Raw genomic sequence first — 144,179 nt, 5'->3', positions numbered from 1 at the left:
TCCAAAAACGGTTAAAGGTTCAATAAGTGGATGTGCCTAATAATTTAGTAAAAAATATTTTTTTCACAGATAAATTTCAATTTTCATTTAAAAATAACATTTTTTCAAAACGTATATTTTTTTTACTCTTAAAAATTTTAACAAAATATCATTTTTATTATAAAATATTTCAAAAAATAATTTAAAATACAAATTCTAAATTTTTATTTTCAAAATCTCAAAAAATTTCTCAAATCTTATTTTTTTTCCTCAAAAATTTCAAAATGCCGATTTTTTTTCTTCAAAAGCATCATTTTGTTTTCAACTTTTCAATTTTCTTTTTTAAAATGATTTTTTTTTTTTTTCAAAATCTCAGTGTTTTTATAAATAACTTTTTCTTTTAATATCAAATTTTGAACATTTTTAATTATTTTTCAAAATCACAAATTTTTTCAAATTCTTTATTTTTCATTTCAAAATGTTTGTTTTTTTCTTAGTCTCTATTTTTTAATATCGTTTAATTTTAAAATTTTCAATTCTTTCGAACTTCTCCATCTTTTTAAAGCATTTTTTTCCGAACTTGTCAATTTTTATCAAACTTCTCAATTTTATTTTATTTTTCAAAATACAAACTCTCATTTTCTTTTTCAAAATATTTTCATTTTTCAATGTTGTCAAAATTTTCATGTTTTTTTAATCTTTTTAATTTTCTTTTTCAGGATATTATTTTTTTCTCGAAATCAAATTCATTTTTTCAAAATTATCAACTTTATTCAATATTCTTTTTTTTCCCACAAAATAGATTTTTATTAAATCACAATTTTTTTTCAAAATCTCAATTTTTCTTAAACATTGTTAAATTTTTTAAACTTCTCAATATTCTTTTTGATGTGATATTACAAATCATTTAAATATTAGTTTTAAATTTAAAAATAATAATAATTTCAACTCACTTGATATAAAAAGAAAATAATAAAAAATTTGCATTCAATCAATTGTTAAAAAATAATCTTAGATACAAATATGTACAATTAAACCATTGAAATTCTATTAAAAAATAATTCTTAGACTAAAAAAAACATAATTTTCCACCATATTCTAAAAAAATGAAAAAATAAATAAATGTTTAAGGCAAAAGTCCTTTTATAATGGACCATGAACCATCGCAAAAGCAACTAAAAATCGTTGCGAATTGCTATTTTGGGCAGGAATTTGCAACTGATATTCCGTCCCAAAATCAAAATTTGCGACGGATTTAGTCCGTTGCCAATTTACGACGAACTGCAATCCGTCGTAAATCCGTCGTAAATCAAATTTTAGCGACGGATTTTGGTCCATCGTGAAATTTCGCAACTTTTGAATTACATTTTCGAGAGGATTAGTGAAGGACTTTTTCCATAAGCGACAGATTAAATCCGTTGTTAAACCAAGTGATTTTTGCAATGAACGAACTCCGTCGCAAAATCCGTTGCAAAATCATAATTTTGGTGGTCATGTTTTGAGGGAGAAAATTGCGGCTAGTTTATGGGCGAAGTTAAATGATATCTATGTGAAAAAATACTCTGAAAATCGTCTGCACTTGAAGCTATAGTGGTACACCTTTAAGATGGCAAAGGGTGGAGATTTGGATGCCCACATCAGCAACTTTAATAAATTGGTTTACAAACTGCTAGATATGGAGGAAGTGATCAAAGATGAAGAACAAGCATGTATGTTGTTGAAATACTGAACGAGGTACAAGATCTTCAAGACCTAGATCTAAATCTAAGGGCAAGGGTAAAGGAAAATTAAAGTGCTGGAACTGTGGGATGAATGGACACATAAAGAATGATTGCACAAATCCTAAAGCAAAGAAAGAAAACTCAGAGGCTTCTTCCAGGGAGGCCAATGTTGTCACATCTGATGAAGAAACAAGCGGAGATGATGTTCTGTCTGTGTCTATGGCCGGACACTTGCATGACAATCTTAAAGATGAGGGGATCCTTGACACAAGAGCATCATATCACATTCCTTATCGGAGTTCGTTCGACATTTACAGGAATGCGATGGTAGATAGGTCTTTATGGGCAATGATGTAACATCCTGAATTTTCACTATTTTGAATTTTCAAAAATCCTTCAAATTTTTTTAATTAACTTATATTATCACTTACTGATCGTAATTAGCACTCAATGTTAGCTTATATACGAGTGGTCTAGTCTGGTCACGATCAGACCGTGTGCAGGCCATCAAGTCAGATGATCGATTTATACTCAGCGACAGCTTGTGTAGGCTATGCAGTAGCCGAGGAAGGTCAGAAAAATCTAAAAATTTGAGAAAAGATAGATTTCACTGGGCTTGTAGTCCATCGCGGACTATGGACCAGTGGACACTCAGAAATAAACTATTTAAGCCGTCCAACGACACTTGCCAAATGCAACCCACCAATGCCAAAATTGGAATCTGGCACTGGTAAATAAAACTAGGATTTCAGGCATGTCAGCCATTGGATTTCTTCCAAATTTACGGTAAAGGTCTAATGCATTTGTCTACGCCCGCCCACAAAATCTGGGTCCCGATCATGGCACGGTGACCGTTGATCACGAATCGGACCCGTGCGACCAAACCCCATATTCGATCGTCCCCAAAATTTGCATGGCCCTTCATCGGGCCATGGAACACCTATCCTATAAGTTTCATGGCCAGAGGGCCATTAGAACTACCCCGATTCTCCAAACAAACTCTAGACCGCTCGTTGGTGGGCCACTAGTTCCAAAACAATAGAATAATGTTCATCTTACTGGGCTTGACGCCCATCACGGGAGTCGAACCTGGGTGCTGTCCAGAACCGCTCAACTTGAGCTAAAGGATGAGTGCATGAGAAGTACAAATATCCTAAAAGAATGAATTGAAATTTAAGTGAATTGGGTCGTCCACTCTTATGCAAAGTTGAGAATTTCGGACCGTTGGTTTATGACCAAACTTTACCCGTGGAGTAAGAATATTTCTCTGCTCATATCCATATAGCCGCGACCCTGATCGACTATCGGTGACCGTTGAACAAACTTCTAATCGTATCTGTTAATCGGCGCATCCAAATGGCGGGCCAATCGTATCCATACGAAAATCATCATTAAGGCTAACTATCCTACGGTGTATATCGACTTGTACACCCTATAGTGGGCCCTAGAGCTTAGAAAGACCCCCCATAGGTCTAGTATAGTAAAAACCCAACACTTGGGGCCATTTGCACCAAATATGGCATTATAAAAGGGGCTTCTTTTGGGCACCCCTCTCCCCATACGATTTTACCCTAGAGAAGGAAAGAGAGAAGAGAGAAAAGGGAGAAGAGAAAGAGGAGAAAGGAGGAGAAAGAGAGAGGAAGAAGGAAGGAAATGAGTGTGTGGTAGGAGGTGGGGCCCAAGGAAGCTTGAAACCTTAGAGAAATACATTCCCCCTCCTATATCCACAACTATAAGCCACTTTCATCCGAATGGAGAGGTAAGCACCCATCCTTTTTGGTAATCTTTGGGGTTGAGTTAGGAAATGCATGTAACCCTAACATGCAAGTACATTGCTTTAAGATTCCGGCCGATCGACACCGAGTTCGGCGCTTCTAGGTCGTTTTCCAAGTCTTCAACGATCCATAGGTGCAGACTATTATCCTTAGGTAGCCTAGCACCAATTTTAGTAGGAGTTTAATGATTTTGTTTGCTTGATATGTTGTATAGAAGAATCTAAAGGAACCTAGGAATGGTATGTTGTTGGGATTGTATGGAATGACATGTTTAGTTCTCCTTGATGTTAAATCTTGCCTCTCATAATCTAGTGTATGAATGATTACATGCTCATGTTTATTTGATTTCTTTTTCTCATATGTGCTGCTTCATGGTGTGCATGATTCACTACTCTTATGTATTTGATCCCTTGAGGTGTAGGAAATGATTAACTTCCTCCCTAACCTACACCACTCACATGCACCTTGTTCATGTTGTTGTAGCATGCTTGTTAGGAATAATTGAACTGTATGTTGTGATGTATGCAAACATGATATTATTATGCTAGTTGGTAATATTGGTGGTTGGTATGTTATGAATTAACATTGGACCCTTTGTTGGTCGGGAACATGAGGAGAACGAAGGTGGTTCCGTTGGTAGAACCGCCTTGAGGCTAAACCCAAGGATTTAGGGGAGTGTGTACGGGCGGCAGTAGTTCGACTACATGGGTCCCTTGTACCCGATGTCGTTCATCGCATGCTCGCCTGACTCGTGCGGTTTAGCCTACTGTCTGAACAACCTTGATTGTTAAGTCTGTTTGCTCACACATGTATGAAACCTGAAATACCCTACAACCGTGGTAGCCCATCAATAACCCGCTTAAAATTGGTCCACAGCCTCGTGAGCCAGGCATGGTGGAATGGGACACTGTGTCCAAGCTGTCGGCCTATGCTGGGGTACCGCGCTTCCCCGTAGTAACTGCGAGCGATCCCTTTCTCTCGGCACTCCTCATGTGCTTGAAGTCGAGGATGAGGAACCCGATGGGATCACGGACCACGGGGTCTCGGCCTCACGCATTGGGAAGTCTTGGCCTCACACCCAGTTTAGGGCATTAATACGTGGGGTGTACCAGATTTCCAAATCTGCTGGATGAATGGACCTAACTAATAACTCGGCTAGCACGGTTGCATTGCATCGCACTAGTTAGGGTGGCGACTCGGCAGTCGAGGTCGCACTGAGGGAGTGTTATCATTTGCGATCATTAGATGGTGTCGCTCGAGGGAGCGTTGTGGTGAGGGCATGCATCATATCATCCTGCATGCATGCGCATTAATAAGATTAGTTAGATATTTATGCTTGACTGCTTTTCATTGAGGTCATATTATAATTGATGCCTGTGATAACTTAAGACTAATAGCACCCACTGAGTTGATCACTCACTCCCACTCTGGGACGGTGTTTTAAAACACCAACCAGACCCGTTCATAGATGCAGGTGACTCAAGGCTTGAGGAGCCTGGTGAGGCGAGCTTCGAGGAGGAGGACGAGTTGTCCTACTTCCAGTTGATGGACGGTTCTCCGCCAGCTTGAGAGGCGGAATTGGATCGCTGAGCAGGGAGGCTCAGTTTTATTCCTTTTTGGACTCACTATTCTTTGTGATTTAGTTGGGTAGCATCTTATGTGACCCATGTATTCTTTTGGACATGTATATGTATATATATATATATTTGTATTTAGTCTCTTTTATTTCAGTGGACTTGTGTGGATGTACTTCATGTTCCAGGGATTCCAGGCAGCGCATTTAGACTAGATCGCATATTAATGAAAATTGGCTATAAGTGACCCCGAGAACTCGGGAGTCGAGTATATACACGACCCCCGATTTCCAGGGCATTATAAGATGGTATCAAAGAAATGGTTTGGAATTAATTGGGCCATGGGTTATAAACTCACTAACGCATCCGCTGACTTAAGAAGGGACCCAATAGCGATACTGAAACGATAGGAACTACCCCAGACACCTGAATCGACGAATCCTTAGATGGAAGGTAAGACTTCCAACGAGTTCGGATCAGGGAGCGAAAGAATATAGCATCGCTAAAAATTGGGCCTGAGCATCTTATAGTATATTGGCTCATGATAGGAACGAGCCAGAAATTTAGTGATTAGAGGGTCGAAACCCTTGTCCTATACCAAATGAGTAAATACCAGACCAAATTCGATGGTTCCGACTCAATTGGGGATAGAAATCTAAGGGTAAATGAAAATTTACTGAAAATAGTAGAAATGAGAATAAATTAGATTTTTACCCCTAAACATGAGGAATCTCATGAAACCAATAAGTTCATTGCGTAGATGAGTTTCTCCTACCCCAAAATCATATATGGTACTTTCCCGGGGGCCTTACTGGCGCCTGAAAAATCGAAAAACTAGGAGTCCCAAGCAGGACATCGGTGTGCCCACGCCCACCGGGCGTCCCCATGCCCAAATCTCTAGGGGCCCGGCGTGGCCACGCCCAACCGGCATGCCAACGCTGGAATTTTCTGCAAAAATAGGTCAACTTCAAAAATTCATATCTCCTTTGTTACAACTCCGATTTAGGTGATTCAAAAGCCAGATTTAAGTTTGATGAGTCTAGTTTTATATAAAAATAATAAAATAATAAAATAAAAATTATAATATAGATAAAATTGGGATATTTTACCAACTATTCAAAAATTATTAATTTCGAACGACTGTTGTTCCTAGAATTTTAGTAATTTATCTAAAACTTCAAATGATATGAAATTTTGTGGTATGATTTTAAACTTAATGATGAAACATTATAAAAATTTTAAAAATAATTTGGTTACCAAATATATAAGAAACGTTACAAGATAGGTCCTCTTTAGTACATGCACACGAGTGGGGTCCCTTCTCCTTGCAAATAGGACTCGAACCACTTTATTTCCTTCCATTTCCTTCCTCTCCATTGCTCCCTAACACTTGGAAAAAAAAACCCTCTCCCCTCCCTCATCTCCAAACTCCATTCCCAAAACCCATTCCTCCAAACCATTTTCTTCTCTTTCACAAAACTCATTCCTTCTTGTTCCACCCATTCAACATCAAACCCACCTTTATCTCTTGCACATTTTCCATCCTCTCTCACCACCCATATTTCTTTCAATACTCATTCACCAAAACCCCACTCCTTTCACTCTTTTCTTCCCCATTTCAAAATTTCATTTCCCAAAACCCATCTCAAAACCCTTCTTAGCCATTTCTTCAAACTCACATCTCAACTCCCATTCTCTAACTCCATTTCTCATAAAACCCATCTCAAATCTCATACTTTCAACCCATCTTCAAGTTCATTTCTTCAAATCCACACTTAACCCATTTCCCCCAAACCACATCTTTAAAGTCCATCTTCCTTTAAAAAAAAAAAAAAAAAAAAAAGCCATCCTTCTCCCATTTTCACTTCCATCTCCCTAACCCATCTCCACTCTCTCATTTCCAAAAATCCCCTCTAACACCCAATATCCATTTCCACCTAAATCCCTCATTCACAAAACCCAACCTTAACCATCCACATTTAACCCATTCCTCCCCATTCCAAGACCATCCTCAACTTCATTTTCCAACCCCCATTCCAATCTCACTTTCAAAACTCATTCCTAAAACAAACTCCCAAAACCCCTTCAACAGAACCCATTCAAAACTATCCACTCATTCACTCCCATAAGCTCATTTACGAAACCCAACGATTTATAAAAATTGATTTTATATACTTTAGCATACATTGATCATTAGATTGTTGCAATTGAAAATTTTTATACAAGGTTTGATAATAATTAAGAGGCAACAATTTACTGTCCATTTTCAACTTCATTTTAGCCTAATTATTAATCTTTTCTATTCCCTTCCTTTCATAGGTCAATTGGTGTTGTTGCCACCAAACGAGCACACCCTTTGAGTTTTGCAGCCACAGACTTTAATTTCTTTCCATTCTCCAAAACTTTCCACATAAAGAAAGCTGCTAAGGATGCAATTTAGTCCACATAATCAATGGGATTCAAGTTGCCTCTAGGATCCAAAACATCGACCTGGATGGTGTGATTTGACCCTTCAATAGCTTGGGCTAGGTATTCCATCAGATAAGTTGCATTTTTTGCCCTGTTGGAGCTGTAGCAGGAGTTGAGTCTTGATTGACTCCATTAACTCTCTCCAAACCACCCTCATTTTCTACACCCTCTCTCCAAACCTCCTCACCTTCAATACTCCTTCATTCTCTTCATCTTTCCTCTCCCAAAACCCACTCCCAACATTTATTTCCATCCCATTCTCAACTTTCTTTTCTAAACTCATTCATGAAAACCGACCTCAAACCCATTTTCAAGAGACCCATCCAAGAGAATCCGGCCTCTACCCATTCCTCTTCATCTTCTCCAAACCCATTGTTAAACCCAATTCAAAATACATTCCCAACACCCATCTTAAAACCCAAACTTCAAACCCCATTTCAAATTCATATCCAACCCACATTTCTCAATCCCATTCTCAAATCCTTTCCCAAACCTATCTCCTAAACCCATTTTCCTCTACTCCCACTCCATCACCTTCACTCTCACTCTCCCATCCTCAAACCCATCATCAACAACCCATTACTTCAATCCTTTCTTCTTCTTTTCTTTCTTCCAAAGGCAACCATTGAACTAGAATATGATCATCTGAAACTCAAATGGGCCATCTCATGGAATAGTTGAGAAGGAACATCCACTGTTAGTTATATACGGGGCCTACCATGGTCTTTATCTGCCACCCAATCCATTCATCTAATGTGCTTCATCACAGATAGGTAATGAAAATAAATAAACTGTGATTCCATATACACATCCCCATCTGAATATTGTGTTGTCCACAATTAAAGATACTTTATAGCCATGGATATTCAATGCTAGATTTTGGTACCAATGTTGGGTGTGGAAGTGGCTAGGAAACAGATCAGTCATGAAGACAGATGGTTGACTGGTGAAGACTCTGCTAAAATAAGAGCTGATAAGCAAGTTCCAGGATAGGCTACGGGTGTTGGAAACAGTTCTAGAAGCAGAAACTAAACAACAAGTTGAATCTATTAATAGGTTTTGTTGCAAACGCAAAATAGGTTATAATGGATTGAATTTAAACAAGTCTGCAGTAGAAACCAAATATGCAGTGAAAGATAAAAATGTTATTTCTAATAATACTATGAATCGTCCTATGATTAGACTAATTTTTATATATGTTTTTCTATTTTAAGTAGTTTTCAACGCAATCGAATTAAGACCCTTGAGTAGGATTAGGTTTCACAGTCTAAGGCTCTGAAAGTTCGTATTAAAGGCGGACTATGGAAAAATATGTCAAGTTTTCCTATTCTGTTAAAGAATTAAGGTTCGTACTACATTGACAAGACGACATTCTTCGTCTTTCCTTTTCTGCATCCTTCTTAGCGTTATTAGCACTTCAAACCTTTGAAATATCTTAGAACTTTCGATTCTTCCTTCCCTCTCGAAGTTTAGGAAACTGAAGTGCAGTTTGCTCCTAACCCACTAGACATGAGATTGAAATGATAATATATATATATGATTTTATACTATTAGAAATCTTTTTAAGATAATCATTTGACTATAAGCACCGTGGGAGATTTAAATCACTAAGTTAGACAAGAATTAAAATGAGAACTCTCTCAGACCAAGACTCAAAGGACAACTTTATAAATAGGAGATTTAAACTTTCCAATAATGGTCGTTCCCTAAACATTTATATTGATTGGACTACGGAATTACGGAAATATACACCTGTGAAGCATTCGCGACTTGACTCAATTCTCAATCCTGGGCGACTACCAATGGACTCACTGCTTTGACCGAGCAGAAGACCAGGATCCACCAGGACGAAAAAGGGATACGATGAGTCTTCTACCCTGGTCAGGTAGATGATCGACGTATCGGATTAAAGCCCACTACAACCGTCTCTCCGTATTGGTTTAACATTGAAAATAAATATTTTTACTCTAGATAGAGAAAAACCGTCAGATAAATAAATAAATTTTAGCAAACCATCAGGGTAAAAAAAAAAAAGGGTTTTAAGGGGGGTAGACTAAAATGAGCCAGCCTAGCATAGATAGTATACACCCTACCACACATATAAACTTGAAATCAACAAACCTAGGCAAATGAAATAATGAAACCTTTACTAATACCTTTAGGCAATTTCGGGGACGAAATTATTTTTAAGGGGGGTATATTGTAACATCCTGAATTTTCACTATTTTGAATTTTCAAAAATCCTTGAATTTTTTTTTAATTAACTTATATTATCACTTACTGACCGTAATTAGCACTCAATGTTAGCTTATACACGAGTGGTCTAGTCTGGTCACGATCAGACCGTGTGCAGGCCATCAAGTCAGATGATCGGTTTGTACTCAGCGACAGCTTGTGTAGGCTGTGCACCAGCCGAGGAAGGTAAGAAAAATCTAAAAATTTAGAAAAAGATAGATCTCACTGGGCTTGTAGTCCATCGTAGACTATGGACCTAGTGAACACCCAGAAATAAACTATTTAGGCCGTCCCAACGGCACTTGCCAAATACAACCCACCAATGCCAGAATTGGAATCTGACACTGGTAAATAAAACTAGGATTTCAGGCATGTCAGTCATTGGATTTCTTCCAAATTTACGATAAAGGTCTAATGTATTTGTCTACGCTCGCCCACAAAATCTGGGTCCCGATCATGGCACGATGACCGTTGATCACGAATCGGACCCGTGCGACCAAACCCCATATCCGATCGTCCCCAAATTTTGCATGGCCCTTCATCGGGACATGGAGCACCTATCCTATAAGTTTCATGGCCAGAGAGCCACTAGAACTGCCCCAATTCTCCAAACAAACTCTAGACCGCTCGTTGGTGGGCCACTAGTTCCAAAACTATAGAATAATGTTCATCTTACCGGGCTTGATGCCCATCGCGGGAGTCGAACCTGGGTGCTGTCTAAAACCGCTCAACTTGAGCTAAAGGACGGGTGCATGAGAAGTGCAAATACCCTAAAAGAATGAATTGAAACTTAAGTGAATTGGGTCATCCATTCTTATGCAAAGTTGAAGATTTCGGACAGTCGGTTTACGACCAAACTTTACCCGTGGAGTAAGAATATTTCTCTACTCATATCCGTATAGCCGCGGCCCCGATCGACTATCGGTGACCGTTGAACAAACTTCTAATCGTATCTGTTGATCGGCGCATCCAAATGGCGGGCCAATCGTATCCATACAAAGACCATCATTAAAGCTAACCATCCTACGGTGTATATCGACTTGTACACCCTATAGTGGGCCCTAGAGCTTAGAAAGACCCTCTCACAGGTCTAGTATAGTAAAAACCCAACACTTGGGGCCATTTGCACCAAATATGGCATTATAAAAGGGGCTTCTTTTGGGCACCCCTCTCCCCATACGATTTTGCCCTAGAGAAGGAAAGAGAGAAGAGAGAAAAGGGAGAAGAGAAAGAGGAGAAAGGAGGAGAAAGAGAGAGGAAGAAGGAAGGAAATGAGTGTGTGGTAGGAGGTGGGGCCCAAGGAAGCTTGGAACTTTAGAGAAATACCTTCCCCCTCCTATATCCACAACTATAAGCCACTTTCATCCGAATGGAGAGGTAAGCACCCATCCTTTTTGGTAATCTTTGGGGTTGAGCTAGGAAATGCATGTAACCCTAACATGCAAGTACATTGCTTTAAGATTCTGGCCAATCGACACCGAGTTCGGCGCTTCTAGGTCATTTTCTAAGTCTTCAACGATCCATAGGTGCGGACTATTATCCTTAGGTGGCCTAGCACCAATTTTAGTAGGAGTTTAATGATTTTGTTTGCTTGATATGTTGTATAGAAGAATCTAGAGGAACCTAGGAATGGTATGTTGTTGGGATTGTATGGAATGGCATGTTTAGTTCTCCTCGATGTTAAATCTTGCCTGACATAATCTAGTGTATGAATGATTACATGCTCATGTTTATTTGATTTCTTTTTCTCATATGTGCTGCTTCATGGTGTGCATGATTCACTACTCTTGTGTATTTGATCCCTTGAGGTGTAGGAAGTGTTAACTTCCTCCCTAACCTACACCACTCACATGCACCTTATTCATGTTGTTGTAGCATGCTTGTTAGGAATAATTGAACTGTATGTTGTGATGTATGCAAACACGATATTATTATGCTAGTTGGTAATATTGGTGGTTGGTATGTTATGAATTAACATTGGACCCTTTGTTGGTTGGGAACATGAGGAGAACGAAGGTAGTTCCGTTGGTAGAACCGCCTTGAGGCTAAACCCAAGGATTTGGGCGAGTGTGTACGGGCGGCAGTAGTTCGACTACATGGGTCCCTTGTACCCGATGTCGTTCATCGCATGCTCGCCTGACTCGTGCGGTTTAGTCTACTGTCTGACCAACCTTGATTGTTAACCCTGTTTGCTTACACATGTATGGAACCTGAAATACTCTACAACCGTGGTAGCCCATCAATAACCCGCTTAAAATTGGTCCACAGCCTCGTGAGCCGGGCATGGTGGAATGGGACACTATGTCCGAATTGTCGACCTATGCTGGGGTACCATGCCTCCCCGTAGTGACCGCGAGCGATCCCTTTCTCTCGGCACTCCTCATGTGCTTGAAGTCGGGGATGAGGAACCCGACGGGACCACGGACAGCGGGGTCTCGGCCTCACGCATTGGGGGGTCTTGGCCTCACACCCAGTTTAGGGCATTAATACGTGGGGTGTATCAGATTTTCAAATCTGCTAGATGAATGGACCTAACTAATAACTCGGCTAGCACGGTTGCATTGCATCGCACTAGTTAGGGTGGCGACTCGGCAGTCGAGGTCGCACTGAGGGAATGTTGTCATTTGCGATCGTTAGATGGTGTCGCTCGAGGGAGTGTTGTGGTGAGGGCATGCATCATATCATCCTGCATGCATGCACATTAATAAGATTAGTTAGATATTTATGCTTTACTACTTTTTATTGAGGTCATATTATAATTGATGCCTATGATAACTTAAGACTAATAGCACCCACTGAGTTGATCACTCACTCCCACTCTGGGACGGTGTTTTAAAACACCAACCAGACCCGTTCATAGATGCAGGTGATACAGACTGGAGGACGAGCTGTCCTACTTCCAGTTGATGGACGGTTCTCCGCCAGCTTGAGAGGCGGAATTGGATCGCTGAGCAGGGAGGCTCAGTTTTATTCCTTTTTGGACTCACTATTCTTTGTGATTTAGTTGGGTAGCATCTTATGTGACCCATGTATTATTTTGGACATGTATATATATATATGTACTTCATGTTCCAGGAGATTTCAGGCTGCGCATTTAGACTAGATCGCATATTAATGAAAATTGGCTATAAATGACCCCGGGAACTCGGGAGTCGAGTATATGCACGACCCCCGATTTTCAGGGCGTTATAAATGACAATGTCTATAATGTTGTAGCTATTAATACAGTGAGCATCAAGATGTTTGGTGGGATGGAGTGTACCTTGACTGATGTCGGGCACGTTCCTGCTATGAAGAAAAGTCTGATTTCTCTTAGTGCACTCAAGGCTATAGGGTACAAGTTCACTGGTATTGATGATGTCCTTAAAGTTTCAAAAGGGGCACTCGTGATTATGAGAGCACAAAGGCACGGGAACCTTTACAGGTTAATGAAGAATACTTCTACAGGTGGAGCGGCAGTAGCTATTGCAAATTCCACATCTGTACATATGTGGCATGCTCGTCTGGGCTACATGAGCGAGCAGGGCATGAAGGTACTATCCTATCATTGTTTAATTTCATCTTTTAAGAGTTTTGATTTAGATATATGCGATCATTGTATATATGGTAAACAATATAGATTATCTTTTAAATCTGAAAAACATGTATGTAAGGGAGTGCTTGATTATGTACACTCTAACGTATGGGGGTGATCGCCAAAGGTTTCCATTGGGGGGTCGTCATGGTTTGTTTCATTCATTGATAACTACTCCAGGAAAGTTTAGGTTTACTTCATGAAACGTAAATTCGAAGTTTTCACCATATTTAAACAATGAAAGACAATGGTAGAAAAACAGTCAAGGCGAAAAATAAAGCTTTTAATGATTGACAATGGTGGAGAATTCACTTTCATTGATTTTAATGAATATTGCAAAGATAACGGGATCATTAGGCACAACACAGTGCGCCACACGCCTAAACAAAACGGTGTAGCTGAGCAGATGAATCGGACTCTTTTGGAAATGGCCCGATGTATGTTAAGTAATGTTGTGTTGGGCAAGAACTAATGGACTGGGACTGTTAACAGCGCTTGCTACTTAATGAACCAATCCCCATCTATGGCAATTGAATGTAAAATCCCAGAGGAAGTATGGAGTGGTAATACGATGGACTACTCCGATTTTCGCATATTTGGTTGTGAGGCTTACTCTCATGTACTGTCAGTTGAGAAAGATAAGTTAGACCTTAGAGTCAAAAGGTACATATTTGTTAGCTATGGTATTAGTGTGAAAGTTTACAAGTTATTTGACAAGATCACACGCAAAGTCATCACTAGCCATGACGTCAGGTTCCATGAAAGCTCCTTATTCCACAAAAATTATCAAGAGTAAGTGGAACCAGAAAGGTCGATCGTAGACGTCCAGATTAACACATATGATACTCAGGCAAAGACAGATGCACAGACAGAGGTATAGGATCAGGTGGAGCAGCTACCTGTGAGAAGAAACCCACCGCGTGATCGCAAGTTACCGGCAAGATATAGGGACGACTCTAATATCGCATATACCCTCATTACAGATGAGTGGGACCCGTCTACTATTCAGGAGGCTCTTAATAAGCCTGAGGTAGAAAAATGGAAGGCAGTTATGGATGATGAGATGGACTCGTTGTACAAAAATCATACATGGGAACTGGTAGAGCTTCCACTGGGGCCGAAAAGTGATCGGATGCAAGTGGTTATTTAAAAGGAAACAGGATAGATACAAAGCAAGGCTAGTAGCGAAGGGACATGCTCAGAGAGAAGGAATTGACTTCATAGAAATATTCGTGCCAGTGGTTAAGCAAGTGTCCATCAGATTCGTGTTGGCACTGGTTGCCCGATACGATCTCGAGCTAGAACAGGTGGATGTCAAGACTACTTTCCTACATGGAGAGTTGGAAAAACAGATCTACATGAAGCAACCAAAGGGTTACGAAGTTAAAAGGGCAGAGAAAAAGGTTTGTAGGTTAATAAGATTGTTGTACGACCTGAAACAGTCGCCTAGGCAGTGATATAAAAAAAATTGATTCTTTCATGTTGAGTCAGAAATTTACTCATAGTGAATATGATCACTGTGTCTATTACAAGACACTGAGTGATGACAAATTCATCATCCTAGTTTGTGTGTTGATGATATGTTGATTGCCTGTCATGATATGTCTGAAATCAATATACTGAAAACTCATTTATCAAGGACATTCGAGATGAAAGATCTGGGGGCTGCAAAGAGGGTTCTCGGCATATATATTCATAGAGATAGGAAGATGAGCAGGCTTTAGTTATCATAGGTAGAATACCTTGAAAATGTGTTGATCAAGTATGAGATGGACTAGGCAAAGTCAGCGAGCGTTCCTCACGCGGCTCACTTTAAACTTTCCTCAGAACAATATCCTAAATCAAATTAGGAAAAGCAGGTTATGTCTCATTACCTTATTCGAATGCGGTTGACAGTTTAATATATGTCATAGTTTGTACGAAACTAGATATTTCACAGGTAGTCGGTGTTATGAGCAGATACATGTTAAACCCGAGCAAGCAACATTGGGAAGCGGTGAAATGGCTACTTCAATACATTCGAAGTACAAAAGACTACGTCTTAACTTTTGAGAAGACATGGGCAAAGTTGGTAGGATATGTGGATTCAGACTACGTAGGTATTATGGATTCTAGAAAGTCAACTTCAGAATATTCATTTGTACTAGTGGGTGGAGTAATTAGTTGGATGTCGAAGCTTCAGTCCATGGTGGCACTTTCCACGACCGAAGCAGAATATATGGCAGTGATGAAAGCGTTTAAGGAAGGTGTTTGGTTAAGAGGCATGATAAATCAGTTGGGACTTCAGCAGAAGGCCGTGCCGGTTAATTATGATAGAGAGAGCACTATCAATTTGGATTAAAATTTTGTTTATCACTCTTGTACTAAACACATTGATGTTCATCACCATTTTATCCAACAGGTGCTTGAAGGAGGCGTAACTCTGGAGAAGATTCACACCAGCATGAATCCAACAGACATGCTCACCAAGGTTATTCCTACAGAGAAGTTCAAGTTCTGTGCAACTTTTTTGTACTTGGCGATGGCGTAATAGGAGGACGAAGTGTGCACGAAAAGCATTGATGAAGTTATGATGAGAGACAAAGATAAGAGAAGAGGACAAGAAGACACATATTTGAAGATTGAAGACATGGTAGAGATTGTTGTATTTAATGTCTTAAATCTAATCAGATTTTATGCAGATTTTTTCACAAAACTGCAAAAGTGCAGTATTTATTTCTGATTTTGTTTAAGATTCTTTCCGATTTTATTTGGGATTCTTTCTACAACTATATATATAGGTGTAAACGGGATTGGGAGGGATTCTAAGGCTTTCTAAAAGAGTTTTATGGTTTTTAAAAGGGTGGAGCAATGGAGAGATTTGAGGATTGCTCAAGTCTGGTATGTCCTTCCTCTTTGTAATTTCTGCTTAATTTCGTAGTGAAGATTTGTCGCTTTGTGCTGTGATTTTTTCCCGAAAGCGTTTTCCACGATAAATCTTTGTATTCTCTTGTGTTTGCTTGATGCTCTTGGATTACTATCCTAGATTCATCTCTGTGTGATTCCGCAGACCAAAACCCAACAAAAAATTATGCACCGCATCCACCGCATAACTTCATCCACTACATGCATCCAAAAAATGGAGGTACAATTCCTCCTCCATTTTTCTATTTTCCAAGCATGGGTTAATATTCATTATTAAGCTTTTACATTCACTTGTATTTACTAAAAATCAAACACCCCTTTTAAAAAATACACTAGTGTCCCAGTCATAAGGTATTAAGCAACTATACTGCAATCTTACGAAAATATCTTATGAGTGGCCATGGATTCTAACCACATTCATCATGTTTACCATAGTTCTGCTCAAATAGTCAATCTAACAACCTTAATCTTCCTATCAAGTTGAGTTTTTACTCTATCATTAAATATTTTAAATACATCAAGAGCATTTGGTTGTTCACAAAGTTAAGGACAAGTACTATAAATTTGAGTTTTTACTCTAAAATTAAAGATTTTAAATACATCTAGAGCATTTTGGTTGTTCATGAATTAACTACAAGTACCATTATAATAGTCATTTGTGAAATTATCAAGTGCTTTGGTCCATTCCACGCAGCCATATGGGAATGGATCACTCTAAAATACTAGAACTCTTAATGCCACTTAAATTTTTTGATCTGTGAAGTCCAAAGAGCTTAGGATTTCCTCCTTCACAAGTTTTAAAATTCTCTCAAGAGAAATATAACTTATTAATGACTGAGTTAGATGCACGTGAAAGACAAGCCAGCCTATTTGTGTAATTGTTTGCATTAGAGGATATAGACTTAACTCTTTTTTTTTCTTTGTTTTTTTGTATAACTCTGATTTCATTCAAATCAAAAAGAGGGGTATACAATGTCACGCCCCAAACTCGAAAACCAGGCTCACAAAATTCTCAATCGCCGAATCCGGCGCCGACAGCCTCCGTAGTACCTCATTCTCGGCTCCCAATGCCCATTCGCCAGGTTTCGATCCTGGGATGCTACAAGGAGGATTTTCAACATCAGTTTGATTCGTAATAAGCATAACCAAAGGCATAACCCACAAACAACAACCAAAAACTCCATCACATTTCCACCATGATAAAAAACTTTACAAGTACAATGAGCATAAGGGAAATACAATGAAGATGAACAAAACTCCAAAAATGATCTGCCATGCGCCTAAGCCTTAGCGTTGCTGCGATCCAACGTCACCTGCACGCAACAGTCGTGCATAAGCTTATAGAAAGCTTAGAGGGTGGTGAAAGTATATGCTCAAGGTGGTAATGTAGTTATGCAGTATCAGAGTAATGCGGAACATGCTGACGAAGGCTAAGAATACCATAGCCGTACCAAGGCCATGCGATGCAAAGCATGAATGATGTCGGCCATACCAAGGCCATGCAATGCGAAATGCAACTCTAGCATACAAATCCTCATCTAAGTCCACATATCAATATAGCTCAAAATCTGGAATATCACCGGGGTCTAGTACACTCCAAGCCAGATTACCGCCCCATCGCGCACAATAAGGTGAGTGGAAAAGACCTCACTATCTGCCTGCCAATATCGGGCTCGGCTCGTCAATAGCGGACCCATTCCTCGGGCTGGCCAGACTCAGCCTAGCATTGCCCCCTACTCTCGAGCGGGTAAGGCCGCACCCCCTTCCAACCGACCACGACACAGTGGAAAGCGCAACCGTCTGATAATCGGCACTCAGCGCTCATGCACCCACTTGGTCTAGACGTTGGAGCAACCTCCTGGTACCATAAGGGTTTAGGGACTTTCACCCAGGGATATCTATCGCACCCCATGTAGAACAGTATTTCCGGTATCCAATCCTGCCAACCACGATACGTCTGTGGAGGCTACGGCCCTGATGTCACTAGGGCGTACAGTAACCATATCACACAATGCGAATGCATGAATCACACTATTCAGTCATGCAGCAATCCTGCGTGTATCATGCGCTTATGTAGGGCAACACCCCCTGTACGGGAGCCCCTAAACAATCTGCCCGAAGGCATATGCTATGATCAGTCATTTCTCATATCAAGCATACGTATGATGCATATGATCATGAATCATGGAACTAAACATGTTATATAGGATGGATGATGTGCATAACAAAGATGGGCCTAGACGGCCTACACATAACACGTACGAGCCTAACAATGGGCCCTAGGAAAAGTCATAATGCGGACATTTAACCAACACTATACTTGCAATGGGGACATCAAACCGCCATTGCTCTCAAGGTATAGCCCGACATAAACATCATTACATAACCCATGTTGGGACTGCACATTGCAATGAACCTTAGGTATATCTCATTGGGCCTTCAATACATCAAATGGGCCATATCATATGGGCCTCATGTTCATCAAGTGAGCCACATCAATGGGCCACACCAATGGGCCTTATGTGCATTGCAATGGGCCATAGCCCGTGGGCCTTAGAATGCATCAAGTGGACCTACTCACATGGGCCTTATGTGTATCAAATGGGCCTCGCCAATTGGGCCCCATATGTACATCAAATGGGCCTCAACCCATAGGTCCTAATACATCTTAATGGGCCTTAACCCATGGGCCCCTAACACATCAAATGGGCCTCGACCCATGGGCCCATAACACATCAAATGGGCCTCGACCCATGGGCTTCTAATACATTAAATGGGCCTCGACCCATGGGCCTTACATATATACCAAGGTGGGCCTCCATCACAGGCCACAAGCAAACTGAGGTGGGCCTTACATATATATCAAGGTGGGCCTCAATCACAGGCCACAAGCAAACTGAGGTGGGCCTTACATATATATCAAGGTGGGCCTCAATCACAGGCCACAAGAAAATTGAGGTGGGCCTCACACACCAGCAAATTATATATAAATATATATATATATACAATATTACACATAATATAATATTATGTATATATATATATATATAAATGTACATACACACACGCACACACCACACACGCATGCAACAGGCCCACTGTCCCTGGACGGTGGGGATAAAACACTTACATCACTGCTGGCCCCACCGTCCGCCTGGACGGTGGCCATAGAACACATACATCAATGTGGGCTCCATGTGGGGCCCACCACAATGTTTCTATGCCATCCAACCCGTTGATAAGGCCACGTGGGCCTAGATGAAGGGTGAAAACAAATTTCACTCTGATCTAAAACTTCTGTGGGCCCAAAAAGGGTTTCAAAGGTAGAGGTTCAATCCCACTGATTCCTACGGTGTGGGCCGCCTGAGTCTTGGATCAGGCTGATTTTTGGGGTGGGCCCACGTCAGGGGGTGGCCCACACTATGAACGGGTTAGATGACATATAAACATCAAGGTGGGGCCCACGGCTACAGCCGTGGTGGCTCTACCTGCTGCGTCTGACACAGCAGCAGCAGCTGCTGTGTTATCTTTTAATTTTATTTTTTTATTTTTGTTTTTCTGAGGATTTTGCAGGTGGGGTCCATATTTTGACAATCCACACCGTCCAATGGCATTCCATGGCTCAGCACGAGCAAAACAAGTCCAATATCGGACATATTTTGGCGTATAGGAAATCAGGGGAGGTTTCAATGGTGAAAACCGCCATTTGGTATGGTATGGCCCGCCAAGACCTCGGGTTGACACCATCTTTTGGGTCAACGCCTAAAAGAAGGTTGGGAACGGAATGGGCGGCGTGGATTGAAGACATGCATCAAGATGGAGCCTACACAAGTGGACCACTCTCATTGGCTTGGAACCAAGCCATTTGTGTTTTCAAAAAAAACGTCCAGCGTCCCTGGACGCTGGATTGTCTGCTGAGCAAGGTGGGCCTCCTCATGTGGGCCACCACTGATGGATGGTGTGGTTCAATACATGCAAAGTGGGCCCCAGTTGTAGGTGATTTGGATGGAAATACATACCTTGTGATGGGGTCCATTCAAGTGGGCCACACAATCTCATTATCACAAAAAAATAAAATAAATAAAATAAAAGGGAGAGAGATAGAGAGTGAGACCCGCGTGATGGAGGGACCCCGACACTATGGGCCCTCCCTTGCACTAAATCATACATCAAGTGGGTCCCATTACATGTGGGCCCATTAAAATTAAATCCAACGGTGGAGATCCCTTCTCCACTAAATTAGATGGTCTAGATAACCCTAAATATGCAAGAAAGTAAACATCATGATGGGGTCCATGGAGAATGGCCCCATCATGGAATGATCATGATAATCCAAGTGGGCCATTGGCCATATCTTAGGGTCCAAAGTGAGATTCAAACCATTGATCGTTGGCCTCACTTGGCCCATCTTAAAAACATCAAAATCTACCCTATCAAAACACCCACCACTTGATTTTCTTGCTCCCTTGGCTTCCTTAGCTCCTTGTGCTTCTCTTTGATGGAGGAAGATGAGAAATGGATGGTTGAGATGAGAGATCTGAGGATGGAAAGGTGGGCCACACATGCATTTTCTCACCATGGGAGGACTCATACGTATGGATTTTTGCTTATGGGAGAGTTTGAAATTGAGAGAGACTTGTAAGGGAGAGAGAGAGAGAGAGAGTGATGGGTGATGGAGTGATGGATGGGAGAGAAGGATGGGTGTAAGAGACTTTTTGACTTTTTTGGTAAAAGTTGTAAGAGAGGGTATGGGTGGTGTAAGAACTTTTTGACTTTGGGGTTTGCTTGGGAAAGGGTGAAAGGTGATGTGTACTTGACATGATGGGATTGATGGGATTGATGTGACACCTCGTAGAGATTCCCTCAAAATTCGCACGTGCGGCGTTTCCTCGCACCGAACGCTGGCCCACAACTCCCGACCAGAGCATCGCATCAACGCGCGAGTCGCGGCATCGGAACCGCGGCGACGACACGGTCGCTAAGGTACAAGCCCTAGGTTGAGTCGACTAGGGTTGACGGCACGAGAATCAGGGTTGCGCGCAAATACCGGATAAGGGTCGAAGGTTGCCGAAATTTGACCGGAAAGACTGCGGAAGCTTATGGAATGGTACGGTCTAGAATACGGGGCTTACATACAGTTCTACCAATAAGACACCTAAGCTTTGGACTACCCCTAGAAAAAACGAAGGAGTCTATCATAAGGCAAGAAACTACCTCCTGAACCTCCTTCTGACCACCCCTAATCCCACTCTGTCAAGGAAAAGTTGGCCCCTCACCACTTGAGGGAGGTTAACATGGGAAGAGATCAGGGCACAACCTTGATTTTCACTACCCCACTTGGCCATCCCATCCACTGGCCCATTACCTTCTCTACAAATATCAAAAAAAATTACATTGCAAGTACTACTAAGGTTCCGGATTCTATCGATCCAATACTTCCATTTCTAGCCCGGGAGAGAGTTACCCAACAATAGTTGTATCACCAGAAGCGAGTCGGACTCAACTATGATGTCTTTTAGGCCCTGTTGGAGGCAATGAATAAGCCCATCATGTACTGCATGAAACTCTGCCCCTGTATTTGGGGCGAGGCCGTAACCTACATAAAAACCAAAACAGAGCTCGCCCTTGTCGCCCTTACAGATAAGCCCCCCCTAGCCACTCACGGGTTCCCTCTAGACGACCCATCGACATTGAGTTTCACCCAACCCATCAGAGGCTTTCTCTAGCGCACCACCTGTGAATACTTTTCCTGTTGGGGCTGCCCTGCAATACCCAAAGACTCCAAGAACCCGCTGTGGCTGCCCGCTCGGGAAGTATGAGCACCCAACCTAAATACGATGGCCTGCAACCACCAGGAGATGCGTGAAATCAGCAATCCCATACTGACCAAGGACCCGTTGAATCTGGAAGCGTTTCTATCCTTCCATAACTCCCAGAGAATGAAATAAGGGATGAGGTTTTTGAATGGTGCAGCAGGCCCGTGCGCAGGACGTTGTCCCCACCAATGGTTCAGCCTCTCCTCTACCGAGCGATTGTGGTTTAGACAAATGCCATAAAGTCGGGTGAAATAGGACCAGGCCTCTTTCGCCTGAGCACTATGTAAGAAAAGATGCTCTGACGTCTCCACCATGGGGTCTTTGTTGCTGGGAGTTGCTACAGCAGTTGCAGCACGATGCTAGCTGTATTACGCGGGTCTGAATGGCCCCATTAATCGGTAGTGCCCCTCTGATGATGCGCCACACAAGGACAGAAACCTTGGGAGGGATCTTTGCATCCCAGATTTTCTCTCCCCAGCTCGTGCAGTGGCTACGATCATGACCAATTTCCCACGCCGACGAAACTGAGAACCTGCCCGAAGGGTTTAGCGGCCAGAACGGGGTATCCTGGCCGTCAATCAGACAGAAACCCCCCTGGAAAATGGCGTTAATGTCCTACTGCGAGAGGAAGGAAAACACCGCCGAGGGAGGAAGCGGGCCCATGTTACCCAGGAAATCCTGAACTTTGAGATTATGAAGGGTTAGAGGAATCGAGATCATCGCTCTATCTTATAGCAGGCCTAGGCCAGACCAGTTGGCATTCCACAGGCTCACCTTACCATCACCAATTTGCCACTGGGTCGTAGCTTTGATGGAAGGGAGAAGGGGTCTGACACTTTTCCACAATAGGGACACAGCCGATGAAAGGAGGGGCTGCCCCTCTCCCTGGAGGTCATGGCGGTACCTAATCTATATGAATGAGCTCCACAACCCCTTATCCACTCTGCTCGACACGGTCCAGGCCATCTTCAGCTGAAACGCAGTCATGACATCCTTAAGGCGCCTGATCCCCAGCCCCCCTTCACTCTTAGGCAAAGAAATATGCCGCCAACTCCTTCAATGGAGTTTTTTCCTACCATCCATCCAGCCCCATAGGAAATTAGTAAAACGGCTTTCCAACGCCTTTAAGACTCCATCTGGGACATGCATAGCTACCAACGTGTGGACTGGGATGCTAGCCAATACGTCGTTCATAAGCATGACTCTCCCCACCATCGATAAAAACCGTGCTTTCCAGCCTTTGATGCGAGCTTCCAACCTATCAAGAAGCTTCTGAAAGGAGTCTTTCTTCCTTATACCGGCTGAAATCAGAACTCCTAGATGCGTGATGCTCTCCATACATCTAGGCATCCCCAATTCCCTTTGGAGTGAAGCAGTCCTGGATGCCCCCATGTTTTCCACACACATGAAGACACTCTTGTGGAAGTTCACTTTCTGGTCCCAGGTTTACTGATAGAGCTGAAGGAAATGCTTGGTTGCTCGGATAGAACGGAGACCCCCATTTAGGAAGCATAACGTATCATCCGCAAACAGAAGGTGTGACACTACTAAATTGCCACGTTGCCCTTTGAAGGGAAGACAGGATCCGACCTCCACCAGCTTTCTGAGCCCTCTCCCAATCACCTCAGAGGCTAGAATGAACAGGCTCAGTGACAGCGGGTCCCCTTGGTGTAGCCCACGGGTGGACTTGAAGAAGCCTTCAATCTCCCTATTAACTAGCACCGAGAGCCAACAGTTTCTCCAACATCGCTTCACTAACTTAATCCACGGGTCCGAGAAGCCAAAACGCCATAAAACACTTTTCAGAAAGAGTCAATCCACTCTATCATAGGCTTTCTCCATGTCCAGGTTCAAAACGATGTTCTCACCCCTTACTTTTCTATTCACCTCCCTCAGCAGCTCTTGGGATAGCACAATATTCTCGGATATTGAGCAACCTTGGAAAAAAGCCCCTTGCTCTGGGTAAATTAACAAGGGCAACAACTTATTCAACCAGGTTGTAACGATTTTGGCAAAAATCTTGTATATTACGTTGCATAGGCTAATAGGCCTAAAGTCGGAGAAATCCTTCAGCGCTACCTTCTTAGGGACGAGGACAATGAGTGAAGACGTGAAGGCCCATGGCAGTGAGCCACCCTCAAAGAAGAATATGGCCACTCTTAGCAGGTCCTGGCACACAATGTCCCAACAACCAGAGAAGAATGCCCCAGAAAAGCCGTCCGGGCCAGCAGCACCATCTTTAGGGATGGACATACGCCTGATGCACTTCCTGGATCGACGGTGGGCTCATTAGCTGCCCATTATCCTCTTCAGAAACCAAGGGCGGAATGACCTGCATGATTTCCTCGCCCTGATCTACCACCCCTGCTAAGAAAGAGCAAATGGAAAAATCTGACCACACCGGTCTTGATATCCTCGTACGACACTACGGTCTGCCCTGACTCCAGGCAGATGGAAGAAATGACTGTTCTCCTGGCCTTCTCCATAGCAGACGCGTGGAAGAAACTCATGTTCATGTCGCCCTCATCGAGACAATTATTCCTGGCTTTCTGCTTCCAATAAGTTTCTTCCATAAGCTCCAACAGGGACAGCTTCCCTCTGGCCTCGAGCAGATCACTCTGGATAGAGCTCTCGTCTATCCCATTGTTCACATCTTGCTGGATTTTCTCTTCCAGCTCTGTCAGGGATTTCACGGCTTGCTGAACGGCGCTGAAAATGTTTCCAAAAACCGTCTTGTTCTATCCCTTCAGCTTGTCCTTGACAGCCATCAACTTGAACTTGATATTGTGCATAGGGTGGGGGTCCGCCACCAAAGTCCAGGCTTTAAGACTTGGGTCTTGTTTTGAGATGTTACAGAGTCGACTAATTTGTCAATTGGGTTGGGTCTGGATCAAGTTTTTGTTAGGTCTAAGAAATGGTTGTGTTTTCACAAAACAAAACAAAAAAAAAAAACACATTTTTCAAATAAGCTGAGTTGAGAAGAATTTTAAAATAAATCAAAGGTATAAATTGTCTTTGATAAGCTAATCTAATAATAGATTATGTAGTAAAAATCATCCACAAGCAGTATTATTAATCAAAGTCTAGATACAATGTAATTTTGTAAAGGCTCTCAGTTGGTTTTAGGTGGGTTCTAGAATTCGATCAATTGGTCTTGGTCGAGTCTACCCATTTAAAATCCAAATCTAGAAGAGGAAGTATCAGGTTGAATTTGAGAGGTCGTAGACTCAACCCATTAGGTAACTTGGAATTTTTGGACTTAGACATACTCTAACAGTCCAAATTCATGTACAAACCTATTTATTGTCAGATCTGGCCATCAAGTCTATGCAAGTGGATTCTACCATGGATGGACCATGCCTCAATTTTTTACCCTTGTTTTACTGTATTAAGGACTGTCATTACAAAAAAAAAGCTCTGTCGTTTCCTTTTCATTTCCGTTTCTTATGGGGATTCTGCTAATATGATAGGAGTGGCCCGCTCCTTTTTGTTTGGGCCCTCCCGAATTGTATACAGTTCTCTTTTATGAATAAATGGGTCTTCCGGCCTTTTTTTACAAAAAAAAAGAAGAAAAAGACTGTCATTACGTATCCTTAACCATTTACATGTAGGCAGCTGATCAACAGGTTAGGATTGTCCCATTGGACAAATAGTCCGGATCACCCCATCATTGTTGCACTTGTGCAGACAGGCTTGATGACACTATGCATGCCTATTTTGTTTATTGTTGGTATACCACTATATACACTAGGGTTATGGCACGGTGTGAGATGTGGAGTGAGAAGGGGATAGAAAAAGAAGAGAAATTCAAAGTCATGTGTGTGTGTGGAGAGAGAGAGAAGGGAAGAGGTAAGGGCTTTATTCCAATTGCCTACCACACCCTATCCTAGGAAGTTCTTAGGATTAGAAGTTATGTGGGGCCCATTGTGATGTTTGTGACAAATCCACCACGTCCGTACATTTTTCCATATTATATTAAGACATGACCAAAAAAAGAGGCAAATCAAAAAAAATAACAAGGCTACATGACAAGAAACAGTAAGGATTGAATGTCCATTGTTGAAACATTCATGGGGCCGTAAAAAATTCACGGAGCTTCAATCCATGTATCACATCAATAATATTTCTCCCTCTTCCAAAAAAAATAAAATCATAGGGCCATAAAAGTTTTGGATCATACTAATATTTTTGGGTTTTGAGTTCATCATAGTACTAATGACATTATGAACAATATGTAAACATCACAGTGGACCCTAAAGAGGTTCACTGGTAAGCATATCCTTACCCACTTTTTTCCCATCATGTGGCTCACATGAGTTTTGGATTTACCTCATTTTAAGCCCGTGTCCTAACACAAATTGGTAAAATGGATATTTTAAGCCCGTGTCCTAACACAAATTGGTAAAATGGATAGACGAGGTGGATTTTTCACAAACATCATGGTGGCCCCACCCAGCTTCTGACCACAGGAGCTTCCTATGACAGGGTGATGTAGGCAATACACATACCACACATTTCTATAAAGGGAAACTGTGGGCAACTGTCCTTACCATTTCCCTTGTTTTGGCTCACACAATTCTTAGGTCTATGTAAATTTTTTTGCTATGGTTTTAATATAAGCTAACACAATAAATACATGAAGTGGGTGTGGCACAATTATCAAGGTGAGCCCTATAAAGTCTCTATCACATGTCATTTTAATTAAATGTTCTGAAAAGGTTACACATAAAGAGGAGAGATCAATGTGTGCTAAATGTATTAAACAGAATGAAGGCAATCATGTTCAATATAGACCATTCATGTACCTTGTGCACTAAAATCCAAACCATATCCCCTAGCAAGCGGTTACATTTTTAATGATACTTTTACCTTCTAACAAATAAAGTTTGTGTAACTAACTAGATGACAAAAATATCTAAGACCATTAGCATTATCAATGATATAAAAATTGTGTGAACTTTAGCTGCCTTCTTTTCAGCACTTTGCTAAATCTTGTTCTCCACAATTTCTCAGCCTGAGAATTTCTCCAGAAGTTTTTAAAATTTTACATTTTTCTCATGATATTAAATGGAAAACTAGACAAAAATAAAATAATAAAAGTATTTATTATAAATTAATAAATAATTTTTAATTTTTAATCATATAGGGATAAATGTCATTTTTAATTTTTAAATAAGTTTTGATTTAAATACACAACAAAAAAATACTAGAAAATGCTAAATTTTAGAAAATCCTACAACAGTATTGCCATCATGTCGTTGAATATATAAAAACTTCCCAGAAATATCACGGCCATATTTGTCACAATACATCCCATCACCGTGTTATTTTTATTGAAGAACTATTCAGAAGTAGGCCGCACCATAAAGATTACCAGAGTCTAAAACCAAGATGGCCACTTCATCAGTTGGGCTACACCCTCAAAATCAATGGCCAACCGATGATCTCACTCGGACACGCGGAAAGATGCTGGGTGGGGCCCACTGCAATGTATGTGAGAAATCCATTCCGTCCATCCGTTTTGTGAACTTATTTTAAGATGTAAAAAAAAAAAATTAGGTGGATGCAAAACTCAAGTGGGTCACACGGGAGGGAAAATTGGGGAAAGAAATTCCTACCATTGAAACCTTCCTGCGCTCTATGTTTATATGATATCCAAACCGTTTATAATGTCATTCCCAATGGGATGAAGTGAAAACACCAAATATATCCTGATACAAAACTTTTATAACTATAAGAATACTTCAATGGTGCTCACTAAATTCCCACTATTTTCTCTCATGTGGCCCACTTGATTTTTTGATATACCTCATTTTTTGTCTTACGTCCTAAAAGAATCTCTAAAAACGAATGGACGGAATCGATTTCTCACATAAATTGCAGTGGGACCCACCCTGCATCCTTGCGCAGGAACTTCCTACGGAAGGCTTTGGCCGGAAATCCGCGTCCCTCTCACTCAGTGTACAGGTGTGGCCACGGAACGAGTTGAGTAGTCCCTTATTCGCCCCACGTGATCCTTACTGTGCGGCCCACCATTCCCCACGTGATTCTGCGGCCCACTATTCGCACAGATAGGATGCTCTGCACGTGGGTTGCCGGGAAAGAAAGCAATGGATCTATGTGAACACATCTTCTCCACTTTAATGCCATGATAAAGCCTTTCATGAAAAAGGTGACAACGCTTTGAAAATTACAGCTAATTCCTCACATCCAACCGAAGAGTTCCAGTCAAATGAGGTCCATGTGATACACAAACAATCAAATCCCACAATCTCAGGACTGGATTCAGACACTGTAGGCTACGTTTAATCAATGCTCCCGCATACTACAGGGGAATTCCCTAACGCGCGTTGGTTAACTGCCTGTTTCGGGAATGAAAGCGGATTGACCTGATTGCTGTAGGTACGTGTTGTACGAAGACGAGCGCTACGCTCCTCGATCTTCGAGTTGTACGAACGGTTGAAAGGAGATCAAAGTTACAGGAGCCCCAAAATGATATATTTATTATATCCACACCGTTCATACATTTGAGTAAATCATTTTAGAGCATTATCACAAAAATAAGTGATATCCAAAGCTTAAGTGGACCACACCACTAATAGTAGTGGGACAATGATTTTCACCGTTAAACATTTATTGGGCTACATAATGTTTGTTGTCTATCCAGTGTTTTAATAATGTCAAATAGACTTATACTAAGAGTAAAATCAAATATCATATTGATCCAAAACTCCTGTGACCCCAGATGGGTTTTAATGGTAAATGTTCAATCCCCCAATGCTTTCCATAGAGTGGCACACCTCCTCTTTGGATCTATTTTATTTTTCTACTCAAGCCTTAAGTCGAACTCTTCAAATGGACCGACGGTTTGCATATAACACATACCTCATAATGGGACCCACAGAACTTGGTGACGTCAACGCACCAGAGCTCTTGTCTAAATAGCAGACTTTGTTTAGATAGCGCAGAATATAATTAGATCTATAGATCAGTCCGTACGGTGCTTTTTTAATTTTCATATGGATGCTGGTATTTTATCCAAAATATTCCGGTCAGTTATGGTAAGCACCTAGAAATAGTAAGGGTATTTTGATATGTTCGGGTTCATCCGTGCAATCTAATGTTTACTTTCCCAATTAAGATTTCTTTTGGGGCGAATGAAATTGGTGGGTAGTACCTGAGGTCTATGCGCCTCAAGATCCCCCGGGAGCAGATTAGGTGTTACCCGAGAAACACATAAGTGGGTGTTATCCTTACCATGTGGGGCCCACATTATTTTATGTGTTTTAAATCTACACTGTCCATCCACTCTTTCAGCATAGTTTAGGACCTTATTCCAAAAATTAATTATATTCAAATCTCTCATCGACCACACCATTGTAAAACGTTGTAAATAAACATTAAAAGCTTTTTACAGGCCACAAAAAATTCGGATCAAGTTTATCTTTGTCTTTTCGTTTATCCTGGTCTTTTTTAACCTTATCAACGGTTTAGATGGAAAATAAACATTACAGATCTGTTTACGTTGGGCCTGGGAATTTTTTAATGGTGGGCGTTCAATCACCACTGTTTCCTGTGGTGTGGTCCATCTGAGATTTGGATCTGCTTAATTTCTACGACCATTTCTAAAATGGGCTATAGAAATGGATGAACGGCGTAGATATACAACACATCATCAAGGTGGGCCCAACAGTAAGGGTAGCACCTACTAAGGTGTTACCCGAGTAACACCTAATCTGCTCCCCATATGGAGCATAGGTCTAAATTGAGATTGTTTGGATGATATCCTGACCTCTCACTGATGGATAAGTTAGATCAGCCTTTCATTTATGGTAGCGACTACTTTTTTAACGGCCTGGATTGAGGTGAACATATGCCACGTGTGCACTTGCGCGCGTAGCACGGACAGATTCTCATATGACAGTGCTGCCAAGGACGTTGACCAGAGGTGGAGGACCAAAGTCGTCGTGCTTGCCCCGATTAACACGGTGAAAAACAAGAACAAGAGATGGTGAGTCGCGCGAGTGGAGAGACTGACGAGATGCTTCGCTGCACACATGCCAAATGACACGTGCGTGTGAGATAGGACGCCGATTTCCTGCCATCTTGTTAGAGGGAGCCTATGTTATATACATAATTCCACTTTGTATTAAAAAAAAAAAAAAAAAAAAAAAAAAAACAATAACTAATGGCTAATGGCTGGACATGAATTCAGATCTGAGATTTCAAAATTCAGTCAGTTTGACCGAGAACTCAAGTCGGCCACATCACAAGAAACCATGGAAATTACATACTAACAGTGGAATCCGCTTATGGTTTGGGCGATATTGATATCTGTGTTTTCTTCATCAATGTGGGAATCACCTTTTAAATGGCATATAAATATCATAGCAGGCCCAAAAAAGTTTCAATGGTGGTTATTTTCATCTCCTTTGATGTGGCCTATTCAAGTTTAAAACCTACATCATTGATGATTTTTATGATAAAACAAGCTGGTAAAACTGATAGACGGAGTGGATAGAACAAGGACATTGCATGGCCCTTATTAAGTTTTTACACAAGTTGTAGGAGGTAGGGTTGTCATTGGGCTCAGCTCAAATGTAACAACATCAAAATTTTGAACAGAGCCAGCACTCAAACCAAGCCCAAACAGTTCAAAATCCAGGCCAAAGCCATCCTCAGACCCAGTACTCCATCTGGAAAATTTAGATCAAGGCAATTCACCAATGCATACATGCCCCATGATCAGTTGGGCCACCCAGATGATGGCTAGACAAAAATAATAAACGGTCTAAATCAACATAAATGCATAATTACCCTGTTGGGATGGGATAAGAATAATTTCATGCTTTGTTGGTAATCCGTTGGTATGTTGAATGGATATACTAACCATCATTCGAAGTTATTGAGAATAACACATGTGTTATATCTAGATCGTTCATTTGTTTTGGAACCTCATTTTATGGCATGGGCCTAAAAATGAGGTAGATCCAAAACTTATATAGCCCCATTGAAGTTTTCAACGGTAAGTATTCAATCCCCGTTGCTTTCTATGGTGGGGTCCACTTGAGTTTTAGATTAACCTGATTTTTTGGCCCATCCTCTAAAATAATCTCAAAAAATGGGTGGACGGTGTGGATCTAACCTACACATCATAGTGGGACCTACACAACTTGCTAACATGGAGTGAAATTGGCATGGGACCCAATGCAATTCCATCGACAGCTTTTCCATCCTCCCCAAACATGGAGTGGAATTGGCACGGGACCAGATGCAGTTCCATCCCACCTATTCCCTTCTAATCCCAGTGCCCAAACTAGCCCTAAGCCACGATCCTGATGAGATGGGAACAGATCATAACACGCTCCTGGCACGTTTCCCACGAATCGCTTACTGGATCTATGTGCGAGGATCACGGAAGCAGTTAGGAAAAGTAACAGGGAGGAACGCGAAAGGTTGCTTGCGTTTGCAAGCTGACGCGTTTGATCTTACGTAGGCGTTTTATCGTATCTGCATACATCATTTCTATTTAAAGACCATGAGCCTTGTTTTCAACATCAGCCGTTTGAACACCCTCCAACTTTCTTCCCTCTTTGAGTTATAGAGAGAGAGGCTTTGCTTCTATTAGCAAAGAAGATATATAAAATATCAGATAAATGCCATTAACCTTGGCTATTGGCTGGTCTTCTTCTTCTCATCCCGAGTGCAATCGAAGAGAAACAGAAAAAGGAATCATGTGCACTGAAGAAAATGCCTTGGATGTTGATAAGGTATGTGGGTTTTTCTCTTTCTTTCTTTTTTCATTATTTTTGCCATTTTCTTGATCTTGGTACCTCTAGACACTTATGTTTTTCTCTATACTTTGCCCAAATACTTAAGAGAGAAGCTGCAAGATAACAATGGAAGGACATAGTTCCAATTTCATTAATAGAAGTCATCGTAAATAGCTTAGTAGCTGAAGATAGATAGATAGATAGATTGAGGTAGGGAAGGAATGATACAGTTCTAATTTGATTAATATGAAATTATCTTAATTGGTTTTGTTGCTACTAATCTTAATTTTCCTACAGATAGATAGATTAGACAGGTAAAAAGAAAGACAGAGATAGATAGATGAAACTTCTAACAATATTAACAGAGAGAGAGAGAGAGAGAGAGAGAGAGAGTTTCTTTTCTATAAGAGGACCATTCCTCTTTCAATTAAATTCATCAGTGAAATTTCTTCACTTTAAATGGTATCAGAGATACACTGGAATCCGGCCGTTCTTTCTCTTCCTCTCAATCACCAGCAGCCATTATGGCTCCACGCAAGCCTAGCTCTGACTATGCCAAGATATGACAAGACATGCCTCTTATTTGTTGTGCTTGGTAATTGGCTGAGTATTTTGCTTTTTTGTTAATGGTTGAGGAGGGCCGTCAGTAATTGTATATTTTCCTGCTTTTGGCCTTTAGGCAGATGTGGCTGTCTTTTTGTGGGGCCCCCTTGTTTGGATATAAATCAAAATTATATATAGGTTGTGTTGTCCTTCGGTGAGGCCCACAACCTTCTAGATTGTACAGTTTTTTCTATGCGAATCAACAAAGTTATAAGTGGTGCACATCCACACCTTTCTCCAAAAAAAAACAACGCCTCTTATATACAATAGACATAACCTAGTTGTACTCCGCCAAAACTTTCCAGATGTGGCTGTCTTTTTGTGGGGCCCCCTTGTTTGGATGTAAATCAAAATTATATATAGGTTGTGTTGTCCTTCGGTGAGGCCCACAACCTTCTAGATTGTACAGTTTTTTCTATGCGAATCAACAAAGTTATAAGTGGTGCACATCCACACCTTTCTCCAAAAAAAAGAAAAAACAACGCCTCGTATATACAATAGACATAACCTAGTTGTAGTCCGCCAAAACTTTCCAAGAAAGAGATTTCCCTTGGTGATATTCTTCGTATGTTAACTACTACTTTTAATATTATCTTACCTAAAAAGGCACCCATTTGCTACAAAGCATAAAACATAATATTAGGTTGGTCTCTGCGCTTGAATCAAGGGCTGTCCAAGGTAGAGGTGGAAACAGATTCTATACTAGTGGTGGACCTGCTCAATGGGAAAACTCATCCGGCCTAGTGTTGGAGGCAATGGATAAACAGGATCGTTAAGCTAAAGCAAAGAGGGCAGTTTTCTGTCGGTCATGTTTTCAGAGAAGGGATGGGTTGGCTCGGCTGGGAAGTGAGAGCCAGACTTTTTCATTTTTTAGGCAAGTCTTGAACCTCCCGGCGCAGATCAAGGGCTTGATCTTCCTAGATAAAGTGGAGTTGGGCTCCGTCAAGGAAGTCAGGAAGGCCTTCAAGAGTTTGAGTCGTGTATAGGCTGTTTTCAGGCATTATGATAGGCTTCCTCGGGGTCGTGTAATCTGGGGATGCCCGAATTGTCCAGGTTTTGTACAACTTAAACAAGGAATGAAATCTTCTGTTAAAAAAAAAAAAAAATGTTACCAGCCCACCAAAACCATATTAATCTTTATAAATGGAGTTATTAAATTTCACTAAAGAAGAAAAAGAAAATCAAATTATTGGCTATATAAGCCAGATTTTCTCTTTGATTCAAGATAACAGATTTTTCTTTGCTTTACAAAGCCTTATCACTACTCGAAAAATCTGATGGTGCAGAAGGAAGAAAGAGAGAAGAAAACCAAACAGAAGTTTATATTTCTTAAACTGTTTTGCTGCTGCTGCTGCACTTCTCACACTTGCTGATTTGCTTGCCATGATGCCCATTTATAGGCATTTGAATGTAAGGTGAAAAGACAAAAATGCCCCTTCTAGGAGCTACCAACGCTTTATGTTCCTAGAAAATACTCAAAAGCATTTCATCTTTCAAAACAGCATCATGGGAAGTGTTGCCATGCATTGGAAGATGAACAGTCAGGCAGTTGCTGTAAATGTTTTGGTTTGCAATTCCAACACAAACAATGCCCGAAATTGTGTAACAATCGTATCATTTCAAACATTTAGAGAAAATTTTAACTAGATTAATGAAAATTTCTTGAAATTGCTAGATGCACCCATGTCAATTATTTTTCTCGATTTTTCACTACTAAATCTCTAATTTAAGTAATATTATACTTATGACGATTATATTTATGTATTTTCTTTTTTCTTTTTAGTCTATGCCAATTGAAATTGTTGGGGAGAACACTCATTTCTAGTTAATCAAATCATAATTACATTTGATCAATCTCAATTTATTCAGGTGCAAACTCTTGAAGCCAAGTTACAGCGTTTATATAAAGAGAACGAGGAGCTCAATCATATGCTTAATTTAATGAGCAATAACTGCAATATTCTTCAAGACCAGTTGAACAAGAAGAAGACAAATGAGATGTACACCATGACTGAGAATTTCTCTAGCCAAGATTCATTCAATAGACGGGTAACAAATACGTTCAAAGCAAAATCGTCGCAAGTCTTTATAAGAACCAATGAGGCAGACACTAACTTGGTAAGTTTCTTTGAAGATTTTGTTCATTTTATTCGAAATGGGGTTAATTTTCATCATTAAATTGGTATTTTTACTAGTTTCCTAATCATCTTTTTACACACACCCCCCCTCCCCTTTTTCTTTTTCTTTTTTTCCTTTTTTGACTTCAGATAGTGAAAGATGGTTATCAATGGAGGAAGTATGGACAGAAGATCACTAAAGATAATCCATGGCCGCGGGCTTATTTTAGATGTTCTACCACTCCAAATTGTCCCGTCAAGAGGAAGGTACATTTCAACTGATCTTTTCATGCGTACTAATATCTAAGGTATTAATTAAGAAGATTAAAATAAAAATAAAAAGTTAAGGATCGATGAAACTAAAATCAAATTAGTTAGATTGGGTTTTTTCTTCTTCCGTTTTTTTTCAAAAGGTAGATTGGCAAATGAATGCAATACATATTATCTGGAGATTTGGATTTTCTCCTGAATTCTGCAACAGTAATGAACTTTGGTTGTTCTTGAGAAAATTGCTTGGTAGAACATACCAGTTTATCTGAAAAAAGGAAGGTTAATAGATTTTTAGTGACAATGAATTGCAAACAGAAAAAATCTAATACAGTAAAACATTGTGCTTGGGAACCACGTGGATTTTCTTTCCCCGAGAAATCCACTGATCATCTTATCATAATGAAATTGCAATTCATAAACATCATATAGCATAAACATGGGAAATCGATCCAGTGTCTCTGGACATTTTAGTTCCTCCTGATTGTACACCATTAATGTGGCACAGGTACAATGATTTGAACTAGGTATCCTGCGGACCCAACCAGTGATGGGCCACAAAAAAAAAAAAAAAAAATGCTCTGATTGGACTATCCCAACCATCTAAGAAATGAACACTTCTGGTTGAGTGTGTCAGAAGTTTTTGTCATGGATCAAACGTTTCCAAGAAGGCTAATCCAACGATTTATCAAAATTAGCTCATCATTGTACACTAGAAGCTTTATAGAGTGTAGAGAGGTGTCTAGAGAATTCTAGAGAATGATAGAAGAATGTAAAGCCGGTAAAGATCTATAACATGTTCTAGAGTTCTGCAGCGAAGTCCGGTAGTGAGATTAGTGTAAACTAGTTTAGAAGGTTTCTAAAGTGTTCCTAGCTATTGGTTGATTGTCACATGGCATGAATAATAGCTAAAAGTTTTTAAAATCTATATAGAAAGAAATGTCCCTCATTTGTATCACATCTTAATCTCTCTTATGTGATCTACCTATTCTTCAAAGTAGCTTGGCTACAACTTTTTTTTTTTTTTTTTTTTTGTAAGGAAGTAAGAAATTCTCCTATATTTCATTCCATTAGACAACATATACAACACAAGAGACATTCGGGCTTCCCTACGAAAAAAGGACATAGGTGAAGCCTATCATAAAGCAGGAAAAGAAAAATAGGAGCAAGCTACAACTAAGACAAAGAAAATAAACTGACGGGCCCCCTGGCCTGGACACTAGAAATCACCGCTGGAGACAAGCCTGATAGCTACACTTGGGTGGCTTTTTTTTAAGGATATGATACTATATTGAAACGGGAGGAGAATCTACAACATTCGGGCGGCCCTGGACAACAAAAAGACACTCAAGGCGCCTATCATATCCATATACAAAACCTTCCCCCGAAAAGCCGACTAGGCGCCAATATGAGACTCTATAATAGCGCCTAAACCCACCTTATCTAACATGTACAATTCCCTAATATAAATAGGAAGATCCTTCGCCTGGGTGGACAACCTACTGATCTGATTGCCCACACCAAATCTAGCAAGCCCGTCTATTGACCCATTCCCTTCTCTAGGAATGAGGGAGATGACAAAATTACACTTCTTCTTAAGACCCTCAATCCTCGATAGCCAATACCTCCACTTCCAAGCTGGAATGGAGGAGCCCATCCAGGCATCCACAACAAATTTGGAATCGGATTCCAGTATAACCTGATTGAGACCAAAGGAAAGCTGAAGACCATAGCGTTGTGAATAGCTCGCAGCTCCGCCCTATTATTAGATCCTTCTCCATATCCAGAAGAGAAGGCAAAAATCAAACTGCCGGAAGAGTTTTTGCAAACGCCGCCCCCTCTAGATGGCCCTGGATTGCTGGATGCCGCACCATTAACATTAATTTTAACCCAACCCATGCCATTTGGGTGGCTAGATGACTCATTCATAAAGGGATCTTACACAAGTAGTGCATGGTCTATACTTACGAAGCACTCAGGCCATAGCAAGTGACATCAATGTTGTTAAAAAGTGATCACAATGCTTGAGTAGTAGACTCTTGCTCAGGTGGTAGACTCTCAGGAGTTTTAACACCCGGTAAAGGGTTTGAGTACCCATAGGTGGTGAAATTCCACTAGCGTGAGTGTGTGGGGTGTGTGTGCGTGTGTAAAAGAAAAAAGAAAAAAAAAAGTGATATCAATGTTGTTAGAAAGTGATCGCAATGCTTGTTTAACAAGAGATACGTGATGTCGTCTGGGGATCAATAAACAAGCACGTGAGAATGAGAGGATTAGTGCAAAAAACCCCGAAGATGTGGTAGTAACTATGGAGGCGTATCTCACGTAGTTGTAACTATTTTTTTTCTTTTTTCTTTTTTTTGAAACTTCTCATTATGAGAATTTTTTTTCTTTTCTGCAAAGGGGCATTAAAGGGGCTAGGGTTTCCATGAGAAAAGGAGAGGGGTTGCAAACCCTATGGGGATGCCCCAATTCAAGGATAGAGCCCCATCTAAAAGGAGGAGCTGCAGTGAGTTTTAGGGATTCAGGTAAAATATCAGAGGGAGATCGCGAAGGAGGGAATCAGTCGTTCATGACCCCATGAAGGGCAGATCAGATTTTAGCCTATTTGTGGGGAATCTTCCTTTCGATTGCACTCTACAAGAGCTTTTAGATATCTTCAGTAGATATGGGAAGGTGCTAGATGTATTCATCCCAATTCATCCCGAGACCAGCGCTCTGAGGGGTTTCACGTTTGTCCACTTCCAATATGAGCAGGATGCGAAAGCTGCAATGGATATCCTTAACGGGCGAAGGATCGATGGCAGAGTAGTATCGGTAAAGCTTGCAAATCCCAAGGTTCCATCATCAGCTAAGCCTCTGATAATGACGAAGGATATCCCTCCCTCGTCCTTGGCACCCTCTTATGCTGCAGTGGTTGCCACCAAGGGCAGGGTTGGTAGATATCAGGGAGTTCCCAATGAAGATTTTACCACGGTGGTAGACGCTGATGCAGTGGCCAGGAAGAGAGAGGAAATAAAACTAGGGCTGATTGGAGTTACTTCAAACCCTAATATATCAGTCCTCCAACTAATAGAGGTAATCAGGGTTTCTAAATTCGCATCCTCATGTATAGATGTGGTCAGGCTATCGGCATCTCAGTTCCTCTTCAAGCTCAAAACCAAAACAAAATACTTTGTTTTTGTGAAAGATGTGGAGCTATAGAAGAAGATGGGTTTGAATTCAATTTCTCTATGGTCACCCGAAGAGGAGGAAGTAGGTGGAAGTTCATGGATCTAATTGTTTCGCATCCCGTCCCACGCTTGGCTAGAGTCGATCATTTTATATCTGGGAAATTTCTTTGGGAAGGTGGTGAAGGTGGATTCCATTAGCAAATTTGGGTTATTCCAAGGATTCACCCATGTCAAGGTTCTCTTTCATCCGAGGGTACATCTGTAGCGGGTCCTCAAATTACTAGTTGAAGGAAAGGTCTTCCTAGTGCAGGCAGTTATTGAGTTCGATATGTGGAAAGGGCTAGCAGTAAGGGAATCTGACAACTCCAACGCTATCTAGAGAAATACAAGTAGGACGAAGCAATGGGTAGAGGAAAGGTTCAAAACTATTTACTCAACGAACGACTATAGTGTAGAGGGCGTCCTGCCAGGGGCAATAGAGGAACCTAAGATATGCAATCTTGATGTTTGTCGAAATGCAGATGTGGACCCTCCCCGCCATGGGACCACAGCTCTCCTCCCCAATGACAATAGAGTGAATAGGTCTCTCTCTCCCAGTCGAAGTGCTTGACAGATTGTGGCAGATGACACTGGTACTGGATCCTCATTACCCGAAGCTACTTAGAAGCCCTCCAGCCCAAAGGTCAGCAATAAAGTTGTGCGGGAAGGCGATGGAGGTCTAGTAAACTCTATGGAGATATCTCAGAACTCCAGTGGCTGCAACAAGAGTAGGAAGGACTCGTCCAGGGTTGTCCTGTTGGAGAGCAATGCCAAGAAGAACCCTTCACCCGAGAGTGAGCAATTCTGCAGATCGCGGGAAGTTCTGCAATCCCACTTCAACACATCACCTATTAAGGTATTCTCTCCTTGCCGCGTTCTCGGCTCTATAAGTAAGTCTCTTCCAATTAACTATTTTGTTAGTTCATCTATACTGCGGAGCCATATAGTGAGTGTGTCTGTGCAAGGGGCTGTTGTGGGTAAAAGGTCCATCAGGTCTAGATCTGTCAAATGCCTACATCTATCCTCTTCCTTAAGAGGTTCAAACAGGGGTGAACATTCCCCTGAGAAATCAGAATATTTAGCAGGGCTCTCTCCCCCCAGATCCCCTTGCCCCCGAGTTCCACCTATGGTGGATTCCTCCAATAGGGGAATGGGGCTACAAGTGGACTTGTCTCCATATTTCTTCAAATCAGGGGAAGGCATCGGGACTGCAGTTCGCACTCGGCAAATAAAGAGGAGGCCAGAAATTGTCTATTATGCCTGAGTTCCAGCAACAAGAAGGTATAGAAGTGGAGAGTTAGATGACCAACCAGGGACAAAGGGGCACCAGGGAGCAGGAAGCCCCCCGAGAGGACATTACGAATATCAAGAAGATCATCCCCAATAAGAGAGGAGCTAAATGTGCCCACATAAACCCCCATGACACTTCCTCTAGGGGAGAGTGGATCTCCAAATTGAGAAGGTTACAAAGAAGGGCCGTCATGTATGGAGTTTCCCGTGACGGGTCTTGGTTTGGAATGCCCGAGGGGTAGGAAATTAGCCTACCATCAGGACTCTGAATGGTTCACAACCCGTGGATCGTGGCAATCCTTGAACCTATGATCAGGGAGGCTAAGAGGGTGGAGATTGGGCTTAAACTAGGTTTTCGTTCCTCCTTTTCTAATGGAGATGAGGGAGGGAAGATTTGGATATTCTGTAAAAATCTGCCAACTATCTCAGTTCTTTCCAAGACTAGCCAGGTCATCTCGCTCACGGTTAATTTTCAGTCACTCCAAAGTCCTATTACCCTGTCTTTTATTTACGCTAGTTGCACGAGGGTCCAGCATAGGTCCCTCTAGGAGGACATGACATCGTTGTCCAGGTCCATGCAGGGACCTTGGGCCCTAGGTGGGGACTTTAATGCAGTTGTTGATGCATCGGAGAAAAAGAAGTCGTACAAGCCATGATAGTGGCAACTCCCTTGAATTCACCAAAGCTATTAACAATGTGAGGTTGATAGATGCAGGCTTCCTTGGTAACAGCTTTACCTGGACTAATAATAATCAGTTGGGTCCTGCCAGGGTGTGGGCCATGTTGGTTAAAGTGTTAATCAACACTACTTCGAATAGCCTCTTTCCCAGTTTCCAAGTTGAGCAACTCACCCGTTCAAATTTAGATCATGCACCATTGTTGATGGTTTTTCCTCGGCAGCCTTTCTCCGCCCCAAAACCTTTCTAATTCCAGCAAATGTGGTTCCAGCATGAATTGTTCCTCCAAGTTGTGAAGGATGCCTGGACATTAGAAGACAATCCCCAGCCTATGCTAAATCTTCTCCTCAAGCTTAAGAATGTCAAAAGATACTTAAGGACCTGGAATAAGGAAGTGTTTGGTAACATTTTCTCGCTAGTTAGGCGAGCAGAGAAGTCTCTAAAAGATATTGAAGGGAAGCTACAACAGCAAGATGTTTCTGGAGGGATTAGTATTATCTCCCATCAAGACCTTAACAATGTGAGATCAAACATTTGCCGGTTGGAACTAATGGAAGAAATTTATTAGAAGCAAAAGGCCAGGAACAATTGGCTGGAGGAAGGAGACCGAAACACAGAATATTTCCATGCCTTAGTGTCAGAGAAAAACAGGAGAGCTATTATCAAGTACATTGCACTGGACTCGGGGCATACTGTGGAAACTCAAGCAGAGATCAAGGGTAAGGCTGTCAGATTCTTCCATAGGCTTTTCTCAACTAATGTGGTAGATCTTGAGGGGGACCTGCTCTCGGTCATCCCTGAACTGGTCTCACTCGTGGACAACTTCCAGTTATTGGCCCCGCCATCTCTCCTCGAAGTTCAGCAGCTGGTCAATGCCCTCCTAAGAGATGGTGCAGCAAGTCCGAATGATTTCTCAGGTGCTTTCTTCTCAAGCTGCTGGGACATCATGGGCCACGATCTCCATAGGGCTGCCACTTTCATGTTTGAAGGGGGCTCGCTGCCTAAGGCTATCACGGCCTCCTTAATATGCCTGGTCCCCAAAGCAATGGCCCCGAAGAGATTCACAGATTTCCAGCCAATTATTCTCTACAACTGCGTCTAAAAAATCTTCTCCAAGATTATTATAGGCAGGCTGAGCAAGCTACTACCTAGTCTGATTTCCTTAAAGCAAGGGACGTTTGTCCAAGGCCGATCGATTTCAAAAAATATTATCCTTACCCAGGAGTTGCTTAGGGAGATAAACAGAAAAGTCCAAGGAGGCAATATTGCGGTGAAGCTTGACATGGAAAAGGCATACGACAGAGTAGATATGGTCCTTCCTTAAAAACTTGTTGGGGGCATTTTAGCTTCTCTGATCCTTGGATTTAGCTAGTGGAGCACTGCTAGAGCAATTGCTGGTTCTCGATGTTAGTTGATGAAGAGGTTGGGGGCTTCTTCAAATGATCCCGAGGGCTTCATCAAGAATCTTGTAGCTTCGAGTTCTTTGTTCACTCCCCAAGTATAGGGTTGTGATATAGTAATAAACTCGGTGAGACCGAGGTCGAATCCCAAGGGACTGAAACTTGTACGTAATCTGAAACTAAGTAGAACTAGAACTAGACTAAGATGAATTCTAAATCGACTGTAATTTGAGGAAATAATGGTGAAATAGGAAACTAAAATTATAGAATTCAGGGAAAGGAAACTAGGGATTCAGAGGATCCACTTATATAGATCAGGGAGATCTTATGCCTGCATCAAAAACTCAACTGAACTCAGAGTCCATCTTCATCCGGTTGAAAGGTGTAACCATGAAAATTTAACCGAACTTCCTTTAATATAGTTTTAAAGAGATGAAAGGTATATGAATTAGAATGGATTCCATCACCAAACCATGCCCAGGAAATAAAGTAAACAATAAAATTAAACTAATTACCAACCAATCAATCAATGTATGAAGGTTATGAAAGATACCATCATCCGACCATGCCTAGGAGACGATGGTGGACAAAAGGACTTCTTGACATCATAAACATAAAAAGGAAGGAACATGCTTAAAGCTATCACAGACCCATTGTAATTTTAGTCACAATAGACCATTAAAAACTAAAAACATTCCCATATTCAGACAAATATCAAGTTCAATTCCATGTAAATAAAAATCATAAGCACAAAGTTCTTCCCATCATGCTACAAGCTTCACCTCTTAGCCCTAGCTAAGAGGTTTAGCCAACCATTATTAGGCTAATTCTCAACAATTATATGAAAGAAAATATGAAAATAAAACAAATAAAAAAAATCTCTAAAACAAACTCTCTTCTGCAGACGTCCAGCCCCAAGCCTTCAATCCCTACCAATTGAATTCCCCCCCCCCCCCCCTCTCTTCTCTCTTGTATTTTATATATGCCAGGGGCGGTGGAATGAAGTGCGTCCCAAGAGGCTGGAGTCGGTGGCCTCTTTTATGCAGAAGAATCTGCATGCGAAAGGAAATGCAACTCACTTGCATTTAGCCTGAATCTTGGGACGATGGAGTGGCTGATTTCGAGATCTGAGCCATTCAAACTCCTTGGTGACGGAAGGCGGCCCCATAAGAAGACTTTGAACGGTTCAGATCAACGAATTGATCATAATCTTGATCGTGGAACGGCCTGGAAGTCTCAGTTTTTCCGGATGCGAAAAACAGGGCCTGCGTAAGGATGGGTTCGCTGTTGAAGTCGGTGGGGCCCACTTTGATTTTCTTTTGAGAAATCCATTCTGTCCACCAGATTCCTCTCGAAATTTCGGTCAGAAATGACTGCTTTTGGATTGCTTTTGATGCAGTCCTTTGATGTTTTGCTTCTGCTGTCCATCCTGCGTTTGATCGTGATTTACACGTGTGTGCACAATGGGAACAGAAGGACACCTAAGTGAGGGTTATGCCCCACCTATTGAGCGACTGGATGGTCCAGATTATCAAAATACATGATGGTTGGGGCCCATAATCAAAACCCGGTCCATCCGCTGGTGTCTTTGTGCAGGAAAGAGATTTGAGTCGGTCAACGTGCGCTGACCAACTTTATGAAATTTGGTGCACAGCAGGACCAAGTGCACTGTGTACACGTGCTTCAAGCATGGGTCCACTGAGATGTATTCGAAAAATCTACTCCGTCCAACCTGTTTTTCATATAATTTAAAGGGTTGAGACCAAAATTGAAGCATATCCAGATAGCGGGTGGGCCCAAAATCAGAGTTTTAGGGGCTAATCTGTCCATTGAGCCATTTTCACAGGGATCGAACGGATGAAATTTGACATGTACGGTTAATTTATATCTCCCAGGCCATGTATGAATTTTCGAGCCAATAGGATGGCGGGAACAATGTGATCTTGCATTCTAGACTAATTTTGGACCTTTTTAACATAAACGGCTTGATTTCCTCGGATCCCTGGCGTGTAAATCTGTTGCTCTTGGTCCCCTAGGGTCTGTCCCTTACTTCGGTGGCTTTGGAGCATCAAATTCATGCTTTTAGTTCTCTTCTCCAATCAACGCTCCTGATTACACCCTGCAACAAAAACACGATTAAAATATTCCATTGAGCATTATCATGTACGTAAAATCAGGCAATAATCGAGGTTTGATATGCAATATTCGACCCTTATCATTCTTGTCATCCCTACTAGCTGCATCGGGGCTGCTTATCAGTGTCCCATCTCCTTTTTGCAGATGATACGCTGTTGTTCCTTAACGGGGGCTTGAAGTCCATCCAAGCTACAAAACTTTTTTTTGAGTCCTTTCAACGTGCGCCCGGGCAGAAAGTGAACTTTCAAAAAACAGTTTCCTCTACTCTGACTACCTTCCATCAGTCAGGGCCTCCTCCATCCAGAGTATGTTGGGGATGGCCAGAACCTCAGCGAGTTTTACATATCTTGGGGTCCCAATTACAATAGGGAGGAGTAAAAAAGAAGCATTCCAGGTGTTAATTGACAGGGTGAATAACCGCATCAGAGGGTGGCAGGCGAGATGCCTCTCGCAGGTGGGTAGGGCCATGCTTGTTCAACATGTGTTAAGCAGCATCCCATTCCACTCGCCGGCAGCCTCGCATATCCCTTCTGTGGTCTTAAACACTTTAGAGAGTCGTTTCACCAATTTCCTTTGGGGATCAGCCGAAGGGAAGGAAGCTCCACCGGAGAAGTTTGAAGAATATTTCATCGCCAAAACTTGAAGGGGGCCTGGGAATCAGAAACCTCTCAGATGTCATACAGGCCCTCCACCTTAAAACGGTCTGGGCAGTAAAGTTCAAAGAGGACCGCAGCCTGTGGGGCTCTTTTATGAAAGCCAAGTATAGCCAAGATCTGTCTATTGATGGGCAGACTCAGCGGTCGGCATTAGTTTCCACTTTGTGGAAAAGAATTCGAGGATTATTTCCACTGCTAGAGGCCAAGACTCAATGATAGATTGGGGAATGCGACGGTAGCCTTTGGCAGGACAACTGGACAGGTCTAGGTCCACTTGAAGGCAAGGCTACAAGATCAATACCAGCAGGGCTTCAGAGGCAAAAAGTTAAGGACTTCTTGGGTCGGGTGAGTCCTCTCCCTCCTTCAGCTGTGTTTGACTTCCTTTCCCAAGAATATGTAGACTTTATCTTTCAAGGGGGCTTCTACATCTCAGAGGGTCCTGACTATCCTTTTTGGCCTCCGGATCCTGCTGGTTCTTTCTCGGTCAAATCGACGTCGGAGACGTGTAGAGACCCCAAGCCGCGGATCAGCTAGGGTACAAAAGTTTGGCACCCTCACCTACCGCCAAAGATTTCTGTCCTAGTGTGGAAGATTCTCAAGGGAGCGATTCTAGTAGATGTCATTGTCCAGTCCTACAGCATCCATCTTGCCTCTTGCTACGTCTGCTATGACAAGAACTAGTGGCAGGGGCCTGCGGTGGAGTCCATAGACCACCTATTCCTTCACAGCGCCCAGGCGGTAGCCATTTGAAACCATTTTGCTCTGGTGTTTGGCACTCAGTTAGTGGGGGCCCATTCAATGGAGGATAGGTTGTTTCATTGGTGGCGCGCTCCTTGTTCAGGTGGTTCGATAACAAATTTAAAAATTTTGATCCCATGTATTATCTTATGGGAGATTTGGAATGGCCAAAATGAAGCAAAGTTTGATGGGAAGACCACGCCTATCGAGGTCCTGATTTCTCGGATTAAAGGTTGGGTCCCTTCTATCACTAATAGATGGGCTCTATCTCAGCCCCATTCGGGGGATAGCAGTTAGGCTCTCGCGGCCTTGAGGATTGCAATTCATCCCCATCTAGGGAGAAAGCTCCAGGTGGTTAAGTGGTCTAAGCCACCCTCGGGCTGGGTCAAGCTAAACGTGTGGATGGGTCTTCTAAGGGCAACCCAAGCATGGCAGGGGGTGGGGGTATATGTAGAGTCGACAAGGGGGAGTCCATCTTTGGTTTCTTTGCAGGTTATATGATGGCGTCCAACACTAGAGTGGAAATTCGGGCAGTCCATGACGGTCTGGCCCTAGGTTTCAGTATAGGCTTAATCAACATAGTTGTTAAATCCAATTCCCAGTTGGTGGTTAATTTCCTATCAGGGTCGACAAGTCCGGGTTGGAAGTGGAAGTATTGGTTGGATAAGATTAACAAGCTCTATCTAAATGGTCATGTAAAGTTTAAGCACATCCTCAGAGCAGGGAATAGGCCAACGGATGGGATGGCCAAAGTGAGCAACAACAGTCAAAATTCGGCCAAGATAAATATCCTAACTGACCTCTCCAGCATTTTCAAGGGGCAGCTCTTCCTTGATAGAGTGGATTTGGGGCCAGTCATGAGCTAAGGGGTAGAAGGCCAGAGCTATCATGTCTGGGATTCTTGGATATTTTCTTTCTCCTTACGATAGGTTCCATCCAGGTTTTTTCTTTGGGTAACCCAAAATTGTTACATTTACTCTGTAAAGTTTTGCTATAAAATGAATAGAGGTTTGAAAAAAAAAAAAATCTCATGTAGTTGAGGATTTCCTGGTCGAAGGAGAGGATTGGTTTGAGTAAATGGACAACAATGTTGAGGGCCTTGTAAGCATGCTTTAAGAACTTAAGGGAAGATTCTAAGTGTTCCAAACATGTTGTCTGGAACTAAGTGTCAAGAGCGTGGGAACACTTTCTTGCATATGGTATAAGAGACCCTCTCACTATGTTGAAGAGGCAAGTTTAAGAGATGAGAGTTAACTAGGCCTTATGGAAAAGGAGTATGGCTAATGGGAGTATGGCTATAGGTGAAGCAATTAAGGTATGGACGTCATGTTAACATTTTTATTAAACACAATGGAATTTTGAACTTTTCAAAATTTTTAGATTTACTTAATTAACTCTATGGATCATCGTTTTGATAATTTCAAGTTTCTAAATAAGAAAAACAAAAGATGAATGGTTAGAATTTGTGCAATCTAACTCGACCACAATATAGTAGTTGTTAATGTTAATCTTTCAAACTAGGAATACTTTTCATGATCTATCCCAATTAAAGTAGAGTCCAGAGCTAACATGCCAACCTCTATATAAATTCAATCCTAACACACCATCCAAGTAGGTGAACCCCACACATTGCACATGTGTGATGATCAGAAATGGGAGGGAGAGAAGAAATTCTCTCTCTCTCTCTCTCTCTCTCTCTCTCTCTCTGTGTGTGTCTTTATATATATATATATATATATATATATATATATATATATATATATATATATATATATATATATATAGGGCTCTCTCACTTAAGGGATAAACATCTATTTATAAAGAAGAGTTTAGGATTTTGGGAAAAATACCAATTATAATCCTTTGCAACACTATCGATTTATATATACCCCACATCATTAGAATCCTATAATCATATTTTGTTTATGCATGTATATCCAATCCAATCCCTCAACCCCCATGGTCATCCACCAAAAACCAACTGCCCATGTAGATCAATTGATGAACCCTCATATTTGAACCATCAGATTTTCATCAAGTGCCATAAAAAACTTTTCAATGATCAAAACAAAGTTTAATGGTTGAAAACATTTATAAAGTCATTTAAAATTTTTTGAATGTTGGGCCCAGTGGAAAAATCGTTTGATGAACTGTTGATCTCCTAGATCTACACTATCAAGTGAGTTTCTAAGAAACCAATGGATCTCTTATTAACTCACACGATATCAAGAGACCTTAATAGATGCGCCCAGCCACATCCACTTTTATTGGCTACTTAATGACTTCATAAAGTGAGCGAAAGTACATATAATGAAGAACTTGAATCTCATACTTTCTTAAGTTTAGGGATTAATCATATTTAAACATCTTATAGGATCATAGTCTAAGAAGGATGGGCCTCAGACTAAAGACTTAATCTTGATATGTAAGTACCCAATAGGTACAATTCTAGGATATTGTATCCATGGTACACTCATACTCTCCTATATAGGGTAGGGCTAAGGCACACCAACTCATTGTCATGCCCGATGGTGAAAACCATCCATATCGATTCATTGTCAGTCCCCTTACACAAGCTGGCCATATACATTAGGTTCATAGGTCCTTTCTCTCGATGGCAAAGCTAGCAATGGCCACTCATGGTGCCGCCTTCTTGGATCCAGTGTGGATGGGTTCAATCAAGGAAATATATCGCAGGTAGTAATGTTTTAAAGCCGGAGGCCCTGAGTTAATTTTTTGGCCTCGCAGGCCTATGTCTTATGTATCCTGCTTGTAAAACCCTTGTTCTCTTATTGATAAAATTTCAGTTTCCTAAAAAAAAGTTGGTCATATACATCATCATAGTAATATCAATCCATGGATCACAATTCTCCCTTGGTTAGTGATCGTTGTGTCCAACCTAAGTCCCAAGGACAATAAGAGGGATCCCTCTCCTTTAACTCTTATAGTCATGTATGTTTAAGGCACCTCCACATATTAAGGGATAGCAATTTTTCCATCTAAGACACTTGGTTATCATGATCTATGGCTAAGATCATCAATAACCCATCTACATCAATAGTGAACATGGTTCACATTGATTTTCTAGGGCATAATTCTAACACGTCGAACCCAAAGACCTTTCATGTATCATAGAATACCAGGAATTTGGATAGTTCCTCATGAAAATTAAGGCAATACTTTGATGCTATCCGATTAAATGATGAGAGGTTCAAGGTATGCATCATAGCAATGTAACTCACTAACATGACAACCCTATGGTGGCACAGGGATATGTAAACATGGAGTAAAGTATATGAACTATCAATATTGTTGGATTTTTAATGAAAACATAGCCAAACTAAAGCATCTTTTCAAAAATTCATCTTTTAGTTAACCCTAGGACATCCTGTCTTGATAATGTCAAGTTTTTAGAACATATAAACCTATGATGAATGGCTTAGATCATACCTTAGTGCAATACGATTATAATGTGCTTCTCCACAATAGTCTCTCTAACCTATCCCGAATTGAGGGAGAATGAGAGCCCATGTTAGCTTAAGGTATGGTTGTGATAACACATTATGCGTCCACACCAAATGGGCCCTACGGGCACACATCTAAAAGGAGATAGGAAGAGGGAGGATGAGGTCTCTCTCTCTCTCTCTCTCTCTCTCTCTCTCTCTCTCTCTGTGTGTGAAGCCCAAAGAGGACGTTCAGGACTCTCTTTAAGTATCTCTCCCCTTTACGATATGATCTTATTTATAAAGAGGGATTTAGGATTTTAAAAGTACACCAGTTATGGCACTCTACCACCCTATTAATTTCCATAGCCCTACAAAAGAATTGAAATATGTAATCAATTTATCCATGCATATGCTTATTATTTAGTCATCTCATTGTCATGGCCATCCACCAAAGACTTATATCTCATTCTTATAAAATAATAGACCATCAAATCTGAGCCATTAAATTATCATCAAGTATGATCACAATAATTTTAATAGTTAAAATAAAACTTCCATTGTTGAAAACATTCGTTAAGTACATTAAAACATTTTTAAGTATTGGGTCTAGTAGAAAATTTACATGATGAGTTCATAATCTATTAAATCTCTTAATAAACACATCCTTAGGTAAACTAATGGATTCATTATTAGCTCGTGTGAGAATCAAAGGATATTAATGGAAGTATTCAGCCACATTGCCTATGTGGTAGCCTCATAAAGAGAGCCAAAGTTATACAATTAGGATCGTGACCCTCATACATCCTTATATAAAACGAGGCATAGATGCACTCTTAGCACGGATATACCAAAAGAAGCATAATGGAAGCGCAAGTAATCCATCAAAATGGGCCCGTTCCTACATAGGGCATGACACAATTGGGCCCCAAGCATGTCCGAATCAAAGAGATTCAATTCAAATAGGGAGAAATTATCATTTTCAAGTGTTAACTGTAAATCTGTCATAACTTCTTATCTGGGTATCACAACGCGACACATGACCAATGAATTTTTACCATAACAGGGCATCTGGGGTCAACCGACCCACATAGTGGGTCACATTTATCCATTTCGTAAGAAAACACCAGCTCAAAAATAGAATTTTAGGAAAAAAAATTATTATTCTTAGCAATTTCAATTTTCGTAATATTTTCTTATTTTTAGGATTTTAGGTTTCATCTTTTTAGAAATTACTTGTCATCATGCTAGGACTCTTCTAGTAAAGTATATTTAAACTTTCTATTTTTGACAAATTAGGCTTTAGATGAGTTTCACTATTTTTAGTACTTTCTATTAAGGTTGGAATTTTGCTAAGTTTTTGTAATTATGAATTTTATTTTTTTATTAATTGTGTAATTGAGAAAAATACACATCATATATTATTATACATTATTCAATAAAATTATTAGAATTTTCTCTTTTTTCCTTACAATTTCGATGTTCGTAGTATTTTCTTATTTTTAGGATTTTAGATTTCATCTTTTTAGAAATTACTTGCAATCATGCTACGGCTCTTCTAGTAAAGTTTATTTAAACTTTCTATTTTTGATAAATTAGGCTTTAGATGAGTTTTACTATTTTTGGTAATTTCTACTAAGGTTGGAATTTTGTTATTTTTGTAATTACAAATTTTTGTTTATTTTTCTTTATTAATGGTGTAATTGAGAAAAATATGCATCATATATTATTATACATTATTTAATAAAATTATCAAAGTTTTCTCTTTTTTCTTGTGGATTGAAGGTTTTAATCACTTAAGGAAGATGGTGATCTTTCTTATTATGTCTTCATGCTCTTCCCTTGCATCACATCCTCGAGTCTAAGATTAATCAACTTCTTACGTATCATCAAGTCTTATCAAAGCCTAGTTAAATGAGCCCCTATAGTAGTGACTTAATATCAATCCACCAATGTAATGTTAAAGTTCAACAAGATCTTGTATCTATAACACACTCACTCCCATGTGGGGTAGGGCGAAGGCATATGACCAAGTCGGGCCCCGATGGTAAAGACTATCCATTCTAACCCAAATCAGCCCCTTAAATAGGATGATCATTCCTTTCATATATGATTATCACAGGTTTGTCCTAAATCTTATGGGGGTATTAGTATAACACTATGTGAAAAAAAGTCAAATTTAATGGTAAAAAATCATTGATTTTATCAAAAATCGATGGACATAAGGGTTGAGAATGACCATCGACAATTTCAAAGTCGAAAACAAAATTTGACAGTTCTAAACCACCTTATATTTTTCGTTGGTTAAGTAGAGCAATCGAATACAAGTTTCAACGGATATGAACCATTGACCAAATCATCAAATATTTTTTTTACGGTTCTAAGTCGTCGTTCTAGAAAATTATCCGATGGCTCTGAATCATCATTCCGAGCTCATTTTTATGAATTTAAGGTAAATGTTGTTGAATTTGATTTCAATATAGAAAAAAATAACTGAAATTTGTAGCCTTTGGACTATGGCTATACCCATATACCTAATAAACACATTTTATATTATCTATAATCACCATAATCCACCATACACTTGATAAACATATTTTATACAATTTAAAATCAATACAATTCACTATTTTTTCATTTTTCAAGTCAAATAAAATACAATACAATTTGGGTTTCCAATGCTAGGTAAATGAGTCATTATTATCATTTGTAAGTGTTACTTGCTAAGAAACTATGGCTCGTAGATCAAGAGTTAAATACACTTGTGAAAGGAGGTAAAGTAAAACATAATTATTACATGTTTACCTTACAAAACCGAAATCAAACAAACCTTAAACTTAAAGGGTCCAATAATTAAAATGCTCAAGTAATTACAATTTGATCATTTTCATAAATTAATTAATACAGTTCAATCCTAATTACAATTAATGAATTAATTAATGCAAATCAATCCAAATTACAATTAGAATACTCAAGTAATTACAATTAGTGAATTATATACATTATTTTTCGATCTTCCCAATCCTAACAATGAACAACCATTTATGTTGTTATTGGTTTGAATCATACTAACATGAACCACAAATATATAAAAAAATTTATAAAAAAGATCTAATAAAGTAAGATTGAATTTACTCTAAAGGATTGTTATGGCAATAAAAATGAACATAAGATAAAAAGATCGGCCTCTTCAAGTGTAAGATCAGGTCATTGCAATTCATGTTTATGTCCACATCCCTCTTTTGTCTAAATCATATAGCTCATTTAATACAATACGCTACATTTCATCATTATCTTATGTGACATTCTCATAGTGTTGATGTTAAAGGGTCTGCATTCAACCTTACTGAAAAAACTAATGGATCTTCGTAAGCATTGACATCCTGGTTCAATCTATTTGAAGCTTCTAAAACTGCATGCCAACCAGTCATAGGCTTATGTGATACTTAAAATAAAATACTTGAATTGCTTGTGATGTAAGATAAAAAGTTCATCCTCTTCTTTACTGCTCCTCATTAACCTCTTTAGGTTAGCATTTATCAAATTCGTCACTTGATCAATGAAATACTCATTTGAGTCTTCTATATACACCCAATCACAATACATGACAGCCTCCCTAAAGTAAATATAGTCCGGCTCAAGTATTTGTTTAACAATGTCATAATAAGCAACTTCTTCATCCACTAGATCGATATCCCTAACACTTACCCCAAAACTAGTTACAGCCTTTATAAAGACCCGAGAGTTTTGTGTCGACAAGTCCATTTCATATTTCAATGTATAGAAAATATATCGATTAACCACATAAGCATTATATGAAATGACATTAACATTGGAGTTATCGGCAAGCCACTTTGTGATCAAAGTATCGAATTCATTTTTCAATAGTTGTCTAACCCATGGAACATAATCCATTGGTTTCTCCGATTGTGAAGTGGCCTTTCGATTATAACTCCTTAATGTGTGGCTTTGAAATACAAGACTTTAAATGTATTCTTGATACTTCTGTAAATCATAATATGAATATGGTTTAGAGACTTTTTGTATATACATGTGCATATGTAAATTAAATACAAATAGAAAATTTTAGATGACAACATACTTCTCTCACTCAAAATTGGAAGGAGAATACCTGAGTACTCATTTGCACACTTGCCGATACTGCACTGGAGTAAGAACGTAAGGCTCTCTATTAGACTCGACAGGGTATATATGCAAGCTCACTAACGTCATCCATGACCATTCCATGACCTCGCTAGTGACTTCCTAATTTACATAAATTATACAATAAAGAATGCGTCATTGCTTCTTTTATAAGATAACATTCAATAATAGAACCCTCTGAAAATGTTTGATTCATTGTGTACTATACATCATGTACAATAAATATATTATTGATTTACGCACCTTCCAATATGAAAAGTCAAAGAAGATCAATTTCTTCAAACATAGTGTCTCATCATTTGCAAACTTTTTCATCTTCAAGCCCCAACTACCTTTCTAAAATTGGTCTTAATAGTTTTTAGTTTGGATAGTAATTTAACACTACTCAGACAATGACTCAGTTTCCTATGTTCTTCCTCCCCACTAAATTGTGCTTTTTAAGTTCTAAAAAGATGTATTAAATGCATTAAGTATTTTGTGTGCCCCATGTACGCAAACTTCCTTCCATATTTTAGCCTATGTCCCTTCGTTATATACAAGACAACCATACTTTCTTGTGATCCTATAACCTAACAAATGTCCATATGCTAGAAAATCATGAATAGCCCATAAAAGGATTAATTTCATAATAAACATACTCTTATTAGTAGAATCATATGTTTTAGTTTCGATGAAGCACAAATCATTCAACTCTTTAATCGATAATTGTAAGTAGATGTCAATGTCGTGTCCTATACCATTCTTCCTAAAAATCAATAGTGTTAACATCGTAAACTCCTTCCACATACATAAAGACGATGGTAGATTGAATAAAACAAGCATAATAGGCTAACAATTATATGCATTGTTCTTGTTATCGAAAGGGGTTGATTAATATATTGCAAGTACTAACCAAACATTACGTGCTTCCATAGAAAAGTCTAGGAAATTACGATCCACTCCTCCCCAACAAATAAAATCCACCAAATGATGTATGAATGTTGTACTTCTATATTGAGTTGAACTTGCATACCATTTCATTTTTTTTGTAATCCACGATACATTGTACATTCTATTCAATCACATTGTAAGTAGAAAATATCTTAGTACCTTCTGCAGTATACGTTTGCTCATCGGCTTCACCAATTTCTATCTATTCCCACCACACTTAAGACAGCTATCATAATGTTCATAATCCTTCTAGTACAACATGCAATCATTACGATATGCATGAATAAGCCGACACTCCATTCGCACAAAATTGATAATCTTCTTCGCAGTGTACTTTCTCTCTGATAAAGTGTTTTCACTTGGCAATATCATTTTCATCATTTGCAACAACTCATTGAAACTTTTATGGGACCATTGATGTATACTCCTCATGTTCAGTAACTCAACTATAACTAACAATTTTATATCACATTCTCAATAAGATGGATATAAGGGTTTTGTCGCAACCTCTATCATATTTTTATATTCAATATCCTTTGTCGAAACACTCAAAACTTGGGATTCATCCATGCTTACAGCTTCAATATGTTCGTCATTGTTAAACCACTCAAGTGTTTCATTCAACATTTCAATCATCCTTGGAAATGCACCATCATTATGATTCGCATTAGAAATACCAACCCCAATGGTTACTCGACTTCTGGCCCACTCTTTGCCATGAGAAATCCATATTATGTAAGATGTGTCAAAACCATCACAGATTAAATATTCAGAAATATTAGCTATTTTCCTCCTCCTGTCATATTACGCCATTTGATACAAGGACAATAATAATGGTCATCATCCTTCAAGCAATCACAATATTTAGTCAGATAGGTAATGAATGACATACACCATTCAAGTAACCTCCTGATAACCTAGGTTTAGAAATTCACTCTTTAATTGAAAGTGCGAATGGTGAATTTGAGAAATTGGAGAAGTATAAATGATTGTCACATAATTTAATAGTATATCTATCTAATTAACTAAATTTGTCACCCATCCAAGACCAGATAGATTGTAATATTTTCATGTTCACATTTAAATGCCCACCCCAAAATTTCAGCAACATCTCTTCACGTGTCTCCAAATACGTTGATCTTGCATTTGATTCTCACATCAAGTATCCATACAAATTAAGTGTGGATGTTTAACATTAGAAATAAATATAACAAACATATAAAGAGAAAAAAAAAAAAGATACAACGCAAAATAAGCATGTGCATTTAAATTAATGAACCGAAAGCATTCTAATCGAACTGTTGGACAATTTGAAAAATTGTATGCCTCCAAAAGCATACTATATATTTATGCCTGGAAACATAGAAATCTTTAAATAAATAATTGATTGGGCTTATATTAAAATAAATGCATACACAAAAATAAATACAATTCATCACCGAAGCAATATTCAGTTATACTAAAATAAATAACCTGCTAATATCTACTACATATTAGTAACATATAAGTAATACCAAGGCACCATACCATAGGCTATAAGAATATCATGTCCCCCTAGAAAATGAATCTTCTGGGATAACACACACACACACACACACACACACACACATATTGATTACTCTGTATTTCAAATATAAATATGAAAGTAAAATATAAGTTTGGTTTAGGATCAATTATAAGTAGTTTTTTTTATTTAAAGTTACTTAATTACTTCGTTTTAATAATTATAATTCAATATAAGTTACTTAAGGTATAAGTAGCTCATCTTACGTAATTTAAGACATTTAAATGCCACCAAATAAGTGATACCCCTTAAAAATTGGTTAACACATGGCCAAACTAGATAAATTTGTACATCGCCAAGTCTGTGAAAGTGAAACATATCCATTTGTAAATTTTTACAAGCATAAACCAAATAAACCATTGATATCTAGCACATAATAGTAATATACATACAATATTAGGGCATCATACTATAAGCTATAAGAATATCATCTTCCCATATAAAATAAATCATTTAGGTTAGCGCGCGCATACACAAACACATATATGTATATGTACATATATTATTAGTTGATTACTTTATATATCACTATTTCAAATATAAATATGTAACTAAAATAGAAATTTAACTTGTAAACCTTTGCCTTAAATCAAAAAATTGAAAACCCTAACCACAACCATAAACTCTTAACCCTACCCTAAAACTTAAACTCTGAACCCAAAATCAAAACCCTAAAGTCCATCAAATGGGTTACTTTCATGCTTGATTTAGATATTAAAAAAACAAGTGAACAGATCTAAAGTCCAATCAAGTTGTCCAAAATGGACAGATGTAACTTTTAATGATATGCCATCGACAAAAAAAAATAAGTCACTCCATGATTATGTGGGTCACACCATAAGCAACAATTAAGAGTGGGTGCCCGCCCAATAAAGCCTTCCACATTATACATAGGGCCCATTGAGATACGGTTTTAATATCTAGCGCATACACTGTGTGTGAACCAGTTGGATGAGGGGTCACACCAAATTTTAAGTTATTCCAAAACTCAAGTAGGCTCCACCAAGTGCGTGCTTTTAGATATTTTAGGCATAATTTTTTATATTTTCATATGGTATGGCCCACCTGAGTTTCGGATGTGGCTGATTTTTGACACCCTGAAACCCCAATATTGTATGTATCATTAAAGATTGCATCTGTCCATTTTTACATGCCTAAACTAGATAGATACATGAAATTCAAAATATTATACAGATTACATGAAATCTAACAATCAACAAATTACATGAACTCCAAAATACTGTACAGATTACATGAAATCCATAATAATTTACAGATTACATGAAATTCAAAATAGTGGACAAATTACATGAGAAATAAAAGTGGACAAATTACATGAAATTCAAAAGTGAAGAGATTACATAAACTCTAAAATAGTGTACAGATTACATAAAATCTAAAATAGTATACGGATTATATGAAATCCATCCAAAAGTGGACAAATTACATGAAATTCAAATTAGTGTATAGATTACATGAACTTCAAAATAATGTACATAATATAAGAAATCCAAAATAGTGTACATATTATATGAAATCCAACAGTGAAAAATTTACATAAAATACAAATTAGTGTACAGAATCTAAAGATTACATGAAATCAAATTTAGCATACATATTACATGAAATCTAAAATTGTGTAAAGATTATATAAAATCTAAAATAGTGAAAAGATTACGTATATAATTAAACGATGTTTCAAACTTTCAGCAACAGTAAATAAGTTAATTTAACATCATAATGGGGCCCATAGTAGACCCCACATACATTACAGTGAAGCCCATAGTAAACCCCACATACATTATAGTGGGTCCCACCTGCTAGGGTTAGGGCCTACCACGATACGGAGATCACCAAGAGAGGGAGTGAGACGAGAGGGAGAGAACACCAACAGAGCACAGAGAGAGACCATGTTAAGAGAGTTCTCTGAGAGAGAGAGAGAGCGCCGAGGGCAAGGAAGAGAGACAGAGAGATAAACAAACAAAGAGAGGTAGAGAGGCATAAAAAGAGTGCAGGAGCAACTGCCAGAGGGAGGGAGAGGGGGGGTTGTGTTAGGGTTCGATCAAGGGAGTCAAAGAGAGAAAGAAACAAAGAGAGAGGGAGAGAGACAGAGAGAGAGTATGGGGCAATGCCAGCTGGCCGGGTTAGGATTAGGGTTTGAATGGAGGGAGAGGGGGAGAGAGGGCGAGAAGGCAAAAATGAGAGCTTCTCGCGTATTTTTTTTTATAGCCAATTTCAAATTATCGATGGCATTTGTCATCGAAGAACTAAAAATGCATTCGATAACATTTGTTGTTAAATTATAGAGTCATTTTTCTCACATTTTTACGTAATGTAATGGGTATTAAAATCTGTGGACAATAACTCTCATTTGGTCAATGAACATTTTGTCTAATCTCGAGTTCTCAAGGACTTTCAAAGGATTCATTCTCCCATATTCAAATATGTTTAAGGTGACACAATATATTAATTAAGGCATATCAATCTCTCCACCCAAGACACTTAGTCATCATGATCTTATCCACAAGAGCAGTGGATTTTACTCACATTGGTTTTTCAGTGTACAACTTGGATAATCTCCCAATTGCCCTAACATCAATTTGTGCTTAAATCACTTTTGCATATATGTCAAGGACTTCTTAAGTAAGATGATTAAAGAATCATACTAATCATCTTCATAGTCCACATTGTCTCTCTAATAGTAAATCTTATGTCTAACATAAACTAAGTATAACAATTCCATGGTTGTCATATTTTTAGCATGTATTTCTCGCATAGTCATCTTTGATCACCTGACAACTCCAATTCACGTAAGAAACACAGGATCTCCTGAGAGAGTAAACTTATGCATCTTGTATACTTCGATCATTATGGAACTAACTAGCATATCTTACACCCAACCAACAGTGTTACCATATGAGTGATTGTCTAACACACCATGAGAAGCCTCTCATTTACACAAGTGGATCATTGGCCAAATTTGTTCTAACATGAATGTCCCTTTTTAAGTAAGGGTCATTATAGTATTGATTTTCCTCTCATTGACTAATACATCATGTCCTCAGTGACATCCTTACGTTTTTAGGTTGGTATCATCTGAGTAATGCCTTAGACCCAACAATCAATGTGGTAGGCAAATAGTCATATCAATAATACTTTCCTCTTTCATTCAACTCTACCCCCAGTGTTCAGGATCAAGGTGAGATGAATATGTTATTCAATTCATATCATGTCAATGTGGAATTAGATCTTACATGTGATTCATTACATACCACCAAGTGATACAACCAGAACCAATGCTCTCATCACCGTCAAGAAGCTTATGATTGGTGATGACATCCTTCCATAGGAATAATGTAGAGTGATTAAATTTAAATCAGCAATGTGAGCATCTTTCATGCAATTTCATCATCCTAAATTAACATCTCAAGAGGCTTTAGACCTAATCTCTCACTGAGATGCTTTTATATGTTCTATGATGGCATCATGTGACTAATGCTTCATATCTCTTTAAGACTTATGAATGAAATGTCATTTCCAATCCCTAATATGGGATTCTCCTTAAATAGTGAAATGAATTAATCATGATACAATCCAATCATGAATCATGTATCACAATGTAATAGTAAATATAAAGTAGAAATAGCAATGAGGAATCATAGGCCAATCATATCATGTGATTAACTACCATTTATAAAATGAATAACAAAACCAAACAATGTTTATCTGGGTCATCAACCCTAAACAAAATCCTCTGAACACTCTACTTTATAACTAAGCTCCTAGCCTTGTAGTGCTCCTATATTCCTAGCCTATGCAACTCATCATCTACTTCACTTTCCATCATGTCTTTTTTTTACTCTTTATATTATTTCAATTTAGTAATTTGTCAAACAATTCATCAAGCATCAAACCATGAAAACTAAGGAAAGTGAGAGGAGAGTTGCACCTGTATTGACCTCCTAAGCGAGTTACTTCTTACAAGCCAGACACTTGTTTCGAAAGTGACCTAACTTCTCACACTGCCAACAGCCTTTCTTGCCCTTTCCTTTACCTTGTTTACCAGCAGGACATCTTACTCCCTTCTGGTTATTGCCCTTGTTCCTTTAGTCATTGTCCCTCCAGTGCTCTCAGAGCACTATAATTTATAGTCTCCTAGTTGCATTTTGGAACTTAAATCCATTGATCTATACTGATTTTTATGTCCAACTCATATTTCATGAGCTACAATGAAGACGTTGCACTGATTTAAGAAATTTAACCATTTGATCAATGGCCTTAATAATGGACGGTCAAGATCATTTACACAAGAGTGGATCTAATCAACAAATTAATTCATCTATTTGTTAAGGACCATCATGGATTGCCTAGTTCTTTTGTTCTGCAATTGCAACCATTCCATCCATGGAATTGGTATGGGTAGGTACCATAAGTCACCTAAGAGACTAGTCACTCACAGTGAAAAGAAGAATGGTCAACCATGCTCGCTTAAGGTGATAACTTTCAATGTATAACACACATCCTATATGACTGTGCCACTCTACAAATCCTCCATCTAAAATACTCATACTTTCTTATTAATCTCTAATTTTAATTTTTTAAGTGATTAAGTTGGCATTGCATTACATGGTATAAGTCTTAAATAGGGATGGCAACAGGCCAGGGCTTGACTCCTAAACTTGGCCCAAAGGTTGGGCCTAGTCTTGAAATCTAGGCCCAATGTTCGTGTAGGGTCAGGCAACTAGATGACCCCATTGGCACAATCCAATCATCAAGTGGACCAACATTATTCAATAAGAATGGATGGTTTAAAGACATGCTAACTCATTCACCTTACATTTGATACTAGTTGGATCCAGGTCATGTTTCAACAGTCAAAATGGTTTCAATGACAGGACTCATGGTAGATGAAGGTTTCTAAAAAATTCTCGAATTAAACTATTTCAAGCCGTTGATCACTTAAATATTTTCTTTATAGTGGCAAGCCCCATAGGGCTAGGGCTAGGCCATTAGCCTGGGCATTGCAATCCCTAGTCTCATCTTGAATAAGAAATGTTTAGAGGTGATCATCACCCTTTGTTGGTAACATAGCTTCTAAAAATAGAAATACTCAACACAATTGAATGTTATTTATAATAAAATTTTATTATGAAAACCATAAAAAGAAGCCATTTGAATGAATATAAATAGTCAAAGTCATAATAATCCAATACAAAGCTTTAGGCATTAAGCTTAATGCACAACATGTGTCTAAGTGGATCTATGTGTGTCTAAGTGCATGCAAGTACAATAACTATACTTAGGCACACTTATCTGCACTTATATGCAAGTACAATATATAAACATTAAGATCTTTTATAATTTATAGATTGGACATGACTCAATTATGTGGTCAGTTCAATCTGATGGGCCAGCCCAACTAGTGAATCCGTTAATGCTTGTTTTTATCCGGAATGTGCTTCATCTAAAATCATATGAAAAGAAAAAAATTAGTTGCGTTAGAATCTAACTTCATTTTTTAATATTTTGGATTCCAGGTGCAAAGATGTGTGGATGATAAATCAATTCTCATGGTAACATATGAAGGAGAGCACACTCATGCGCTCATCAATGGACCCGAAGGCTCGACTTCTTCACCACGTGGCTCAAACCCTAGTTTAGCATATTCTGTCCCCGTTAATGTGCTTCAACCAACCGTCACCCTTGATCTAACCCTGTGTAGGACCAATCAAGAGATAAATAGACCTGCACAGAATTTCAACAACAACAACAATAATGTGGCTGAGTATGTAGCATCTTTAACTAGAAATCCCAACTTCACTGCAACGTTAGCAGCTATAATTGCACAATCCATTGTAAACTCTCCTTATTCACCCCAGAGGTGAAATTTTAAGTTGAATTATTTGAAATCATTGGAATGAGAAAAAATTAAGAAGTTGGATGATTTTGCATGTTTGAAAAGACTCCTTTATAAGTGATTTCTTTTTAATTTCTTTAGGATGTGTTTGGATGCACCAAATATCATGAAAGTTCATGATATTTTGTGGTTAATCTGTATAAGGGTGTATTTAGTTGCACCAAATGTCATGAAATCTTGGGAAACTTTGCACCAAATTTGTAACACCCTGGATATTAAAACCTGAGGATGATCGCTCGAGTATGAGAACCCGAGTATTACACTATGAAGTAACAACTTTACATCTAATCAATAGAAAATTTCATGACGTAAAGCAAGGCAACTATTGCATAAACTAAGAAGATCATAAGTAACAACAAAGCAGTTCAATACAGCTGACAACAAAATGAAATCTCTCAGCAGGGGAATTGTTATTACAACTCAAACAAAACCTAAAGTCTAAGATATGAAAGCAAGTAAATCCTAAGATATCAGTTGAGCTCCAACGGCTCAACTACATTTACATAGAGTTCTTCCTCGTCATACTCCACCTCAGTCGTCCCTAAGATCCCGTCATATGAGTCTCCACCTATCATCAAACCTGCGTCTATTTGGTGCAACCGCACGATTGGATGAGTGAAAACTCAGTGGAAACTTCCCTCAAAGATTCAAGTATATCAAATCATTCCAATGTAGATTAAACCAGCATTTTCATTTCATAAGACAGTAATATTATAAGGCAAAGTCAGATGAATGTATGAATGTATGCTCAAGTCACAAATCTGGGATGTACATCTAACTGTCAAAAGAAAAGACCGCCTGCGGTAGATTAACTGCCTGGAAAAGGCCATGTCAAAAGAAAAGACCGTCTGCGGTAGATTAACTACCTGGAAAAGGCCATATAAGTGAGTGTGCCCAAGGATGTTTGACTTCCTGAAAAAATATTCAGGACACGCTCGAGGAGGTCCTAAAATTCTGAAAAAGCCTCATGTAAAGAAGAGCACCCAAAGTGACACAAATGCACATGCGCTATGAGTTTAACTGAGTGATAGAACTTTCAGTAAATCAAACGTGGCTTACATTGAGCACTCGGAAAAGCTCATATGTCATGCGTGGATGTCATGCACCATGGTATTCATGTACTTTCTTTAGATTTAGCAAAATAGCTCTTTAAATCACATACATAATCAAATCATGTGGTTCTTGCTAAACTATTAAATACCATACAGGAGTTTAATGTGGATCCTTATAATTACTTTAAGCTCAAATGGAGGCCCACAAATGTGGCATATCCATCTCAAGTACAGTTAAACAATTTAGAATATTTAAAAGTTCACTCAACATTTCTTACAACAGAAGACATTCAACATGTATTCCACATTATATAGTTTATAAGACAAAATAAAATGTAATTTAAAGACTCATGTCATAACCACTAGAAATATCCCTAGATTTAAGCAATCGCATATGTGTCATAGAGGATACAAGGCTAAATTCTATACGCATGGATAATCTATATAGAATAGGAATTAAAGTATTACCTCATATACATCAATACTAAATATGAATGACAGGAACAAATTCATATTCGTCACATTTTAAAATTTTCTAGACATTAAATTTAAACTAATATAGAAACCAGTGGTTGTAAGAGTCAATAAGGGTAATTCTTTGCTATATGATTTATAACTAGATTAATATAAAAATCTCTATTTCATGTCATGATTAGTAAAAGCATATTCAACCAATTGTAAATGGAAGTCTTAGGACAACATTCTATAACCATGGTTAATAGATATGGAGTTATAGTAATAGAGATTTAGAGTTACTTCATGACTATCAACCCAAACTAAGAACAAGAAGGATGAAGTCAACATTTATGATTCTACATTAGAGGATTAAGCTAACATGGAAATGAATGAATGAAAGAAGCTATGAGGGATATTCCTCACCTTGGTGGATATTCTCCCTGATTTGGACATCCCAATAAGGTGAGTTTATGATTCCTAAGTCAAAGCAATGATAATCAAATTCTATTCTAGTTTATGTATGGAACGATTGGTGATATGAGTTTGTGATTACTTACTTAACTTGAAATTAGTTGAGGGAAAGGATGTTTCTCAAGGTGAGCAGCTATAAATGATACCTGGATGAATCATTTTGGATTTTAGTGAGTTGCTAATGAGTTAACTCAGCCTCGCTAGTGAGTTAGTAGAAGTTGGGTTTATAAAAGCAGTTTCAATGTAATACCTGCTACTTAAGGGACCAACTCCATTTGATAGTGTTGGGTAGACTAGGGCAAGCTCCACACCAAATCTGAGCTAAGTCAGGGCTCTACTCTGCAACTCAGAGATTTGTCGAGTTGACATGCTAATGACTCGCCAACAACTCAGCTACAGAACTCAGCTGGGGTAGTGATCTACCACAGGGGTCTGCTCATTTTCATCAGACCGAGTTAGTGGTTAATGGGTTGATTTGAGAAGGATATTAAATCCCTATTGAAATTAAAGGTACAATAATGGCGGACTTACTAATTTGCAGAGACGAGATGAAGCCCGAGTAAGAGGAGCTGAGCCAGCAGTTTTCGTGACTCGCTAAGCTCATCCAATTATCCCTGAGTCGACGGGCCATGACGGCAAATTTAGAGCAGGTGGTCTGATTCTCCCTGAGTTCCTTTCGACTTCTTCATCAATCAGTGAGTTGAGCCAGCGAGTTTACTGTCTTATTAACTCATTGAGTCAACCCGATCAGCATGATCGGACTGAGCTGGCACATGGCGGAGGTCCGGAGTGGGAGGACCTATACTTCTTTCTCTGTTTGCCTCAATAGGGCTTCCTCTCCATTAAAACCACCAAGCATAGTGCCCGACTCGCTCTCTACCAAAAGCTTGGTCGAGACCCGACCGAGTTGCACGAAATGCGGTGCCTCCCCCTCTCTTATGAACTCTCTCTTTCTTTCCCTAACTTGCCTTGAAAGTCACCCTTAAAATCGGCTATTTATAGCCTTTCTTCTTTTGGAAATTTCCACAACTAATCATCGAGATTAGCATGCTGTTTAGCAAATGAAGGAGTTAAGAAACTCACCGCAAGAGCTTGTTTGTTTAGTTGAATGTCAGTGTGGGTCTGATCGGTTATTCCTGTTGGACTTTTGATGAGGTGAGCCGTCCGATGAACGCCTCAGATTAGTGAAAGGACCCGATCCTAAGAAGACGGTTTTTACGGTCGATTTAAGGAAGATGACCCATCGGTCATGGTGATTTTGTAACATCCGGCTGATCCAATGATCAGAGGCGTTCAAATGGGTTGAATTATGGTCAGGAGGCTTGTGGGGTCCCCTACACAGTGAGAGATGGACTGTGGATTAAGATATCTCTATAGCAGCTAAGAGTTTCACCACCGCTTTTAATTCTCGTCATTTTCTCAGCTGCTAGGAAAATATCCGGTAGCCCTATTTCAGACGTCTAGGATGGTCTAAGGGAAGCTTCCAGATGGCAGAGAAGGTTGAGATTTGTGGTAACCCGAAATGGAAATTATTCTTTCCGCTTTTTGCTGAGTAGAGAGCCATTTCCGGAAATGGTAGGTGTGACTCGGATCTGGCGTGTTGCGTGGGTGAGGTTCCTAATGTCCTGGGCGAATGGATTTGCCAGCGGGCAATGGCGACATGGATTTCTGTACGAGAGAAAAGCTCCTTGCGCCACGCTGTCTGGAGTGGACTTCCATGCACGAGAGCGTGCACCAACATGTGAAAGACGAACGTGGTTACGGTCGGTGGACCCCACCGATCACGATGGACGGTATGGATCACGGAGACGGCCCCTTATAGTGGGTCGTTTCATGATGAAGAACGGTTGGCTATTTGAATACGAGCTAAGCGGCAAATCAGGTGGAATTCTTGATTTTTTTTAGTTTTCATTGGGTCAAACTCTATTTGACCGTAAGTTTGGCTTGGTGCTCCGCAGTTGTGCACGGGTTGTGTACATACTCCATATATTTGAGGCCCACTATGATGATTTTGATGAATCCAGTCCGTCAATTCATTTTACAAGACCATGATATGACAAGGGACTAAAGATGAGGGAGATTCAAAGCTTAAGTGGGCCATACCAGTCGATCTTTAGGTTTTAAATCGTGATTTTCTATCAATCCGATGGTTGGATCATCTCTAATCTTATCTTTAAGGCTCCTTAGTAGATTCTAGAGGGATTTTAATGGTTTTTACATTATCATATAGTGTCTAATTAAGGGATAGATTCTTAATTTGAGTGTTACGATATGTTAAATGACAATTTGATGAATTAGGTTCTGATTTTAAGTTCAGGCCCTGCCATAGTCTACGTTGAACATTTTTAATGGTTTCTAGGGTTGTCTAATTACAACCTAAAGGTTGATTTCTATAATCGATGGTTGGATTGGAGAAATGAAGTGTTAGATTGATCGACGAAACATTGAGGGTACGATGAGCAGTGGGATCTCGTGATTCGGACTTCTAAATCTAAGGTAGATTATTAGATTTACCTATTCAAGGGATGTCAATATGAAAATAGGTTTCCCTATTAATGTAAGGGTCCATCTTAAAGATCAATCGGTTGGATGACTCAACATATGGGTGAACAGTGCCCTAGACAGTTAGATTGATGTATAATTGTATTCATAAACCGATCTCGACATTTAAGCGTCCATTGTCGTCGCGATCCAATTCAATTGGTTAAGATGGATGGATTTTAAATTGTTGGGTGGTGATGTGTAATGTATGTTATGTGTGTTCCCACACACATTCGCGCTAGATTTAATATAAATGATAACACTTGAGTACTAAAAAGTAAGAGTTGTTACAAAATTAGACTTATCAATAATGAAATATCATAATATTTGGTGCAACCAAATGCACCCTAATTTTTTAGTAGGGGGAAAGTGAGTTGAGTCGGGTTGGGCCTAGGTTGCGCTTGGGCCAAGACCTAAACCTACAATGGGTCGGATTTCGTGGGAGATGGACTTTGGGTTGGGAGTGGAAATGAGTTTGCAATTGTGGACATCCATTGCTTCGATAGCCCACTTAGTATCAAGTGATACATGTCCAGCTCGATAATCAAGATCAACGGGGGAACCACCAGATCTTGGCTATTGACACAAGCCCAGTTAGGGATATTAGCCCATTCAGGCCTATTGAAGCTCTTAAAGGAGGACGCATTACAGAGTTTCCCTGGAAGGCCCACCTCATAGGGAGCCCTGCATTTAGGGTTGTCGACAAGTTTGGTTACGATTGGGTCCCAGATTTTTCAGACCTGGTTTGGTTGGTTTTTTGCCTTGGCCGGTCTGAGTCCTTTAGCATCCAAGTCTCGTTTTTGGGACCCGACCCAGAATCAACCAAGTTCGGACACCCATCGGGATTTTGGACCTCAAATTCAGGTGGGGTCCATGTCAAATAAAAGCGTACATGCGCAATGCAAGCAGGCTCTCTTTCATGCTTGTGGCTTAGCAAACCTCATTAAGTTGCTTAAACATTAGGAGTCAAACTAGTTGTGTGTGAGGGCTACCACAGTGTTTGTATGAAATTTAACGTAGTTAGAAAGGTATTCCCACCATAAAAATGGAATGCCCCAAAAATAAGATTGATCCAACTATCAAGTGGGACACTCCATAAAAAATAATGAACAACCACCCAAAAATCTCTACCTTCATATGAGTCACATCTAATGGTTGGATCAACCTAATTTATGGGGGATGATCCAACTACCAAGTGGGATAGTCCATAAAAAATAATGAACAACCACCCAAAAACCTCTACATTCATATGAGTCACATCTAATGGTTGCATCAACCTAATTTATAGGGGATGACCCAACTATCAAGTGGGACACTCCATAGAAAATAATGAACAACCACCCTGAAAACATCTACATTCATATGAGTCGGTTCTAACAATAGGATCAACCTAATTTTTAGGGCATTCCCCATTTTCATTGTGGGAGTGCCATGGTAAACCAGTGTGATATCATACAAACACTTTAATTGGTCCCACACACCAACTAGTTGGACAAAAAACTAGTTATGTGTGAGCATGAGAGCTTTGTGGCCCCACCATGATGTGTATCGGACATCCACACCATCCATATGATGGCTCCCCTCTAGGTATGGGATATCCTTAAAAACTAGCCATATCAGGAACTTAGGTGGGTCACACCATTTGAAACTATGTGAAATCATGCCTAAAACAACTAAAAGCACTTTGTGAGGCCCACTTGAGTTTTAGAATGGCCTGAGATTTGTTCTTACCCCTCATTCAAGTGAGACACAAGCAATGGATGGACTCAATGTCTGAACCACATCTCAATGGGTCCCATCTAGGCACGGGATGTCCCAAAAACTAGCCATATCAAGAACTTAGATGGGCCATGTCGACATTGGATCCCGAGGGCAGAATCGACTTATGCTTCCACGGGTGCCTTTTCTAAGGGCTTTGCATTGTAATTAAAAGAGTATTATGTTTGACTAGAGTCACCACTAGCTAGTTGCTTCGTCTCTAAAGTCAACTAGTCCTTATAAAAACACTAAGAGAAAGGATCCAAAGATTCACAACCCTAAGATGATTCTTAATTTGGTCTATGATCAGAGATTTAGGGTAAAGGATCACGATTACAGAGAGGGAAGGTGTTAGGCACTCCCTCTACCCATACTGTCGTATGGTCTCTACTTCACAAAATCTAATTATTCTTGAGAGTTAAGGACTAGTTCTCATGTGCAAACAACACAATGATGTGTGTGATGATGTGTTAAATGCAAAGCTTATGACAGGGTTAGGTTTGGGCTAGATAAATCTGCCTCAACCCTTCCACTTGCCAAGTCTAATAACTAGTCAGTACAATTTTTTTATGGGTAGGATCCGACTAAGTCAACAAGCCACAGAGCATACATTTAGGCTAACCGGGTGCAAGATGTAATGTAATGCAAAAATAATGAATCTTGATGAGAAAGTATGTCTAAAAGTAAGTGGGTGTTGCACAATATTAATGCTGAGATTTGATGAAGCTAATTGAAGATTGAAGAACTGGGTGAACGGTAATGTCGCAAGGATTAGATTGAGCGGCTTATATTGATATCACGGTGTCTCAAGCGGCTATAGAATGGGTTGGGCTAAGCTTGACCCGAGCTGGACTCTATCCTATGGTTCTTTCTTCTCCTTGATGGAAAGATGGAGTGACTAGGTTAAAGGCTTAAGGGATTTCTTAAGAGTTTCTGAATGGGAGAGGATCTCTGAATGGGAGGGGATGCTTTGAAATGTGAAGGGAAATGAGGTATTTATTACCTCCAGCATGGTTTTCCTTAATTCTTACAAAGTTCAAGGTTGAAAAAGGTTTGGATGGCTAAGATTTGAGATTGTCACGTGGCAAAACTTCATGAGTAAAATTGGATGGCATATGAGAGGGTATCATTTTTTTTTTAGGATTTGGTTGATATATAGTTGTTGTTGTGGTCCTCTTGGCACATTCATACAGGTCGTAAAGTCTACGGTGGCAATTCACTTCGGGATTATGTTAGTTGCTATGGCTTCCAGCGGTTCTCCATCCAAAGCTTTAGAGCAATTGGAACTTGTTTATTTTCATCCCAATCTTGGCCGTGGGTTTCTTTTCTATTCTTTTTTTTGCTACCCTTATAAATTTTGTTATTACTGCTACATAGAATTATATGATAAGTGAGGCCAGTCACCAATTGTGGTGTCCGCCCAAAAGATTGCGGCCTATTTTATCATCGTAGAGTAATCTGACACACTATTAACCTTGGCTTTGTAATTTATTTCCATCCTTTGGTTTTTTTAATGTATTGTAGTATCTGATGAGCCATATACATGTATTATTCTCCCTCATTAATATAAAAGAGAGGGTTCTGGAAAGTTTATCAGAATTTGAAAGTTGTACTGGTCACCATAGCCGAAAATAACAATTTGTAACTGCAGACTGAGAAGGTGATGTTTGGACGCAAGAAAGAAGAAATAGATATGTAATTGTTTTTTGTCCCACTCCTATAACATTCCTCACCGTGGTATGTTTAGAAATATATTACTTGGTATTAGCCAAAAAGTCGGAATTGCACTAACTTCTTTTTCTAAACCAAACAGGACATTAGTCAATAGCAACATGTTCCCCCATTCAATACATGTTTTCAAACCTGGTAATTCAGGTACAGTGGTATTTCACTTTGTCAAACTTCCTATAAAAATGCAGTTTATCCCAAAAATAGAATTAGTTTTTATGAACCTGGTATTTTGCCAAACATGGGATAGAACTTTCTAACCACCATGGTGTTATCAGACAATAAAGTGAGACGGGTAATAATTGAAGTCGTCTAATTCAATACATCCTAATACCACCGTATGGGCCGGTTTTTTTAAAAAATTCAATTCTTAATTTTAACAAGATTCCCGTTTAAATTAATTTATGTTTCTCAAAACAAAAAGGAAAAAAAAAAAAATTACTTTCTAATCATATATGTGAAGTAAATTTGTTGATCCATATCATTTTATTCATGCATGACCTTCCTCGCTCTAACTGGAAGTTAAGTGGGGCCCACTATGATGTTTGTGAGAAATCCACTCTGCCTATCTGTTTTGCCTGATCATATTAGGACATGTTCTAAAACTCAAGAGGGCTGCATGACATGAAAAAGTAGGTAGCAAAATGCCTATCCTCGTAACCTCCCTAGTGTCCATGCTATCCATAGCTTTCATATGATCATTTCATTTTCCTTCACTTTAGTTTTATATTTATTTAATTTTTTGATCCATGTCCTAACATGATCCGGACAAACAAATGGTTGAGGTGGATTTAAACATTATGGTGAACCCATCTAACTTCCTATACCAAAGTTGCAAGAGGCTGAAGGTAAACCGCGGACTAAGTACTACCCTGGACGTGGTTTGGCTGGTGACCCCAACATCAGCCTGCTAACTGAAAGCTTTGTATGTTAGGCTGTCCAGCCATTTTGGTAGCTCATTTTACTCATGAAGTTAAAAACCAGGTAGATCCAAAGCTAACTCAAAAGGACCACACTGAAACAGTAGAAATAGAACGCTACTGTTGAAAACATCTCGAGGCCCACGGCAATATTTATTAGACATCGAATCTATTTGTAAAGTCACGTAACATAGATGAAGGGAAAACACAAATATCAACTTGATCCTAGGCTTATGTGGCCTCCAAGAAGTTTTGGATAGTTAGTGTTAAATCTCCATCATTTCCTGTGGTGTGGGCCTCCAAGAAGTTTTGGATAGTTAGTGTTAAATCTCCATCATTTCCTGTGGTGTGGTTCACTAGAGCTTTGGACCTGCCTTATTTTTGGGCTCATGCCTTAAAATGAGCTGACAAAATAATGGATGAACAATCTGTGGATAAAACAACTACAACTTGGTAGGGTAGCTTTGACATCAGCCAGTTGGTGCTGGGTTACCAGCCTACCTCAGCCGCTAGCAACAGGCAAGCTAGGAGAGCCACCATGATGTATGTGATTTATCCACAACATCTACATATTATTTTCATATCATTCTATGGGACAAGTTATAAGACTCAAGTGGTCAAACATCTACTGTTGAAGACATTTTAGGGTGACAGGCCTTTTGGATCAAGCTGATATTTGTGTTCTCCATTCATCCGGGTCTATGTGATCTTACAAACAGGTTGGATGGAAATTAACAATCACGGTGGGACCTAAGAAGGTTTCAACGGTGGGTATCTTTATTAGTGCTACTTCATGTGGTGTGGTTCACTTGAGCATTAGATTTGCCTTATTTTTTTGGCTTGTTATCTAAAAGGATATAGAAAAATGAATGGACGGTGTAGATAAAACCCACACATCATGGTGGCCCTTACAACCCCTCTGTGTTCCTGGATACATATTGGTGGCATGGTACTTCATCTGCATGTCCCTTAAGCCTAGGATTCCGATGGCCTGCGGAGGAATTTCATGGGACGGCAAGCTACATGGGGCCTGCGACGGGAAGCTAGGTAGGGCCCATCGTGATGTTTGTGAGAAATCCACTAGATGGGATGAAGGAAATCGGATTGCATACTGAGTTACTCAGTCCACTCTTATCATACTGAGTGAACTCAGTTGGGGTCACCTTGAATGTATGCGGTCTATTCACACAGTTCATCCGATATTCCATCTAATTTAAGGCGTTGAGCTGATATTTCATCTAATTTAAGGGGTTGAGCTCAAAACTGAAGCATATCTGAAGATCAAGTGGATCATACCACAAGAAACAGTGGGGATAATGATTTCCACCATTAAAACCTTGCTAGGCCCCACAATGATATTTATTTGTCATCCAAGCTGTTCATAAGATAATGCAGACATAAATGAAGGAAAAATACAAATATAATCTTGATCCAAAACTTTTGTAGCCCCCAAGATGTTTTAAACGTGAGATGTTTAATTCAACTGTTTCCTCATTTAAACATTGTATATGCTTTATTTTTTTGCTCAAGCTTTAAAATTATCTTTATCTTTTAAAATAGATTAACAATGCCAATAAAATACATAAATCATGGTGAACCTTACACGGTTTACTCGGTACCGCTAAGCCTATACTCATTACGCAATCAGCTTCCGGGTGAAGTAAGGTGCAATCGTACTAATTTACTCAGTCTGCTCTTATCTTACTTAGTAAACTCTGATAGGCCCACCTTGAATATATGTAGTTTACCTACGCGGTTCATCCGTTTTCTCATTTCATTTAAGAAGTTAGACCAAAATTGAAGTATATCCGAATCTAAAGTCCACCGTACATAGGAAAATGAGGGAATAATGATTTCCACCGTTAAAACGTTTATAGGCCCCACAGTAATGTTTATTTGTCATCCAACATTCATGACATAACATAAACATCGATGAAAGCTAAAAAAATATAATCTTGATCCAAAACTTCCGTGGCCCTTAATAATTTTTCAACAATATACATTTAATTCACACTGTTTCCGTGGTGTGGTCCACTTAAGCTTTGGATGTACTTCATTTTTGGGCTCAGACCCTAAAATTATATGATAAAATGGATGGAAGGAGTGGATAAAATATATAAATCACGGTGGACCCCACAGTTACTCAGTGCGCAAATGTTTGCGAGGAATCCATTTTGTAAATCGGTTTTATCATGTCAGGACATGCGCCCAAAATTGATGCAGATACTCTTAACTCATGAATGATATGGATGGTAGACATTTCCCTGCTCACTTTTTCGTTTATTCCGACCCACTTGAGTTACGGATCTGGCTCGTCTTTTACCCATGTACTTAGCATGGTCCGGCAGAACGGATGGACGGTGTGGATTTCTCACGAACATCACGGGGGGCCCACCTATCTTCCCGTCACAGGAAGCTTCGCAGGCAATCCGCGTCATCTCGTCCAATAACTGTACTCCACGTCATTTAAATGCCATATGTCTCCATCTCATTGGCTCCGCTACGGCCCTTTAACGTGGCAGCATTTTTCCAAGTATGAGTAATCTCAAGTTTTCTCAGTCGCGTATATATAATTAATGCTTCGCGATACATATGCCCAGATAACATACATGCAAAAGATCTGGTCCGTTAATTATGTATCTAACACTCAGAAAATTCGTTTAACTAAACGAAAAGAAAAATCAGATAATCTGCTTCTGAATTTTAACTATAAACATTAAACACTAACCGTCCATTTTTTTTTCTCTAAAGTATGGATATCCTAATGCAAAAAATAAAAATAAAAAAATGATTTTGAGCCATAGATTTGTCACCGTTTTCCTATCCGATGATTGTCACGGATCTCTAACACGTATCTACACCGCGAATCACCCGTTCATCTAACGCGAGCGACTAGACATACAACTATTCATTCGAACTGCCTCTCTCTCTTACCGTACGAGAATTCCGTGATAGTTGACCACCATTTTCAAAACGGTGGTAACTCATCCTCCTAACAAGTGTCATTCATGCAAATCTATAAGACCATCCAAATCTTGAGGCACATCCTGGATGGGAGCATGCTTCCAAAATAATACTGATCAGGCAATTTTTACCATATGAATCTTACCAAGTTCATAGTTATGATGGCAGCCAACTAAACTCTCACATTATGAAACGTTAGTGTCCCATCAGACCTCTAAATTCATCAGATGCAGCTTACTTGAGCTTTTCGATCAGACTGATTTTTCGTTTACCTATTCATCCTCATATGTCTCACCTGATGAACGGTTCAGATGTCATTTAAACAACTTCATGGCCCGTCTCTACTTAAAATTTATCAAGCCAACTTGACCCACTTGGCTCTAAATGGCTCTGTCTTGATTGACCCAACCCAACCTATCACTAGAGGTGTACACAAGTCGATCTGAGTCCAGCTTTGCCCAACTCGGCTCAACTTGGCCAGCAAGATGCCCAACTCGAACTCGGTTCGACTTGGTCATCGAGCTTGGATTGGTAGCTCGACTCAGCTCGATCAGCAACTCGATTCAGTTCGAGCCGAGTTTGAGTTCGAGTTCAAGTTTTGAGCCGAGTTCGAGTTATATATTGAGTTTGATTTGATTTTAAATTCGATTTCAAATTCAAGTTTGAAGTTAAACAAAACACTAAAATATATAAATTGCATAAATTACAATTATAAAGCTTTGATAATTACATTGTACACAAATTCCAACTAATAATCTTCATAAGAGAAGTGTCTTCCTGATCTTATCACATAATTATAAATTCTTACATTGTCATCTGATCCATCCGAACTACTATCTAATTTTTCATATGCAAATTGATTCACATTTTCTGAGTCAGAAGGTAAAGAGATGTTTCATTCGTGCTTTTTAATATTTTGAACTAGATTTTTCAAACTTTCTTTATTTGAAGATTTGTGCGTAGTACCCAACACCTTATAGAATTCACCGAGACGGGTGAGAAACTTGAATTTGTTACTCTTTTTCTTTTTTGGTTGCTCGTGCTCGATCTTGGTTCAACATTCTGTTGTCTTAGAAGATCTCGCTGAAATCTAGAAAACTCTTTCATAATATGTTTTAAGGCGAGTTGGAGTTGTTCTTCTTTCAAAGTTTTTAATCTAGCTTCCTCTACCTCTTTCGTGGAAGTTATTCGTGTACCATATCCAAAAGGTTTGGATTTAGTGGAAGGTTTCCTATTTGAATTTAAAAGGGTCTGAAAAAGAATTTGGACATCCTTTGGGGCATTAGGGCACGGTTTTACATCACCACCTCGACATGACAAGTGTAACTGAAATCGATTAGTCTTGTTTTACAAACTTTACCCCACACAAACCACACACAATCTTTGTTCTTCCAGACCTTGGTGACAATTTGACTAGGAAAGCATAGTCTCAAATGTTGATCGATTAATCAGATGACGACATATGTACACTCAATTTTTTGTATAAAAAAATCATAATGTTGATGAATAATGTTAACTTGATATAAGAACAAATAAACGCAATATGAATATATAAAAAATAAAAGCAGATATAAAACAATCTTTGTTCCTCCAAACCTTAGTGACGATTTAACTAGGAAAGCGTAGTCTAAAATGTTGATTGATTAGTCAGATGACGACATATCTACATTCAATTTTTTATGTAAAAAAATCATAATGTCGATAATAATTTAAACTTGATATAAGAACAAAATAAAAGCAATATAAATATATAAAAAAACAAAAGTAAATAAATAATAATGAGTAAAAAAATATCACAGTCTCATAAACTCGCATTGCACCACTTTCGAGTTTCAAATTAAATAATATTACATAGCATTCAAGTTTCAACAAAAAAGAAAATAATTGATAAAGGCCTTCATGTAGTTGTTGTTGCAGGTAGAGTCTCGTTATGAATCTCGATCTCTTCATTTTTCTCATCATTAATATCATCTCCTCCCCATATCAGACGCAACCAATCTCTATACAAATTAATGCTTTGATTGTTTTTGTGAAAGTGAGTTTTGATACTTACCCCCATGCTAAATGCGGGTTATGATGTCATTATTAAAATTGATATTGATAATATGTAACATGTCATTATAGATAATGTAGGATATTTTGATTCATTGACCCTCGTTTTCCACCATTCCAAAATATTAAAGTCAGATCGCTTATCGATTGGTTCTTTCAAGTACAATTCTAGATCTAGTCTGAACTCTTATTTGTTCTTGTGTTAAGTAAGACATGAATTCATTTAGCATATCGTCATCATCAATTATAGAAACATCTGTATCTTTACTTTCTTTAACACCTGCTGTAGGTAAAGTAATAACATACGAACTATACAAATCTCCGAGTGCTTGACGAACCTTGAAAGTCTTCGTTACTGCTCTTTCGGTAGAATAAATCTTCATAAAAATAAACTTGACTAAACTCATATTACAACGAGGATCAAGAGCAATTATTAAGGACATCAACAAGTGACATTCGTCCCAATATTTTGCAAACTTCATTTGCATACTAATTATCATCTGTCGTATAAAATCTGAACCCGCACTAGCATTTTTTTTGTCAAGCATTCTTGATCTTCCAAAGAAACGAAAGAAATAGATTCACTGTTGGATACTTATTTTCAAATAAAAAATAAAAAATTTTCGTGCAGTTGTAAATTTTTTTGAGAAAGTTGTGAACTTGTTTTTCTTTGGTCTAATCATCTACACTTGACAACAAAGAATACATTCTATCACGCACTGCATATTCAGAAAATACAATCTATAATTCCATTACTGCATCTAACATTTCATAAATCGAGTTCCAACATATACATACATCTAATTTTAACATTTTTTTAGATGACATATTTAAACGTATATCATTCCATATACACAGTCTCGATGGTAATCCCCTTATATATTTCACACTTTTCTTTATATTCTTTAAATTGTGATCAATTATTTTCAGCCCTTCTTGTACAATCAATTTTATAATATGGGCACAACATCTTACCTGGAATATTTTTTTATCAAAAAATATATTTTCAGTTACCTTGAATTGCTTACGTAAACATGAAATTACACTATCATTTGCTGAAACATTGTCTAAAGTTATTACTGAATTTTTCTTTTCAATGCCCCAGTCTTGTAAACAACTATAAATGCAATTTGAAATAAGTAAACTAGTATGAGGAGAAGGAAGATAACGAAATTTCAAAATTCTTCCAATCTTTATTTATGTAGTATGCAGTTAATGAAATGTATCATTTTCTTTGATTGGATGTCATCCATAAATCAAACGTTAAACTAATTCTGGATACTGAAGCCAAAACTTCTTTCAGTTTCATCTTCTCGTTTGTGTACATTTTCATGCATTCTCTCTGCACAGTGACGCGGGAGACATTCTCAACTCGAGGGTTAAGAAATTGACAGAAAGACCTAAACACTTTATTTTCTATTATTTTGAAAGATTTTTCTTCGAGGATCACTAATCTAGCATACCACTTTTTCAACTTTTCTTTATTAAACTTACGCGTAAATACTACGCCTTGTGAGTCGTCCCCTTCTGACTTGGTAAATGACAACAACTGTTGGCCTAGAGGTAGGAGTCTTATAAGATAGTTTTGCTTATGTCTGTTTAAATGTGTTGTTGATCCCCCTGGATTATTACTGTACAGTGACTTGCAATGAATACACTTAATCTTCAACACACCATTAACCATGACCTCTTCAAAGTCATCTCACATTGTTGATTTTTTCTTTCCTTTACCTACAGTTAAAGACGTGTCTCCCTCTATGAGAATAGGAGATGTGGCTGATGCACCCACACTGGAGGTATTTGGGGCTTCGTCTTCACTAGTCATCTATAAAACAAAGTTCTTGATATATTATAATCTTCACTATACCGCTCTATAGAACTGCAGGATGTTGCCAGATAGATACAGTGTGTTCTATGTTTTGGGCTCTCTCCTTGTCTAATCCAACATTACTTAATATACAACAATTCTCTAAAAGTGCTCATGTGTTCATTTATATTAGACCCTTCTATCTTCTTAAGATTATAAAACTATTTCTTAAGATACAAACGACTACGTAGGAATTTCTTCATGTGCAAACTATCCAGTTTTGTCTATATCAATGTGATAATCTTTTGTTATAGGAAATTGTAGAGAATGTTATCCATTAGACACAATTGAATCAAGGTTGTAGCCATTTTATCAAGCTCATCCCACTCTTCATCACTCATAGATACAGGACGCTTCGCCTTCCTAAGGAGAGCGTGTTGCAATCCTTGTGTGAACTAAAATGGCTCTCATCTTCACCTTCCGTAGTTCAAAATTATTTCAACCGGTGAACTTCTCCATTTTATACTTCACGTTAAATCATTTTGTTGACATGTTTCATATTAGAACTCGAAACCCCAATATTAACTTTGAAACCACTTATAGGAGGATCGCGCAGAAGCAAACCTGAATTCAATCAAACAAAGTGAAATTAAACATAAACAAAATACGCAAAGAATGCACAAATTTTATGTGAAAAAACCCTTGTGAGAAAAAACTACGGCACAAAGTTACAGTGAATCTACTATGAAACAATATTACAAGATATTGGATAGACTTGTCAATTCGAACAACCCCAAATCCTTTCTCAAAACCATAACTTTGCTTTAGAATATATTAGAAACGGCTTAACATTCACTTCCAGTACCCCAATCTCGATTATGCACGATATATATACTATCACAATCAGAATTAGAAACAAATTGTGCACTTATGTAGTTTCATGCACGTCGTCGATGCGACCTTTGATGACATCGACAACCATTGAAGCCACGTCGATGATATCGAAGTCACATTCGATGACATCAAGTAGCAACTCCAAAACTATCTAGCAAACAACTGGGAGTTTTTTTGAATTTTCTCGATGGCATTAAGTAGTCTGTCGATGACATCGACAGACCCTTGATCTCAGTCAAATTGAAGACATCTAACAATATCGATTTTGTTCTACCCAAACCCAATCCGATTTCAAGTCAAGTTCCAACTCGATTCCAGCTAAAGCTGGGCATCGGTCCTGGTCGGATCGGATTGTATCTAACTCGTTGCGATCCGAACTGTCAGTAACCTTACCCGAACTCGGATAGATCCGGGACCGAGTCTGGGTCGCTTGACTAGGACAGATCCGATGCATAATTAACCTGACCCGAACCAAGTCCGACTCGGTTAAGGAAACCGAGTCGGATCGGGTTCAGTAAGATTTGGATCGTATAAATTTAATTTAAATGTTTCATGTGGTGTGGTCTACTTCAATCTTTAATATGCCGTATTTTTGTGTTTAAGACCTAAAATAATATTTCAAAATGTATGAACGGCTTAGATAAAATTGATACATCAAGGTGGACCCCACATGGCTATGAAAGAACTCTCCCAACCATATTCGTGCTTTTATCGTAAATGTATGAACGACGTGCACTGCACGGAAGGGGCAATGAGTGCTTTTCATGCAAGCACCCGCTGTAATGACGTTAGTAAGATATGTGGGTCTGATTATGGGGTATGTGTTATATCCAAACCGTCCATTTATTTAACGAGCTCGTAGTAAAGCTTGTGATGAAAAATAAGACAGATCTAACTATCAAGTGGACCACACGAAATGTTTAACTGTGAAAATCATTCTCTGCTGCTATTTGTGGTGTGGTCTAGATGATCTTTGGATATTATTCATTTTTTGAATAATGTTATACGATGATCTCTAAAAATATATGAACGGTGTAGATATATTAAATAAATCACTGTGGGCCCATATAACTTGATCTCCTTTGAACCGTTCGTACAACTCGGAGCTCGAGGAGCGTCCGCGTCAGTGTCTTCGCATGCCACAGCCAGTTGGCCTAGGCTACTGGCTACGGCATAGCTGGTACTTGTACTGGGACGCGACGCGGACTGCGTATCGAGTAACTCAACACGCTAAGCAAGCATACTGATTAACTCTGTGGGGTCCACCATGATTTAATTATTTTATCCACTCCGTCCATCCATTTTAAAAGATAATTTGAGGACCCTAGACCAAAAACAAAGTATAACCAAATGTCAAGTGGGCCTCACCACTAGAAACAGTGTGAATTGAAATTATACCGTTGAAAATTTCTTAGGGGCCACAGTAGTTTTGGGTCAATCTATTATTTGTGTTATCCTTTCATCCATGCCTTTGTGATCTTATGAATAGGTTGGATGAAAAATAAACATCACTGTGGGGCCTACCAAGGTTTCAACAGTGGAAGTCATTATTCCCACTGTTTCCTGTGGTGTGGTCCACTTAAGGTTTGTGCATTCTTCAATTTTTGGCTCAACCACTAAAATTAGCTGGAAAAACAGATGTACAACGTGGATAACCCACACACATTCATGGTAGGCCCTACTGAGTTTACTCAGTGCCATAAAAGCTTACTGAGTAGTGAGTACGTGATCTGTGCCATAAAACAAGACAACCTATTTCGTGTTACTGATGATGACAGAAATGGATGGGCTACTCCCTGTGTTCATGATCTGTGAGCCCCACCATGATGTATGTCTTTCATCGATGCTGTTTATCCATTTTTACAGATCATTTTGAGGCTTGATAAAAAATATTAGAGGGATAAAATTCTCAGGTGGACCACACCACAGGAAAGTAATAATGATTGCATATCCTTTATTAAAATCCTCCCCAGGCTTCGGATCGGGTCGGATCTGATCGGATCGGGTCCATTCGAATCGGATCTGTCCGGATTGACCACGATCCGAGCCCGATCTGAAAACCATTCGGATCTGAAATGCCTAACCCGATCCTCACCGATCCAGGCCGTCGGTTTGGTTAGGATTGGGTCGGCTCAGGTTTGATCGGGTCGGATCAATTTTGCCCAGCTCTAATTCCAGCTTTCCAATCTTAACTTGACCCAAGGACCATGACAGGCCAACCCAAGTCTGACTTATTTACTTAAATGGGTAGCTGGCCCACTACCCATTTAGCTTAGCTCAAACTCCACACAAAAGCGGGTCGAGCCACTTGACCCGCGGGTGACCCGACCCACTGCAACCCCAGGTAGTTGCCGGTCCTTCGAAGAGTCACCACCAGTTTAGAAATTGATGGTAGACTATCACGGGAGTCAGTCGGTGCCGTCTTTCTCTCTGAAAGAAGCCACGCAATGGAGAAGTAGCCGAAGACCGAAACTCACATAAAAAAGGGTGGAGAAAGAAAATCAAAATCGCAGAAATCTCCCGCAATAGAGGAAGATAGAGAGAGAGAGAGATCTGAAATCTGTAGTCGTCTTCGCTCTGGAGATTCCAGGAGGGAGAGTCGTGGCTCCATCTGGGCCACAAACCCTCTCTCGAAGAAAACACCACCACCAAAACCCCCCTCCTTCTTCTCCTTCTTCTTCTTCTTCTTCTTCTTCTTCACAGCCAATCACCGGCCGTACACGTATCATCTACAGAGAATCCCAGCCGCCTGATTTCCCTTTCTGGCAGCAGACCTGGTTCCTCCTCCTCCTCCTCTTCATGGCCATTTCCCTTTTTGCCCTAGCCCTCTTCCTCTTCCTTGGCCTGGACCTCGACCAGTCCTCTCCCTTCCCCGCTTCTGCCGCCACCGAAGGCGTTGAGGTACGCCTCGAAATCGAAGATCAATCCTATCGCGGTCTTGATCTGATTTTTTTTTTTTTCTTTTTTCCTTTTGTAGATTACGTATGGGTCAGTGCTGAAACTGATGCACGAGCGGACGAAATTCAGGCTGCATTCGCATGATGTGCCATACGGCTCCGGAAGTGGGCAACAGTCCGTTACCGGATTCCCGAACGTCGATGATTCCAACAGTTATTGGGTTAGTTGACTCTTGTTTTATTTTTCAATTTTAAATTGCATAAACATCACTTCGTGTTTCATTGATGGGCTTATGTTAGTCAATCGATTTTGAGAGAAATGGAAATAACCCCAAATCGTCAATTCGTCAATCCATCTCGAGAGAAATGGAAATAGCCCCAAATTGTCAATTCGCTTGTACTGAGGCCGTTTGCCACTTTTGTGTTTCGGTGGGCTGGTCTGTGATCTGGGCCGTTCATTTGTTAGATGTGTCATGTATTGGCTGTATTGTTGAAGTCATTCTGATGGGATGAACGGTGATTCCTACTATCCGATTACTGGTCCGGTTTGCCCCATTGGATCATTATTAAGTGGCCCACTATCCGATTACTGGTCCGGTATTGTAGAAGTCATTCTGTAGAAGTCATGCGGTTTGGATCATCCATTTGGTGTGATCTGGGCCTTTCATTTGGTTGGTTGTGTTGTGTATTAGCTGTATTGTAGACGTCACTACGATTGGGCGATTTCAACCATCGGGTTGCTGGATTTGGGCAATTAGATTGTTTTTAAGTGTCCCAGTTTTAGGCTTCTTATTGGGTTGTTTGGATCATCCATTTGGTGTGATATGAGTCAGCTATGATTAATACATGTTGTGCTCAATCTGATGAAATTTTGTATTATACGCTAACCTGTGGAAATGCACCAATCACCATAAGTCTTATGATATAGTTCCCAGATGCTAAAATATCTAGTAGTAAACGCTCAGTTTCCAAGTCCATTATCAAGTGCAATCTCCAATATGTATGAAATTCAGACCGTTGATCTATTGATCCTTTCATGTGGATACACCATCATGGTTTTAAATAGTGGATACGGACTTGTTTCATCGCCCACCGAAACAGAGATAACTCGGCCTAGTTGTATCTGTTTTGGAGGATATTTTGAACCTTGTGAGCCCCAAGACTTGTTTCTATCACCACCGAAACAAAGACGACTCAGCCGAGTCAACTTGGTTCTAGATAATATTTAGAACCTTGCGACGCAAGTCAACTTGGTTTTGGGCAGTATTTAGAATGATCTAAGCCATACAACAGAAATCACCCCATTCATATGATCCTATACATTGGTTGGAATGCTTTTGCATAATGAATGTCAACACAAGTCCTATCAGTTACTGGGATTACCCAACTGGTTTGATTTTTTTTTTTTGGTGCATATCCACAATGGAATCCAACAGATGAAAGGCCCAAATCTTGTACTTGTGTAGCCCATATATGGATATTTAGTGCTTGATAGCTAACTTAGGTAGTAATAGTGATAGCATTGGATCCTCTCTCTACATGATATTGTTAGTGTTATTGTTCTGTTTTTAATTGTGCAGATTCATTGCCTATTTTCCTCCAAACCAAAGAATTTAGTAATTCTCTTGGACCCATTTTCATTTGAGCAATGTGCTTTTTATTGGCTGTTGTCATTACCTGAATGCAAACAATTACATTGGGTGCATTTTGTTTCTTTCAACAAGTAAACCTCTCTCTCTCTCTCTCTCTCTCTCTCTCTCTCTCAAGATCTCTCTCTCTCTCAAAATAAAATAAACCTTTAATACTTTATGATTATTTAATACGAATTTCTGCATTTTGATTTCATAAATTAAGTAATGGTTAGACAAATGTGAAAGGGACTTCCCCAAAAGTGCCAACCTGCACATGCATATGATATTCAGATTGTTCATTAGGAAGGTGCTACTGCTTGTGTTCTGGTGCAAGAGTCAGGCAGTCTGTTCATCAGTGGGCCACCTATGTATGGAATGTGGAATGTTGACCAATTCTTCTTAACTGTCCATTCTTTCCATACATTTGTGGCCTACCTGATGAGCCTACTGGCTTGATTTTGGGCCATGGCACATAAGCAGTGGAGCTTGCCTGTTAGCAGACTGGAACTTGCACATGTTTGCCACATTGACACATGCAGGGCAAGTGCTGCCACCAGGCCTCTTCCGGGAAAGTCTCCAACTGATCAGTTTATCAATGCAAGCTACTTATGAGGATAATTGTTGAAGGTTTTTCTAGGAATGTGCAAACAGTTGCCTAGATATCATGCCCTGTACTATTTTGGCCCATTTGGGTCAGTGTTCTCGTGTCGTGGCTGCATATAGGGTACTTCATCCTGGTATTTTAGTGCTTGGTGTTTATTTGATTCATTCTTCTGCAGATTGTGCATCCTTTGCCAGAATCCTCTGCCAAACAAGGTGATGGCATTAAGTCTGGAACTATCGTCAGACTGCAGCATATGAGGACCCGAAAATGGCTGCACAGCCACTTGCATGCATCCCCTATATCTGGTAACCTGGAGGTCGGTAATAGTCTCATGGCTTTATTTGTGTTTAGTAGCGGTTAGTAGGAAGGGCTATTTGCTATGATCTACATCTCTGCTTTGTTTGGTAGATATAGTGACTTAAGAAGTGCATCTCCTGTTTTTGCAAACCTTAGTTATGGATCAAAGTATTTGCCGGTGGTGGTTTTAAATTATCATTTGGCCAAAAAAAAAAAAAGAGTTTGGATAACCTTGTAATACAATATGGAAATAAGCAGAGGTTTAAAGTAGATCACCTTAATTTGTCTTTGCCTATTCCAAATTTAGTTTACCTGGCTCGAACCTTCAATGCACCCAAAAAAAAAAACTCTCATTGGCTCCACTGTTGGCCTTGTCTTTGAGGGAGTTGGATCCAACCATAGAGAAGTTGCCTTCATGTAGAGTTCACCTGGGCTTTGTTTCCTTCTCCAGGAAGCTATGGGTTTCGTGGGGTTAGAGACAGCTCCTTGGTGGTAAGAACTCTTCCATTTGGGAAATTGGAGTGCTTATTGCCCATACGGGTGCTGTATGCATTGGGATTTGGGGCTTTGAAAGTAGCTGATGAGGCAGCCAGTAATCTTGCTTGCGAGGGAGGGTCAAGAGGGTCATTCACTATTGGCCACTCTTTGCCCCTCTTGCAATGTCTTTTGGTAGTTAGTTACGTACATGCATGCATGCATACATGCACACATACAAATATACATTCATGTATGCATGCATATGTACATGCATATGCGAGGGAGGGAGGGAGTCATTGGACTTGAGCATGAATGATGAATTAGGTTTACATTCCTTTACAAATGCCGAAGCCTGAAGGGGTAAGAAACGGGTGGGTTTTTGCTGCATTCGGAGTACAGGTATTGTACTATGTATCAAATCCTTAGGATATGGATTTCAGTATTTCACACTTAGGTAATCCAATATGGTGGAAATTGAGGAGATGCTAAGGGGTCGTTTGGCACCATGGATTTGGGGGATTTGAGGGGATTTTAAATCCCCTGGCATGTTTGGCACCATAAAGTAACTGGGGTTTTCAAATCCCCTCAAAGAGGGGGTTTGAAATCCAAGGTGAAAGCAAGGATTACATCTAAAATCCCTCCAAGAGTTGCATGTGTAACATGTGTATCACTAGACTATTAATCTATTGGGCACATGGCCCACTAATGATATCCCAAAACAATTAGATTATCAATTGCATCACTATAATTACTTTAAAGGATGATCGACGCCGTCCAAACATTGTCCATGTAAATCAACGGTTAAAAATCGTTGGTCAGTCACTCAAATGCGATCTTGTGCTTGTGGCCCATCCGAGACTTGAAATTTCATCATTTTCGGGCAAAGTATATATTTCAACAGGCTTATTAAAACCATTGTGTCTGACATTACATGCGCACACTAATTAGAGATATTAAAATTGATTTAGTAATTAAATTCAAACCCTAGTAAATATACTATGCATAGCTACTTTTGGATTACAAGGGATTTTGAATTTAGGGTGCCAAATGCAATAGGAGGATTTCAAATCTAGGGGGTTTCAAATCCAGGGGATTTGGAATCTAGGGGGTTCCAAATCAACGTTCCCAAACAAGCCCTAAAAGAAAGACACGCGATTGCACACTTAGAATTCAAAACATTACACTATGCATACTAGTTTTCCTTGCAACTACAAAGAGAATCCCCAAAAAAATTTGGAAAAATAGTTTTTTCTAATAATTTTATTTTTTCTGATTTTACTGATTTACACTGCTTTCATTTGAAATATCGCAAATATCAATATCACCCAAATATCAAAGATATATTGGCAAAATATTGCAACATTGCGATATATTGGCATATGTATTGGTGGGAATATTTGTATTCTTGGATGGTTTTTATCATTGACCTGCAATACTGAAAATATCAGCTGATGCATTTGATACATTAAACACGAGCAATGATGTCTTAGAATTTGGTGGAATAGGTGGACCCAAATAGTAAGCCAATGATATATTCTAATGGTTCTAGGGTGGTTAAGAAGAGGGTGGCAATTAATACCAAGGTCTAAAATATTGGTTTTGGTCTCCTACGCACTTGGGAGGGTCCAAAGCTTTCGTGTTGCCAAAAGTTGCATGATCCTTCTAACAAGGTGCCACAGTGCCACTCCCACTTTGAATCACGCTTCGGAATTGCACTTGCGCTCCTGCTTCCTTGCCATTTATGCTTGCTAACTTTTTGAAATTGGTGCTTCTCCATTCCTGCACCCAAATCTGTTGCTACTTCATTTCACGCTTCATGGAACTATATCTGAAGTCAATACAACCAAAACTTAAAAAATAAAGAAATTTTAAAATAAATATTATTAAATGCTTAGGAAAAATGTAAAAGAAAATTTTTTTTTTGAAGGAAAAGTAGAAAAATAAGAAACCACAAAATGGGAAAAGACTCCTTTTTTTAAAGGAATGGTGACATACAACTATAGTAATCCCCAAAATTCAAACGAAAAGCAATTTTTTTTGAAAGAATCACTTCCCCATTCCCGCACCTGAATCTGTTGCTGCTTCGCTTCATGTTTCATGCAACTATTGCTGAAACCCATATGATTTATTCAAAACCAGGCGAGTCACAAAAATGAAACTAAAATATAATAATTATTTTTTAAATAAGTCATTAAAAGCTTAGGAAATTTTTTTTAAAAACCACAAAATGGGAAAGAGAACTCCTTTTCTAGAGAATGATGACATACGACTACAGTGGATTCCCAAATTTCAAATGAAAAGGGAGAGGGAGAGGGTGCTTGCGTTGACATGGATGGGTACCCCCTTGTTGATTATCTTCTGCAATAGCACAATCCCAATACCCCTTTTGTGGTTATTAATGGCTAGTAAATTGTGAACCACATAAATTTGCAAAACATGCTGGTGAGTTTTGCCCATTGCAATGGTTGTGACTTGTGCCCATTTTCATAAATGTTGAAACATCAAATAGATTTGTTGCTTGGCTCTCAAAAAAAAAAGAAAAAAAAAGAAAAGAATGGAAGATTTGTTGCTTCATTACATTTTCAAATGATGACATATTTTGTCTTGGCCTCTTTCCCCCCAAATAAAAAGGCAATTCTTGAAAGAAGTAGGAAACTGTCGTCAGGATAGGATCTATAGCCATTCTTGAAAGAAGTCCTGATCCATCCTGTATTGGTACGATACTAAAGCTAGATGAGTGGTGCAACTGGAGGGATAGTTGTGATTTGGCTTCAGCTTCAATTATCCTGCTTTGATAACCTTATATCATGTTTTTCTGCTTCAAATGTTAATTCCCTTTTGGAATGAGAATGGTCTATCTGATCATGCACATTTTCCTCCAAAACTTAACTCGAAAGGAACTGTTCACTTTTAAGTGATCAAAATCTTGAACCATAGTTGAGGTTCTCACTTCTCGGCTCCACAATCAAACATTGTCCCATGACTATCTTAAATTTGAGGCGCCACATGATGTTAAGATCACAGGTGTTGATATTTCCTGCTACAAGATACGCTCGTACACATGCATTGTTAGAGAACTCTTTTAGCTTGTTGATATCCATAATTACATGGGTCACTCACATAATGCACAGACTTTTAAGTTCCATGGGCATGGATTGGATTCAGCATGTGTTTAGCGATCTTACAGAAACAAAGTTTTCATAACTATCAAAACCAACTTGGGATTGTAGGAAGTAAAAAGGAGGCCATAAATAATTTCCATTGAATTGGTTGTAGTCTAAATTCGATGTTTGGAACTTTGCACTTAGGTTTCCAATTGTCCATGGTCCTAGGTTGTTTATTCAACCAGTGCCACATTAATGTGAGGTTACTTTCACAAAATAAATCATTTTGGCATTATTTCTCTAAATATAATCTTAGTTCTTTATTAGGGATGATGTTTTCATTTTCATGTTTTATAGTTAAAGTATGATTGAGATTTGGGGTTATCAAGTTTGCAATTTTTATTTTTATTTGGCAAGGCGACGATTTTTATTTTTTATTTTTTAAAGAAAGAAAGAACAAGCTATAGATGAGTACAACAAAGAAAACCAAGACAAAGAAGAAAGAGGATACTTAGCCAGAGACTTTATATTTGAGTTCTAACCCATTATATCTAATTTTGCCCTTCTAAGGACCTCCGATGCCGGCTAATGTTCCAGACATTCTTCTTTGGAACATCTGACTAAGCACTTCTTTTACAACTACAAACTAGAAGGATGATAGCAAATCATCCCGTCTGAGACCTCTTGAAGCCTTGAAGAAACCTTTGGGAGACTCGTTGACCAAAACTGAGAACTTGGCCGACTGGATATACTCTTGTATCCAGTGTTCAAAATATCAGTATCGCATTACATATTTCACCCTTGGGATACGGATACGTATCAGTTATCGCACGAGATATATCGGTTGTATCGCATAATGTATCGCTGTTGTTGGAAACATGGGGAAATATTGGAAATTGGTCGATTTTTTCAATGAAATTTCAGTGATTGTTAAAAAAGACATCAATACACACTTACAAATCAAAACATTACAAAAAACAAGTGCACATGATAGGTTTTCTTTGTATGTGGTCTTAATCTATGAGTTGTCTAACTGAATTGATGCAAGTAAATTAAAAGTCTATTCATATAATGTATAAATATAAGAAGACACGTGGAAACATAAGCAATACATTCAAAAGCAAAAGAAGAACCACTAGATTAAACGATTTTGATTGTTTTTCAATTTTCTGCAACTTGGTCATTCTCCTCAGAATCTCGAAATTGAAGCTCCCCATCCATGATTTTTCATACAAAACATGACAAATCATGGATTTGTAACAATTTGATACTAATTTAACATGATTTATAGAAAAAAGGATCGAAAATTTTTAAAAAATGCTCATCGGATTGAACATGGGGGATATATCTCACTACGTGTGCGTTTCGTATCGCACAGGTGGGATACAAGATATATCGTGGGATATATCAGTCGATATCGTCGATATTTAAAACACTGCTTGTATCTACCTTCTCCATCTCAACCCACATCCCAATTGACCCAACACCTAATTAAGAAAATCCCAGCCCACAGTTGTATGCTTTCTCAATGTCAAGTTGGCATATAATACCCTTTTTTTAACCTTCCCTATGACGTGGATCGATGCATTCGTGAGCAATTAAATCACAATCCAAAATTTGTCTTCGGGCTAATGGAAAACAACTTGAACTTTAGGTATGACGTTTACTACTACTACTACTACTCGAAAGTTGGATGCCAGGACTTCTGCTAAGATTTTGTAAGGACCCCCTATAAGGCTTAGGGCTGAAAGTTGGGCCGGTCGGTGCTCAACCCTAGCCCAACCCAAGGTTCCTGTACACCCTAACCCAACCCAACCCAACCCAACCCAACCCAACCTCGGGTTGGGAATTCTCAACCCAAGCCCAACGCAAGCGGGGTTGGTCAGGTGGATACATGCTAATATTTTCGTTATTACATTAGTCTATTATATTTCAATACACATCTTTTTTATTTATTTATTTATTTATTTATTTTTTATACCTATGATTTTATTAATTATATATATGTAATTATTTATCGTAAAGAACTTCATTTTTTCTAAATAAACAAGCTAAAATATATGACAACTATTCCTTTAAAATTCGTGTTGTGTTGCACACAATCTATTTGGGAGAGAAATCCTGTGTATCTTGTTAGCTTGAGTCATTGGAAATAACATGGACTAATGAGACCTGACGACACTGGATTTTCCTGTGTCTTCAACACTGACGATCCGCACTTAATTATAATTTATAAGTAACTTATATATCGATCGCGTTCGGGTTGGGTCAGGCAACCCAAGACTTCAACCCAAGCCTGAACCAAGTTTTATCGGGTTGGTGTTTGTATAGCCCAAGGCTGAGACCGAACCCGATACATCTTGCCCGAGCCCAACCCAATGTCGGGTTGGTGAAGGGTCGGTCAGGTTGAACCTGCCCGACTTTCAGCTTGAATAAAGCATATAGGTTTGAAATCTGCCGAGCATTCAACACCTTGTTTCGGTATGATAGCTATGAAGGATGAGCCTAACTCTGACAACAAGCTACCGCTCTTGAGATACTAAAATATAAATGTTATCAATTCACCCTTCAAAGCTCCCAAGACACTTGAAAAAAAGCCATGGGAAATCCATTTGGTCTCGGAGCCTTGTTTTTGCCTAATGCATCTACTGTCATTTTAGCTTCCTCCTCGGATATTGGTTTTTCTAAATTTTCGGCTCCCGCTTCAGAGATTTGATTAAGAGGCAAGTTATTAAGCTGTGGCCATACCCACCTCTCTCTAGTAAAGAAGATTCTTTTAAAATTGTACTATGGCATTACAAACTTGAGATTTTTCCTCCACCTTAACCCCATCTAGCTTCACACCGTGGATCTTATTAGTCCTAGCCTAAGTAGTGGCAATGCTATGAAAACTTTTTTGTGGTCTCCTTCCTTAAGCCATGTTGCTCTATATCGCTGCCTTCCTTTAAGCATTTCCTATATTCTAATGAAAGCTTAACCCTCATGGACTTTTCCTCTTCCGACAACTCCATCCCACCTTTCAGTTGAGCACCTGAATGTCTTGAAGAATATTGTTTGTCTTCGTCTTTCTTACATATGTTGATCTTTCCTTTGAGTAATTTAAGTATATGAAATAGTTAAATCCTGTTTGTCCCTTTACCACAAAGGAGCTCCACCATTCCTTCATTATATTTGAGAATCCTTCCGCTTTTAACCACATCAATGCAGACTTGAACGGGCTTGGTCCCCAATCCTCCACTTCCAAGGTTATTGGAAAATGGGTAGAAATGGACCTCAGAAAGCTCCTCTATTGCACAAGAGGGAACTTCACCCAATCAAAGGAAACAAAAAATTCATCTAGCTTGGATTTTACAATCCTTTCTTCCCCATTTGTCCAAGCGAATTTTACATTTCCCATCGGAATGTCCACCAACTCGTTCTTGTAAACCTAATCCAAAAAACCCCTCATGCTACATGTTATGTAACGTCCATAAAGCTTCTCAAATATGAATATAACAACATTAAAATCTCCCCCCAAGCACCATGGGAACTACCACCTATTCTGATTGGAGTCCAACTCTGCCTAGAATGAGAACGCTGGACTAGTCAATTCAGTCTATAAACCAAGCTGTTCCGTAACGGTAACGGTGGCCATAACGACCACCACCGTTTCCTTTACGATACAGGGTATAATGGCTGTTACAGCCCCATAATGGCCTTTACGGTCTTTATTTTTTATTTATTGAAAAAACCCTCGAAAAACTTGTATCTGCCCCGTAATGCTGATTAAAAAGTATGAAAAACATGTATGTCTCATAATAGACCATTATGGGGCTATTATGGCCTTTATAGGAGATGTAACGTGCCGTTAACGACAATTACGAGTCATTTTTTTCATAATGGATGTTACGGCCGTTACGACCCCGTAACATGTAACGGTTGCCACTGTTACCTTTACGTAACGGCCTTCATGACACACCATGCTATAAACTGTTGTGAATGCCCATTTAAAACCCATCATTAGATCCCTAAGAAGCATTGAAATTGAAATTGACCTCTCCACCACTCCTCATCTCAAACTCTTCCAAATAACTACTATTCGTCCTGCTCCCACCGCATCAAGAGCCACCCAATCCTTATTTCTTCCTCCCTATAAAGAGTCTACAACCCTTTGAATTTTGGTTTCTTGAAAGGCAACTACCTAAGCTTTATAGCTCGTATAGAGATTTTTAATTTGGGACCTCTTCCGCGGGCGCCCAAACCCCTAATGTTCCAGCTGATGGGCATCATTTATGAACTACACTTGGCCCTCTACCGTTCTTTTCACCTCTAGAGACCTTTGCTTCATAATTTATAGAGGACACTAGGTCCACCAATTCTCATATTCCCTTGGGTGATTTGTGAACCTTGCTTTAAAGAGTCTACAACCCTTTGAATTTTGGTTTCTTGAAAGGCAACTACCTAAGCCTTATAGCTCATATAGAGATTTTTAATTTGGTACCTCTACCGCGGGCGCCCAAACCCCTAATGTTCCAGCTGATGGGCATCATTTATGAACTACACTTGGCCCTCTACCGTTCTTTTCACCTCTAGAGACCTTTGCTTCATATTTTATAGAGGACACAAGGTCCACCAATTCTCATATTCCCTTGGGTGATTTGTGAACCTTGCTTTAAAGAGTCTGCAACCCTTGAATTTTGGTTTCTTGAAAGGCAACTAACTACCTAAGCCTTATAGCTCGTATAGAGATTTTTAATTTGGGACCTCTTTTGTGGGCGCCCAAACCCCTGACATTCCAGCTGATGGACATCATTTATGAACTGCACTTGGCCCTCTACTGTTCTTTTCACCTCTAGAGGAGACCCCTGCTTCATAATTTACAGAGGACACAAGGTCCACCAATTCTCATATTCCCTTGGGTGATTTGTGAACCTTGCTTTAAAGAGTCTACAACCCTTTGAATTTTGGTTTCTGGAAAGGCAACTAACTACCTAAGCCTTATAGCTCGTATAGAGATTTTTAATTTGGGACCTCTTCTGCGGGCGCCCAAACCCCTAACGTTCCGGCTGACGGGCATCATTTATGAACTACACTTGGCCCTCTACCATTCTTTTCACCTCTGGAGGAGACCCTTGCTTCATAATTTATAGAGGACACAATTCTCATATTCCCTTGGGTGATTTGTGAACCTTGCTTTATTGAGCAGCCTATGACTTATGATTTCCCTCTCATCCACAAACTAAATGAGGACAATAAAATCCTCGCAATCTCTGAAGGAAACTCCTACCATTTTGCCGACATATCCAATTGTCCTAATCCACCGCATGCCATGAGCCATCGAGATCTGCCCTCCTTCCCCGATCACCGATCAAATGTTCTCGCATACAATTAACTGATTGCCAGTATCTCCAATCTCCTTTCCGTTGTTGTTGACCACTTGTAAAGGTGGAATAGATGGCATATCCGATGGATACTCACTGCTAGTTTGCACCTCCTGCAAGGACAAAGCTTCAATTACCTTCCCAAGTTGGCCCCTTGCTCCTGGACCACCATGACTGATGCCCACTCTTCCATTCCCACACAGTGCAATGCTACTATCTCCCCCATTTGTGGATAGAATATTAGCCTCGGTAAATGCCTACTCTTGGTATTGTCCGGCTCTTGACGGGGGTGAAGGAAATGGAGCAATCGGGTCATGACTGTAATTATCACTTAGCCAGTCCTTATATGTAAGGCCATTAGCTTTCGAGGCCTTTTTTGTGTTGGTGGTATCCTAATTTCTTGCATCCTCCAAGGAACAGCTTAGTGGACTTAAACCACATCAAATAAATTGTTCCATCAAGAATAACAATTGTAATTATCACATTTGACTATGAATTTGAAGAGCCCAACTTGCCTGTGGTAGACACAGTGCGTTTCAAAATTGAGATCATGGGTTCGAGTGCCCGTGTGGGGTGTGTGCGTGTGTAAAAGGAAAAAAGAGGTCAACATGCCGAGCAACAATCCCTTGGAATCCCCCATTAAAAAAATCACTGATGAATAATCCCGAAAGAACGAAGAATCACAAACTGAGCAAGAAATCCATTGAATGAGCATCAATACTGGAAAGGTGCGCAACGAAGAGGAGGCATCAATGAAGGAGTTATCAATAGGAGGTGCTAGGATCAAAGATGGTACCGGCATTGGGATTTGGTGACGGCTAGTTTTTTGTTGTTTTTTATTCTTTTCCTTAAGAGTACGTGATTAAGGTTTTCTATCATCATAATAATAATTCCTTATACCTTCATAGCATAACCTTATATAGACTTGAAATTTAGAAGCCATAGTAATAGAAATGACCAAATTGTCCCGGAATCTGGTCACTGTCATATGGCCTTATTTAGACAGGCCGTAACTCACCCTAACGGAGTTAGAATTGCATATCTTGAACACATTTGAAAGCTAATGCAATGGGCTATCAAACGGGACCAATTTTGTGTCATTTGGATATCGTTTGATGCCCTAAAAGTGGTCCACTAAGAAAGCGACGAAAATACAAAAGAGAATTTATTAACTAAACTCATGACTCTATCTCACCCTAGACTAATTAAATAGGTAAATCCCATGATAACTATATGATTGATCCCATGGGCCCCACAATGGAAGTTGATCATTGATCCCATCCAATCAATCATCAAATCATTGATTTGGTCCAAATCATCAATCAAGATAATATTAAAAGTTGGATTGTACAGATCTTAGATAAACTTGTGTGGCCATTTGGTTGCATTAATTAATTGGATAGGATCAATGATCAAGACAATCTGAATGGTTGGATTGGCAGATCTTAGATAACCCACTCGTGTAGCGATTTGGTTGGATCAAAGAGCCCTCAAGACGACTCAACCTTGAATTCCCGACGTCTCCTTACGAAGACTGTCCTCTTCCTTATGGAATGCCATTTCATTATGCTTTTTCTGAATTGACCACGCAACTGCCACCGAGTTTAGATTCTGGAAAATGCAGTCCCTTCTCCATCTGGAAACCATACCTCCAAGCTACCGTAAATCCCATTGGTTTCTTCAATGTCCACAGCAGCCCAAACTAAAATACTACAAAATTCCAAACCAGAAGGGAAAATATAAAGGAAGATGCTGCACCATTCCCCAGCCTGTAAGCCTTTACCTGAAATTAGCTACAGTCATCTCTCTAGTTTGAAAGTGGTCGTCAACACCTTTCCTAGACCCATCAACCAGCACCCTGGGTCCTTGGATTTCCTAAATACTTGCAGTAGTGTTGCTTTCTTAGTTGCCCTCTTTAAGATGCCTGTAGAAGGATTTGACAGAAAATGACCTAAAGCATATTTGTTTTGGTGAGGAAGTAATTTTTTATTATTATTTTTTTCTTTTTTAAATTTCCCTAAACTCATATTTACTCAGTTTTATTGTTTTTTATGCCATGGTGGCTACTATTACTGGGCATGGATGCTTTTCCTAGCATTCCTGTTTCCTGTCCTTTTCGGAGGATGATATACAATTAGGATCCAATTATCGTAAATCTTATTAAATTATAAATATGTTGGTCAGTACACTTTCATCCTTACAAACTCCATTCAAGTGTTTGCGTTAGTCTTGTTTTGGAAAAGAAAGAAGAAAAAAAGAGATTGCAAAACTGGAATCATTCTTATTCTTGGTTCAACATGGTACTTATTTCTTGTTGTGCAGGTGAGTTGCTTTGGAGGGGAAGACCAATCCGATACTGGAGACTATTGGAGGTGAGGGACTCAAAATTCGTAACTAGTGACCCATTTGGCAGCGGCACATGTGGTGCATTTGCAAGTTAAAAACTTGGCACATATAGTGTATGTATGGCCCTTGAAAATATACAGTGACATATGCGGCATATGCAAGATGCCTGATGATGTACGGTGGCGCATGTGGGGTACTTCACAATGTATTGTGGCACATGCAAAACATGTGACACATGTACAACCTGGCACACGGCAGCTAAAGGGTGCTTGAAGGTTGAATGCTGCAAACTTGTGGTGCTTGAAGCTTGACGGTGGGATATGTTGGACATGTGTCGCATGTTTACCACAAGAGAATAGTCCATTGTGTACCATAAGGGGGACAAGCAGGTCTCAAGTTTCTCCAGGGATAACAAATGCCCTGTAACGGTTTTAAAAAATTGGACAACTTGACCCCCTTTCTTTGAGTCTTGTGTTGCAAAACCATGGACTAGAGTTGTGTCCCTGGCTGATTACTAGACTTTTGCTGTTACCAAACATTCCCATAATGTTCAGAAAAAGAAAAAAAAATCCCCGTAATCTCTTCCATCCAACTCATATATTTAGTGACTGATGCTTTATGCTGGGGCCATTCTTCTGCAGGCTTGAGATCGAGGGGAGTGGAAAGACATGGAGGCAAGACCAAAGGGTGAGGCTACAACATGTTGACACTGGCGGCTACCTACATAGCCATGACAAGAAATACACTCGGATAGCTGGAGGCCAGCAAGAGGTAACGTACTGTGCACACTTACAGGAATAATCTAGCCATGACGTAGTACACTCGCAAGAACCCTTCTGCAGCACTAGGGCTGGCATGTGCAAATGTGGCACACACATGAGGTTGCCCACTTAGTGAATGGAGTAATTAGATTGGTGTACCATGTTTAAAATGCTTTTGGTTGAAAAGATGACCCATGGACCACATTCACTGTGCGCATGCAGTGAACCCGATGATTGAACTGTCTGAATTTTTGTACTTATAAAAGGGTGGTTTTGAGTAGCATACCTCTTTCTCAGGTTACGCTGTGCATTTCTTGTGTGTTTTTACAGGTATGTGGTGTTCGAGATAAGCGTCCCGACAACATTTGGTCGGCAGCGGAGGGGGTATACCTTCCGGTAACCGGGAGCCAGAGCCAGTAGACCCCCTCAATTTCATTCAGGTATTAGATGTATTGATTAAAATTCTAGTTCTTGTGGTGAGTGGCAGAAGAACATCTCTCGGTCATAGTCTTGGTCTGAGCAAATTTAAGAGCTGATATCACTGACCCATGGTTTCTACGCATCAGACACCACACTGCAGCTTTTTCTTCTTCTTCTTCTTCTTCTTTTTCTTTTTTTTTTTCTTTTCTTTTTTGGTATTAGGGCATAGTTTATTTTCCGACCCTGTCTTTAGGGCTGACTGTGACCAACATCCTTTCCTATGTGGAGTTGATGAGATCTCCCCCAACTCAGTTGCAATATAGTATATAAAGGACACTTACAAGTTACAATGCATACGAATTCACTGGGATAGTTGGCGGGAATCTAGCAGCGCTTCGAAATTTGAATATTCAAAAAGTTCGTTTTGAAATGCATGTTGAGATTCCAATCCACCATGTCTCTACATGTAAAATATGATGCAGTTGGAAGTATGTTGTGTGATTGGATTAGTTTGGAGAGAAATTTATGATCCTTAACCTGAAGATGTGCATTGTATACTTGGATTTTCGGCTTGTATTAGCGGGTGCGGTGGTTAGGTGATCTGGACTGTTGATCAGATGGACCCTAGTGTCTGGACCGTCCTGCAAAACTTTCATTAATAGGACAATACCAACCCATTGGTTGGCTGCCTACAAATTGACAATTAAGAGACTGTAGTACTCCGCATTCAACAACTAAAAGGCTGGAGTGAATGTCAGAGCATAGTTCTGGAGCACTGAATCATGGACCCAGTTTTACCTGCCGAAAACACTGCATATTCCGGGTGTGGATCATGAATTTCCTCTCGGTTTTCAGCTGTGAGTCTGGCTAGCCGGTGCTTTGCACAAAAGGTGTATTTTGGTTCAGGAAGTGGAGCCCGAGGCCTGATAATCCACACCCAGTGGTCTGTTGTGGCCTACTATGGAAGTGGCGTGTACCAAAACTCTCCCAGATTAAAAGATCCTAGCTACCGTTGTTGGGCATTTCTCAGTTGAATGTCGATCGTTGCTGTTCTCTCTTTTGACCATCCACTTGTGACTCACCAACCCGAAGGTTGGGATTGTTGTGTCCTGGGTATTTGTCCACACGTAAAAGGGCCCAGCAGATGGATGGACCACCGAACCATATGGGCTCAGAACTGAAAGAGTATATGGTGAAAAGGTTTGGAAATAATAGCCAGTGGGTTTCCATTACATGACAGTAATGAAAAATGACCGCTTCTGGTTGAAAAGGCCCCTTAACAGAGGTTGGGTTATTTGTTTGTAACTGTAGGTATGGTGGGGGCATGGTTTGGTTTATCCGAGCCATTGATTGGACGACCCCCATCATGGATGTACCATTCCTCCCCAAATTGCTCAAATTGGAAGATCTTAGCCATTGAATCTTTGGTCTTTCCTCCGTTAAATAGCTTTTCTATGGACGGCAGCGGCATAAAAGTTCTGAATCTAGGCCCATTCATTACTGTTATGGTGGGACAAGTTTTGGGCCTTGAAAACATATAGGCTCGGCCAAAGCCTTTGGAGTGTTGGACAGCCCTTGAGAAAGCCACGAAGAATCAAATCTGGTAGTAAAGAGATCGAGCCAAATTGTGTGATGGGTTGGCATCTCCAGTTGGTAATGTGACATATTTATTATTAGAAGTTTGTGTAAAATCCGTAGAAAGTGATATATTGGGTGACATGTGAGCAGGGGCGCCACTGTCTATGATCCATGTGGGAGAAGAAGAGATGATTATACAGGCTGACATGCTATAGGAAGTGGTCATGAAAAATGCAAGAAATCACCTTTAAAAAAATGGCCTAAATGGATGGAAGGCGGCATGAGTGGTCCGGTAATGTCTGCTCCAGCAAGATGGACAATGCAAGATGGTTCAGCAAGAAGCAACAATTTATAACACTAGCAATCAAAAGATGACAAACCCCACCTAGATTCAATAATCAGAAGATTAGCACAAGATCAGCAAAGGAGGGAGCAAAAATGTAATGGCAATAACAATAGAGGATAAGATCCTAGAAATGTTAGGCCCACTAGCTAGCAATATAAAACCATAACACAAGTGCCCCATTGCACAATAAAGCGAACGATAATGGCAGTGATGAAAGGCAAGGCCCTAAAAAATAATAATGATCAACGGTCCAACGTGTGAGTCTCTAGTGAACAACAAGGGTCCATGATTTTAACAAGTAGCCCATGGAGCAATGAAATATAGTAGGCCACAATGCTTGATCCGGTGGGCCAAAAATAACTCCCAATGGTGGAGAGATCGATGTAGATTCAAAGGTCTTAAATCAAGTGTGGCCACGATAATGAAAGATCACCGGATCTGACTGATGATGACACCACCAGAGAAGACAAAACTAGAATGGGGCAGAGACGACAATGCAAAACACCCTGACTGTAAGTGCAAGGGTTGTGAGGGTTGTGGTCGATGTTGTAGGAAGGGATTTTGTTAATGGAATGGAAACTGTGATGGGTTGTTGCCAGATCTGACGGAAGATCTGCGCCCCATGACGAGGTGCTTCAAATTAGGTGCCAAAGATGATGTTTCAAGGTGCCATGCACTAGCAATCAAGCAAGAAATGAGACGCAGATCTGTTTGTAGATCTCAAACAGATGGGCCACAACAACATCAATGGCAAGATCTCCACAACCAACTGGATGCACGAGTATAGAAAACATGGAAAATGAGAGGCCCATAGCATATGTAATGCCTGTTTGTGGATGAGAATAGCAATGGAGGCCATAAAAGATGATGGTATAGCCACATGAACAGATAGAAGGTCCAGTAACGACAGGGGCTAGAAATTAATAACCTAGGTCTCCAATGATCAAATATGGCCCACAATGTTCAGTAATTTGGAGATCTCTCTAAAGTGGACCCAATAGAAATGGAAGGAGCAGAAAACGCCCATATCGTTGGATAGAAGAAGGCCCCACAACAATCAACCATGGTGGAGTCCAAAGATCAAAAAGATCACGGATTCCAGTGCACACTGATCAACAACAGATCTAACTGTAAATCCCTTTAAAACCACGACTGTTGTTGTTAAAGGAAAATAATATGATCTTGTTAGGAAAGAAGATCAAAATACAAGGACGATTAGATCCAATGCAGCAACAATGTGATGAGGTCGGCTCCTTGGAATGGCCCCATGCTCTGATACCATGATAAGAAAAACAAAAATAGAAGAATTGCTTGTATTTTTTCATTGAGAATATCATTGAATTTATACAAGAAAAATGGCTTAGAAAAGAATATTACAATAAAATCAAATATATCCTAAATTAAATACAAGCTAATCAAAACTTCATGTAAAAGGAAAATAAATGAAAATCACATCATTCTACAAGAAGGTAAAGGTTTTTTAATAATAACAACTTGGAAGGCTTCATCAATAACATATGTTTAGATAAAATCTCATAAGCAACTTTCTATAAATCATGTTCTTGATTTACATGCTTGTCATTTGTCATCACTACAAGAAATGGGACTTTTAGCGGCGCTCATACGCGCCGGCATTTATAATAGCGGCGCTAACCAAACGCCGCTAAATAGTTATGTCGGAAAAAGTATTAGCGGCGCTAGGTGACTTTTACCGGCACTTGTCTGAGCGCCTGTAGTTATTCCGACGCGAATAAGCGCCGCTAAACGTGGTTTCCAAACACTTTTTCTCATAAAAAGCGCCGTCAAATCTTCTACAGAAGCGCCGGTAATGGCTTTGGTAATAGATTTGAGAGGCCCTAACATGCTAGTGATTTTTTTTTTTTTTTATTATATATAATTCAATCAAAACCTGTATTTTTTAAATATTTGAAACATAAAAATGATGCCATACAAATAAAACTAAATATTAAATAAAATTTAAATTACTAGACAATAAAAAAAATTATAATATTTATTACAATAAATTGAAAATGGTTTTGAATATAAATTAATAAATAAAAAAAAATCCATCTATCAAACAAAGTTCTTACCCTCTCCTGGACTTTCAAGCTCCTATTGCCAAGGAGATGTTTGACAATTTCCACAATTCCTGAAGCAGTTAAGCTCTCATCTAGAGGCAGCTTCTCAAGTGCTCCTAGCACTGCATTGATTGATTCTTCCATAGAATTGTCACTTGTGCCACAACTTCGAAATAATTTGACCGGCATTCATGGTCTTTGATGCAAAGAAAATAAGAGTAGAAGGATTCTCATTTCCAGCAACTTGCATGGGGACGAGTGATAATATTAAAAGTATATAACAGCATGTGCAGCATGTATATTTATGAAATGTAAAAGGATAATATTAAAAGTATATAGCAGCATGTGCAGCATGTATAATCGTGAACCAAGTGAAAGAGGTTGTTCAGATGTATATTTTTAATGTAAAGGGATATTTGTGAAACTCACTTTAAACGTTGCAAAGGCTACAACATGTGCTTCTAAAGCTTGACTACGTTGCTGGTCTACGGAAAACAGTTGCATGTTCCTCTTAACAAGTTGTGGCCTCTGGACATACAAATATTCCATAGAATAATCATAAGTGCCGCTTCAACAGCATAGCTTACAGATCACAAAGAGCAACATAAAAGACCATAGAGTATAGCATTGATGTGTCTTAGGAAATGGTCGAAGATGATTCCATTCATTACATGATCAACATAAAAAACAGATGATCCAAGGCATAACATTCGTGGCTTAGGAAATGGTCGGTCAAAGATCCATATAAAGTATAGCATTGATGTGTACAAACCATCACGTGGCACCCATCCATTTCACTTTGAGCAGACAAACCTAACCGATTAGTAGTTAAGGAAATAGGCAGTACACATTGAGTATGCTAGAATCTAGAGATCTAAGCATTGATGTGGACAGTCCATCATGTGGACCCACCTTTGATGGCCCACACATATTAATATCAAAGTTCTCCAAATCACATGCCTACTTTGGAGGGGATAAAAACCAAATTTCAGACCATACATCATGAACTGAGAGAGAAATCTTTTCCTACTACAGCATTCTCAACAGGAATACATAAATAATACATTCTTCACAGATACACCTCAGGTGCAACAGGAGCAATGCCAATCAAAACAAGCCTTAGATCTACCTTCTGTTGGGGCTCATACCCTAAAATGATACATCAAAATAAATGGACAACATAGATAAGACACATATATCGAGGTGGCTCCTATGTAGCCTTTATTAGGACCATCTATCTCTAGTTAAGTGGTTGTGGGGTAGTACCTAATCTGTCCAGTGTTTTGGCCGGCATAACATAGGATATTAAACTTCCCAATTACCCAAATTTCAACCCAAGTTATTAAACTTCAACCTAAAGTCATCTATAATCAACCCAACCCAATGAGCCCATTTACATCTGGATATTCCCAACTTGAACTAACCTAGCTCAAGTTTGTTCAACCTGACCTAACCCAAATTCAATTTGGGTACTTGAGGACAACCAGAGCCAAACTTGGGTTGATTCAAATGGTTTTGGATTATCTAAACCAAAGCTGCAGACCAAAGTCAGAGGTAGGTATTTGCAATAATCTAAACTAAGATGGAGGTATTTATAATTATTCCAATATATTTATTTAAATAATCCAAACCAAGTGGGAGGTGTTTGCAATTATCCCACTCCATTTATTGGACGCATCCTAGAGAGATAGAGAGAGAGAGAGAGAGAGAGAGAGAGAGAGAGATGGCAGATACCGAGAGTTCGATCACGGACGATCCCTACGCTGTTCCCTATTTTAATGTTGATTTTTGGATTGAGACTGACTCTTTACAAGTAAATAACAGTGCTAACTATCAAGCTATATATAATAACAGTGCTAACTATCAAATATGGATGTCTCACACAATGCATGAATGTTACATGTATAGCGGCAAATACAAATAGCAAGCTGTGGGAGACCAATTGGGTGTTTTTCTACATTATGGATCCAACACTCAAACAATTTACAAACAGAGAATGACAAAAACACAATATCTAATCAATGTTTCTATTACTTACACTTCCTTTCCCTCCAAAGCCTTTTCTGATTTTAACTTTTGAAAGGCTTCTGGCTGTTCTAAATTCTCAAATTACAAGATTATCAGAAAAACAGTCAAGGTAAATTACCAAAGAAAAAGAAAATAAAAAAGGAAAAAAGAAAAGATGAGAAAAGTTGTACAAATGGAGGTAAACATGGATTCTGTGTTAGAACGAAAAATAGAGAGAAGTTGTACAAATGGAAAGCAACTGACATGCAATGATTCTCTTCTTGCAATTGAACTACCCACCCCTTTTGCTATCATCGAATATGTGCGTGAATGTGGTAACATGTAAACAGGGGCTTGCAATAAAGAAACAACATCCATCATTACATGGCCATACTGCACTTGGATTGTAATTCTTACAAGGTCATAAAATTCTTGTATCTATTTAAAATACAACCTTGTTCAGACCCAAAAGAGAACCCCACAACATACAAACTCTTGTATCTCTTCTCAAATGTTTCAACCTATCTATCCTGAAAAACCAAACACATGGAGAAGAAAAACCTTGTCAGCATGATATCTGCAATGAAATAGTACTTCAATACAATCACCATTAAGAAAACAACAATAAATCACAATTAATGGTCTAAATATTTGGTACGTCAACATGCAATCGTACAGAACAAGTTCTTTAAGATTTTTGAGTTCATTTAACCAATTAAGAATGGCAGCATGTATATGGTATCCATACAATGACAACCTCTCTAAATTGATTAGCTTAGTTATGGCTCTTGGAATGCTACCTCTTGTATTCACATTGAATTCCAATTCAAGACCCACAAGTGAGGTTATATTCCCAACAGACTCTGGGATTTCTCCATTTAGAAGACCACCTGTAGACAGATAAAGTAGCTTAATCCTACTAGAAATAGCCTCTCATGATTTAAGCAGAAGCATGTTTTAAGAAGAAAAATGGCAGCTTGAGTAGCGCAAGTATCTTGAAAAAGAAAAGGAGCATTTTCACCCGAAATCATGGATGGAGTTTGTGACTCCATCCATGAAACAGCGCTGCTCATGATTTGAGCTGAAAGCATATGTTTCCCTTGAGGTTTCAAGTGATTTGAGCAGAAATAATCAATTTCCCACGAGGTTTTATCTGGCTAATTACTCCCATAGCTACAAAATTTAACTGAACATTGCTAAGCTGAACTGAATTTCAATACTCTTCTATCAGAATATCACTTTCCAAAGTATCAACCTTCTCTACTGGGATCACAAAGTAGGAGGCTTTGATGACATCCTTACTTGCCCCCCATGTAAATTCAAATCCGAGAAGCACAAACAATATCACCTAGTAGAAACTAATTGAGATTGATGAATACATGCTAGAAGATGGAAGCTAATAATATAAACCAAGCCTAGTACAAGGCATCTCGTAGGGAGGTAAAGAGAAGAACGTGAACTATACAATGTTTGACTAGACTAAACAACGTTTGTTTTGACAAGCAACCATATAGGCAGATTAATCTTTCTACAATCCAAGAGGTTCATCAAATGTGACTCATCTTAAATGAGCATATCCCAAATATCTCATCCATCATTGGAAGCAAATATACACACACACACACACACACACACACACACACACACACTAGATAGTTTCTTCTTTTTTTTTGGTCATTGAATGTGAACCATTAGCTAAACCACCATTTCCATGTCACTAATTAGACTTCGAAAGCATCGTCTGTCAATGATGGGCCCAACAAATGAACTTTCTAGATCACCATAAGGGCCCCACCCATATAGTTTCTTGGCCAAGCAAAAAAAAGTTGTGTTCAATGGGCCTTCATAATTCATAACATAAAATATCCAACAATAGTAGCTTGGATCCTCAACTAGCATCTTTGGATAGAATCTTAAAAATTGTACATGGAATACCCTAAGGAATCGTCAGCAAATGGAAAACTGCAGAATCCAACAGTAAATTCATTGTTGGAATACCCTAAGCAATCTAGTCTAATATGCAAGCAGAATCAAACTATCGACATGTTAAAAGAGTTCAAATGTTTAGAACAATATATTTTCAGGAATCTCAACATACACAGCAAGAGTACAGAAGTGATCTGACAACACTGATAGACAGAGTGGATGTTATACGAACATCATGGTGGGCCCCAAAGTGCTTTGGGTTACAAGAGCCTAAAAGTAGTTAAAGTGTAAAATTTAAATAAATCCAGCATTCTTAATTTCAAAAAAATAAAATAAAAAAAATCCAAACATGTGCATGAATGTGGTAACATGTAAACAGGGGCCTACAATAAAGAAACAACATCCATCATCACATGGCCATACTGCACTTGGATTGTAATTCTTACAAGGTCATAAAACTGGGAACTATCTATGCCTGAACTGCTGAGAGGGATAAGCAGTAAAGTCACAAAGGAGAAGAACTCATGGTTAAGAAAATTTCCACGGGAGAAGGAAACTAAGAAATTACATTTGGGATGGCAGCATTCACTTCCATAGGTATAGCTCCTCGAACAGATGGCACTCCAGAAGGATTAGTTAGGCTTGAACCCAGATACCTGATGAAAGCTTCACATTAACAATTCCTTCATGTTTTTGCTTTTTCAAAGAAAGTGGAAGCACACACCACCTATCATTGTATCTATAAAGCTGAAATAAACACGTAAGTTCGGGAGCATATGAACCTATAGTAGAACATGCTCTATACAATGTAATGTAAGGACACAACGAAAAAACCAGGGTCTCCAACAAAAGAACAGGGCAAGCATAAGGAAAGTATGAAACCCCTGCTCTTGGAAATACACTGGCATGGAGCTATGAAGCAAAACTGACAGTAACACACGACAAACACATGACAAAAGCAACAGGTGTCCACGTTTGCAATTTCCTACAAACAGGAAAAATTGCAAAATCATGTCATCACAAAAAGCCACCTAAAGCATCTATTAATAAACCCTCGACTCTGTTAGCATGAATGGGCGGAACACGCGAAATTCAAATCAGAGTCAGTTAATTGCCATCGGCAACATAGGAAAGAAAATCAAGAGGAGAGATTGATCGTTTGGTCCCAACAAATGTAAGAAACAAACACATGAATTCAATTAACAGAATTTTAGGGAAATCTCAATCAAATGAATAATTTAAAAAAAAATAAAAAAAAATGAGAAGACAAAAGAAGGGAAACGAGAATTACTTGTGGAATCAAGGGGAGGAGAAGGACAGTGAGCTGAGAACTTCAAGGAGAGGAGGAAGCATTTGTTTTAACAAAAATGGGAATAAAAAAAACGGCGACAACGAAAACTGAAGCAGCGAGAATTGCATCAAAATTCCAAAACCCAAACGCTCTCAGATTCTCTTTCCTCGTTCATTAGGTATAGATCTATATGTATTGGGAGAATCTGAGAGCATTTGGTTTTGGGTTTTGAAATTTAGGGTTTTGAAATGAGTGCGTGAGTTGGAAAAGGGCAATACCGTAAATTGGAGATGGAAGGGTGTGGAATGAGATCCGGATCTATCTTTTTACTCTCTCAGCTCATGAGAGGAGAAAGTCCTGAAAAATACACAAGAAATCCACAGATGAAAAATGGAAAAAGAAAAAGCATCTTCTCACTTGAATTTTCTGAAATTCAAACCCTAGTTCTAGATCTAGTAAATCCCCACCATAACCAGTCAAAAAACCTTGCATAGTGCAGAAAATAGATCCAAAAGCAGATCCCAAAGCAGATCATGTAAGTAGATCTCTACTACCCTCGTTTTGAAGCCACTATTCAAGTGGTGAGAGAGATCCCAAAGCAACCGTGAGAGAGATCATGTAAGTAGGCCATGAGAGAGATCCCAAAGCAGCCGTGAGAGAGAAAGAGGAGAGAGAGAGAGAAGGAGAGAGTCGTGGAGTTGCAGAGAGAGAGAGAGAGAGAGAGAGAGAGAGAGAGGTAGGAAATAGGAGAGAGTCGCGCTGGGGCCGGTAGGTTTTTTTTTTTTTTATATGCTAAGATATCCGTCGGGTAGGTCTTACATATCGCCGATGAAAGAGAAGCGCAAATGCCGTGTATACCTGTTTTTGTTGTAGTGCATCTTGAAATCAATGTAGCGACCCACAATATACTTCTTGTTTCTAACATTTTCTATTTTGAATTTATTTTATTTATTTTTCTTTAGATGTTCCAACAGTTCTTTGGCCGGAGTGTGATGACAGTAGATATTGTAGTTGTTATTTGTCATCGCATGCAAAATATGATTTCAGCACAAGTAGCCTTCTTGCCAATCAGATTGTTCAAAAAAGATGACACGGGTTTGCCTCAAGATATGAAAGCGGACTCTTGATGACATATATATGCCCAAGAGTTTTCAAGTAAAACTTTATTTTCTATTACCATATATTAGATTTTTTTTTTATTTTTTTTGTAAAAAATCTTGATTCTAAAATTCTCTGAGACGGCTGCTATATTGTCTTTAAATTGTTGGTTCAGTATATACTTAAATCGAGGATAAAAATAAAATATCTAAAAAGAAATGAAAAAAAGAAAGTTGAGGCATATTACAATCGTTGTCTTAAAAATAAATTTCTTCCCATAAGAACATGAACTTTGATGCATTCGGGATACAACAACTCTCCATGTTAATGAATGACTCAGATCAGGTACACACTTAGATCAAAGCGCTTGAACCTAAGTATGCTTCTACTTATTTGCCCACCAAGAAAGAAAGGAAATGAAAGAGAAACAAAAAGATTGATTCTAAACAAAACCAAACATATAAATAAAGAAAATTATGGAAAAGTTGGCTTTCCAAGCCCGGACATGTGGCAATCATTGGTTGGTCTATAGTGAAGTGCACCAGCAACTAAAGAATAGTGAATCATAGTGGTACTCCACCAAGAAAACAAAATAAGAGAGAGAGAGAGAGAGAGAAATTTCACAACAAGATCTCAAGTGACACACCACACCACACCATGGCATGGCTCGGGGCACACGCAAATGCGAGCTGCATAAATCTCTCACTTTGGTTTACTCCATAACTTATAGCGAAATATTTAAATATAAATACTTTCTAAGCTCTCTCCCTATTCATTAGGGGACAACTACGCATAAACAAAAAGCAGTAAAAATATATGTACTCCACCAAGAAACAAAAGAAGAGAAAATATTTTTAAAATAGAAGCACAAGTGACATCCCATACCCACCATGGCCCTGCCTAGGGTATACGCATGTGTAAGTCGCATAAATCTCTTACTCTAGTTTACACCACAAACCTATAGTGAAATATTTAAATGTGAAGATTTTTTAGGCTCTCTTTCTATTCGATGTGGGACAAGTATACAAACAAAAAAAAAGTAAAAACATATTAGCCTTTCATATATTATAAACTAACCAACCTTACAACTTGCTTGGGAAGAAAATGCAGGTACAACTCTCTCATCTCACTTTTTTGAGATCCTACCGATTGATACTTGATATGTTGCCTAACAAACTGTTAAACTATGACTATATACCAATGTAAAAGGTAAAAAAGGGCAGGACGAAAGTAAAGGATGAACATGCATAGATTGAGAGCAGATGAGCAGATTGATGATTGGATTACTGAAATGGAGTAGAGCATATGGAGTACTTAGTTTCGGTGCATGGCCTAGTTGGTATACTATAGTTTAGTTTAAAACTAGTTTAATTGTTGTTCATTTTGATACGTATATGATATATGTTTATAATATAATCGTATTGGTTCCTCACATTCTCTAAAGAGAATCCTGTGTCAATGATTGAACCCTATATTCCATTCATTGGCCTTAACGAGCTATGATGTATCATTCATGTAATTCCTTTGCAAAGACATCAAAGAATAAAATTCTTAGTGAAATCTATTTTGATACTCCATGAGAATGTTTGGAATGGTAGAAGTTGGTTAAGATGCTTAGCTCATTAACTTGGATCAAATTATTCTACACGATCCTTGAAAAGGATGGTTGTTATCACTCATATGCTAGGTGATGGTGGTGATGTGGAGCTGAAGCTCTGGTTGTATCACACATATTTCCATATGACACAATGAGCAATTATATAGGTGAATGACATGTTGGACTTGCCTTAATCATAAAGACAATGGGTTAAGATGTTGGTTACATTATGTTATGGAAAGTTGCACAATATGGGTTACTCATTTTTCCTCTATGATTAAATATTATTTATAGGGTGATACTCCGATGATACTTATTTAATCATGTCAGTTAGGGATGGGTGCCAACAGGTATGGCTCATCTGCTTATATTGGATCTATATGGTGATGTGAATTATTTCTTGCTCATAACAGAAAGGAACATGATCCAATATATGTATCTAATATGACTTGAAATGAGACTTCTCAGTTAGTGGGAGGAAAACGTACACCATAATTACTCTAGTTTAGATCTAATATTAGATAAATATATGATTTTAGATCCACTTGCATATATGTGCGAGTTCTCATTATGATACATCAAAAAGTTGATTATTTATATTAATTTTATGGTAATAATGTTAGGTTTGATATGAGATATGTTGATCAACTCCATGATGATCTAAGTTTACTGCACTAGTTTACTATTTCGATGAATCATAGAGTTCTTAAGTGAACTAGAGTTATCAGATGATTGTGTTATGATCATGAGTTAATTTCTTGTCATAGAACAACAACGGTGAAACTAATATTTTGCGTAACTATTCTTAGACTATGGTAACTACGTATGTTAAACAGTGGGGGTTATCATTATAAAGACTGTGTGGCTTTTATAAGGGCTTGTTTGGGAACTTGTAAATGAAGGTAAATGGGAAGTAGAATTGGAGGTAAATGAATTAGGAGTAAATGGCTTACACTATTGTGTTTGGATGGGAGTAAATGGAATGCATTTGAAATCCAAATATTTGGTTGGATGAGAGTAAATGGGAGGAATTAAAATACATTAAAAATTTTCAATATATTTGCAGGAATATATATGATATTTTAAATCTGCTTTAATATCTCAACTTAGTGTACATATGCGACATTTAATGGAATGATTGTAACAAGCCCATTGAAATATATACTTCAGTAAAAAAATGAGAAAATTTTAAACCTTAGACAGGCTACAAATTTAAGGATCACAAACAAGCAACTTGCCAACATTTTTAATCGTCAATTTAAATAGCCATCTTTTGGACGGTTTGGATAATTCTTTTGATGTGATTTTAATGAGTTAACATATAATTTGATTGTTTCGGAGAATCATTAGCATGGCATGTGTATGGCGTACACGTGCATGACGACACTTTTGTTTATACATGCGACTCTCCAAGAAGCTCAGAAAGGCATTTCACTCCCATTTACTTCCAACCAAATCCTTTCTCGTGGAGAGGATTTCATTTACATACACATTTACTCCCATTTCATTCCATTTACATGTATTTACTTTCATCCAAATACACTTTAAAAATCATTTACCTCCATTTACTCTCATACAAACGGCCTCTAAGTGGACTACTATGACTCATTAATTCTCTCGGTTAAGAAGTCCCGTTTGACAAATATATTTGAGAACTTGAGCATGATTGGTTCTAAGAAAAGTAGAAACTTATTAGAGTTGTGCCTAGAAAAATCAAGGTGAACTCAATCTACTATCCATGTGGATGGAACATTGATGATTTTACACAAATCATGATGACTAAGTGTGCTAGATGGACAAATTGTCATGACTTAGTTAATATGTGGTAGTGCCTAAAACATACATTAACATAAGTTATAATAGAGGGATTCCTCTAGTTGTCCTTGGGAACTTGAGGTTGCACACAATGGTCATTGACCAATAGAGAGTTGTGGTCTATGGATCTCAATGCACTATTACACTATAACCATTTAGCAAATTGTAACACCGACCCATGGTTGTTGTCATTACTATGATAATTGATATGGTCATCTTATACAAGGAGATTGATGATGAGATATGATAGGTCTCTACCAATAGGAACGGTGATGATTCACTGTATTTTGTTCTATCCTACATGGGAGTGTGAGTGTACAATTGATATAATATCTTAGTGTTGAACCTATTCAATACCTGCAATGATGGATCGAGTTCAAGTCTCTAGGTCGAGCCCATTTACCTGGACTATGATTGACTTGAGAGTATATTGGTTAATCCTTAGATTTGAAGACTTGTGAAGTTCATGGTCTTCATTATATGTGCTTTGACTCACTTTATAAGGTTAATAAGTAGCCAATAAAAGAGGGTTTAGTGGAGTGCATCAATCAAAGTTCATTAACATTCGAATAAGCCAATAAGGGATTCACTAGTTTTTTAGAAACTTCTTTTTAATATAGATCAAAGAAATCATAGGTTCATCAAGTGATTTTTTTTTTGTTTGTTGGGCCCAACATTTAAAATGTTTTAAAAGACTTTACTAATGCTTTCAACCATTAAACTTTTGTTTTGATTGCATGTGATGATAATTTGATGGTCCATATATGATGATCCACTATTATGGAATTAGATCTGTGGTAAATGACCATAACAGTAGAGGAATTAGACTGGATATACATGCATAAATAAGGTAGGTTTACAAGATTCCAATTATGTAATGAATGTGAAATATTAGAAGGTAGTGGAGTACCATAACTAGTGTTTTCACTCAAACCCCAATCCCTTTTATAAATAGATGGCATTTTAGATGGGAAAGAATTCAATGATATAAAGAGCGTGGACGCTCCCCCAGATCAACTTGTAGAGAAGAGAGAGAGAGAGAGAGAGAGAGAGAGAGAGAGAGAGAGAGAGAGAGAGAGATTTTTTCATCTCCCTCCCACCTCGCATCACACGTGTAGGGTCCACCTACGTGACGAAGCGTTAGGCTTAGCCTTACATTAAGGATAACATATTGAGCTCTTAAATTTTCTTCAATTATTATAAATTAGGAAGACACATCCCAATTTAAAGGATCTACAATAATAGGGTCAAGTTCATCGTGCGAAATTTTAACAAAGTAAATCATGTTCGTTGGTCCTTTGTTTTTATAGTTTAGAAACTCGAGATTATGAAAATAAAAATTCATGAAGTTAATTAAGTTAATCTGATTTTTTTATATTTTTAAAATTTTTAGTTTAAATTTACCGTGATTCATAAAATTCCAGTAAAAATGACTCGTTCAAGCCAGGGTTGAGCTAATTTAAGCAAGGGCCTGCCTTATAAGTTAAAGATAAGTTACATGTATATTATCTTTATAGATCATCATGCTCTTATAGAGAATTAAAATTTCTTTGTGGCACATTTGTGTCGAATTAGATTATTCATCTAAATTTGCATATGCCTCATCTAATTATCCACTATAAACATGAATTTAAAATAATTGCACTAATTTACTTTTTACTATCTAAAGGGGTGTTCACAAATTGAACAACTTATAAGTATGCATGTATCATCCATCACACTACCAAAATATTAAAGTTTTTCATATTATTATATACGAGGTATATACGAATTCTACAGTCTATGCCACAAATACTTAGTACTATATAGTATACACCCGTGAAACAAGCTCGGTGGGCCGGGCTATTCATCACCTCAAGATTTCGTCAGTCATGGTAGGCCACCCAGGCTGGGTTAGGCTGCATGGCCCATTACCCCTACCAAACAATTTTTTTTTTTTTTTTTTTTTTTAAAGACTTTAAATAATGGCAACCAATAAGTACTAAACCCTAATTCATATAACCAGTAAAAATAAGCCTAACACTTAGACAATAAGGTTACAATTGAAGAACGATTGTTGAAATCATGTTACTCTTGATAGGTGTCTATTAAAATGGTTGTATATTTCTTATATGGTATTGTTGGAAAGATAAATTCATAAGCTTTCAAATGTGATTAATTTCATATTATTTTAACGCCATTTAATCTTTTAAAAGTGATATATAAGTTTGATCTAATGTGTAGTCCTTTGAAGCTGAAAATTAATCTCAAGGCATATGGGATCATGGCACACCCAAGGAAGATATGGATTTTTCCACTCGATGACCCCATGTGGGCCATGAACCTAAAATGATCCAGACCATTGGATACGCCTCAAATAGTCTATTCAGTGTCCACCCAAATTGAAAAAAAATCTTCCACACATGATCATTCATAAATCCATATCTTTGAGTGCGATAATCGCGGCGTATCCTGCCCATCAACATCAATAATGGTCTCTGGTTCAAAGGCCAACTGTCTAAAATTACATGGGCCCACCAAATCAGTGGATACCATAATTCCTAAGAAAAAGAAAACCCAAAAGCCAAAAAAATAAAATGAGTGTCATTTCACATCTTTGGACTTTAAAGTGGACAGCCAGTACAAATCATAGAAAGCATCCAGTTGTAGTAGTACCAATGATTAGACTCCCAAATGGGCTAGGTGGGCCACCTTGTCCGTAATTCTAGCCCACTTAGGTACGAATTGATCTGAGCCTCAAAAGCCGTTGGTTAGACATGGGCCTTATTTTTAGCTTTGATAATTAATGGGGATGGAACTGGGCCCACATCTGTCTAAAGGCCAGACAGGTGGGCCCATTCCAACCTGACTTGTTTAAATGGGTGGGCTGAGTATTTGGACGGTTAGATCAGTACGGTCCAAGCCTAAGTCCATAGTTCAAATGTTAGGTTGGCCTTAGATTTGGATCCAAAGGCCAGGGATGTCCCATTTGGCATCATAAGACTGGTCATCATCATGTATGTGGACCATCCATTACGTCGGGTTATGCGAAAAATCACAGTGATCGGATCATCGTAAACGTCCATGACTGGACTTACCTTCTACGAACGATCTTGCACATCCATTTTTGTATTACATTTACTGGACGGTTTGGATCATCCTATGACTATGAATTTTTTAAGGCAGCCTACTAAGAGAGGAACCGACCTAATGGACGGTCTGGATGGGTTATGAGAATTCCTAGGAGTCCAAATGTAAGTATGTGAATGGGAAGGGAGAATACAGACAGTCTATCAGTTCATTTGGGCTCGTTTGGGGCTGGATTCCTCTCAGATCACTTTTCGTAAAACAGGCTGTACAGGGGCCCATGTAGTGGCCCACAAAGCCCATTTCAACCACACATTTGCCTTTCTGGCCTAGAAAAGTAATCCGGACGGTTGATATTATTCAATCCTCTTTGGATGGCTATTGCAACAAAGTATCTCCCAGAAGGTCAAGTCCTCACCCTTCATTCTATTTCCATCAAACAGACGGTTAAGAAAGAACACAGCATTGCTTCACGTCCATACAAAACTAGGCCATAGATTTATGGACAGGATCTCCCTCATGGACCATCCATGGTGGGCCCTATCATATCAATGGTTTGGATTTTAAACTATTGTTCCTACTTCTACAAGCTGAAGCACGAGCCTACAATACAGAAGTCTAGGTGCGATATATAAAGCCTGCATGGACCATTCATCACCATCCGCTCGAGCTGTGAGGAGCCCACCCGTGATGTGGATGTCGAATCCAAACCGTTCTTCTGATGATATTCCTCATCTTCACCGTAAATACCAAGAATTATCCAGATCCACAACTCAAGTGGGACACACCACAGGAATCAATGTACAATCACGTTTAAAACTCATATATTCACTTGGTTTGTTTGATGTATGTAGGGGTCTGGACCTAACAGGGGGAGCGGTGGACCCCCATGAAATCTTCATGTAATTGGAGCATGACTGCAATGAGCCCAGGGAGCACCAAGAGTTCCATGTTTGGCACACATGTACAAGATCTAGACCGTTCATCTATTATGTGCCACTATGGATGGGTCATACCCAGTGGTCCATTTTTCTCACGTGTGTGAACGTGTGAGATTAGTAGGGCCTACATTTTCTTATCCATGTGAACGGTGAGGATGATGGCATTGAGTGGCCATCACTATTGGTTGGTTGGTGGGCCACCTAAATCTGGTGGAAGAATTATTTGGTGTGGGACAAATATTTTGGTGGCAAAATGACCGAAAGTAATGGACCTCTAACATCCATCATTGTATTAAATTTCTTGACTACGACCTGAAAGGAACAGATAAAAGGACAAGGGATCCCCGTGCACTGGTACACGTGTACGAGTTCTAAACCGTTCAATCTCCGGGCCCCACCATTGATGGGCGGTACACAAGAAGATCGCATGGGTTGAAAGTACCAAACCGCCCTTTTAAAGGAGATTTTTTCCATTGAGGACTGACTAAATACATGAAACGGCACCACACATTTTTAGTCCCCACCATGAAATCACTTGGCACAAAATCAGGATGGGCCACACCGTTGGAATCATTGGACGACTGACAATATGACTTTAAAATATAGGTGTGGCCCATTTATTAGATGGATCAACCTGATTTTCAAGATGGATGGTTTTCAATGAGTGTCCAACAATTTTCATGGTATGGATGTCCTGTACAGGTGTCATATTGGTGGGAAAGATGTCAGGGTACCACAAGTTGCAGTGCAGTTGCCTGTAGGTGATGGCTTCTCTTGCTCATGATTCTGAATCATTGGTAGGAATTTTCACTTATCCATTTGTAATCCTCAAGTGTCTTTCGTTGGATGGTTAGAATGGTCCAATCGTTGTAACCTTCGAGTTATGGGCCATCCATGGTATGGCCTACCAGACGAACGGTTCGGATCTGTCACGCATGTGAGTCCCATAACGAAAGTCCAAGGGAAAATGCACATCGATCCAACTCAGTGAGATGGTCGCTTGGTTGAGAAGATACATGGACGTGCCAGAATCGAAATCACTCATCAGGGTGGGCCCCACCTTGTAGATGCTCTGGACCAAAAATCAGGCTGGTGTGCTTAATCAACGGCCTGCATTGAATGTGGACCATTCGTCATTTTTTAAACTGTCCACGAGGCTGATGAGCAGCTTTGATCTGTCACAACTGGCATGTCTGACGATGTGACAATGCATCTCCAAGATCTCACGGATTTATATTTGGATGAACGGTGAGGATCATTTGGCCTAGCTGGAATATGAGGTCCAGAAGGGAAGCGGATTGGCTGGTGTACCACACACCAGCTATATAGCTGCTGTAGGTACGTGTCGTGCGAAGACGAGCACTGATGCTCCTCGGGTTATGAGTTGTACGAACGGTTCAAAGGAGATCAAATTTACGCGGCCCGACAGTGATGTATTTATTATATCTACACCGTTCATCTATTTTTATAAATCATTTTAGAGCATTGTACAAAAAATAATCATATATAAAGATCATCCGGGCCACACCAGCAGCATAGATGATAATTTTCACCGTTAAACAATTCGTAAGGCCCACCATAACATTTATTTTTCATTCAATCTGTTGATAATGTCACAAAGATCTGAATTAAGAGGAAAAAAAAATTTCATATTAATCCAAAACTTTTGTAACTCTAAAAAGGGTTTCAATGGTAGATGTTCAATGTCCCATTACTTTTTGCAGTGTAGTCTACTTGATAGTTAGATCTGACTTATTTTTCATCTCAAACCTTAAAACAAGCTCGAAAAATAGATGAACAGTTTGGATATAACACATGCCTAATGATCAAACTCACAATCTCTCTAGCTGTTGTAGGTACGTGTGGTGAGAACATGAGCACTCCTTGTGCTCCAAGTTCTACTGACATTTAGTTACATGGCCCCATGGTAATGTATTTAATATATCTATATTGTTCATCTATTTTTTAAGATCATTTTAAAGTATTTTACAAAAAATTAATCATATCCAGATATCATTTAAACCACACCATAAATAGCAGCGGAGATAATGATTTTCGCCGTTGAAAACTTCGTAAGACCCACCATAAGGTTTATTTTCCCTCCAATCTCTTCATAAGGTCACAAAGACCTAAATTAAGAGGAATAACAAATTTCATATTAATCCAACACTTTAGTGACCCCAAAAAGAATTTCAATGATCTCACCAAATGAAGGTATCAGTTTGGATATAACACATACCTCGTGGTAAAACCCACCGAATTTGCTGACATCAATACAACACCTATATAGCCGGTGTGAGTTACAATGATTTGGGTGACGTGGAACTATAAGATATGGAAACGGATGGGCTGTTGTGGTTTACAGCAGCTACATATATGCTGCATTTACGTCAGTAAGTTCTGTAGATCGAATCATGAGGTATGTATTATATTCAAATTGTTCATTCATTTGGTGAGCTCGTCTTAAAGGTTGACATGAAAAATAAGACAGATCTAACTATCAAGTGGACTGCACTACAAAAAGAAGGGAGGATTGAATGTCTATCATTGAAATCTTTTTTGGGATCACAAAAGTTTTGGATCAATATGAAATTTGTTTTTCTTCTTACATCCAAGTCTTTGTGACCTCATGAGAAGATTGGATGGAAAATAAATGTTATGGTAGGCCCTACGAATTGTTTAACGGTGAAAATTATTATCTCCGCTGCTATTTGTGGTGTCGTCCAGATGATCTTTGATATGTTTAATTTTTTGCATAATGCTTTAAAATGATTTCTAAAAATAGATGAACGGTGTAGATATGATAAATACATCACTGTAGGACCCATGTAACTTTGATCTCATTTGAACCGTTCGTACAACTCGGAGCTTGAGGAGCGTCAGTGCACCGTCTTCGCACGACACGTACCTACAGCAGCTATATAGCTGGTGTATGGTAGACCAGTCAATCCGCTTCCATAACATATATGCAATTAGTGGGTTTTGCACGGAACACGCAAGTTTTCAATTCTGACAAGTAGGAGCCACCACTCATCAATCTAGACCATTGGTCCGTTGGGCCCCACCATGGATGGACCACGTCCAAAAATCTCCTTGAAAAGGAAATCACATACTTTCAATCTATACCCTACAAATAGACGGTTAAGAAGATATGTAAAGCAGCAGGCCATATTCTAATGAATAAAGTCCCAAGATTGGTGGCTAGAATCGTCTAATCTAAAAGATTTTCGAGATATACTCCATCCATGGTGGGACACAACAGATCAACGGTCTGGATTGTCGAACCTTAGGATTTAGTTGCAATAACCGAAAACCAACTCCCACAACATGTTGAAACTTTAATCTTTTCCATTTGCTTAGACCGACGAAACAAGAATTTCCCTTTTGTTTTTTGGCTTTTGTTTTTATTTTTGGTGGGTAGGTAGAATAAACCCATGATCATAAAGTGGGGCCCACATGGATATAAGGGCCCAACCCATCTTAATCAATGGATTCACATGTTTGAATCATACAATTGCAATTACCGGATTGTTTTCTAAACAAGCAACCACATGAATAACAAAACGCTCAAGTGGGCCATTTTTGGGAAATGATTCAGTGCTTAGTAATCTGAGTTGAATTGGCCACCTGCAAAATCCGATCTATCAATCTGAACCGTTCAACAGGTGTATCATGCACTTCATGAGATACCACTTAAAAACCACACGAATCAAACAATTCTAAGCATCCAATCTATGGTCTATAAAATGGATGGTCAGGATTTCTTAGAGAAAATTAGTTCCCGACATTAATCTGAACCATTAATTTACCGAGGCTTACTATGGATCGTTTATGCTTCGGAAGAATTACTTCTATAAGGCCATCCTAAACGTTCTGTTTATATCTTGAAACAAATGAATGGCTACAAAAGTAAGGACAACTTACAGAGGGTTGAGATAAACTGATCAGTTTGATCTTTCTGGGTGTCCTATAAAATTAGTACTGCAGTTAATGGACGGTCTGGATCGACAGGTGGAACTGTCGAAGTATCCCAATTCAACTAAGAGTACTGTAACTTGGGATGCTCTAAGAGCACTGGAAGCATTTATCTTGTCTTCGCGGGCAAGGTTCAGCATAATCCCTTTCAGTAATATCTTGTGGGCCCCACTACTTATTCTTGCAGGTTAAGCTGGCCATTCCAATAAGAGAAACTTGCAAGGCTTTACTCTAGTTGTCACTTCTTTAGATAAGCATGGCCCACTTAAACTTTGGAAGCTTTTTAGACCCTTAATCCAGTGGACCCCATCTTTCCTCCCAGGGGGGATTAATCCAGTGCAGATTGTAAATGGTTAAAAATGCACATGAATTGGATGATTATGGCCATCCGATGGGTGACCTTGAAAGGCGTGGTGAATGGGGCCCACCATGATGTATGTGTTTTATCTGGATGACCATTGCATACTAAGTAAACTCTGTGGAGGCACAATGATGTATTTGTCTTATTCAGGCTGTCCATTCATTTTATAAGCTCATTTTAGGGCATGAGTCTAAAATTGAAGTATATTGAAAAGCTACCCTAAACCCTAAGTGGACCACACCACAGGAAACAGTGTAGACAGGGACATCTACTGTTGAAACCTTCCTTGAGCCTACAGTAATATTTATTTGTGATTGAAAATGTTAATAAAGTCATGTAGACATGGACGAAATGAAAGGAAATCACAAATATAGCTTGATCCAAAAAGTCTGCAGCCCTTAAGAAGTTTTCAACTGTGCGTGTTTAATTCCTGTGGTGTGGTCATATACTTGGTATCAACCTGCTTCATTTTATACATACTGCATGAACCAAAAAATGAGGCAGATTCAAAGCTTAAGTGGACCAAACCTTAGAGAAGAATGGGGATTGAATGCCTGCCATTGGAAACTTCTTAGAGCACCAAAAGTTTTGAATTAAACTAATATTAGTTTTTTTCTTTTTGGGTTAGATGGCAAATAAACATTATGATGGGCCTTGAAAATGTTTCAACGGTGAGCATTCACTCCCACACTTCCCTATGGTGTGGTCCGCTTGAGCTTTGCATCTGCCTTATTTTTGGGCCTTGCCTAAATGAGCTGGTAAAATGGATGGACAATTTAGGTAAAACACAGACGTTATCATGCTAGGCCCAACGGAACTTTTCACCCCTAATCGGGAAGGTAACGTGCAAAGACTTGTAGAGGAGCCGTCCGGATGATGGAATTGAAGGGACCCGCATTGCGTCCTACCCCTACTGTCCCTAGCAACGAACGGGCACTTATGCGGGCAGGCCCACCGTGGTGATGTATCCGTATATCCACACCGTCCATCTCTTTTCTCACATTATTTCAAGGCATATTCACAAAAATGAGCCAGATCCAACACTCAAGTGGACCACACCAAATAATAAGCTTGATTGCATTAAATGCACAAAGCATTAAATGCAATAATCATCTTTGGTGTGGTCCACTTGAGTGTTGGATCTTCCTCATTTTTGTACACTTACCTTAAAATGATCTGACAGAAGGGATGAACAGTGTAGATAAACAGATACATTACAGTGGGCCTGCCCATAGAACTGCCCGATTGCGTCCGAATTGAAGAGATGCAAAACATAAGATTGTTGAAGGCTAATCACGAGATTAGTTACCATAAAAAAGCTATTAGCACACGTACAAATGTCACATGTTTAGGGCTAAGGTGGGTCACACACGTACGTCTGTCACAGACCATTCGTTTTTTTCTCCTTGGATATCAATAATGTAATGCAGGCCTAATCAAGGGACCCATCTGATTTATAGCACATCTGACAAACACATTATCACGTGCAGATCAGGTAGTCAGGCCCACACCACCTTCAGTAGTGATACGGTGACATGGCGAGATGTGATTGGTGGGGCCATATGCTACAAAAGATGGCTCAAGTACACACTCAGCCAAAAAACTAAAAATGGCCACACCTATCATTGACAGCGTTTCAGCCTCACCAGTCATATCTCATCGTGTCACCACCAGAGCAGTGAATCCCATCAAACCGGATTAGCTGATACATAGCATCTAGAGCTGTACACAAGCTGACTTAGCTCTGTCAACTCGCTCGACTCGGCCAAGAAAAGCCTGGCTCATCTCAGCTCAAAATTGGATTCAGACCGAGTTAAGATTTCAAGCTTGACTCAGCTCAAACCTCAACTTAAATCAGCTCTGATTGACTACCTTGGTGACTCAATTATTTTTATCCTGATGTTACTCGTCGTGTATGTGATGAAATGACAATGAAGTGTTGTTTTAGATGCATAAATTGGCCAATGGCGAGGAATAAATGGATACAAAATAAACTATTATTAAAAAGAAGAAAAAAAAAAACTTTATATTATAAAACTGTCCTTGTATCTTTCTTTTATGCTGCTTGTTGAGTATTTGATGAAATACTTATAAGGTATTGTTTAAGTGTTAGATTTTGTAAAAGATTGAAAATGCATTATGTGTTTAAGAAAATGTCTCATAGGCTCGAAGTCAACTTGAATTGGCTACGCTAAGTAGTTAGTAGTTAGGCTCAAAGACCTAGCTGAGCCAAGTTAGAGCTGGGGTTAGCTGCTGGCTGAGCTGAACTAAGCTGTCAAGCTTGAAGACTAAGCCAAGCAGAGTTCAAGTTGGGGTTAAGTGTTGGCCAAGCCGAGGTGAGCCGTGCCAAGCTCGACTCATGTACAGCTCTAAATTTGCATACCTCACTGGTGTATGTACGCGACCCATGCAGAAGGGGGGTATTCACCCTCTAACTGTACCAAATATGGAAAGAATATCAAAGTTTTGTGGGCCCATCATGTACTTATTATATCAACACCATTTGTTGATTTGGTGAGATCATTTTAGGGCATGTTTCCAAAATTGAGTCATATCCAATGCTCAAGTGGACCACATCACAACGCAATGTTTTTTCTACATACAATCTATTCATAAGGTCACACAATCATGTTTTTTCTACATACAATCTACTCATAAGGTCACACAATCGGTACCAAGACCTTGATGTTGAAACGAGGTATCGTCACTCAGTCTACCACTTGAGCTATAGAACAGGGTGAGACCACCTTTAATAGTGATTAAATGACATGACTAGATTTGATTGGTGGGTCCACCATCTTTCTAAAGCCTTTTGGCCAAGCACGTACTTATATTCCCACTCCCGTCCAACAAGGATTATGCAGCGAAGCCTATGGCGGTGAAATTACGTGGCAAGATTTGATTGACTTGCTATATAAAAGCAGATTGCCTACCGATTAAACTGTGGGTCCACCATGATTTATATATTTTATGTAATCCGTCCATCTATTTTAACAAACAATGTAAATTGAAATTCTACCGTTGAAAATTTCTTGGGACCCACAGAATTTTTGGATCAAGCTGATATTTATGTTTTCCTTTCATCCATGTCGGTGTGATCTTAAAAAGGTTGGATGACAAATAAACATCACTGTAGGCCCTAGTAAGATTTCATAAGTGGAAGTCATTATTCCCACTGCTTCCTTTGGTATGGTCTATTTAGATTTGGGCATACTTGTATTTTGGATTCAACCACTAAAATGATAAGGAAAAACGGATGAACCGCGTGGATAACCCACGTACATCCATAGTAGGCCCAACTGAGTTTAAGTCACTACGCAATCCTATTTCTGTACATACAACCTTTTTTAAAAGCATTTTGGATGAATACGTGTTGGGCCATATGACACCACATACGGCCCCACATATGGCTGTCTAATCAAATCTCACGACGTAATTTCACCGTTGGAGGTGGTGTGGGTTTCAAGGAAACCGATTGGCTACTCCCCCTGCCACCAGCCAATGGCTGATGGTCAGTTCTATGTGGACCTCACCATGATGTATGTGTTTCATCCATGCCGTCCATCTATTTTTAAAGATCATTTTAGGCTATGAGACCAAAAATGATGTATATCCCAATCTCAAGTGGACCAAATTACAGGAAACAGTGTTGAATGAATGTCGATCATTAGAAACTTTTTGGGGCCCATAAAAGTTTTGGATCAAGCTGATCTTTGTTTTTTCCCCTTCATCTAGGTTTGTATGACCTAATCAACAGATTGGATGTCAAATAAACATTACAGTGGGCCTTAGGATGATTTTAATGGTGGAATCCAATCACTATTGTTTTCCTGTGGTGTGGTCCACCTGAGATTTATATCTCTCTAATTTTTGGGATCAAGCGCTATAATGATATTTAAAAATGGATGAACGGCACGGATGAAACACAAACATCATGGTGGGGCCCACATAGCACCGACCATCAGCCACCGGGCTAGTGGCTGGGGGAGTAGCCAATCCGTTTCCGGGTTTCAATATCCAATCTGCGTCCCTTGTGGCCCACCTAACCACCACCAAATTCCTAGCAACATGGTAATAGTGACCACACAATCCCTCTTCTGATTTCCAAAAGGGGAATGTCATGACCAAGAGAGAGAGAGTAAGGACAGACTGGGATGAATCCCAACCACCCATTTATTCGCGACTGTATTTCACATCCATCCCTTAATTACGGCCAAGATTCAGTCAGTGGGTCCCACCATTTTTCTTCTATTATTATTATTTTTTTTTGGCATTTATTCCGTTTTTATTACGGTGGGTGCCATTGGAGCCTTTTGGCAAATGAAATATTTTATTTGGAGTATAGCTCCTCGTGCCCCATCTGCACACGTGGCACAATCAAGGTGGTTAGATGGTCATCCTACTACTGGTTTGGATGTAATTAAAAATCACAGCTGTCTGGACATTCAGAGGCCTTTTCCCATTGTATGTGGACAATCAGTTGAGCTTTCTCCATCTCACCAATCTAAGAATCAACTGTCAATGGATTGGATGGCTAGGATGAATTCATTAATATAACACTTGGAGTGTAGTCCATCCATGGTGGGTTCTAGTGGATGAACGGTCAGGATCTTCCTTATAAAGGATATCCTTGTCGGTGAACTACTCAGAGATCACCCATTGCTAAAAAGTACCGTGTTATCAAGCACTCAATCACGCAGCCGTCCATCTACAGGAACAGACTATGAAAGCCGTCGGATGGTTGGCCATTATTTTATTACGACGTGGCACACCTGATGATCTTCATGGTAGGACAACCAATCTGAACGGTTTGGATGACATAGATAGCACCTAGGCCCCACATGAAGCTAGTTGCACGAAATTCTCCTACTAGAAAAACGCCGTTCACGTCTAGGGTCCGTTTGGTAATTAAAACGGGAGAATATCCAGCATAATCAGGTACTACATGGAATGGACGAAACAATGGCATCCAGCTGCTGTGTGGCCCACCTTAACAGTGCAACAGATACACCCTGTCCTTTTCTGCACCCTCCAAAGGTAGGCCATGGCGTTCTGAAAGGAAACTCAAGTGGGCCACATTGAAAAGTTGGAGGGTTTGTGCAAATAAAACCTTCACCATTGTTTGTGGGCCACATCACAAAGAAAAGTTGAGAAGGGATGCACAACTAATAAAACCTTCTGCACTGAGTTTACCACCCGAGCAAGAGTTAGGATCCAATAGTTGTGTATATGTCATCCAATAAATTCAATAGATGTGGCCCCATTAAGATGATGATACTGACAAAAAATCAAGCCATTCATTAGACGAGGACACAGCCATTGTTTAAATTATTCTATTACTAATGAAGGGATGAAAAAAATATTGGCCCAGAAGCAATTTTAAATCAAATCAAACAAGTAAAAGAGATAGAAAAAATTCACACAAACATATCTAGCATACCAAGTTTATATGAAAAATTCTAGCAAAAAAAAACAAAAAAACAAAAATCATAGAAGAATGTTACAAGAAATGTAACAACTTATAATAGAAACCCTAGTTTTCATACAAAAACTCTTAAAAATTTGTCATAGGCTCCAAAACTCATGAAACTGCGTTATACTCTAATTATAATCGCAATTAACAAGGTATATGCATACTCCCATACAAGATTAGGAAATAAAACCCGCACGTACACATTCCGTTGGTCGGACCATGTGACCTTTGGTCGGATTGAAACACATCAACTCATAAACCCTTGGTTAAACAAAAAACATGCAAAAATGAACAACGTGCTCTCCAAGAATCCACCCCTAATTTGGTCGACTGAAGATAGGACTTCTCTACATTACATTTAAGGCACTTAATCAATAATCTTCACCATGACTTTAATCCTCTAGCTCCAAGCTACTTCTATTAGAGTTGGACACGAATCAAGTTAGCTCAGTTAACTCGCTCATCTTGGCTCGAAAAGCTTGACTTGACTCAACTTGAAAGCTAGGTTCAAGTCAAGTTGATTTTTTAAGCTCGAAAGAATTTCGAGCTGAGCTCAAGCTAGCCTGAGTTTCACTCGACTCGGCTCAAAGCTCGGCCTGAACTTGACTCGGTGTGGCTTGGCTCAACTTATAACTTAATTATATAACATTATATATATAACATAATTAATATATTATACTATATATAATATAAAAAAGGGTCCACCCATATAAAAACTAAAAAGAAAACACTCTCAAAAGCTTGAAATCGAATTCGGCTCGAAAGTTCGAGCTTGAGCTTGGCTAGAAATCAGCTCGAGTTGACCTGAACTGCTGATCGAATTGAGTCAAGCTGTCCAGTCAAGTTCGAGGACTAAGCTAAGCCTGTCACGACCCAAATCCAGAAATCGGATTCACTGGAATCTCGATCGCCAAATCCGGTGCCGACAGCTTCCGTAGTACTCCATTCCCGGCTCCTAGCGTTCATACGCTAGATTCCGATCCTGGGATCCTACAAGGAGGATTTTCCAATGTACATTTAACTCATAATAAGCATAACCACAAAACTACCCAATTCAAAAAGGCAACATCATCATTACATATCCACTAATATAATCATTTGGGTACAATGCTGAAAGGGAAATACATAAATCGAAAATCAAGCTCTAGAAGACCGCTGCACGCTCCAAGTTCCACGCTGCTGCAACCTAATATCACCTGCATGCATCTATTGTACATAAGCTTATAGAAAGCTTAGAGGGTAGTGTAAGTATGTGCGCAAGGTAAGTGCCAAGTATTCAACGCAATGTCATATTCATACAATACCGGAAATACTGGTAATCCATAAATGGTATAATATCGGAATAAGCAGAGATACTGACAAGATCATGAATTATCAGAGTAAACAGAAATACTGATAAAATCATAAATCATACGATAACGAAGTAAGCGGAAATACAGATAAGTCCATGAATCAAGCAATATCAGAATATGCGATACAGAACAGCTATGCAAATGAGGAGTCATAAAGAGCTAAATATCAGATGCCGATGATGCGATGTAATATGCAGTGCAAATGGAATGACCATGCTGGAGTATGAAGTCGGGATGATAGTACGTAGTATCGCAGGCTATAGGGTACATCACAAGGGACTTCTATCCAAACTAGTCCCATACCTAAATTTGGATAGTCAGATTCAATGTGGTAAATTCCTGATCTCAGGTTAGTCGCGCGCCCCAACCGAAATCCTGGCCATTGTGAAAGTTCATATAACAAATAGTTGCGCACCACCAGCCCGAGTGGATAGTGAATGAATGAATGAGTGAGTATGCAAATCCTACTTAATAAGTCCACATATCAGTACGGTTCATCTATGGGATCATCACCGGGGTCTATTACACTCCAAACCAGATTGCCGCCCCATCGCATGCAACAAGGTGAGTGGAAGAGACCTCACTATCCGCCTGCCAATATCGGGCCCGACTCGTCGATAGCGGACCCATTCCTCGAGCTGGTCAGACTCAGCTTAGCAATGCCCCCTCCTCTCGAGCAGGTAAGGCCGTACCCCCTTCCAACCGACCACGACGCAGTGGGAGACCCAGCCTAACGGTATACGGCCCTCATGCGCTCATGCATCCACTCGGTCTAGACGTTGGAGCAACCTCTGGAACCAAGAGGGTTTAGGGACTTTCACCCAGGGATATCTATAGCACCCCATGTGGAACAGATTTTCGGTGTCCCATCTGGTCATCCACGAAATACCTGTGGAGGCTACGACCCTGATGTCACTAGGGCGTACGGTGATCACAATGCAAGATGCATGAGTCATACAATCCAATCATGCATCACTCCTACGCATACCATGCATTCAGTTGAGACAATCTCTGCCTATGAAGGAGTCTCATAACAACCTGCCCAATGACATATGCAATGGTCAACCACATCTCATAACAAACATACAGATGATGCGTATGGGCATGTATCATGATGCTATGCTGTCACATACTCATAATCGGTATCAATAACCGGCATCGACAATCAACTTCTACAATGTGAACATTTAACCAACATTACCCCCAAGGAATGGCCCACATAGAGCCTAACATATAGTGGACACATGGCCTCTCACAAGGGCTAAATATACAACACCATGGGCCTCACTCAAGAACCACATATACACAACAGGTGGGCCCTGCTTATGGGCTTCAAATACATGACATGTGGGCCCTACACATGGGTCACGAATACATCAAATGTGTCATACATCCTAGGCCTAATACATATCACAATGGCCTAGCCCATAAGCCACGAATATAGCACAATGGGCCTTGCGCATGGGCCATGAATACATCATAGTAGGCCTTAACTACGGTTCGCATATACATCATATAGGTCTCGACAATCGGAATCGACACTCGGAATTGACCTCAACAATCGGGGTCGGCCTATACAATCGACCTCGACAATCGGAATCGGCTTCGATACTCGGTCTCAACAATCACGATCGATCGATAATTAGAATCGGTAAATCGGTCACAATAATCAGCCTCGATCGTTAATCAGAATCGGCAAATCGGTCACAACAATCAGATAGATCGATAATCAGAATCGGTAAATCGGTCACAATAACCGGGATTGATCGATAATCAAAGTCAGCAAATCAGTCACGACAATTGGATCAATCAATAATCAGAATCGGCAAATCGGTCACGATAATCGGATTAATCAATAATCAAAATCGGCGAATCGGTCACGACAGTCGGATCGATCGATAATCAGAATCGACAAATCGGTCACGACAATCGGATTAATCGATAATCAGAATCGGCAAATCGATCACAACAATCGGATCAATCGATAATCAAAATCAACGAATCGTTCACATCAATCAGAATTGGTAATCAGTCATGACAATTGGAATCAATCGATAATCAGAATCGGTAAATCGGTCGCGTCAATCGAAATCGGTAATCGGTCACGACAATCAGGATCGATCAATAATCGAAATCGGTAAATCGATCACGTCAATCGGAATCGACAATCGGGATCGATCGATAATCGAAATCAAAAAATTGGTCATGTCAATCAGAATCGGCAATCGGTCACGACAATCAGAATCGATCGATAATCGAAATCAACAAATCGGTCATGTCAATCAGAATCAGCGATCGGTCATGACAATCGAAATCGATCGATAATCAAAATCGGCAAATCGGTTACGTCAATTGAAATTGGTAATCAGTCATGATAATCGACCTTGATCGATAATCAGCCTTGATGAGGATGAGCCTAACAAGGCCTAAGGGAAGGTCACAATGTGGGCGTTTAACCATTATTACTCATCAACGTAGACATTCAACCAACATTGCTCCCAATGAGTGACCCACATAGGGTCATACATATAGTGGGCCCACGGCCTCATACGAGAATCTAATATATATCACAATGGGCCGAATATACGGGCCTAATATACATCATCATGGGCCACGACCCATGGTCCTCAAATATGTTGAGGGTCAAATATTGCATATCAGACCCCAGTTATTGCCTGATTTTACGTATATGATAATGCTTAATATCATATTTTAATTGTGTTTTTATTGCAGGATGCAATCAAGAGTGTGGACTGAAAAATAACACTAAAAGCATGGATTTGATACTCCGAAGTCACCAGAGCAAGGGACGCACTCTAGAGAACCAAGACTGAAGAATTTACATGCCAGGGATCCGAGGAAATCAAGCCATTCACATTAAAGAGGCCCGAAATTGATGAAGAATGCAAGATCACATAGTTCCCGCCATCTGATTGGCCAAAGACTTCATAGATGGCCTGAGGGCCATAAATTAACCGTACATATCAAATTTCAGCCCTCGGATCACTATAGAAGTGCCCCAACTGACAGATCAGCCCATAAACCGTTGATTCTGGGCCCACCTGATATCTGAAGCTGCCTCAAATCTGGTCTTAACGTCTTAAATAGGGAGATTAATCGAATGAATGGTTTGGATTTTGTAGGAACATCACAATGGGCCCCGTTTATATAGCGTATGTACATAAGGTACACACGTGCCGCTGTGCACCGAACCACGTAAGGCGGGTCAGCAGCGCTGACCCGTGTTCTCTTCTCAAAATGGCAACTGCCGTTTGACGCTATTTTACGGACGGACGGCGTCCGTTTTTGCGGACGCTAGTGGGCCCCACATAACGTACATACAAATGATCCAAGCCGTCCATCTTGTAGAGGGCCATGAATTCTTCAAACCTATGCTGAACTTTTGGACCCATGCAAGCACACGTGCGCGATACAGAGGCCATAAGTGGACTGCCCTGCAACGTTCAAATTGATGTTTGAATGATTTATTCTCTAATTCTGAGTCAATGGACATGACAAACCATCCGTTTCTTACCGAAATTTCGAGGGCAATCCAATGGACGGGGTGGATTTCCTCGAAAACACCTCTGTGGGGCCTACCGATCACGTCAACGCCAGACGTGCGAAAGGCTACGCACTTCCGCGAAATCTGATTTTCCAGGCAGTTGTGGCCCACCATCTTTGATCATATGGTAGATCTGAACCGTCCATCATGTAGGCCAGCCAAAATACTTCCAAGACGTTGATTTTACAGGAATAACGCAAGGAACGCGAAAGTTATGAAGCCCCGAACTTGGCTGCGAAAAGGCTTTTGCTGCGCATGCGATAGCTTCCCAAATTCGATTTCCATCACTCCAAAAGCTATAAAAAGAGTTCCAAACGTGGAGAAGAGGGTGTGCTTGAATAGGGGACGTCAGATAGATAAAAAGAGGCGGAAAGAGAAGTGTTTGGAAGTTTTATAGATTTTTTCTTTATTTTTCTTCTTTTTCCTATGAATTATGTTGAGACTTAGTCTAATTATGTTAGGCTAAACCTCTTAGCTAGGGCTAAGAGGTGAAGCTTGTGGCGTGATGGGAGCTTCTACAGGTTTGATTTGAACTGAACTGATTGACTCTGTTTTGATTTAAGAAATTCTTTTAGTTATTAATGGTTTGTTGTGATTTAAATTACAGTAGATCTGTGATGGCTTGAATAATTCCTTTCCTTATATTTTGATGTTCGGAAACCCTGTTGTTCGCCATCGTCTCATAGACATGGTTGGATGATGGAATCCTTCCTAACACTCATACATCTTTTAGTTGGTTATGGATTGGTCTAAGTTCAATTGTTTACCTTGTCTCTTAGGCATGGATTTGTGATGGAATCATACCTAATTCTTATACTTTTCATCTCTTGAAAACTATATCGAGTAAGTTCAGTATAATATCCATGAAGCAGGCATAAGATCTCCCTGATCTCTACAAGTGGATCCTCTGAATCCCTAGTTCCCTTTCTCTGAATTCTTTAAGTTTAGATTAATATTTCACCATTATTCCTCAAATCACAATTGGTTTAGATTTCATCCTAGCCTAGTTCTAGATCTGGTAATTTTTAGATAACGTACAGGTTTCAGTCCCTGTGGATTCGACATCGGTCTTACCGAGTTTATTACTACATCACAACCCTGCACTTGGGGTGTGAACAAAATACATCATAATGGGCTACAACCCATGGGCTCCAGGTACAATGAGTGGGCCGCATCAATGGGCCACACCAATGGGCCTCATATACACAACAGGTGGGCCCTGCACATGGTCCTCATACATATCAAGTGGGCTACCTCAATGGCCCGTACCAATGGCCATCATATGCATTAAGTGGGCCACAACAATGGGCCATAAATACGCAACAGGTGGGCCCCGCTCATGGGCCAAAGATACATCATGATGGGCCTTTCACATAAATCATAAATACGTTACAATGGGCCCCGCCCATCGGCCTCAGATTCAAGCAGGTGGGCCCATCATATGAGCCTTAAATATGAGGCAGGTGAGCCCCATGAATGGGCTACACCAATGGGCCTCAAGTGGGCTTGGACCACAACCAAAATCATTTCAACAGTTGTAGGTGTAACATGTGTACCACTGTACACAATTATACTATGGGGCACATGGCCCACTAATGATGATCAGCAATGTCAAAACATCGTCCAGCAGGTGGGTCCCACATGGGGCCCACCACAAACATGTATGTGGTGGGTGTGTATATATATATATATGTTAAATAATATTTTATTTTATAGTTTGAAAAGTGTCCAGCGTCCAGACCTTTTGGACGCTGGATGGACAGTCTAGATTTAAGACGGGTATATCAAGGTGGGGTTCGCGTGCTTGATGCACGTGTCTTCAAGGTGGGCCCCACATTCAATGGGTCACACGTACTATTGTACAACATTAAAAAAAACATATCATGATGTGGCCTGTTAGAAGCGTGAATGCAATGGATGTACGGTGTGTGGAAGACACGTCAAGGTGGGTCTCACCGTCCAGACCTTTTGCACTGGACGGTGCAGATGAAATACATCATCAAGGTGGGTCATGTCCCACGTGTGACCACCACACACTGCTGTTGCACGTACGACAGTTGTGCATCAGGGGTCCAAGTGGGGCCCACATGAGAAAACTACATAAAAATATGTGGGCGGCTGGGTAAGACACTGCATCACGGTGATGCCAGGGAGGCTCCAACGGTAGCCATTCAATCTCCACTATCCCAGGAAATGGTGGGGCCCACTGGAGCTATGAACCCAGCTGATATTCGTGGTTTCTCATTAACCGAGTCACATGTGACCTACTCCACACGTTGGATGGCAAATGAACATCATGGTGGGCCTCAGGAAAATCCCAACGACAGGCTATCCATCACCACTGTTTACTGCTTGGTCCACCTGATTCATATACTGGATGATCAGAGGGTGGACGGGGTGTACATAACACATATCTCAGTGGGCCCCATCTGAGGATGGTCTGGATGAAAGTGGGGCCTGTCTAGGTGGGCCCACATGGGTAAAATGGACAAGACACATGCATGTACCTCACAGCAGACCCGCTGGTAGGCAGATTTCTGCCCAACTGGTGTTGTCTAAACCTCACGATCAAGGCAGATCGAAAAGTGGACGGTGTAGATACGAAATACATACATCATGGTGGGTCCCACTTAAATGTGGGTCATCCAAACGATGGGCCGACGTCCTCCCAGCCAATTGGGTTGGACAAAAGCATCACCGTGGGCCTGGCTGTCCGTTGGGCAGTTCTGCTCGGCTGGATTTGTCCAGCTCTAAGACCCATGTCCAAAAGTGATCTCTTCAAAATGGATGGAGTAAACATAGGTCACATACATATCAGGGTGGGGTCCACATTAGTGGGCCACACCACTCCAAATCCTACTGTAAATGGGGTGTTTCCCCACCTGACAAGCCTGATGGACGGTCTAGACGGTGCCAGCTGTTGGTTTTGTCTAGACCGTGGGCCATGCTTACAATCACATCTCCACATGGACGATGTGGATACCAATTACATTCATCAAGGTGGGGTCCACACATGTGGCCCACCAGTTATAGGAACAAGCTGGTATTTGTGTTCTCCCTTACGTCTAGGCCTGTTATTGGACAGCTACCGGTCCAGATCGTGCAGCAGGGTGGGCCCTGCCTACTGGACAGCGTGGATCGAAATTCCCACATCATAATGGGGTCTAAACATGGGGTCCACACGGCTAGAGGCCAAACCAAAATTTGGTGTTTTTCCCCCATCCATACTGTCCATCTGGATGGTCAGTCCAGCAGGGTGGATAGCAAGGCCGTCCCACCTGCTGGACGGTCTGGATCGCCCCTAGGTGGGCCAACAAACCAGGAAAAGGAGTGAGGGAGATGGGGAGAGAGAGAGAGAGAGAGAGAGAGAGAGAGAGAGAGAGAGAAGCACCCACATGATCTTCTCCTTCTTCCCATGGGTTCATAAGCCTTCTAGGACCCCCTTCCAATGGTGGAGATGGGCTTCTAAGGGTTAGATTAGGAGAGATCTATAGCTAAGAGGGCTGGAAATGGAGCTTGCTTGGGACGTCCATGGCTAGCAATGGAAGTGAAGAAGAAGAGAGAGAAAGTGAGATGATAGAGAGAGTGAAAGGATGGGTTGTAAGAGCTTGTAATAATGAGTTTTGAAAAAAAAGAGAGCATTTATGGGGTAGGCTAGGTAGGGGGTAAGTTAGGTTATAGAATAGGGTGATGCCATCCCTAGGATGACATCATCCTCATTATAATTATGGGGAAACGTGTACACCATGGCCCGCAACGTGCGGTCCACCGCTATAATCATGCACGGGTCATATCTTGGGATCTAGACGTCGGATTGATGCACGAGATGCGGCGTCAGAATCGTAGCGACGACATGGTCGCAATGGCATAGGTCTCCAGTCGAACCGACTCAGGTGTATAGGGTGTGACTCACGGTCGAGCGCAAATAAAATCTACAGGTTGCGGGTCGCTAGAATTCGACCGGGAGGATCGCAGAGGCATACGGAACAGTATGGGCTAGAATACGGGTCTTACAAAGCCGAATCAGGCCGAGTTGTGCCAAGCTCAACAAAGTTTGGCTCTTGTACAGATTTGGCTACCACCATCTCTAATCATCTTTGATAACTCTGTTAATGCACTTATTTGTATACCTATTTGTCAATCACGTGGGTTTATATTTCAGTGAGTCAGTTGAGCCCCTAGAAGCTGAAGAGCGAAGTCACGTGAATACATGAAGCATCAATGAGTAAAGGAATAAGTAAACTGAAATGCCTTGGTGACCCTAACCTTAGACCCAAAATAACATAACCTCTAGATGATTCATTCCCAAATAGGTAGACTCTTAGGAGTTTTAACACCTGGTTAAGGGTTCGAGTACCCATAGTGGTGAAATTCCACTACGGTGTGAGTGTGTGGGGTGTGTGAAAAAAAAAAGGTAAACATTTGCTTGATCATCACATAGCCTTAGGATCTTAAATTGATCATAATTAGATAGGTTTTAGAGGTGCAAAGTTGGCGTAAACACATAGCCCAAAACAACAGTTTTCGAGTGGTTCTCGATCCTATTGACATGCTATCGATGGGACGTGATAAAATCAAAGACCAACTCGATATGATCGAAGAAACAATCTAACAATTAAACATAAAATTCCTAGAGTTTCTTGATGTAATCGAATACATGCTCAATCCCATCGAAGGACCTTCGATGCTATCAAAGGACCTTTTGATCCTATCGACAAAGCTATTAATTAGTTGTTGGAAATCATTTTCAATAAAATGGGCATTCGGTTCTTGGACAAGATGGTGGTGTTTTGGTGCAAATGAAGCCTATGTATTTTCCCTTTGAGTATCTCTCTTCTAGAATTCATACCAAAGATATTTAAGTCATATTCCTTATGATTTATCACTTGAATGAGCATTCTAAGCTCTCTTTGAAGATGAACTTGATCCCCTTTATGTTATACAGATTAGACATTAAATCATACGCAAATTCTTGTTTAAATTCTCTAGAATACCCATGTAGGTGAATTCCTACTAGGAATCAACTAAAACCATTAGTTGTAAGACATTCATTCCAACTCTCACTACCTTAGTCTCATTAGAGCATGTTATAACGCCCTAAAATCGGCACCCGAGGAGACCTCGATCCCGATTTTCTAGGTGTTAACTCAATAAGAATGCACATGTGACCTCGTTCAGATTCACATTCATTCCACACACAGATAATCAGAGTAAGGCAATTCACTTAGTGGATCCAAAGCGAGATAAAGATAATGAAAGATTTAGAAATATATGGTTAACAGTTAAAAATACAATTTCAATAATGGTAATCGCCCAAAATAGAGATTATACAAGCCACAATATACATACCCAAGATAGTTAAAGTGTAAAGCTTTCAGTTTATGCCAAATTCTCCAAAACATAACGATGGTGGCACAAGCTAATCTAAGAGTACCTGTCCGAAGTCTCACTAATACCTGCATAAATGATATGCCTTGTTGGTGTTTTAAAACACCATCTCAGGTGGGAGTGAGTAGCTAACTCAATGGTTTCATTAGTTTTAAGTTATGCATATTATCAACCTAATCAGCGCAGGTAATTATAAAATATGAAATCAAATATTTCCTAAATACTCTTGTTAAATACACGAATGAGATTATATAATGATGTATACACCTTTTAATCCAACACTCCCTTACAAGCGACTTTAACAATTATTTCATAAATGTCAGCACTCCCTCATAAGCGACTTCAATGCTAAATCGTAAAATCCTATCTAATGTAATGCGGTGAATGCGTATGTTACCCTGATAATTATTAAGTTCTATTCATCCAGTATATTGGCGAGGCTAGCATACCGACGTTATATTATAAGTCCTTATCTAAATCACGTGACTTGTTGCGGCACGTAGCAGGTCCTCACCAGTGTCCCTTAATAGGAATTTAGGTATCACCCGTTTATATCATGAATCAATAATTTCAAAGGTATGACATGATACGCAAATGTATGAGGATCGACTTGTTATAGGTCATCACCCAAATACCGAGTATGATCATCAGTTCTGATGTGCGGACTTGTCACATAAAACCAAAACACATAAAGGAAAGGGATCGTCACTCCATTCCATTCATACCCAAGACGTTCGAATGGTACTCTGGCATGGAACAATCAGCCGGGTAATTTGATGGGGGTCATTCGAATAATGATTTATCACTTCCACTAATGCTCACTAGTCACTACGAGGAGGCTTATCACCACAACATAAGCCAACAGCTCGGACACGGTATCCCATACCACCATGCTTGGCTCATGAGTCTTAGTGGGATTGTATCACATTAAAGGTTATAAATTGGCTCATCCGGTGGGAACGAGGTATCCTAGATTCTATTTAGTCGTATCACGCATTTTGAACATACATAATCAATCAGCTAGTGGACTAATTTGATTGACTTAGGAGAACCCCGACACAACCGACATTGGGTGCAAGCATCCCGTGTAGTCCAACTACTGTCGGTTGTCTGTGTTCAACCCGGGTTGATCAAACAAGCCTAGGGTGGCCAACTTAACTCGGGTCATCCTTTAGTTTAGAAAATTTATCGACTGATCCAATATCATAAGCAATTCTAATATCACTGCGGACCTAGCAACTCATCATGCGATCATTGTAAGATTTCATAAGAATTATAAATTCAACAACGTAAACACTTGAACATTTCATCAAACATGTGAGCCTCAATAGAGTAATATATTCATTGGAGCATTTAATCAAACACGTGAGCATTAACAAATCAACGCATTCAATTTAGAGTTCAATCAAATATGCGAGTATCATTAGAATAACACATTTAATTACTTAGGCATTTTATCAAATACATGAGTATGCATAAACAAGCAATGACACATATTACAATCAAACACGAAATATAAATATGCTAGCTATTTACAAATCACTCACCACAAGAAATCATTAACTGAGACCCTCAAGGGTCGATAAATGGAAACCTAAGCATAATAGTCCGCACCTTTGTAATGATTCGTCCGACTTAGATCTTCCAAGGTTGAGATTTTAGAAAAAAAACACCAATTCTTAATCAAATCAAAGAAAACTTATGTAAGATTCATAAAATCTAACATGAGATAGTTTAAACAGGAGGTCGGAAATATTTCTTACCTCCGATCATGCGTAGGGTGGATTTGACAGAGGAAAACGGTAATAACTTGGCTTGTGTCGAATGAATTTCGATGCAAGTAAACACCAAGGACCTCACTCTTTTTCTCTCTTTCTCTCTCCCTTTCTCCTTCCCTTTCTCTCTTTCTGCCCAATTTCTAGGAAAAAATTGTATGAAGAGAGGGTGTGAAATGAAATGACATTTATAGTATCAGATGGTGCAGAAATGGCCCCAATGGCCTTTTATTCATTATATTAACCATGGAGGGGGTTGTTCTTGACTTACGGGGCCTTCTCTCTACACCATGAAACATGTTCTCTTCTACAAGATCTATGTTTGGTTACAATCGGATGACGATCGGACACTTCGATTAGCCATGTGGGCCCCACTTAAGATTGACGGATGTCCATGATCAATCAGGGTCATGGTTATACGGATATGAGCGATGAAATATCTTTAACTCGCACCTCGAGTTTGGTCACGATCTAATGGTCAAAAGACATAACTTCGCAAAAGAGTAGAATGTCTATTTCACTTAAGTTTTAGGCATCAGCATAGGGCATTCGCGTATTTCAAGCACTCGGCCTCTGGCCCAAGTTGAGTATTTTTAGGCACTTTCTTGGTTCGCCACCCGTGATGGACATCAAGCCGACTAAGATGAACGTCTTTTTATAGCCTCGGGTTTAGTGACCCACTAATGACCAGTGTAGAGCTTATTCGGATAATAAGAGCATTTTTGAAATAAATTAGGTATCAAGATTTCTTATACACAATGATTAAAGTTTGGATTAACTAAGTTTATAATGTAACCTATTCATAACTAGCGAAAATGACGATTAATTCATAATCACTCTAAACTATCAGTTCTTATGTCATTAGAGTAACTGAATCAATTTAGTTTATTAATTATGATTTGACTCCTAATCATCTCGACTTTAAGTAGATATTTATTTAGTTATGGTTATCTTGATTAGTTAGTAATAGGTCAGCTAGATTTAGGCCCTAGATGAACAAATCATGAGGCTAACTCGATGTTTAAGTGGTCGGATGGATTCGTTGGCTTCATATAGTTGATTAATCAGATTTTTGTGGTTCTTTATTAATACCACCCAAGTCTAAGCTCACCTCAAGCGTTAAGGGTCAGTCATTAACAACTTTTTTTAAGTATATCGAAAATTTTCAAGGATATTTAGATATCCAAAATAGCGAAAATTCGGAATGTTACAATATCATATGCAAGGCGATTGATCGTAGGAGTTGAAGCATCCGCATCAACAAGCATGGAAGCAATTAAGAAGCTGATTGAAGTATGAAAGAGCATTGATCAAGCATTTCAAACAAGACGCTACAACGAGGCTTAATTCGACAAGTTGTCATTTATAGAGTTCATACACTCATTCCTTGTGCAATATGGAGTGTAGAGTTTGTGACCGAAACTCGAATAGGTTCTTGTGTAGGGCTAAATTCACCAGATACGAGTGTATACATGTTAGTCTCCATAGGGAACCTTCGGCAGAGGTATACATAGGGCTTTGGATTAGGACCGTTAATGGCTGTTGGTTAGCCAATAAAAAATCAAGTAAGCCTCCGCGAGAGCCACCGACACGAGTGGAAACATATTTCTCCAACATAGTGTGTATATGTAGATTAGTAGTTAGCCTAGAAAAAACCATTATAAAGGTTATAGAGTAACCTGATTTAAAACCTCCGATAGTGAAATACTAGTACTCAAGGAGAGTGCATCCGCTGGGAGTGGAGTAAGTAAATAGTTGAACCACTATACATTCTTATGTTTGCGATTAATGATATTTGTAATCTATTTATGCTTATGTGTTTTATTAGTTGAATTATATGAATTCTTGAATTGGATTGCATGCTAGGCACTTAACTTGTATACACACACACAGAGACACAAGATTACTATATCTTTTATAAGTTATTTGCTTTTAGTGTTACTTCTTTTGTACTCTATGTGATTGGACCCACTTTGGCTAGGAAGCATAAGTGTTAATTGTCTTATTAGTCTAAATTAATAAATTGATTTAATTAGCCAATTAATTTTTAAGTGGTCCTACTCACTCTCCCTCTAGTACTTAGCCGTACTGCTAACTCCACCAAACTACTGTGTGTCATGGTAGATAATTCACGCAATTTTAAACTTCGAAGAAAGCTGAAGGTAAACAACGCAAGGAGTGTTAACCGGTTTTATCTTTTTTAGTCTAAACTAGACTAAGACCTTCCTAAGATATTCCTCCTGAGATAACCATGACATTCATATTTCCCTGCCTCTACGTATATCAATGCCGAGAATCTTCTTTCCAGCCACCAAACCCTTCATATCAGATGTCCTGGATAATTAAATCTTTAATATATTGATTTTAGACATGTTATAGCTGACAATAAGTATATCATTAACATATAACACCAGAATAATGAATTTTTCATTACTCAATACTTTAAAATAGAAACAGTGATTGAATTTAATGATGATAAACCACTGACTTAAATGAAAGAATCAAATTTCTTATACCATTGCCTAGGCAATTGTTTCAGACCATACAGTGATCTCTTTAACCTACAAACCAAATTCTTATTTCCCTGCACCTCGAGCCATTAAAGTTATTTTATGTAGATCTGCTTTTCTAGTTTCCTATATAAAAATGCAATCTTCACATCTAATTGTTCCGTTCCAGATTATATTGGACAACCAAAGCCAACATAAATATATACTTGCTTTACCACTGGTGTGAATATCTCACCGAAGTCGACACCCTCCTTTTAAGCATAACCATTCGCTATTAATCTAGCATTGTACCTATTCAATTTCTTCCGATAAATCCACTTACAGCTGATTACTTTCCACTCAACGAGCAGTTCCATCAGCTTCCACGTTTCATTTTATATAAAGATCCATCTCATCATACATCGTTGTCATCCACTTCTCTGCATATATGTCTTTTAGTGCTTCCTGAAAAGTATATGAATCCTTCTCATCTGTAATGAGAGTAAATATAACATTTAGGTCATCCCTGTATCTCAATGGTAATATGTAACCCTTTATGGATTTCTCTTGATAGGTGGCTGCTGCACCTCTACCCGCGACTTGGGTTCTTCAAGTGTTTCACCCTTATTTATTTCAACATTAATCACGGATTTTCCTGTTACCTTGTGCTCAGCCTTCTAAAATAAAGAACTTTCATCAAACCTGACGTCCCAACTAAATATGATTTTTCATGAAATTTGATCATACAATCTCTATCCTTTTAGCTATCACCATAGCCTACAAAAGTACACTTTTTAGCCATTTAGTCTAGTTTATCTCTCTTAACTGACAGTACATGAAAGTAAGTATCATGATCAAATATCTACAGCCCCGAGTAATAAACTACATGACCACTCCAAACTTCTTTTGGAATTTTACAATCAATAGTTGTAGAATGAGATTGTTTACTAAATAACAAGCCGTAGAGACAACTTTAGCCCATAACTTCTTGCCCAACTCAAAATTACTCAACATACTCTGAACTTTTCCAAAAGAGTTTAATTCATACGTTCAGCCGCACCATTTTGATCTGGTATATGTCTTACTGTGTTGTGCCTCACTATCCCCTCACTCTTACATTATTGATTAAATTTTCTAAAAATAAATTCTCCGCCATTATCCATCCTCAGAATTCTCACTTTCTACCATATCTGATTTTCAACCATTGCTTTCTAAATTTTGAAAGTGGAGAAAATATTCGATTTATGCTTTAGAACATAAATTCAAACCTTCCTAAAGAAGTCATCAATGAATGTAATAAAGAATAACGACCTTCCTCCAGAAAGAACATGCAACGAACCCCACACATCCGAATGCACATAGTCCAACAAACCTTTACTAACATCCTCCCCGATCTTAAAGCTTAACCTTGATTGTTTCTCATATATGCAGTGCTCATATATATCTAAATTAAAAATTTTAAAATTAGGAATTAAACAATGATCGAGAAGTACTTTCATACCTCACTCGCTCATATAGCCTAGGAGCGCATGCCACAAACGTGCCAACGTGGACTTTACTACAGATGTTGTAGCTCCACCGATATAATATTCTCATCAACTTGTAAAGATTTCTGCCTCTGTGCTTTCATAATCATGAGTTCCCCTTTTGAAACCTTCCGGACACCTTTATAACCGATGAACTTACACCCAAGTGCATCTAAAGTTCCAAGAGAGATCAGATTTTTCTTTAGATACGGAACATGCCTCATATCAGTCAAAGCACGCTCCATCCCATCAAACATCCTAATACGAACTGAATCAATTCCGACTATATTATAAGCATGATCATTGCAAGAACCAGGTCACCATTATACTCGCTATATGTGGTGAACAAACTCCGAGGATGATACATATGGTACAATGTCTTTAAATCCAAAATCCACTCCTCATAGAAGTAACTGATCTTAGACACTGATAACACGTCACCACCCGATCATTCACTTGATTCCACTAAATTTGCTTCCTTCAACAAATCATTTGATTTCTCATCCCTTTCGTGTTTTAAGATATTGACAACCCTCCTTCATATGTCCAACCCTCTGACAATTCCAACACTTCAACTTGCTTTTGCATTTCGACTTAGATATTTCAACACTTGAACTTGCCTTTGCATTTCGACTTAGATTTAGATTATGACTTCTCATTCTCTCGTTCAGACAATCTTCCTCATGCAAACAATGTATATGTAGAAGTATATTCGCCTTCACTCTTCCTTCCCAACTGCTTTAATTGAATATATGAGATAACGGTCTCAACTTCTAATGTATCCTTACCATAACATAGAGTATCAACCAAATATCCATACAACTCCGGGAGAGATGTCAACAAAGTTAGGACTTTGTCTTCTTTATCGATTTTCACCTCTACACTTGTTAACTTGCAAACCAGCTTGTTGAAGACATTAATGTTCTTAGAGAGATTTGATCCTTCCGCCATCTTCATAGTATCAAATCGTTTCTTCATATATAAATGATTGGTGAGAAACTTCGTCATATAGATGCTTTCCATCTTTGTCTATAAGCTCGCGGTAGTTACCTCATCGATGACATTATTAATGATTTCATCGGCCAATTATAATTGGATTTTGTAAATTTTCCTTTGATTAAGTTTATCCAAATCATCTTCCTTCATAGATTTCCGATGATGCGCTTTTCTAAAGAGCGCATGTTGCAACCCTTACCGAAGTAGAAGGGTTTTCATATTCCATCTCCATAGTTCAAAATTATTTTTACTTGTGAGCTTCTCTATCTCAAAATTCACATTCGATCCTCTCGATGCCATGTCTATAGATTCAACCTAATACCATAACGTAGAGCTCTGATACCACTTGTTGGGTGTGAAAGCAACCTCGGATCAAATTAAACAAGCAATAGAGAAAAAAATTCAACCAAACACAAAGAACATGCAAATTTACATGAAAAATCCTTACAGGAAAAAAAATTATAGCACAAAGCGATAATCAATCCACTATAATAAGAAGAAGGTTACAAGAGATGAAATAACTTACAGTAGAAAACCTAGCTTTCTCATAAAAACCCTTGAGAATTCGTTCTACGCTCCAAAACCCATAAAAATTCGTTTTACTCTAACCCTAATCACATCTATCAAGGTATACTTATACTCCCGTACAATATTATGAAACAAAACATGTTATTACGCATTCCATTGATCAGACCGTGGGACCTTCAGTCGGACCGAAACGCCCCGACTCACAAACCCTCGATTGAACAAAAAACGTGCAAAAGTAGACAATGTGCTCTCCGATAATCCACCCATAATTTAGTTGAACCGAAGACATGATTTCTTTACACTACATTAAAGGCACTCGATCAACAAAAAATGAATGATCACCAATACCTGGCAAAATACCATTGGGGAAAGGCTAGGAAAAAAAAATAAAGCCTTTCAATGTAACTTTAGGAGTTGTTAAAAGATACATATTTACATATTTAAAAATGAAAATATTAATAAAATCAAATTAAGAATTAAACTTCGTGTGGCCACAGGATGTGTGATAAATCCACTCTGTTCATCTATTTCTCCATACCATTTTTTTTGTCAAGGGCCTAAAATGAGGCTGATATTACGTTCCAATGGGCCATAAAAGGAAAGAATAAGATGGAACTTCCATCGCAAAAAAATTCCAGTGCAATTTAGGCCCCTTTGAGCGTTGGATCTACTTAGAGCTGGGCACAAACCGACTCAATCCGACTAACTTGACTCGACCTGAACCGAATGGGTGAGTCGGTCCGAACCAAGTAGGCTCCGCCCAATCCAAACTCAAATCAAGTTCGATCCGATCCGAAACCCGACTCAAATATGGTAGATATATAAATAAATAAACTCGAATTTCTAATCCACTCTACCCTACCCCGCCGCACGCCCCGATCCGAAAAAAAAAACCCATTCCCATTTGGCAGGAAGCAACCAGCAGCCCATCAGGTGCGTGTCTTGTTTTTTTTTTTTAATTTTTTTTAATTTTTTAATGTTAAGAGGATGGAGATGGAAGGAAGTGAGTTGCGACTGAGTAAACTCTATGAGGTCCACCATGATTTATGTATTTTATCCTTTCCGTCCATCCATTTTATCCCCTCCGTCCAGTCTGATGACCCGATCCAAATTGGTGCCAACTCGATCCAACTCGGTATTTCTGACCGAGTCAGACTCGATTAGGATCAGCTCAGCCCAGACCCGGACTCGGATCGAGTTAGGCATGCAAGACTTGGTACCAAGTCGGATCGAGTTCGGGTCAAGCATTTTTCAAAACCGGATAGAGTCGAGTTGGACCTAACTTGGTCCGACTCGACTCAATGCCCACCTCTAGATTTGCTTCATTTTTATGACTATGCAATAAAATGACATGGAAAAACATATAGATAGTGTATATTTCTTTTAAAAAAAAAAAAAAAAAACATTAATCTGGGTCACATACAATTAGGGTTAGGTTAGGTTAGATTAGCATGGCAATCAGTGTCAATTAATTACCAAGAGTCAGATGTTTGATGGACATTAAAGTCCTGATAGCAAGGGTTGCCCTACTTAGGTGGGACCCACATGATATCTGTGACAAATCCACTCAGTCCATCTGTTTTACTCTCTATTTTAGATCGTGTGAACAAATATGAGGCCGATTGAAAGATCAAGTGGGTCAAACGAACATGAAACAGTGGGGAACAAATGCTCATTGTTGAAATATTCATTGGGCTACGAGATTCCAGGTCATTCATCTATTTTACTTGGCAGAAGTCGACACCAAGGTCCAATGGGTCAAACGACTAGAAACAATGGGAAAAAACCCCTACCCTAGAAACATCTTAGGGCCATTGTGGGGCCTACATTGATCCTTGGATATGCCTCTTGAGCCCCAAACTGAGCTAGAAAAATAGATGGATGGGGTAGATTTCTCACAAACAAGGTCAGGCCACGAAGGTTAGGTGGCACGCCAGAGGTTCCATCGTAATGGGGGAGACTTTCAAGTGCATTAAAGTAAGGGCAATCCAGTCAATACCAAAATACAAAAACCCATTCATATAGGTACCTAGGTGTTTTAATATCTAACATGAAAACTATAGGCAAGTTTTGAGAAATAGTTTAAAGGCTGGAGGTTTTCGATCCATGACTAGAGGTGGGCATGGGACAACCCGATCCAGCTAACTCGACTTGTCCGACTAGTTCAGATCCGACTCCACCTGAACCGAATGGGTGAGTCGGTCCGAACCAAGTAGGCTTCGCCCAATCCGAACTCAAACCGAGTTACCTAGTAACTCGACCTGAAACTCGATCCAGTTAGATCCGAAACCTGATTCTCTAACCCTACCCGCCACACCCTACTACGACTCGATCCCAAAATCTCTCTCCCTCCCTCATCCTCCTTATCTTCCAAGCCCGGCAACCACCCACCATCATCACCCTCTTCCTCCTCTCTCTCCTCTCCACTCTCTCGGTCTCTCCCTCCCTCATCTCTCAATCCGACTCGGTACTTCTAACCAAAATGGACTTGGTCCAAATCAATCCACGCTAGACCAGACTCGGATTGAGTCAGGCATGCTGAACTCGGTATCGAGTCGGATCAAGTTCAGGGCAGGCCTATTTCAAAACCAGATCGAGTCAAGGCAACCCTAACTCCATCCAACTCGACTCGATGCCCAGCTCTACCCATGACCAAAAAGGCAGGCGAACATGGGGAAAATTTTTATACCCCTCTTGTTACGAATTGTAGGGATAAAATTGTCCAAATGTTGCTCACGTTATACACATATATAGTATCAATATATAAAAACATGTATTTAGCATGGGTAACAAGTTGTGGAAATGAATGGCTGAGACAAGGAGCAGGTAAACATGCTAATGGGCCACACATGTACAATTTCCATTACTTTTTTGGACAAGCACATGCTTATAAAAGGTTCCACTAATGGGATAGCATGGTTGCAAAATACTCACTTCATCTAATATGGCATTCCATTCCTGTTAAACGTGGCTTACATCATATCATATGATTCCCTGCCTCATCACGTTCTACAATGCTTCCCAACCCTTTGGATATTGCAACAACTTTTCACACATGTTCAAGATGCATCGTGCACTTCTCCTCCCATTATTGCAAGCCTATTTAATTTATTGGGTTTGTTAATTCCACACGGGTGCAGCCTGCACGTCCACACGCAGGCACGCACTCCCAACATGGTATACGTGTCTGAAATCTGACCTGTCCGTATGGTGGATCGAAAAATTGCTTCCATCTTCTACCGAAAAATGGCCACACCACAGGTGGGAGGAATCCTCCAAACAAAAAGAACCAACCGTCGGTTTACTTTGTGGTTGTGGCGCACAAGATTTAAACGGACCATCGCTCTTGGAGGAGTATGGCGCGCCATAAAGGATATAACAAGTCAGCGAAGGCCATTCTGTAAAGGTTGTAAAGGAAATGATGACAACCGTTATAACCGTCCTACGTTACAAGGTCATTGTTGGGTCCGTAGCGTACGAAAGAAGCCGAATATATTACAGTAGAATTCTGGTTTGCAATAACATTAAATTTCTGTA

The 144,179-nt window shown here is 39.5% G+C and overlaps 2 protein-coding genes across 2 annotated transcripts; both read left to right on the top strand.

Annotated features, from left to right (window-relative positions):
* The first annotated feature begins 31,621 nt into the window (after positions 1–31,621).
* Positions 31,622–61,240, top strand: LOC131257532 (probable WRKY transcription factor 40). Its single transcript, XM_058258334.1, has 4 exons — positions 31,622–31,817; positions 34,293–34,541; positions 34,691–34,807; positions 60,552–61,240. Exons 1-4 carry the CDS (start codon positions 31,704–31,706, stop codon positions 60,897–60,899), a joined length of 828 nt encoding a protein of 275 aa, XP_058114317.1. The 5' UTR covers positions 31,622–31,703; the 3' UTR covers positions 60,900–61,240.
* An 18,789-nt stretch (positions 61,241–80,029) lies between these two features.
* LOC131216972 (stromal cell-derived factor 2-like protein) lies at positions 80,030–95,825 on the top strand. Its single transcript, XM_058211628.1, has 6 exons — positions 80,030–80,475; positions 80,552–80,692; positions 82,882–83,022; positions 94,267–94,316; positions 94,932–95,061; positions 95,382–95,825. The coding sequence occupies exons 1-6, from the start codon at positions 80,374–80,376 to the stop codon at positions 95,469–95,471; spliced, it is 654 nt and encodes a 217-aa protein (XP_058067611.1). The 5' UTR covers positions 80,030–80,373; the 3' UTR covers positions 95,472–95,825.
* Positions 95,826–144,179: the final 48,354 nt, after the last annotated feature.

This window comes from Magnolia sinica, chromosome 10 (assembly GCF_029962835.1).
Source record: "Magnolia sinica isolate HGM2019 chromosome 10, MsV1, whole genome shotgun sequence".
Taxonomy (NCBI): Eukaryota; Viridiplantae; Streptophyta; class Magnoliopsida; order Magnoliales; family Magnoliaceae; genus Magnolia; species Magnolia sinica.
The sequence above is the reverse complement of the archived record's forward strand: the minus strand, read 5'-3'. Positions and strand labels throughout refer to the sequence as shown.

Bases quoted from the DNA above. Each gene is read 5' to 3' on its own strand.
- LOC131257532 (XM_058258334.1), top strand. From the start codon at position 31,704: ATGCCATTAACCTTGGCTATTGGCTGGTCTTCTTCTTCTCATCCCGAG. The intron at 31,818-34,292 runs GTATGTGGGTTT...CAATTTATTCAG, and splicing joins ATGCCTTGGATGTTGATAAG to GTGCAAACTCTTGAAGCCAA. The intron at 34,542-34,690 runs GTAAGTTTCTTT...TTTTGACTTCAG, and splicing joins ATGAGGCAGACACTAACTTG to ATAGTGAAAGATGGTTATCA.
- LOC131216972 (XM_058211628.1), top strand. From the start codon at position 80,374: ATGGCCATTTCCCTTTTTGCCCTAGCCCTCTTCCTCTTCCTTGGCCTG. The intron at 80,476-80,551 runs GTACGCCTCGAA...TTCCTTTTGTAG, and splicing joins CCGCCACCGAAGGCGTTGAG to ATTACGTATGGGTCAGTGCT. The intron at 95,062-95,381 runs GTAACGTACTGT...GTGTTTTTACAG, and splicing joins TAGCTGGAGGCCAGCAAGAG to GTATGTGGTGTTCGAGATAA.